General features: G+C 35.9%; 4 protein-coding genes across 14 annotated transcripts in view; 2 read left to right on the forward strand and 2 right to left on the reverse strand.

Annotated features, from left to right (window-relative positions):
- Rab14 (RAS oncogene family member Rab14) overlaps positions 1–18,060 on the forward strand; it is an 84,634-nt gene extending 66,574 nt beyond the window's left edge. For 2 of the 3 annotated variants that reach the window (XM_069842552.1, XM_069842554.1), the window contains exons 5-8: positions 1,432–1,550; positions 5,806–5,874; positions 6,187–6,299; positions 15,710–18,060. In XM_069842552.1, the coding sequence (XP_069698653.1) occupies positions 1,432–1,550; positions 5,806–5,874; positions 6,187–6,295 (297 nt within the window). In that variant the 3' untranslated portion in view covers positions 6,296–6,299; positions 15,710–18,060. The remainder of the gene's footprint in view (positions 1–1,431; positions 1,551–5,805; positions 5,875–6,186; positions 6,300–15,709) is intronic. The other variant, XM_069842553.1, reaches the window with a different exon arrangement.
- A 40,867-nt stretch (positions 18,061–58,927) lies between these two features.
- LOC138711193 (uncharacterized) lies at positions 58,928–102,185 on the reverse strand. Of its 3 annotated transcripts, none has more exons than XM_069842559.1 (12): positions 101,812–102,184; positions 99,645–99,802; positions 96,484–96,573; positions 90,277–90,450; positions 88,226–88,342; positions 84,228–84,336; positions 81,705–81,817; positions 78,798–78,884; positions 74,277–74,404; positions 74,092–74,202; positions 68,589–71,444; positions 58,928–59,668 (listed from the first exon to the last, which is right to left on the reverse strand). In XM_069842559.1, exons 1-12 carry the CDS (start codon positions 101,932–101,934, stop codon positions 59,409–59,411), a joined length of 4,326 nt encoding a protein of 1,441 aa, XP_069698660.1. In that variant the 5' UTR covers positions 101,935–102,184; the 3' UTR covers positions 58,928–59,408. The 3 variants fall into 3 exon arrangements, with proteins under 3 accessions (XP_069698660.1, XP_069698662.1, XP_069698661.1); XM_069842561.1 differs by lacking the exon at positions 101,812–102,184 and adding an exon at positions 101,201–101,802; XM_069842560.1 differs by lacking the exon at positions 78,798–78,884 and having other exon boundaries at positions 101,812–102,185.
- A 334-nt stretch (positions 102,186–102,519) lies between these two features.
- On the forward strand, positions 102,520–111,203 carry LOC138711191 (uncharacterized). 2 transcript variants are annotated; one of them, XM_069842555.1, is made up of 4 exons: positions 102,520–102,871; positions 106,087–106,344; positions 107,995–109,276; positions 109,416–111,199. In XM_069842555.1, exons 1-3 carry the CDS (start codon positions 102,838–102,840, stop codon positions 108,699–108,701), a joined length of 999 nt encoding a protein of 332 aa, XP_069698656.1. In that variant the 5' UTR covers positions 102,520–102,837; the 3' UTR covers positions 108,702–109,276; positions 109,416–111,199. The 2 variants fall into 2 exon arrangements, with proteins under 2 accessions (XP_069698656.1, XP_069698657.1); XM_069842556.1 differs by having other exon boundaries at positions 102,544–102,871; positions 107,995–108,843; positions 109,461–111,203.
- Positions 111,204–117,976: 6,773 nt separating this feature from the next.
- Positions 117,977–144,179, reverse strand: part of smash (smallish) — a 598,237-nt gene continuing 572,034 nt past the window's right edge. For all 6 annotated transcript variants that reach the window (XM_069842563.1, XM_069842564.1, XM_069842565.1 and 3 more), the window contains 6 exons: positions 136,726–137,117; positions 134,977–135,223; positions 129,142–129,380; positions 126,332–126,474; positions 122,845–123,009; positions 117,977–119,984 (listed from right to left, as the gene is read on the reverse strand). In XM_069842563.1, the coding sequence (XP_069698664.1) occupies positions 119,962–119,984; positions 122,845–123,009; positions 126,332–126,474; positions 129,142–129,380; positions 134,977–135,223; positions 136,726–137,117 (1,209 nt within the window). In that variant the 3' untranslated portion in view covers positions 117,977–119,961. The remainder of the gene's footprint in view (positions 119,985–122,844; positions 123,010–126,331; positions 126,475–129,141; positions 129,381–134,976; positions 135,224–136,725; positions 137,118–144,179) is intronic.

The raw sequence follows: 144,179 nt of genomic DNA on the forward strand, positions 1-144,179 counted from the left end.
ATTTCTTTATTCATTGTTTTATAATGCTGTCATACAAAAATAACTTATGAAACACTTTATAATGTTATACAGTTATTGCATTTGTCGAAATTAGGGAACTCTCTTTCCTTGTTCCCTAAACATTGATTTGTGCCATAAAGTATGACATTTTAAACTTGTTTCGTAATATACTATTATTTTATCTTAATCTCAATAATTTTCTGGCCAGAATGGAACAAAAGACGAACCATAATGGAAAAGTGATGGGAAATCGAGAACATTTCTGATTATTTTTTTCTAATAACATTAATAAACTACCTCTGCTATAATTCTTTCCAAACATTATAATGGGTCTTTGCTTTTTCTGAATAAATGATATTTGATATGGTATGTCTTTTTTATGATTTACAGCTGTTTGCACAGATCAATGAGGAACACCATAAGCTAAATTTCAATAAACTCAGAAATAATCATTCAATATTAATTCTCTCATCCTCAGGTACACCAATAAATTTACTTTTATGAATGTGACTTCCATAATTATTGTACACTTAATTAAATTTTCATCTTTTTAAATTTCATAGTATTTCTAGCATTTGGTTGTACAGACGTGGACAAATTATTAGACTAAAAGTTTTTCTTGGAAACGTAATATAATTCGTCATATCAACTATCAGTATAATTCACAGTCTCTCTATTTTAGATATGATTGTTTACATCTTTTGGTATATTTTTCCAATGGTTAAGTATATTTTTTTCTGGTTGTGTTGGTATTACTGGTGTTTTAGTTATATACTGCAGAAGATATTCTCCCATGGCCTGCAAGAAGACCGGACATGAACGAAATTGAAAATCTGTGATCTATACTGAAGAAGAAAGTGAATAAAAAGAGGCTCACAACAAAACATGGACTCATTTAAGTACTGTGAGATATCTGACTAAATGATGCTGATATTCAAAGAAAGTGTCAAACTTTGGTTTCCAGCATCCCTGACAAAATCAACGTGTTAATAAAGAATACGGGAATGTTCACAAAATATTAGTAACCTCCAGATTCAATTTTCTGTTCATTATATCTGTGCAAAATACATTTTTGTTCATTATTTCTACCGGTAAATACAGCTTCGTTGCACTATAATTAATTTAGTCTAATAATTTGTCCACGTCTGTAGTTATAGTAGTGAACACTTGATGGACCTAGTTGTTAAACATTTTATAAATAATTCACACCCGTACATTTAGTATGAGCAGTTATTTTTTTCTGTCTGCTGTGGAGGTTTCTATGCATATTTTGGAGGCGAATTTTCGATGTGAGCTCATTAACAAGTGATGTGGTTTGAAATTCTGTCTGTTGTAATATCTGTTTTATTAAAAAAAAATCAATTGAAAAGAAATTTCGTAATGTTCTCGCTATTTGCGCATATTAAATTTGTAATTGATGTTGTATTGCAGGTGATATTCTTGATTGGAAACAAATGTGATTTAGATGCGCAGCGAGATGTTACATATGAGGAAGCAAAGCAGTTTGCTGATGAAAACGGCCTCATGTTTGTTGAAGCCAGTGCAAAGACGTAAGTGAAGGTTTTCGTCTTACTTCTATATGTGTAAGTGAGAAAGAGAAGTCATGTACTTACGTCACAGAGAAAACTGAAATAATGTTGTAAGAATGCCGCCCTCACATAAGCCCGCCAGCGGTCCCTATCCTGTGCAAGATTAATCCAGTCTCTATCATCATACCCCACCTCCCTCAAATCCATTTTAATATTATCCTCCCATCTACGTCTCGGCCTCCCTAAAGGTCTTTTTCCCTCCGGTCTCCCAACTAACACTCTATATGCATTTCTGGATTCGCCCATACGTGTTACATGCCCTGCCCATCTCAAACGTCTGGATTTAATGTTCCTAATTATGTCAGGTGAAGAATACAATGCGTGCAGTTCTGTGTTGTGTAACTTTCTCCATTCTCCTGTAACTTCATCCCGCTTAGCCCCAAATATTTTCCTTAGCACCTTATTCTCAAACACCCTGAACCTATGTTCCTCTCTCAGAGTGAGAGTCCAAGTTTCACAACCATACAGAAGAACCGGTAATATAACTGTTTTATAAATTCTAACTTTCAGATTTTTGGACAGCAGACTAGATGACAAAAGCTTCTCAACCGAATAATAACACGCATTTCCCATATTTATTCTGCGTTTAATTTCCTCCCGAGTGTCATTTATATTTGTTACTGTTGCTCCAAGATATTTGAATTTTTCCACCTCTTCGAAGGATAAATCTCCAATTTTTATATTTCCATTTCGTACAATATTCTGGTCACGAGACATAATCATATACTTTGTCTTTTCGGGATTTACTTCCAAACCGATCGCTCTACTTGCTTCAAGTAAAATTTCCGTGTTTTCCCTAATCGTTTGTGTATTTTCTCCTAACATATTCACGTCATCCGCATAGACAAGAAGCTGATGTAACCCGTTCAATTCCAAACCCTGCCTGTTATCCTGAACTTTCCTAATGGCATATTCTAGAGCGAAGTTAAAAAGTAAAGGTGATAGTGCATCTCCCTGCTTTAGCCCGCAGTGAATTGGAAAAGCATCAGATAGAAACTGACCTATACGGACTCTGCTGTATGTTTCACTGAGACACATTTTAATTAATCGAACTAGTTTCTTGGGAATACCAAATTCAATAAGAATATCATATAATACTTCCCTCTTAACCGAGTCATATGTCTTTTTGAAATCTATGAATAACTGATGTACTGTACCCTTATACTCCCATTTTTTCTCCATTATCTGTCGAATACAAAAAATCTGATCAATAGTCGATCTATTACGCCGAAAACCGCACTGATGATCCCCAATAATTTCATCTACGTACGGAGTTAATCTTCTCAAAAGAATATTGGACAAAATTTTGTACGACGTCAACAAAAGTGATATTCCTCGAAAGAAATGTGAATGTAATACATAAAACTGTTTGTATCGAATACATGTCCATTCTGCATCACTAAATAATATGAATGGGGAACATGCATGATATTAAAATCAAGATTTTCAGGTATAACTCCCTGTAAAGTTGATTTGAATAATTTCGAGGGAAAAATTGTTCCGGAGCCGGGTATCGATCCCGGGACCTTTGGTTTAACGTACCAACGCTCTACCACTGAGCTACTCGGGAACTCTAACCGACACCGATCCAATTTTTCCCTCTATATCCACAGACCTCAAAGTGGGCTGACAACCGTCAAGCAACCAACTTCGAGTGCACACTAACTCCGTGTGACTTAAATTGTGGTTTTCTGTTAACGAACAGTGACGTGTATTATGCAAATCAAGATTTTCAGGTATAACTCCCTGTAAAGTTGATTTGAATAATTTCGAGGGAAAAATTGTTCCGGAGCCGGGTATCGATCCCGGAACCTTTGGTTTAACGTACCAACGCTCTACCACTGAGCTACTCGGGAACTCTAACCGACACCGATCCAATTTGGGATCGATACCCGGCTCCGGAACAATTTTTCCCTCGAAATTATTCATGCATGATATTGTTTTTAATTTTAAATACCATATTGGCCCAAGTTTAATATGGCCTTGAGGGTCCACACCTGTGGAGTAACGGTCAACGCATCTGGTTGCAAAACCAGGTGGCCCGGGTTCAAATCCCGGTCTGGGCAAGTTGCTTGGTTGAGGTTTTTCCGGGGTTTTCCCTCAACCCAATACGAGCAAATGCTGTGGAACTTTCGGTGCTGGACCCCGGACTCATTTCACTGATATTATCACCTTCATTTCATTCAGACGCTAAATAACCTGAGATGTTGATACAGTGTCGTAAAATAACGCAATAAAATAAAAGTAAATGGCCTAGAGTATAATGTAACCTACACTTTAAAAATGTTACAGGATAAAAAATTTCAACTTTTTAATTGCATTCTTTTTTAATGCTTCCACAAAATGTTATCCTCCCGTAAAACTATGTTGTTAGAAACACAGCACTTTTTTAAACCTTCACAATTGACTTTCTGCGAATCCTGTTCCATGCTGTAATGATCGACTGAGCCAGCAACTGTACTTACTTACAAATGGCTTTTAAGGAACCCGAAGGTTCATTGCTGCCCTCACATAAGCCCGCCAGCGGTCCCTATCCTGAGCAAGATTAATCCAGTCTCTATCATCATATCCCACCTCCCTCAAATCTATTTTAATATTATCCTCCCATCTACGTCTCGGCCTCCCTAAAGGTCTTTTTCCCTCCGGTCTCCCAACTAATACTTTATATGCATTTCTGGATTCGCCCATACGTGCTATATGCCCTGCCCATCTCAAACGTCTGGATTTAATGTTCCTAATTATGTCAGGTGAAGAATACAATGCGTGCAGTTCTGCGTTGTGTAACTTTCTCCATTCTCCTGTAACTTCATCCCGCTTAGCCCCAAATATTTTCCTAAGCAGCAACTGTACAGTTTTTTTTTTAAGCAGCCAATCATATGATTGGATGACTTAGGAGTTGGTGGCTTACTGACTTAAAGTAGTGTTAATAAATCCAATAATAATAATAATAATAATAATAATAATACATTTATTATTTATGATATTAATGTATTTATATTCTTTGAAAAAACTGATGATATGGATCTGTGCAAAAACGGCGAAGTATAGTGTGTAATGATCACTAGGGGGCGGATGTTGATGACCTAAAAACCTATTAAAAAATGATCATTAAAATGCCCTTAAACTAACGGAAAAATGACGTAAAATTGAAAGAAAATGACATTTAATATTATTTACTGTACTTGCACCACAACTTCTTAAAAATTAGTCATCTTGTTTCAGTGACTGTCCTGCAAATCTCGGAGAGGGGAGGCAACTTCCTGGAATTTAGCTAAGATAATGGAAAATAACATGTAACAGAATGAGATTTTTAAGGGAAAACTATAGATTTTAATGGGAGTTTACAATGTGTTTCAATCGGGGTGGTCCATGTCATTGCCTTCATTCTCCATCTCCTTTTCCTTCCATGCTTCACTTTTGTTACCAGATCCTCCAGATGAGGGACTGTGAATGACAAAATAAATTTTGGGCGCAACGCGCATTCTTGCAATCTTTGTGTTAAAAATACTGTCTACTGCTGTAGTACACTCCTTCTGAACCATGTTGAGGACACAGCGTCCTGTCTAGGACATGGTGAAAGTTTTCTCCCTTCCAAACATAAATTCTAAGAACACCCTCGTTCCGACAAAAGAACAGTAGTGGTCAAAATCCTCACTTAAACTAAGCTGCTGTCAAGCATTTTATATTACTTCCTTTGTGTGACGTGAAGCCTTCAGTGGAATGAGGGATGGACTTTAGAGTCTGTTCCAAACTATAAAACTCAATCTTCACTGTTATTCACTTATTCAGTAGGTAATTACTTCTGACCTATTTGGTTAGAAAATGATTTAACAGATCTATCGGTAAAGAAGAAAGTAGAATGCATTCCAAATGATCTAAAAGTTCTTCAGAGTATTAAAAATGACCAAAAAATGCTGCAAAAAGTATAAAAATGACCTATTAGTTTCAAAAACGTGAAAAAAATTCAATATAATAAATTACTTTTTCACGTTTATATTAACATAGAAAGGATTTCTATATTATTAGGCATCGTCCTAATGTGAAAAATAAGATGATGACTTTTCATCAACATGCGCCCTCTAGTGATTACTTTAATGGAATATAACAGTCATGAACTATCTCAAATGGAAATGTATAGAAGATTATTAATACTTTTACAACATTATTTGTTTTATTTAGTGATTTGTTACTGATATGTTTCTTTTATTTCCTTCAGAGGAGAAAATGTTGAAGAAGCTTTTCTAGAGACAGCTAAGAAGATTTACCAGAGTATTCAAGATGGCAGGTTAGACTTTTGTATTAATACAGTAACTTCTTGCCTCTGATACTGGTGCAATGCATGAAAAATACTTCATATCCTGCATAACCAAACCCCACGCACTGTGCTAGTGAATGCATTGCATTTTTCATGCTCTTTTTTTTTTTTTTTAAATTTGGCAAGTTTATACAACTATGTTTGTGCAATATTACTGAGATGCAAGAAGCCAAATGGAAAGGATCGAGCAAGCTGAACATTATCAAGAAATCAAATAACATTTTTATTGAATCCTCACAAAGTATGGCAAATTTATTTTTGCATGCTTTCTTTGTTTTTCAGGTTGGACTTGAATGCAGCTGAATCAGGTGTCCAGCACAAACCTTCACAGCCAGGCCGAAATACTCTGGTCAATGACCAACAGGCTAACAAAGATAGTTGTGCCTGCTAGGTAGGTAAGTATACTGCATTGTACTGGCAGTTTATCTACCTGGTAATTGTTGTTGTTTTCTAATGCCAGGCGTTTGACAATAGTCATTTGACCTCTTGCACTCCAATATTTTTCAAAGATATTATCATGACTAGCCACTGAAGCACAGATTTTGAGGTGTTCCAAATCCATTTCTTGGTTTGAGTTGCACAATGGGCAGTTAGGGGACTGATATATTCCAATTCTATGCAGGTGTTTGGCCAAACAATCATGGCCTGTTGCCAATCTGGTAATTGTTAATTTTGTTAACTGTGACTAATTGTTACATAGCTATGGCACATTATGTACATGTTCAACAATGGGAAAAGTATGTAAATTATTGTTATTCTGTTATTCATATCCATTCCCTATGTTCCGACTAACAAACTGTTGTCAGTTTTGGGGCCCTTATAAAGATAATCAAGGTTAATCTCTGTTTCATACAAGAAAAAGAATTTGCATGTCAACAAACATAACATAAAAATCTTTCTTTGCCCTGATTACTGATTGGTTCTATATTATTGCTGGAAAATGAGACATGCATCATGACAGATGTGGAGCAATGACAGATCAAGTTACATGAAAGATACACAGTTGAGTATGCCTAATTACTTTAAATTAACAATCTGACATAAAGCGTTGAAGGAATACAGAATATTTATAAGAATATTTTTACTTACGTTTTGAAGTATCCATATCAAGTAACGGACTGTTTCTGAAGAGTTTTCCCTTCAGGTGTTTGAACCTTGAATTACTGGTAACTGGCTTAGTCATAATTTACTCCAGGATTTTTGGTCACCCCCTAACAACGTAATGGTAATAGATACAACAATGCAGTGTATGTTGTTTGAAAGAGAAAATTTCAGGTATTGTTGCGTCATACTCTGATACAATGTGTTCATGCGGCCTTGAAAGCAAAAAAAAAAATTGAAATTATAGCTACAATCAGAATGTGGACAGGAGCTGAGTAGGCTTACTGCGTTCTGGAGCTAGCAAGGAGCAACTCCATTATTATGGTGCAGTGGCATTTTCGTGCTAGATTTCACAAGAATACACCTACAGACAAAACATTATACCAGTGGTACCAAAAATTCGAGAACTCAGGAAGTCTGTGCAGGCTAAATGACCTGTGCAACCAGATCCAAGGGAGAAAACAGTCGAACAAGTGAGAGACACCTTTCAACGTAGTCCCATGAAGTCAACTGGGTGGACGTGCATTTAACGACGATCTACTACATCTTGTCTGGCCCCCTCGATCACCGGACTTAACTCCCGTGGATTATTTTCGTTTAGGGATTTTTTAAAGACACTATATATGCTGCCCTTGCCTTAAGACATAAGAATTACGAGACTATTACCACAGCTATTGCAGAGGTGGACATGACAATGCTGCAATGTGTATGGAAGGAATTAGACTTCAGTATAGATCTCTGCCTTATCATGAAGGGCGACCATATTGAGCTTCTGTGAGATATGTTACGAAATCTGAACTTTTTCTCTTTACATTGCCATTCACTATTTTACCATATCATTAATCGTTGCCGTGCAGTGATATCACGAAATCCTGGAGTGAACCATAACGTACATTGCATTACATATGTCATGTCACAGGACACTAATAACACTCTATTTTAACACAACACAGAAACTGTATTCTATACAGTACAAGGAGCATACAGAAACTAATTGTCTGTAATTGTTCCCATCTTTGTGTTTTGAGTGGCAACGCAACCGTAGAGAATTACATAAACTCGTTATGTTAGCACTCCTCATTGACAATAATCTGTGCTCGTCCCTGTCTACAAATCACATTCTTTCTTGATAGACTTCATTGGTTTTCCAACTACTTCATGTATCCTATTTCTTTCTCATGTTTACGAAAACAAATTTCCTATTGACATTTCGAAAATGTATAACAGGTTATGCTTTCAGATAGGGGACTAATTAACGTCAGATTTTAGGCAGTCTTGCAGTCAATATGAAGAGCTTAAGATACGTTCATTTGTTGATATGCGGAATCTTCTTGTATGAAATGAAGATTGGAATTGTTTGTTATTGATGAACATATTAGTTCTTTTTGTTGGATCTCTCACAATTACCTTACTTAAAAGAACTAAAATTTATCTTGGTAGTCTTTTTCTCAATCTTTTTTCTTTTTTTCCTTCACTACCATCTCGCAACTCCACACATTTCTGCTGGTGTTCGTGATCAGTGTTATTTCTAATTAAATGACGATGACTCTTCTCTTTATAGTCCTGACTCCCAAGCAGCACTGACCTTCATCAAAGATAAATTCAGTCTTAATCCTCTGTCTGTGGCCATAAGAGAAACGATAAGTTTGGACCATATTATTTTGTTTAACATGAGTACAAGACCACACAGGAACAACATGCAACGAGAAAGCCAACCAATTAACAAAGGCAGCAGTATCTTCTAATATGAATCCCTGTTACATGAAGGGCCCCTTCAAAGTAGGCCACTTATCAGCACCACTAGAAACTCGTTAGTGGTGCTGTGAGCGCACATTTGAAGCATTGCTTAAAACGCTAAATTTTTGTAAATAATTTTTCAGTCTTCCAGTGAACGTGGACATAGAGGGGGAGATACTTTTCACAACTCTGCTCATACAGAGAAAGAATAGAAGTAAAAATAAAAGAAGAGTCTGGGTCCTTCCATTGGTTTTTGAGCCGCCTGGGTGGCGCAATCAGTATAGTGCTGGCCTTCTGTACCCAAGGTTGCAGGTTCGATCCCGGCCCAGGTTGATGGCATTTTAAGCACGGGATTTAAGTGTGCTTAAATGCGATAGGTTCATGTCAGTAGATTTACTGGCATGTAAAAGAACTTCTGCAGGACAAAATTCCCGGCACACCGGCGATGCTGATAGAACCTCAGCAGTTGCAAACATCGTTAAATAAAACATAATTTATAATTTATTTAGTTTGGTTTTGGAAAGACAGACTCGAGGACTATTTCATACTTTATTTTATGATTTACATCAGGACTATAAAAGTTTTTTTTTGCCGTATTTTTGCATGTTTAAGAAATCATTTCAAGAGCTTCTACCAGGAACTACCAATGAAATTGAAAAAAAGACACCGTGCTACAATAGGCTGTATATTGTCATGGTGGTGTAAGGAATTGTATGTATGTATTTATTCACACTGCAATGGGTATCTACCCGGTGGCAGTGGTAACTAATTACACTCAATAACGACAATAATAAACTTATTAATTAAAAATACAATTAATAATAATACTAATAATTAATACTAACAATAATTTATAATAATAATAATAACAGGGAATATCCTAAATTAAATGAAGCACGATCACTTAAAATAACATTTAAAATAAATCTAATTTGTATCTTAAACCTAAGTTTGAACTAAAACCCACGAGTATGTTATGTTCATATCTGCACAAGTACCTTTCAACATTACACTCATTTCGCTGTCAACTCACTCACTGCATTGGAACTATGACACATTTCACTGATTCTATCCTGATTTCACTAACACTTCAAAAACATTTCACTGTTCAAATAATTTGCATTGCCACTATAAATTATAAAACTTCACTGACAGGAACACGTTTCACTTACACAAAACACTTCACAGACACAACATAATTCTTCGCTGATACAACACTTCAATAACAAAATATCATTTACACCCTTTAAATACTGTGTATAATATACTACCATCTATGAGTAAAGTCCTTAAGCCTATTTTTAAATACATTTTTGGTTATTGGTAAAGCCTTTAGTAAGTCTGCAGGTAAAGCATTCCAGTCCCTGATAGTACGATTGAGAAAAGAAAACTTTCCAGTGTCCGTCCTCTGTCTTCTTTCCCTCAATTTATTTATTGGTGGCCCATCGTCCGTTAGCAGCATCAGATATGCGCCACTAAAATTGTGGCCCCATCTGGAACCTACAATTTAATTCCTTATATCGTGACAGGAAGCGCCGCTTTTAGTAGCCACCACCAGCAGCGAAGCCAGCCACTCAGAGCGTCTGCATCACCACTGTTCTGTGGGTGTGTCTGAAGGCCTCCATTATTTACAAGTGGCAGCGCTTCTAAAAGAGGCCTCGTCTGAAGGGGCGCGAAAGATCCTCTTTTATTAACATTCACTGAAGTGATGGTTTTTTATATATGGCATTTGGGTCAAGAAGTGGGTAATCATTAACAAGAGGATGAAGTTCAAATACAGAATTATCCCAACAAACATCATTTGTAAACATCTAAGACAGTTTATTTGTTGAGCATAATTGCAATTACATCTTGCTTTGTATTAATATACCTATAACTGGATTTGACTACTGCGTATTCAGTAAATGTTGATATTAATATGACATTTTCTACCTCTATTTCCATTGTTGCTATATAGCCTTTTATAATGCCCTAGTGTTGGAAGACAACATTTTGCAACCACTCTTTATAATCTTGTTCAGCACCATAAACTGTAAGAAAATATGTTCATAAGTGACTGGGTTGTACTTTGGTATAACACTGATTGAAATTAATTCGATTATCATCACTTTAATAGTTGTCAGAGTTTTCAGAAGTGAATTAATGATAATAGTCAGAGTTATACTGTATTCTGAAATAGTTGAGAGCAAACAAACCTTCACTATCATATCGATGGCCCGTTTCAAAGAAAAAGAAACTCAAAATTCAAAGTTTTGAGAAACCTGATTTTAAAGCTTCGTGTTGCTGTGAAAATTCACTTAACACACTATGATTGGAGAGATATAGTACATATAAAACAATAACAGAATTTGGAGTAATTTCAACGATCCTTTAATGTTTCACAGATACATAAACCTTTAAAAGCAGGTTGCTCAAAACTTTGAATTTGAGTTGTTTGCCTTTTGAACTGATCCGTCGATATGAAGTTACAATTTCTGCATCTTCAGGATATCAAAAGTGACGTGATGTTAGAGTACTTCACCCGAAAGGAGCATCAACCACTCATTCCTATAGGCATCTGTTTTTCATGAAGTGCAAAATCGCGAAATTCTTACGAAATTATTTACTTTTAAGCAAAATCGCGAAATATTCAACAAAATTACTCGGAATCATGACAGTTGAGGTTAGCAGCAGGAATTCGAGATGGGTTACAATACAAAGCAATAATTGATTCTACAATCAATTTTTCATCTTTTCGATATATACCAGAAGTTAAGTTATATGATTTCTATTTTCAGCTAATTTTACAAATATTGATACTGTTTATACATGTAGCGTTACTTATAAACTAAGTGTATTGGTTATGTGTTATAATATCCTGTATTGTGTTATCTTAACATATCTTGTAATATGTTAAGTCCATTGCAGCATCTATTGCTCAGGACATAACGATTGATTGGTATGGTAATTGTGTGTTTTGGTTACTTGTTAACCCAGCAGATGTTGCTGTATACAGTGCCATTTGAATGGTTTCATATCCGGCATTTTGCTAAGGCTAGCACCCATTTTCCTCTTATAAGTTTTGAGAGGAATTAAATTACTAGTTGAAGTGACAGCACGTGTTTCCTTAAGACTTTGGCCTCTCCTATGATGTATAAATTCTTATGTATGTATTTATTTACACTGCAAGTGGGCAAGCACCCGGTGGCAGTGGTATACACAATATAAACAATACACAAAGAAAATGATAAGCAATACACAATAAATTTACAATACACAATACAATAAGAATACACAATATAATTTAACACAATAATAATAAAAACTAAATAAAATACCTAATTTTACATTACAACCTACATAATTATGTATAGGCCCTACATAAGTTTCAATAGTCTTTCACTTTACTCTCATCTCACTCACTGTAGTGGCACTATGACGCATTTCACTGACTATAGAACACATTTCACTGACACTTTAGCGCACATTTCACTGACACTATAGAACACATTTCACTGACACTTTAGCGCACATTTCACTGACACTATAGAACACATTTCATTGACACTTTAGGACACATTTCACTGACACTATAGAACACATTTCACTGACACTTTAGCACACATTTCACTGACACTTTAGGACACATTTCACTGACACTATAGAACACATTTCATTGACACTTTAGCACACATTTCACTGACACTTTAGGACACATTTCACTGACACTATAGAACACATTTCACTGACACTTTAGCGCATATTTCACTGACACTATAGAACACATTTCATTGACACTTTAGGACACATTTCACTGACACTATAGAACACATTTCACTGACACTTTAGCACACATTTCACTGACACTTTAGGACACATTTCACTGACACTATAGAACACATTTCATTGACACTTTAGCACACATTTCACTGACACTTTAGGACACATTTCACTGACACTATAGAACACATTTCACTGACACTTTAGCGCACATTTCACTGACACTATAGAACACATTTCATTGACACTTTAGGACACATTTCACTGACACTATAGAACACATTTCACTGACACTTTAGCACACATTTCACTGACACTTTAGGACACATTTCACTGATACTATAGAACACATTTCATTGACACTTTAGCACACATTTCACTGACACTTTAGCACACATTTCACTGACACTTTAGGGCACATTTCACTGACACTATAGAACACATTTCATTGACACTTTAGCACACATTTCACTGACACTTTAGGACACATTTCACTGACACTATAGAACACATTTCACTGACACTTTAGCACACATTTCACTGACACTTTAGGACACATTTCACTGACACTATAGAACACATTTCACTGACACTTTAGCACACATTTCACTGACACTTTAGCACACATTTCACTGACACTTTAGGACACATTTCACTGACATTATAGAACACATTTCACTGACTCTTTAGGACACATTTCACTGACACTATTGAACACATTTCACTGACACTTTAGCACACATTTCACTGACACTATAGAACACATTTCACTGACACTATAGAACACATTTCACTGACACTATAGAACACATTTCACTGACACTTTAGCACACATTTCACTGACACTTTAGCACACATTTCACTGACACTTTAGGACACATTTCACTGACACTATAGAACACATTTCATTGACACTTTAGCACACATTTCACTGACACTTTAGGACACATTTCACTGACACTATAGAACACATTTCATTGACACTTTAGCACACATTTCACTGACACTTTAGGACACATTTCACTGACACTATAGAACATATTTCACTGACACTTTAGCGCACATTTCACTGACACTATAGAACACATTTCATTGACACTTTAGGACACATTTCACTGACAGTATAGAACACATTTCACTGACACTTTAGCACACATTTCACTGACACTTTAGCACACATTTCACTGACACTATAGAACACATTTCATTGACGCTATAAATTATCACTGATCGGAACTATTCACTGCACTGTAAAACCATAACTTCACTGACTCACCTCGCTTCACTGATACAACAGTTCAAATAAGTCAAATAATTACATCCTTATGGATACTTATAAAGAGAACTACATTTAAGCTAAACATTTCTAGTCTAAGGCCCTCTTACACGCTATTTTTAAATAATTTACAATTCAAACCAAGGAAGTAAGAGGAATGGAATAAGGAATGAATAAGGAATGTCCAAACCTGCTTTAATACTTTCCAGCTAGTTTGTACTGCAAAATACATACTTTTATTTCATTTTAGAAAAGGGTAAGTTGTCTGGTGAAATACCTACATTCTGGAAAAGATTTAGGAACTCTCTCCTGGCACCACATTATCATAATCATCCTATCACATCATCGGGGTAATGTAACTCCGCCTTCCAGGCGCCCCAACCTCAAAAGTGGGTTACAGCTAAGCCATGGCCAGGAGAGAAGACCAGAAATGTCGAAAAGACAACCTGGTGGCATTGGATAAAAAAAAAAAAAAAAGATTTAGGAACTTTTAAAGAGATATAATACACCCGAATAGACTTTATAAATACATGACAGATATTTTCTCTACAGAATACCATGTATTGTTTGAAGAAAATTCCTCTAGCAGGTAATAGCAAACATTTCATGGCTTGTTTCCAAACCTACTACCTATTTCAGTTTCAGTTATTTTTACAGGAAGGAGAAAAATTGCTGGTTTTTAAATATACGAACTAATTTAAAAAAAAAAAAAAAGATGTTTATTCTTATCTTACAGAAATTTTATACCATTCTATGTACTAAATATATTAGAATATTTCATAATTTAGCAATAATTTCGTCTGCCGAGTTAGCTCTGTGGTAGCTCGTCTGCCTCCAGACCAGCCAGCCCGGGTTCGATTCCCGATGGGATCAGAAATTTTCATGTTAAATTTCTACCTCGGGACTAGGAGAGAAGGTGGTGCACAACTTCTAATCACTAAATTGTGCACTAATATGCATGGATTAAATCCAAAATCTCTCCGCAGTGCATATGAAGAGAAGGCGTATGTCACTGTTGATAGTGACTTGTCCATCGGATGGAGACGTTAAGCCTGGTGGCCTTCTTGGTGCTATTCGACAGGAGTAGGCTACGTGCCGGCACCGGATTTTCCCTTCTCCGTTTATCATCATCCTCATCCATTCCCTACACTACACTTGCACGAACACTCACCCTAATACACGACATAACTCTTCACAGATACACATCATGCATAATGTGGCCCACCGAAGTGGTGTGCAACTTGAAAATGGGTCACAGTCCTGCCATCTATCCACAGTATACGGAACCCAAATCACGCAAGTGAAGTGGGTAGGCATTAGACACATACACACATTACCAACAATTTCTAAATTGAAATATAAGATAATAGGTTTTGACCTGAAAAACAAAAAAATAGAAGGTTTTGGAAAAGAAATCATACTTTTAAATGTAATTTTTTAAATGAGAAACAGCAGGAATTGCAAAAAGTAACTTTAGCATTGATTCAAAATGTAAGAAATATGTTTGTTATTGAGTCAAAATCGGTTTTTTAGTAACAAATCATTCACTTAAGCTAGAGGGAGGGAAAAACTTGCAACCCCTTCCATTTTTATGTGATTGTCATTTGAATTTGATACTTAGCAGAATGCTCATATAGCGACCAGCGCCGGGCTAAAGTGGTTTATTGTTATTTTATACAAGTATAAAGTCTAAATTAAAATTTTAACACGCAAAAGAAAAAAACTACGTATTCCGAAAAAAAAATAGTTGAAATAAAATGAAAAATGGCAAAAAATATACCGAAATCACAAAAAAAAAAAAAAAAAAAAAAAAAAAGACGAAATTTGGCAAAAAATTTTCACTGAAAACAGGTGCCTCTATCCATTCCTTTCTTTGCCCTGAAGACGGAGGGAGACATTATGTTGTGTTGATTGATTCATTGTGTTGGACAGGATTCATCGGTGATGTCAATCATAAATGAAGAGGTGCTGCATCGCCATTGTATGCGGATATCTACAGTCCATCAGTGAGTGATTGATTACAAGTATAACTTTCTTTGTGATACGACTAACGTCCTATTTATCGGTTTTAAAGCCGATTGTTTGGACAAGATAAAATGGCTCCGAGTTCGGAGTCATGTTTGAAGAATTCCAACGCGGGTCGGTTTGCACTCTCTCACTGGGCACCTTGCTTCATGTATCTGCGATGGGCGACACAGCTAGCAAACAAAAGGGGTGAATGAACATGGCTTTAAGAGAATTTCGATCATCGAGGACATTTTTTTTTTCTTATTGTTTAACCACTTTCCTCTGGCAGGACCGGCAGCTTGCCAAGAAGACTTTATACCATATTTTACATCTACTGCAAATTTAAGCATACATATGAAATACCCTTGTCTTTGTTTTAGTTATAAAGCATTTTTTGGAATTGCATTGCTGCTGACTTAATGTAGTTAAAAGTTTGGACCACATTTTCATGTTGCCTGAAGTTTTGTTATGTGTTACACTAAACCATGCACTGTCTTATACATGCTGTCATTGTTGTTGGGCTTTCAGTGGGTGAGGTTAGGTTTCTTCTTTATCTTGTTGAGTTACAGGAAGGTAAACTTCTGATGCAGTGTCAGACAAACAAACATCCCGGAAGTGTAACTCAGAAAGGATGCTTTGGTATTAGATAATGTGACCTTTAAGCTGTCTTCTCTATATCATAGAACAACCAGAAATTAATACATTCACTCATAAATCAGTCGTAATTTTTTAGTGAAGATATTGTAAAGACTTACTGAATCGAAAGGTTTACAACTTTTTTTTAGTAGGGATTTTGTTAGCACACCATCACAAAATCCCATTCCTCAAGCACCCTCACGCAGGTATGAAACAGGATTCAAATCTATAAGTGATGAAGAAATGCCTTGTAGATTTCTCTCCTTAATTGAAAATTAAATTAAAGATTGGATTGGTAATTGTCACAATAACTACATCTTGACTGTGTCTTTCTTTTCTGCATTTTTTTTAACGAGTTGAAAGAAATGAATATAAATGAATATTTCTCCTCATCTTTCTATCATGCACTGCAGAACATTTTTCCACTAGTATATTATGTAAACTGGGTGTAATCATTGAAGTAGCAGTGATATTGTGTGTGTGAGTGCGTGACTGTGCGTGTGCTCTGTGCAATTAGGACCTAACACATATAATCTATGTTAAGATATGACCAAACTTTATGAAAGCCATGTATATTCACTATGTTATATAAGCTGACCACGTCATGCTGGTAATAAACCCATGTGATGACTCGATAGAGTTCTGTAGATTGAAGACTTTTATGTTATAAAATACTTTCCAGGTGATTTCATATTAGCAGAATACCTTGAAGTAATAGTACTTGTCAATGTACCTAAGAACTTGGAATTGACTATTTTATTACCTGAATCATGTTACTCACCCTGCGTTTTAAAGAAAGTCTAATAATGATTTTTTGAAATATAATAATGCAAATATTTGGCAACCGTAAAATATTGTATGTATGGTCTTTGTAACATATATTATTAAGTTATTACATAATTGAGATAGTCGAGCAACTATGTAAAGAGACGATATGATTATTAAGATTTAAGTTGATAGTATTGAACTATAAACTGCGTTTCGCAGAGAATGGAGTGTTTCACGAAGTAACTGAATTCTCGTCAACACCAGATAATTGTAAAGTGTAATGCTTTTACCTCTGAAGGGTTGGCTTATGCACCAGATTCCCAGGCATAAGTGAGCTGCCTTTATCTTGGTTAATATAGTGAGTGTACAGTTTTGGAATATTTATGTTTTTAAGAGAAGAATCTCATATTCAGTTGCTGTTGTGACTTCATTGTGTAATTTTTCTTAAAGGGGTGCTTGCAGCAGGAATAAGTGCACCTCGTTTGAATATTTTAACTACTACTAATAGACGTCATGTATAAATTATGATGTAGACTGGCTCTAAAATGTCCTATTCATGAAAAAATTCTGGGGCACGGTGGATTATAACTCCAATTTGGCCTTCCATTTTGCCCCAATGTGTCTGTGGTTCAGAATGGGGAATTAGAAGAAGAGTGATAGGGATAGTGAATCATCATGTAATATTGGCTGTCATAGCACCCAAAGATGAGATTTGCTGTAATCCTGTTGCCATTTTTCCATGTTTGAGTCCCATATTGTAGCATATGTGCTGGTCACTTTGTCCCACCCTAATACCCCCATACCCTCCCAAAAAAGTGTATCACTCTGAATAAAATAACATTCCGATATAATAAAAATGTAATTATTTCTTACTTGTAGTGTTGCTGTAATGTGTGTACAATTAATTTAACATGTTCAGTAAAGTAGCATTCGCAGTTGTTCAGAAATACTCGGTATATAGACACATACAGGGTGTAACAGGATCTGACTGACAAACTTTCAGGAATGATAGGTCACACAGGATCTTTTTTTTTTTTTTTTTTTTTTTTTGGAACATATACTCCGATGACACATCCTTAAGGAGATATACATCCGAAAAGTCAGATCTTCGGTAATTTTTTTTACAGAAATAAAATTTAATTTTCCTTGCATGTTCTGACTATTTATAACAGCTGTTAAAATCACATGCCCTGTACTGTACTTCAATATATTTTTGACACCTTCACAATATTCATCATCCAATTCTGTCAAGCATGGCAGGGTTGTGATGGATGATAAAACGGACAGAAGATGCACTATACAGGCCAGTAACAAACTACATTAGCGTAGCAGATAAGGGGCACACTTAAGCAACATACGTGATGCGGGATATGCTTCTACAAAGGACATGTAACTCATGTGTGACCGAGCATATTATCACGTTCCTTAACTAAAAATAATGCTCTCTGTGTGACGTATCATTCCTCAAAGTTTGTCGATGAGGTTCTGTTACACCCTGTATTTACGCGTGTAATGGTCGCACCTTATATCTTAAAAGAGGAATTAGGAAAAGAAAATATTGACCCATTCGAAGGCCGCACATAATCATAACATTCATTTAAATCACCCTTGTCCATACAGAACTGCAGTCCCTAGACTCCTAAGAGAGATTTTTTCGGATTGTGTATGGATATGTATATAGATGAACTTAGTTTAGAAAGGTTTATGTCTCCAGGCATGATTAGAAAGTTGCTTGAAATTAAATAACATCATTTTGGCATTTTTGCTAGAAGCCTAGTTTTTAATATGTGCATTTATCGTTTAACAAAAAAAACATATGGCAGAGTCTTGTTAAAGTTGAGTTCGTTATTGTATACTTGATAGAATTGTCACGACAATTTCATATAATTTGATGTATTAGAGATATAGTATAGTATATAGAAAAATTGTGATGGAACTTAAAAAAAAAATAAATTATTAGAATGGTGAGAGTCAGACAGAAGTCTTGTTGTCAAATCTTGTAGGTAGTGCATGCTAGTTGGATAGCAGTTTGAAGATGGTGGTTGCAGCTTTAACTAGCGTTGTGTAAATACTGTGGTATGTAGTAGTCTTCTATACCAATTATACAAGTGCAAACATATACAACAAGTAAGAATAATAATAATAATAATAATAATAATAATAAAACAAATTATACAGGGTGATTCACGAGGAAAGGTAAAAATTTTGGGATGTGAATTCTGAAGTCATTCTGAGTCAAAAAGTTCATATGAATATAGGTCCGTTTTCGAACGGTTACGAAGATATGGCCCTTTGATTTTACAGAAACTTCTGGGATTCTATTGTTCTAAGTCGCATTTAGAGACAGATAAAGAACAAATTTAAAGTTTATATTCACATATGCATACATACCTAATATTCTAGATGTCGGGGGTCGATGTTTTCACACATTTTCAACTGTACATTCTGCTTCAATGCACTGTTGCGTTCGGGCGTGAATCGCGCTCATCGCTCGGGAGAGTTGCACGTGACTGTTCTTTGTGGCATGCAGCATCCAAAATACAGTCGATTAGCGCCTCTCTAGTTTTCACCTTCCTTTAGTATACCAAGTCTAACATCCAACCTCATAGAAAGTAAATACTCTTCGATATGGTACCCTTCTGTTTGGAAAGCATCGTTCATATTCAGCGATGGCACGCAAGGAACTTCCATCACACAAACCATAAACATACACAATATCAATGTATTCTGCAGTCGAAAATTTATAAGGCATCTTGAAAAACACAACACTTCCGATAACTGTACCTGTATAACTACTGTACTGTAATTAGCCGACTGACCTGCTGTGAACTGATAAATGGTAATGTAGCCTATTTGTGTTATGCGCGGGATCTATGCCATTACATCAGATAAGGGCAGGCGATTGGACATTTGTAGTGCCCCATCACCCGGTTTGTGAGGTGAATGAACTTATCCCCGTCACTCACAATGCAGATTTCAGTGTTACGTCATTCATTGCCATCCATGACCTTGTCTCATATCTCACATCAGCACCATAAGGTAACGTCTGATTCACATTGGGGCGAGACGTTTTACCAAAAAAATGCATCTAGCTCCGCCATTGTTCGAAAACAGACCTATGTTCATATGAACTTTTTGACTCAGAATGACTTCAGAATTCACATTCCAAATTTTTTACCTTTCCCCGTAAATCACCCTATATAGAAGATCCATTTAATGTAATGCCTAACATTGTAATGATTTAATCCAATCTCTTCAGCAAAAGGACTGAATTCGTAGTAGTCATGTGGAATGTTCAAATAATAAAAATAAAGAATTACTCTGTACACATATAACAAATGTAGAAATAACAGAACATGTTACTGGAACTTACAGACACAGAACACTCAAGAAGACGCGACAGAATTGAATTTTGCAAAACACATGAGACTAATCAGTGAAACGAACCCATACTGGAAGCACCATTGCTCACTAATTCCAGTAAACGATCCTACAGTATGTCTTGAAATAGAAATAGTTTTGCAGGTGTTCTAGTGCCCTGGAAGTAACTGGACACACAATTCTTGACAGAACAGCTTGAGTCCAACTAATGGACATTGCAGTTCTGTGTAGTAACATCCAGAATACATGAAACAACAAAATCAGCAAATTTTAACATCTAGCATAAGAGCGTGTACACTTTTTTCTGGTCAAGAAGAAAACATCATCTTAGATGTTTTCCACTCACCTCCACATCATAGTTTGTACAACAGCAGAAAATACTGTAATTCCACATACTATTTACAATATAAGGTACAGTATTAAAAAAATGGAGGCTGTACCTTAGATACAGCTGCAAATTTTATGTGTGTATATGTCACTGAGAAGAGATAGCCTGACTTCTACAGAGAAGAAATGATTTGGTAAGTGTATAAATCGTCCAGGAGAATATGTATGAAAAAAAAAAAGAAAAGAAAAAGAAAGAGGTAATCAGTTTGCAGTTAAACGTTGTAGTAGTATATTACGATACAAGGTTCGGAAGTGCACTTAAACGTGTATTGTACAACATTTTTTTGTATGATTATAATTAAAAAAAAACTGTGACAGGGAGACGCATATCCAATCAGACTGTAGAAACCGATTACATGATAGCAGACTGCACTCCAGATGTCCATGGCGTGACTCTTACACCTAGGCACCATTGACAACATTATCCCTGGGCAAGAAATCATCACCAATGGACTGTACAAAATTGGCACAAAGTTCTATTCACGGAAGAATGTCTTGTGCCAGATAATCATTGACAACGTGTGTTGAGAGAATCAGGTAAAGCTGCACGACTCAGACACCCCTACAATCGAATGCAGCAACATGGCGGGTCAGTAATGTTTTGGGGTGGCATTATGTGGGGTCGCTGGACACAATTGGTGTCGTTCCAAGGAATACTGAGGGCTCCACAGTATAGGGACAACATTCTTCAAGCCATAGTAGTACCGTTTAATCAGCATTTCAGAGAAGGATTCATGTTTATGGAACAATAACTCCAGAGTCCATCGTGCGGCTGTCATCAATGACTTCCATAATCGTGAAGGAATTGCCAGACTGAAATGGCCCGCATGTTCTCCAGACATGAATCCAATTGAGCATGTCTGGAGTCAACTAAAGAGAGCCATTCTTGCACGCCCTGACCCCCCATGCAATCTCGAAGACCTATGCAGATTTGCTGTTGAAGAATGGGACAGAATGGATCAACAGTTGATAAATGTGCTGGTAGACAGTATGCCACGAAGAATCCAAGCATTAGTCAATGCAGAAGGAAGCACCACACTTTACTGAAGTTGCTAGGATAGAGATTTGGTACTCCAGCAAATACTCAATTTTCATTTGGCTATCCATACCATTGTTATAATTTTGTCAACAACTGTTAAAAATAAATACATTTTCATTCCTTACCTTTCCTTGGTCTTGTCTTTTATTGAAGGTCTGGTTGACAGGTGATGCAAAACTTTTTTTAATGTGTGTATTTGATGACCACATGGCCACTATGCAGTTGCATAGTGTAATGAAATATGTTGTTGTTTTCTAATGCCAGGCGTTTGACAATAAAGTCATTTGACCTCTTGCACTCCAATATTTTTCAAAGATATTATCATGACCAGCCACTGAAGCACAGATTTTGAGGTGTTCCGAATCCATTTCTTGGTTTGAGTTGCACAATGGGCAGTTAGGGGACTGATATATTCCAATTCTATGCAGGTGCTTGGCCAAACAATCATGGCCTGTTACCAACCTAAATGCAGCTACAGACGATTTTCGTGGTAAATCGGGAATTAACTGTGGATTTTGATGCAGAGAGTTCCATTTTTTCCCTTGGGATTGAGTTATCAAATTTTGTTTTTTGAAGTCTAAGTATGTAGATTTAATAAATCTTTTCACAGTGTAATACATAGATTTAGTAACAGGTCTGTAAGTAGCAGTGCTGCCCTTTGCTAAAGCATCCGCATTCTCGTTTCCCAGGATTCCACAATGGGATGGTATCCATTGGAATACAATTCTTTTATTGAGTGATATTAATCGAGAGAGCATTTTAGTTATTTCTGCTGTTTGAGATGAAATATGTGCCTACTTGTTAACGAATTGTACCCTATATTAAAGTAGTTTTGGCAAAGGAGCGAAATATTTATTTATCTTATGGTTGATAAATTGATTATAGAATCATTAATCTCAAAAGAAAACAAGTGAACAAATATTAAGAAAAGCAATTTTATAGAAAAAAACCTCTTCCTGGCTTCCCAATAGCATTCCACTTCTGTGAGTGACTGAAAGGTAATGTCGCTCCATCTCTGTATTAGAGTTACACAATTTGCAGGATGGCATCTCCATTATCCTAAACAGAAGAAGTGTTTCGCCAGTAAATCATGCCCTGTTGTTAGACGAAAGAGTGCGACTTCACTTTTCTTGGGTGAACTGGTATTTTCAGAATTGACTCTCTCCAATGCTTCTCAGATGTTCTTGAGCTGTGGTTGCCAAACACCACGAAATTGTGACGTAATAGAAATGCAACCCGCACACCACTATCGCAGGGAGAGGGGTGGAGTGGGTATCTCCTCAGGTAATGCAGAGACGGACTGTGACCAAAAAACAAAAGCAATATAATATTCTTCTACTTATTAACTATACACACTTTTTCAATGTTATTTTTTTTACCCTCGTATTCATTATTTTTGTATTATTAATAAAATAAAATAAATTTATTTTCCTATTTACCATAAAAAAAAAAAGAACGTGCACTTTACATCAGCAGATATTTGAAATTAGAAAAGCGTACCAGGCTGGTCACGAAGTTGTAAATTACACTACATGCTTAAAAAAAAAACGTCGAAGCATTTTACTTCGATTAAGACATAGAAGCCAATACATTTTATTGTTTATTTATTAATGAAATATTCAAATTACACTACATACGTCGAAAAAAAAAATTTTACCCCGATTAAGACATAGAACCGATACTTTTTATTGTTCGTTTATTAATTAAATATTCAAGTTACGGGTAAGGGCGTGGTAGTCTTCATAACAAGAAGAATAATGACAATGTGCATTGTTCTTTTATTCTTCATTTAAAATTTTACAACAAATTAAGTATCTCGTATTTTTGCCATCTGCACAAAATAAATACTTTTCCTCCCATGCTCCTTAAAATTAAGTTTTTACTTACTATCTGTTTTCGAAAAGACATCGAAACATATTATCCTACACACTTGTAACATTACATGCATACGTCCGCTGCTGATAAATGTCTTTACTTATATCGAAGTGATGGCTGTAAACAGAGGGTGGGGATATGATGCCATGGTTATGCTTGAGTGGAGACAGGGGCATATGTCGTGACACAGCTTTTGGCGATCACTGTTCTTGAGGCTAGGTCTTGCAGATGTGTCGCTCTTTTATAGCTATTTTCACAGACTGGAATGACATTGGTTTTGAGTAGGTTAGTGGGAGCCGGGCTCCCTTCTTAGCCAAGGAGTCTGCTTCATTATTTCCATAGATTCAGCAGTATCCACTGTAGAGCAACTGTTTATTGTTTGCTGCAAGTTCTTTTAGCATATCTTGGCAGTCTTTTATTTCTATTGAATCAGGCCGGAAAGTTGACTAATTGACTGGATAGCCGTTCTAGAGTCAGAGAGGATAACAGCATTAGTACTGAATTTACCTAAGTGGACTGTGAATTGTTGTAATGCCACACTAATTGCTTAGACTTCCCCATCAAAGGCTGATGTATTCTGACCTAAAGGGATATAAAATGAAAACAGGCTAGGTACTATAGATTCCAGTTCCCGCATTCAAGTGTCCAGCCATTTTGGATCCATCAGTGTAGATGTGTAGCCAATTGGATCCTGGGTATCTGGTGTGCATGGTCTCAAGAGCTATGACCCTTAAACTTTCCTTGTCAGTCTGACTTTTAGTGAAAACTACCTCAAGGCCTATGGAGGATCTAACAGTGGTGATTTCAAGAGGGTTTTGCAGATTTAGTAATGGTTAGCTAGTTGTTTTTAGGAGCGAAATATTTATTTCGTTATATTGATATTTTCATAAAAGTAAAATTCGTTAAATTGAAATATTGTAACATTAAATTATTAATTCTTCCTGCTGTTTCTTTTTATCCTGTGGGAAGACTTTTCTATCCACCAATGGACTAAACATATTCTTGGATTTTATTTGATATGTTCCCCGTTGAACACTACAGGATCTTCTGTGATCTTCATGCTGTGAACTGCATAGTTTCAGTACTTAAAATCCTATTAGACTGGAGTGAATTCATCAGTAGAGGAAACCAAGTAGGGGGAAGTCTTGCAGTACCGACCGCTTAAGGTTTTTGGGTTATAAATAAGAAAACATTCAACTTTTTGACACACTCTTTTGGTATAATGTAAGTACATATATTATTGAACTCAATGGTAACTACAAAAAAAAAATCAGAAATTAATATTAATACAAAACATAAACAAATTAAATGTCCATAAAATCGATACAATCAGAAAATTGGCAAGCAGTACCGGTCACACATTACTTTCGACAAAAATCACATTCATACGTGTCAGATGTCTCAAGAATGCTGGCACAGGCTTCGTGAGCCCACATTTGGCATGAAGAATATTGGATCCAATCTTCGTCATGAGATTCCCTGCAAAAAATGCATGTAGTTTCCTCCTTTTCTTCATTTTTCTTAGTTGTCTTGAGCTTTTTGGGAAGAATTTTCCTGATAAGGGGCGTTTCCCACGCACTAGGCTCTTGACTTCTCTCTTCAGCTTTTCATTATTTTTTTCTTCTAGATATGTCTTGTAAGGACTGGATGTCAAAACCTCACTTCTTTCAGATTTTCGGCGTCGACTAACTTCTCGCTTCTTACTGGCATCTGGAATTGGGCTGAGCTGCTGAATTGTTTCCTTTACAACAGTGGTATCATTAGGCCTGTCAGTAGGAGTAGGCCTATTAGGACTAGTCTCATGAAGTAAACTTGCCTTAGGTGCAGAAGTCATGTCAGGGAATGGAAGCATAGGCCTAACTGTTGGGCTCTCAGTTTGATCCACGTTCGATTGAGCTTCACCTATGCTCTCTTTGGGAGCACCAATGAGGAGTATTTCATTCATGCGTTGTCGAGGAATGGTGGAATGTACTGACCCCCAGCATTCATACAGAATAATACAGTAACACTTCTTCCCCTTTCAGCCGAAGTCAGTTTACCTACTTGACAGTTCTGTTTCAGCGAAATAACTTTGAAATGTTTTTGTACAATAGTGACACTAGTTTCGTCACAGTTATAAATTTTATAGGGTGTGAATTGATATTTTTCCATTAGATTTGTAAGACTCTCAAAGAATCGATTGACTTGTGGCTTGTTAAACCCAATTGATCTATTAAGGCTTGTCGATTCAGGAGTTCGGAGAGACAAATTCGGGTGCCGTTTCATGAAATCATAATAAAATTGCTTACCAGAAGTCTTTTTGTCACAGTTGAATTGATGAGGAATTTTTAAGGCCTCAGCAAGTTGAAAAGCTAGATTCAAAAACTCTTTCCTTGTGAGTGGTAGTAATCTATCAGACAGATCTTTCACATGATTCAATAGAATTCCTTCGAATTCGGCATTGAACGTGGGTTTAAAACGGCAAAGTGCAGGAGTGAATGTAATTTCCTTACCTCTTTTTACGGCAGAAACACGATCAACCAACGTATTTTTGGGGATATTGTATATTTCAGCAGCTTTGCGGATAGAAAGTTGGCCTGTTAACACATTCTCTACAGCTTGTTTCATAGAATCTGGATGCCATTTTCCTTTGGAAGGTCTACTTATCACTGGAGGCATCATGAACGTCCTATAAAAATATTAAACGAACATAACTTACGTGTAAGAATATGACCGGTACTGCAAGATCAAGAGGTGACCGGTACTGGCTGATACACAGCGAAACATATAATATTTTTTTTCTATAGCACCATTATGTTATGTAACATGGATCATGCACAAAAGTAATTCATAAATCATGACTGAATCGAATGAAACAAGATTTATAACGATACTTACCGAATTGCCTTGGTGTCAGTCAATTTAGATTTAGTCGATTCGCACCACAGCAAACAGAAAAGTCTTTCAACGGACTTTGTAAACGAATGAATGTACATTTAAGTTTGAATTATTTACCAGTGATTATTGACTGTTAGAAGTAACGTACACTACATTTCGCGTCCTACTAATTGTTGTCGGTATTTAAATACACACACTGACAGGTACTGTATGCTGACCAGCGCTGCAAGACTTCCCCCTACCTTAGCTACCAACAGCTTTCTTTCCTTTCAGACAGAAGGAAATTATACAGGGTCTTTCATAAGTAATGGATTACTCGAAAAATTGGCAGATTTTTTTTTTTTTTTTTTTTACGATTTTTGACAGTGTTGCACATCTCTGCTAGCAAGAACCTTTCCTGGTGCCTTACACTCGATTTGGTTATGTGTTTGCCCGCCAGAAGTCTCCACTTTTCTATGTACAGATGAATGAAATTAGCGCTAAGAAATTTAAAACTTAGGGTTAGTGTTAAAAAACACAAATTACGATAAATTGTAATAAACTTACACTGATTATGGCTCACAACTACCCGGCCCCAGAACAATTTTCCTTCGAAATTATTCAAAACAACTTTACAGGGAGTTATACTTGAAAGCTTGATTTGCATAATACGCGTTACTGTACATTACAGAAAACCACAATTTAAGTCACACAGAGCTAGTGTGCACTCAATGTTGGTTGCTTGACGGTTGTCAGCCCACTTTGGATTGGTGTCTGGTAGAATTCCCAGGTACTCAGTTGGTAGAGCGTTGTACTTTAAACCAAAGGTCCCAGGTTCGATACCCGGCCCCGGATCAAGTTTTCCTCAAAATTATTCAAATCAACTTTACACGGAGTTATACCTGAAAGCTTGATTTGCAACTCTCAACATGTCTGCCGCCTCAAAGAATGCACAAATGCAAGTGATGGACCATCTCCTGCACTCTCAAAAGCATTTCAGGAGTAACTATCTGTATCGTGTGCATCCCCATAAAAAATCCAGTGAGTTACGCCTGGAGATCGTGGTGGCCAAGCAATTTGATCTGCGCGATTGATCCACCTGTTAAGAAACACTTCGTCAAGTAAGGTTCGAACATCCCGTGCATTCCGGTCATTGTTATATCAATGTAAACACGTATGGAATAGAAATGGCGCTTTCTGGTGGAAACATTTGTGACTATATCGATTTATTTTACAACATGATATGGTGAGATATTAGTTTGTGACATTGGAAGAAGTGATACAAGAGACTACAACCAAAAAGGTAAATGTAACGATTCATCATTCATACACGATACTCTTTAATAAATTTACAGGATTATTATAAAGTAACAGACATGGTTATTTAACATAATTTCAAAATAATTTTTTGAGCAATCAATATGAACTAAAGTCCACCGCTGTGGAGTAACGGTTAGCTTGCTTGACCGTGGACGAGCGAGTTCCGGTTCAAATCCTGGCTGGGATAAATTATCTGGTTGAGATTTTTTCCTGGGTTTTCCCTGAACCCAATAAGAGCAAATGTTGGGTAACTTACGGCGCTGGACCCTGGACTCATTTCATTGATATCACCATCTCATTCAGACGCTAGATAACCACATTAGTTGATAAAGCGTCGTAAAATAACCAATTAAAAATATTTATTAAACTTTCCCCTGGGGCCTATTTCATAAAAGTAATAATTTAATACCATTACTGAAAAAGTAATAACATTAAGTAATATTATTACTGTTCTGTTTCATAGAAGTAATAGTTAATAATATTATTTATTACTGTAAACGCTCATATTATTACTAAAATAAATAACAATATTACTAAAGTGTTTCATAAAGCAGCAAAGATAATTAAATTTATTAATAATATTAACGTTAGTTCCATGACTGTATTTTAAGTAATAGTTTAATAATTTGTAAAAAGTAAATGCCAATGTAGGGTTAGATTTTGAAGATAAAACCGTGAAAACATTTGAAATGGACAATTCTGACTCAAATAGTGATGAAGAGGGAGCGTTTGTCCGACGTCCAAGAAATTTTAGACAACGAATATCCTACAACCATATGCAAGAAAGTTATGAATATAATGAAATAGTTGACCTTTCAATTCGAGAACTTTTCGCAAAAAACTCTGTTTCTTCAAGTTATTTTCACGTCTTTTCCCCATTTTAAAAAGCATCAGAGACAAAATGAATTATTAACAAAGTCCCTCTCCATACTTACAAATACTTACAAACTGTCATAGGCGCCAATGTAGATGGACCAGGCTGAAATTGAAAACTATCTTATCTTATTGTAAAAGAGGAACAATTGGAAAGGGTGAAACCTAAATTAAATTCAATTACAGTATAGAACTGTTAGAAAGTAATTACTGTATATTTTACATTATTTTATGTTATTTGAATGATTGAACTTAACATTTTTTCCCTCCTTTCTCGTCATTTTTTAAATTATAATAATTGTTCAGAAATATATGCCTATGGGACATTTACATCACAAAATACAGTAATATTAATATTTTCTGTACCTATTGAAATGTTTTTTCAATGTATACTTGTGGCAACCTGAATCTATATACTCTTCACTAATTAACATTGTGAAGATCTTGGTGAGCCAAAATCTTTTGCAGACATATATCAACAAGTAGATCTATTACAAAATATATGGATTACTTTAAACCACCCCTATTGAGGGCATAAACTAAAATTAACTTACGAGATTTATAGGTACTGTATCTACAATTCCACATCACAATCTCTAAATAGAACATATTTGCATTTTGTATAGTCAGGTAACTACTTGAAAATACTACTTACAACATAATCAGCAATAAAAACCCATTAAGACAATTTCAGTATTTTTATTAATTTCGTCATAACATTAATCTTCTACAACATCCACACTTTCAAACTCAAACACGATATTTTCTAGGAGCGACTTCACCGCGTAAATACTTATGTCGTTATTGCATTACTTATTTATTTTTTTGGTAAAAGAGTAATTTTTATGTGTATTTATTTACGCTTGCACCAATAAATACTTGCGCAGTATTCCGAATTATAATGGAACTTGAAAATATCTTACGTAAGACGCTTTGCAGGGTCCACCAACCCTGTCGTTAACACTGTCCTTAAGGCTGCTACAATATTGTCATCAAAAGTTTTCACTGCTTAAAATTTTCATATGGTACTTCTTTAGATAACGAGGTGCAAGTTTTACACACGCGCGCGCACACACATGCTTCTGTCACTGATACACTGTTTTTGGAATTGCAAGCTTTACAACAGCAGAGACGTGAACAATTAGGAATGATAAATATCTGTTCACAATATTTTAGATGTATCATATTGTTTCTTTTACTCGTAAATCAACTGAATCAAAATAACAGAAACAATAACTTCGAGTTGCAGTGATTTACAATCTTATCTGAAATAAATTGTCTCCCAAACCTTCACACATATTACGATTTACTCTGTTGTTGCTATTAAAGATAGTACTTCAAAACTTATTTCATTCAACAACTGTTAACAGAGAGAAAAATATAAATAGCTGTAGAGTGCAGATCAACTTGATTATGTTTATCAGCCTTAACCTCAAATCATCTGGCTACTGTACGTATTTTATGATTCGTGCAAAACGTTTATGAAACATAATTTAGTCGGTTAATAAAATTGTTTTTATGACTGTAATAGCCTACTATTACTTAATATTATTAGTGTTTATGAAACAAGCCTGCACTTGCTATAATTATATTTTCGTCTGCCTTTATAGCAGACAATCAGCGAATGTGAATGTTTTCTGATGATTTGTACGTCGCTTCAAACAGCGAACGAACAACGACGTTTTGCTTCATCATTCGTTCGTTGTTCTTTCGCTAAGTGTGTACGCACCTTAAGTATCACCACTATCACACACAATCTAAGCACACTGAATAACATAGTCGTTGATACAGCGTCCTTAAATAACCACCTGAAAAAAATCAGCCATCTATTCCCTTTCTTTTATAGCCCTTGCACTTATCTGAAGGACGCAGTATTATTATTATTATTATTATTATTATTATTATTATTATTATTATTATTATTATCATCATCATCATCATTACTGTCATTATTATTATTATTATTATTATTATTATTATTATTATTATTATTATTATTATTGCTATGCTACCATTTTCGGCTAATCACTGTTGGCTAGTACATTAATACTGGAATTGATGAAGATAACGATGTTAATAATAATTTATTTGTTTATTAATATGTATGTGCCGTACAATAACAGACCAAATTGTCGTTCAGCACAATTTTAACAATGAGACAATACAGAAAGACAAGAATATTACATGAATATAAAATACAATGAATGTAAATGATAACGAGAATAATTAAATAAATACAATACTAAAGAAAAGACATAAATTAAAAAATAATGAGAACAAAATGACATACAATACCAATAAAGTAAATACTGTACATTAAATGGATCTAAACTCATTTCATGCAAATTTATTTTATGGTCATGCAGACCGGAGAAAGAGATTTTTTTTTAATCTAAATCCTTTCATAGGATTACGAAGACTGATGTTACTTAAGAAGGATTCACAATCAATTTCACCCTTAATGACCTTATAAAAAATAAATAATCAAGATATTGACGTCTGGCATATAGACTACAACAATTAAAATATTTGCAATTAATCTATAATTATAAACACAGGAATAGAGTAAAAATCGAAAAGTACAGAAGGAAATAAATTTTCTTTGAATATTTTCCAATTTAACCGAGTTGGTAGAAGTAATGGAATTCAAGACAACAAATACATATTCAAGTTTAATAGAGACATAGGAGTACAAAATAATAATAATAATAATAATAATAATAATAATAATAATAATAATAATAATAATAATAATCATAGTAATGATGATAATAATAATAGTAATGATAATAATAATAATAATGATAGTAATGATGATAATAATAATAACAATAATAATAATAATAATAATAATAATAGTAATAATAATAATAATAATAGTAATGATGATGATAATAATAATAATTATAATGATAGTAATGATGATGATGATAATAATAATAATAATAATAATAATAATAATAATAATAATAATAATAATAATAATAATAATACGGTTATAAGAAGTATGCACCGAGCGAGTCTATGCTATTTGGGAAGTCTCGGCTTCCAACCTCACGGCCAATCAATCTTACTGGGATTTTTCATGGTTTCCTTCAGTCAGAAAGACAAATTCCGGATTGGAAATTTACATGCCATGATTCATCACTGCCTCAATCACCAATATAAACGTTAATCAAAAATTAAACAATACAAGGGCCTACTGACATACCCAAAGATCCTATACGCGATATGATCACAAATGTTAAAGCGTGTATAAATAAACTTAAAAAGAAAAATATAATTAAGCCTGTATTAATAATAATAATAATAATAATAATAATAATATAATAATAATAATAATAATAATAATAATAATAATAATAATAATAATATTAAGCACTACAAAATAATTATCGCTGTTTGTCTTGCTGTTTTTAATCTCTGAAGAAAATCACGTCTTTCGTTTCCAAAAATATGTCCATATTCAGATTCATTATATTTTCATAATGTTGACTAATATTATTAATTCTGATGCTTGAAAACGACTTCAGGCATAGAGACATAATGAATTACCATTCTTCTCTATAAACAAACACTTTTTCTCCCACTGATATTGAAAATAACTTTTATACACTTTCGCCTGTTTTGCAAGCGGTCTGAAATTGGTAGAGTAACCACCACTGTGCTCAGATAACCGACGGACTCCAACTGGCTCCGGACTCCGGGAGTACAAGTGAGGAGTCTCAAGACTCATATCGGGCCGGTTGGCAAGCCTCAATAACTTAGAAAGCATGTTGGAAATATTCAGATTGTCAATTAATATAGGTAAACACAATATAATATTTGTTACTCAGTCAAATGACAAATCAATGTAAAATAATGACTTATATTATATGGTCATTAAGTTTTATATACATGAGCTACAAATTGCAAACGTTTTCGCCCATTCAGGCATCTTCAGGCACAATTATACAATATCTCAATATCAAACTATGTAGCTATTACATTGGTGGTAGATAAACTGTTTAAGATTAATGGTGTACAAAACATCTCCATAATTAAAATGTAATATTACAAGTCATAAATTAAAATAATGTTAAAAACCACGTAGTGTTGTAATTAAACTTCATAATATTCTGTGGAACTCTTGTTCAGCAGAGTCCAATGAGTGATGAATTATGTGTCGTTTGAACGTGGCAACTGTATAGATCACTATAAAACAATGTGTTAAAAACCACGTAGTGTTGTAATTAAACTTCATAATATTCTGTGGAACTCTTGTTCAGTAGAGTCCAAAGAGTGATGAATTATGTGTCGTTTGAACGTGGCAGCTGTATAGATCACCATAAAGCAATATGTTAAAAACCACGTAGTGTTGTAATTAAACTTCATAATATTCTGTGGAACTCTTGTTCAGTAGAGTCCAAAGAGTGATGAATTATGTGTCGTTTGAACGTGGCAGCTGTATAGATCACCATAAAGCAATATGTTAAAAACCACGTAGTGTTGTAATTAAACTTCATAATATTCTGTGGAACTCTTGTTCAGTAGAGTCCAAAGAGTGATGAATTATGTGTCGTTTGAACGTGGCAGCTGTATAGATCACCATAAAGCAATATGTTAAAAACCACGTAGTGTTGTAATTAAACTTCATAATATTCTGTGGAACTCTTGTTCAGTAGAGTCCAAAGAGTGATGAATTATGTGTCGTTTGAACGTGGCAGCTGTATAGATCACCATAAAGCAATATGTTAAAAACCACGTAGTGTTGTAATTAAACTTCATAATATTCTGTGGAACTCTTGTTCAGTAGAGTCCAATGAGTGATGAATTATGTGTCGTTTGAACGTGGCAACTGTATAGATCACCATAAAGCAATATGTTAAAAACCACGTAGTGTTGTAATTAAACTTCATAATATTCTGTGGAACTCTTGTTCAGTAGAGTCCAATAAGTGATGAATTATGTGTCGTTTGAACGTGGCAACTGTATAGATCACTATAAAACAATATGTTAAAAACCACGTAGTGTTGTAATTAAACTTCATAATATTCTGTGGAACTCTTGTTCAGTAGAGTCCAATAAGTGATGAATTATGTGTCGTTTGAACGTGGCAACTGTATAGATCACTATAAAACAATATGTTAAAAACCACGTAGTGTTGTAATTAAACTTCATAATATTCTGTGGAACTCTTGTTCAGTAGAGTCCAATGAGTGATGAATTATGTGTCGTTTGAACGTGGCAACTGTATAGATCACTATAAAATAATATGTTAAAACCACGTAGTGTTGTAATTAAACTTCATAATATTCTGTGGAACTCTTGTTCAGTAGAGTCCAATAAGTGATGAATTATGTGTCGTTTGAACGTGGCAACTGTATAGATCACTATAAAATAATATGTTAAAACCACGTAGTGTTGTAATTAAACTTCATAATATTCTGTGGAACTCTTGTTCAGTAGAGTCCAATAAGTGATGAATTATGTGTCGTTTGAACGTGGCAACTGTATAGATCACTATAAAACATCCTATGTTTGAAGCAGTTATGTAGACGTGAGACGACCTGCTTCAAACATATGATGTTTTATAGTGATCTATACAGTTGCCACGTTCAAACGACACATAATTCATCACTTATTGGACTCTACTGAACAAGAGTTCCACAGAATATTATGAAGTTTAATTACAACACTACGTGGTTTTTAACATTATTTTAATTTATGACTTGTAATATTACATTTTAATTATGGAGATGTTTTGTACACCATTAATCTTAAACAGTTTATCTACCAGCTACATAGTTTGATATTGAGATATTGTATAATTGTGCCTGAAGATGCCTGAATGGGCGAAAACGTTTGCAATTTGTAGCTCATGTATATAAAACTTAATGACCACATAATATAAGTCATTATTTTACATTGATTTGTCATTTGACTGAGTAACAAATATTATATTGTGTTTATCTATAAGCCTCAATAAGACTATACTGTATAAACATCCTGGCTTTAGTGATAACAAAGTACAGAAAAGAATATATTTTCTGCTTAGGGGCCTATGGGAAAGTATTTTCATAGCAGTTATTACACTGTGTATGAAGTGCGTACGTGCGTACCGTATATTCGACGTAGTCATTCCGGCGTCGCTGCAGCAATATGCTTCGCAGACCTCTTCGCGTCTTTTGCTTCGCTGTTATCGAAGATTTCCCTGCTCCGCGTCAGCCTAGCCCAACTTTCGCTCGATATCGTAGGTCAGTGCAGGAGCTTCCGGAGTACAAATATTGATCAGTGACATTCCTGATAGTTTTCCTTCCCTGTTACCGCAGTTTCCTCCATTGCTGCGATCGAGGCGGACGTGCTGTGAATTCCTCGGTCCGGAGCTGCCACCTCTTCGGCAGTTCTGGCGCCCCGGCACCTCCGGTCTGCTCTGGGAGTCGCTATGCCCCGACTCGTGTTTCCAGCGAGCCACACGCATGTTTGATTGGTTTGTGGTCCTGTCCACCCACCCACCGGACCTGCTCCGCCTCTGATCACGCACCCGAGGGGTGAGTCGCCCCGGCACACCTGACACATGGTCTCCCGACTAGGGTCGGAGTTGCGTTGCGGGTAGCAGGAGAACAGGAGCGCTTGGAGCCAGCGAGTCTCACGTATAGCGGAGGCCTCCCGCGGGCGTCTCCTCGCAGCGTCTGACTCCCTGATCAAAGGCGGGCAGACTTGCTCTCATCATTCCTCACTTGGTTTCGTCCGCCCGCCGTCGTCGGCGATGATGCATACGACAGAGCAGTGTTTCTCAACCGGTGGGTCGCGACCCGGACAATGTGTCGGGGGTCGCCGTGTTATTTTTGTATAAATAAATAAATGCAATAAGCCATAAAAATAGCACAAATACATAATTTCGAGGGAAAAATTGTTCCGGAGCCGGGTATCGAACCCGGGACCCTTGGTTTAACGTACCAACGCTCTACCACTGAGCTACTCGGGAACAGAAAACCACAATTTAAGTCACACGGAGTTAGTGTGCACTCGAAGTTGATTGCTTGACGGTTGTCAGCCCACTTTGAGGTCTGTGGATATAGAAAGAAAAATTGGATCGGTGTCGGTTAGAGTTCCCGGGTAGCTCAGTGGTAGAGCGTTGGTACGTTAAACCAAAGGTCCCGGGTTCGATACCCGGCTCCGGAACAATTTTTCCCTCGAAATTATTCAAATCAACTTTACAGGGAATTATACCTGAAATCTTGATTTGCAGCACAAATACAATTTATAAGGAACATTTATTTCATTTTGTGTGGCTGTTAAGCCACAAAAGTTAGTGTGAAACTTGACACTGTTTTATTTGAACTATTTTTTTTTATGTCTGGTTCAAATTTTGTAACACATAATAAGATCGTTTTCAAGAGACAATCTGTTTCTTGCTTTTGTTTTTATGTTGATTGATCATTGCAGAAAACCCGATCTCGCAGAGGTATTATCGCCGCGGCCTCATGCTTAACATGTCGGCATCATACAATAATCGAAAAAATCGAAAAATCGAAAGAGAATTGGAGGACAAATTTAAAAGGTACGCAAAACGCGTCCTTGCAAGGGGTTGGGGGCTGTTCAAAACTAAAAATGTGAGCTCCAAGCCTGTTGGCCACTAGTCTCACTCCGGGTTACGCTGCTCCACTGAAGGAGTTCTAGAAAATTTTGAAGGGGAAGCCGAAATTGGACGTAACCTCTTAGGTACCACATACGCGAGGGGGACTGAGATTTGATCAAGTAATCACGGAACGGGGCGAGGAGGAGATGGCTGGTGTTTGGTCATACAATAAGGTGCGGTGTGCTTTTAAAACAGGCGTCTCAAGGCCAACGCATGAAAGTTGTTACAGAGAGCAAATGTTGATAGCGTAGTCAGCTGAAAAGATAAGCGCAATACCCGAAGATAGCCGATGGCTGATTCATATTACAAGCATGAGCGAGCTAAGTTGTAACTGTCGCGGGAGAAATGCCACAAAGCTGCACTTTTGAGTTGTACTGTCACAATACACGGTTATTTTCTGAAGGAATAAAATTTCTTAAGTAGTTTGCAATACTAATAATAATAATAATAATAATAATAATAATAATAATAATAAATCTATATATATATAATTTGAACTGGTAATGGAAATTACGGGAAAACGGCTGAACGGATTTTAATAAATGGCCCCTCATTTTGAAGCTTGGAACCCAAAGTTTTTCGGAAAAGTTGTAGTTTTCAGTGAAATGTCAATTTTCCTACATAATTTTTCTATTTTCCAAAATCCATCTGTTGTCAGTTTTGAGAACTAATTTTATCGAATCACGGCCGACTTGATTGAATTTCGGAACAAAACACACACTACAATAAACAATAGGCTATTACACGAAGGCCATGACCTGCAGGATTGCCGACATATTTAGAGCTCAATTCAATTTGTTATTAAAAACTCATTCTGCAGTGTATAATAATTTTCTCAGTACAGCTGTGTATTGGATATTCAAATCTACGAAACTTGAGGTGGTTTGATGACATTATCATTAGAAATGAAATATTATTATAGTTAATATCATGATGCGTCTATTTTTCATTAATTGTACATAATATTGATGCTATATTGATGACATGAAAGTGAAACGTTTTGAGGTTATGTAAGTAAATGTAGAGAATATCTTAATTTAGATCTTCATTTCTATAATTTACTGAGTGGCTGCTATATATAACTACAAAACTTAAGATAATAATATTGTTATTAAAAATCAAATATTTTTACACTTATTAACCCAGTGGGGTTGGGTCTTTTTCATATACTTAATGGCGGTGTAGTGTAGATATTGATATGTGTCATTGTCTTCAGTATTGGCTCGAGAGAGCGCAAAAATTACAGTTCCTAAGGAAAGATCAAAAGGTATTACTTACTGATAAAATAAGAGGCCTAGAAAATTTTGTAGTCTCCAGATTATTTCAGCAAGATCTCTTAGTAGAATAAAATGATTTTACGCTCTACATTTCAAGTTCTACATGCAGCAGCTATACGAAAATGCTATTGTTCGAAAGCTTAGCAAACCTGACATTTTTTTAACTTTCGCCTACAATCCACAATGACCTGAAATAGCTACTGCTATCGTCCTGACATTGATAGTTGCGTTTTCGCGTTGAAACTCAAAAACTGAAGTTGGATAGGTTCAAGAAAAAGTATTTGGCCTAAAAAAAATCCATTCAGAGTGAGTATGTTTCATTATTATGGAAGCAAATAACTATCAAAAAGACAAGTATTCTTCATTGAAAATAAATCTGAAAAATTTTTATTTGAACGTCTAATTAACTTAGTTTGCAGCAACATTTGCTGCACAAGCCACTAGTTTATTTTCTAATGATATATCAATGAATAAAAAGCATGAAGAACCATACATGTTACGTAATTATTTAAGGAACTGGCCACCTTACCCCATTATCTCCTGGCCTAGTTGTCTTTAAGTGGTGCCTTGTTGGTATCGCTTGTGAGGTTCAGACCTGTCTTCGGACAATTGACTAAACAACAACAATACTTCATTTCTAGTAAATGGTTTTTGCTATCTCTCTTTTTTTAAGTTTACACTAAATTTAATGAAACAAAATTCAATTAAATAATAACAAAATTATAATTAAACTTGTTGGTTGTTAAACTACGTATTTTTATGATACGTCAATATTGATATATTAATTACAATAATAGTTAAATAATATAGTTCGTGATGTTTTCAATAATAAAATTAAAAATAAACAAAACATCTTAGAAATTCACAAACAATCTTAAATCTGGTCTCAAATTCTTTTCTCAAGTCCTTCAGTTCTTCAGTATATTTGTTACACTGGTCTTGTTTCAAATTAGGTAACAATTATAGATTAATAAAGTGGTAAAAGTTACCTACTGAAACTTGCGACTCCCACAATTTCACTTTCCCTATAAAAGCTTTTGTTTCTTCATACATTTGCTGTAATAAGGACATTCTTTCCTCGGAGATGGACACAACATCGTAGCGGTTGCAGATGTTTATTCAAACGTCGCGGTCAATGACGTCATCCGGAGATACACGAACTGCTCCCGCATCTTGTTCCACTTTTACATAAAAAAAATAGAGAGCGGAGAAAGTGCTCCGAAGAAGCCCTATTGAGACGTCTGTTTTACAGTGGCGTAGCATGAAATTTTGAGCAGGGGAAGCTACCTCAAGTTGTCTTTCATGCAATATGAGAAAACGTATTACAAAAATACAGTCTTAAAATAAATAGTAGTCAATTTCAAGTCAGCAGTCGAAGATTGGTTCGAACATCGTAAGTAACACCAATATGGCATGACCTCAAATGATACGTAGTAAAATATGATTTCACGGTTTACACATATCTCTTAACAAATAGACACGTATAACATTAGCTCACTCCCTGTCATACTTAGAGAAATCACAATGTTAACGGTCAATAGATGCAGTATTAGTATCATTACGTAAGTATGCGTCTGTCTTTTGGTTGTGTCCATTGACAGCAAGGGAGTCGGTCATTTGTTTTTTAAATCACACTTTTGTTCGTAAGTCAGTCTTGATAATACAATTGTCCTAAAAAAAATTCAAGTAAATTAGTGTCAGGAACTGTTATTTCGCTAATTATTTATTATATCAGCCACAATGCACACTAACACTTCAACTGAACACAACTGACGAAAAGGGATAACTGGGAAACTACTTATTTTAAATGTTAAAGGTAGCTTCTTGCGAGCCTTGCGACTAGGGTAGTTTAGTTAGAAAGGATGGAAAATCTGCGGGGTGGATTACACAGAAGAAACCAGTCTACTTGGAAGCTGGTGTGTGCAGGTTCTTGTTTACTGCTGCATCACAAATCATCCTGAGCTGCCGCATCACAATATTTAACGCGTAAATATAAATTCTATTAAAATTAATAAATAATTTTCTCCATAAACTGCAGGTTTATTATGAAATTATTATTAACTGGGGAAGCTAAGCTTTTTAGCTTACATTGACGCTACGCCACTGCTGTTTTAAAACATGATTTTGCCGACCGATTGTTGCTCTGTAGGTTTCACTCTAAGCGTCACGTTGTCACGTCTACTTCCTCCATAAGAATAAGCACTAGTTTGTTATATTGTTGAATGGCTATTATTATTATTATTATTATTATTATTATTATTATTATTATTATTATTATTATTACTATTATTATTTCATATACGAGTACGTTGACATTCTTAACTCTTAATAATAACTCTTTAATAATAATTTTTAATCACATACCTTAATGTTCGTCCTCAGCACAAGACATTGCAACCTCGGTTTTAGTCCACGTGGATTAGACAAGTAGGTGTCTTTTAATAATGGAAGCAGCTTATTGGTTGCAATATTGAAATTGAGGCGAGTGATTGGAGCGGAGACATAAGAAATTGAAAACAATAATACAATTAAATTTCAAAGACGTGCCGAATGTTATGCACGAGGCCGCTCAAAGATCTGCCGAATGTTAACCATGAGAGCGCGGCGATAATACAAAGTAGAGATGAACAAATCTACTGCCGCTCTCTCTCGCTGTATTCGTTGCACTTGTCTTTCGAGTCTCGTGTCGTCATTCTCGTGCGCTTCGAGTCTTGCTCATCATTCTCGAAATAGCATTTGGTCGGCGTGGAAAGATTTCATAACTTTGAATAACATACATCATTAAAATAAATAACATTAGAGATGTTTAATTGATACAAAAAGACGAAACAAAACAGTATTATCGTTATCAAAATGTTCTGATTCTATTATCAGATAATTATTATCCTATGGCAGCGGATCCCAAACTTTTTTCATTGACGACACACTTTACTGAAAGCCCACGATATCGCGACACACTTATTTGATTTTATTAATAATAATAATAATAATAATAATAACCAGTACTTTTTTTTGGAGAAAAAAGGTTATGGAACTCTGTGTAGAATATTTTATAGCGGACGGAGAGATGATTACTGTTCACTGCACGGGAATTTTGTCATTTTTAACCTCCTTTTCGTCCAACTAAGACTTTCAAGATCTAAGCGAAATTCAAAGAAAAATTATATTAAAATCATAGTTATTCATACATATTTCGGTTCCATGATGAAAAATGCAACAAAAAGGTGCCGGAATGCCGTTCCAGCGCGTTCCGCCAGAAAAAAAAAGCACTGATAACTTCTATGTAGTTTCAGACATCCAGTGTTGTAGATAGGTTGATGTTAACACGCAATCGAAAATTGTAAAAGAACAAACAGCAACTTGAGTGGCATTAGAAAAAAGAAAGATATATGTCAAAAAATCCCAACCTATCTATGTCGATGTCCGATAAAAGAATGTTATTATCGTTTTTGATAACTCGCCTATTTAAATTAATGTGAAGTCTGCGCTTGGTGGGTTGCACAGAGTTTCTCTATACGTGGCCTTATGGTTGAAAAACAACTGAGCATTGTTGCAGGTGTTCACGTTTCAGTGATAAAGTCTGTCTCAAAATAAAATGTACCATATCAAAGACTTTATTACAAATAAAAAATGCGTTGTAAAGAGACTTTCTGGATCGCATAAAATTTATTTTTGAATTCCAAAATTTCGCGACACACTGGTTGGGAACCCCTGCCCTATGGTAATATTCTCAGATAAATTTAAACATAAAATATAACATTAAATAAAGCGTTAATATATTTTTTTACTTGAGATTGTACACTTGATGTCAAACTTAGGAAAAAAATCCTAGCCTTTTAATAAGGGCCTAGTAATTAAATAAAGATTGGGGAATGGATTATTATATACTGAAAGGTAGAGATGAAGTTTCAAATATGCTAACGTTTATAAGTTAGTACATATATAACAGTTGTCAAAACAGACTAAAGTTCAGTCTGGTATAAACAACTGTGGCGATTTAAGGCTGCTTGATGTTCGATAATAGACCACTCCCGATTAGAGATGGGTAAAAAAAGCTGGAACAGTTTATTTGAAACTGTTTCACAATTGAAACTGTTTCGTATCGAAACAGTTTCGTGATATAATCCATTCCAACTGTTCCAAAGAGTGTTACACTGCTCCAGTGATAACTTCAACGTTCCACATGGTTCCAACAGATAAACAGTTCAGTTTCTAAACAGTTTTCCTCTTCTTTGTTGCCTGCAAAGGCCACGTGTAGCGCTATCATCGACCTCCAATCGAAAGTAGATATAATATCGATGTTCCACACGGCCTTCGTGCAACAGTAGCTTATGTAGGATCGCGCAATTTAATTGTACGAATCAAATTCCCTAATAAATCTCCTAATTATTAGCTGTCCATTGATGCAGAATATGTTCACGGTGCCTTGACATAGTGTTAATTATTAATATACCGCGAAAAATATCATCGGCTGTCATCGTTATTAAACTCCCCTAGGGTTGTATGCGTTATTTTTACCAAAATCGATTTATTTTGAATTGTAGTTTATTTACTGTACCCTTAACAGTAACCTACGAAAACTATCTTTCGTCGTCATAATACACTGAACAGCTGATTTAAAGACGATTCAAGAGCCTTGAAACATGTTCCTGAACCAGATGAGAGGTTGAAACACTTGGAACAGTTGGCACTGATGTTGTAAACATATTCTTATGAAACTGTTATTTTGGAACAGTTTCGTTCATTAAACAGTTACAGTCGAAACTGTTTCTTAAAAAGAACAGTTTAGCCCATCTCTACTCCCGATGTCTTGAAAGTTCTCTTATAAAGCAGTCAACGACGTACGCAATACTGTCGTGCGGGTCTTCGCCTTTGCGGGCGCTGTTACTCTTGCTTTCTCGATCGTTGTTCAACTCTACTGGGTGTTCAGTTCAAAGCGTGTCATGGCTCGCTGTATGCCGTCATGTGGCTAGTCGATGAGCCTAGAGAATTCAATCTTCCTACACTTCCGCAGAGAAGTTGCCTAGCAAGTACGGCGTTCATTCTGAAGAGTACTTACCGATACGTACGGTGACGCCGGTAGTGGCAGGAATGTGAACTGTTTCGAAACATGTACTGAGGTGAGTTTTTTTTCTTACTGTCGAGATATGGGGAGAGGGTTAAGACGATTACTTACGTATTTGTTGACATTAACTTCGACGGTCAAGTCCACACCTGTGGAGTAACGGTCAGCGCGTCTGGCTGCGAAACCAGGTGGCCCGGGTTCGATTCCCGGTCGGGGCAAGTTACCTGGTTGAGGTTTTTTCCGGGGTTTTCCCTCAACACAATACGAGCAAATGCTGGGTAACTTTAGGTGCTGGACCCCGGACTCATTTCACCGGCATTATCACCTTCATATCATTCAGACGCTAAATAACCTAGATGTTGATACAGCGTCGTAAAATAACCCAATAAAATAAATAAAATCGACGGTCAACATGGACACGGAGCATTTGATTTGTATTGTGGAATGTTACCGTACGCAACCGATGATAACAAATACCCTGCGTGCGACTTGGCCGCGCAAAACACAGTTCGAAAGAAGTTATGGTAGCACACAGACCTTACAGACCGCCATCTGTTGCTACGACGTTCAAGTTATACCGTACACGTTCTCAAGTTCAGATTGAACGCCTTGATTAATAGGCAACTTCTCTGACATAAAAGCTGAAACTCGCTTCAAATCGCTGACTCATCAACAGTGACGTCATGACACACTTTGAAATGAACACCCAGTAGTACAAAGGGTCAGCGGGTTCCTACAAGAAAGGGAAGAAAGAAGTTTATGCGAAGAATGCCTACACAGGGGACTTCAGTGAATACCAGGTAGACCTACTAAAGAAGAAATCAGCCAATAATTGGAGGAAGTCTTAAACGTTGGTGAACGCAGTACAGGTGTGCAATAAGTTAAGCACACGGAAGAAGAAAATGTTGAATCACTCACTTTTGAAATTTGTGCCTCTGCCGAACGAGCTCAAGTATACAACTAGGCTCTGCGAAATGTCACAAACGAGGACGATATGGTAGGTCATACTGAACTAAATTATGCTGAAAATGGAACTCTCTGCATCAAAATCCACAGTTAATTCCCGATTTACCACGAAAATCGTCTGTAGCTGCATTTAGATTGGCAACAGGCCATGATTGTTTGGCTAAACACCTGCATAGAATTGGAATATATCAGTCCCCTATCTGCCCATTGTGCAACTCAAACCAAGAAATGGATTTGGAACACCTCAAAATCTGTGCTTCAGTGGCTGGCCATGATAATATCTTTGAAAAATATTGGAGTGCAAGAGGTCAAATGACTTTATTGTCAAACGCCTGGCATTAGAAAACAACAACAACAACATTATGCTGAAAAAGAACGATTTGTGTAATCTTATAGTGCTGTGAATTTTTAGTTTTATGATGTCTTAAAAAGAAGAGACGTAAACATTTTTTTTTCAACTTTGGTAATTTTAAAATGAATAATTATTGTTTAGCCTTCAGTTATGTAAGTATATAATGTCTTGTAAATCTGTCATTTTCACGTCCCTCTCTTCATATTATTCAAAGGAGCAAAGTTAAAAGTTCAGGTACGTAAAGTCATTAAAACCACTTATTTGCATGACTACCAGTTTTCTCCATAAAATAGACATATTGTCTAGAAAGGACTTTTCTTCCAAAACTCACTAAGTCCGAAATAATTTTCCAAAATCGATCTAAGTCAAGTGACTAAGTTCGGATTTGGAAAAAAAAATATTCATAAAATCTATAGGCTAATATCTCAGAAAGAGAATTTTATTTGTTCATTTATTGTTTATAATAGTTTTACATATTGTTAATCACATAATACGACAATAAAGAAATTGGTATCGGCCTGGTTGGCGCAGTTGGTATAGCGCTGGCCAACTATGCCCGAGATTGCGGGTTCAATCCCGGGCCAGGTCGATGGTATTTAACTGTGCTTAAATGCGACAGGCTCATGTCAGTAGATTTACTGGCATGTCAAAGAACTCCTGCGGGACAAAATTCCGGCACACCGGCGACGCTGATATAACCTCTGCAGTTGCGAGCGTCGTTAAATAAACCATAATTTACAATAAAGAAATTGTGTGTAATTAGACTGAGAATCAAAAAATCGTTTCCCTGAAAACTTAGGTTTTTGGACTTTGTTTTGGAAACGAGCTCTTCAGTTTTGATATGCGTAAACCGCCTGATTTCAGAGTCTCGTACGATAACATGATAACGTAAGTAATGATTTCTCCATTGGACTTTTTGCTTGTCTAGGATAAAGTGTAGGCTACGTAATTCACTTTAGCGTCGTCAACATTTTTCTTTCTCTTCGCGTTCTCCAGAAATTCGTTTCTACAGCAAAAAATGTATTCTTGTAGGCCTATGGCTATATTACACTTTTCATCTTTTATACTTCGTATTAGTCACTAGCTTCATTTTCTTTTCATTCTGTCCATTATTTCTTTGTCTGACACCCACTATTTACGTATGGATTTTCCTTCGTTCTTTCAGTGGAAGCAACGTACTTGCGTTGATTGGAAGCACATGTCCGAGTCTCGTTTTGCGTCACGTCCTTCCCCACCAGAGCCCCGCGCGCCGGTCTCTACGCAACTTCCTGTTCAGCGGCAGCTCCCAAATACCTCCTCGTATATCATGTTACCCTACGCGCCATGTCTCATAATTCGCTGAGCGATAATGGCGGGTAAACAAGACGGGGAAGCTATGGAGAAAAAGAAATCAACAATGGACTTTACGAATAAAAATGAATCATGTTTTATACGATATCATTTAGGCTTAAGTAGCGATAAATATATTAAATATGGACGCGAAACATTAGTTGCATTATGTTAATATTGCGCTCATGGTTTGTGAAAGATCAGAGGACTGTTTTCTCTGTGTTGTACGTACATAGCAGAACAAGTGAACAAAATACATGAAAGGATCCTTTATAGATTTCCCTCTATTTCATTCTACTCTGCCCCAATTTTCTCACACAGTTTTTCGAAGAACAGGAAATGAAAAAGTTATGAAGGTTGAAATGAATGGTTGCGGAGCGAGACAAACGCTCAACGTTCGTAACTCTTCATTCTTCATGTTATGCCAATATAACAGATTTGCCAACCTCTCTATTACTGTCAATCATATGACACTCTCGCTTAGCCTGCGTGAATTTTGTCGGAGGTTTGGTCTGTTACGAAGTGATCTGATGATGATGGCCTTTACTATTTCTTTCGCCAGACTTCGCTTGGTAATCTGAATTTATCTTATCTCGGTTCTTGATATTATTTTTCTATCTGCTACTTACTGTATGTTACATAAGTCTGCATCGCATTTTTTAGTTTGTCCCGGATAACTTCGTCTCCGATTTTATACGTTCGCCAGAATTCGTTAATGATTTGGATGGATTTCATTATAGTGTTAACAATCCACAACTAACAAATTGTAATTAACTTAAATTCGGAAGTTAAATCGTATTTAATTCGTTTCTATTTCACCAAACTAATACGCATTTAAAATAAAGTAAATTAATTTCATATAGAACTAGTTCGATTAATTAAAATGTGTCTCAGTGAAACGTACAGCAGAGTCCGTATAGGCCAGTTTCTGTCTGATGCTTTTCCAATTCACTGCGGGCTAAAGCAAGTAGATGCATTATGATATTATCATCTTTACTTTTTAACTTTGCTCTAGTACAGCGTTTCTCAAACTTTTCAGAAGCGGGGACCACTTTTTTAAGTCAGAACAGTTCCGCGGACCACCTATTGTTCCCTTCGAAAGTAAATTTATCATTTTTGTAGCATATTTTAATACCAGTATATTTATATATTAAAATAGAATTAATGGTGAATGTAGAGTATCCAACGCCCACTGAACGAATATTTCACTATTATCACTGCCAATGTTGCGCTATAATCGTATATGCAAGGTAGGCTATAACAAAAACCTAAACTAACCAAACCTAACCTGTCAAAGAAGCAACAAGTTATACTAAATATGTGTAAAATTGGCCTATGTCTCTATAGTGGGTGGGACATAAGTAACATTGACCGAATTAATTAATATTAATTAATTAAAATTAATTTATAATTCAATTAATTTTATATTAGTATTAGCTAATTAAGTTAATGTTAATAGAAGAAAATTCATTTTCGTTTTTTTTTTTTTAATAATGCAATGCTATTAGAGTTTGGATAATCTTTAACTTATTAACTAAAAAAAAAAAAAAAAAAAAAAAAAAAATGTTGGTACTCACATTAATGAGATGGATGAGCTTGCCGATTCTTGCACAGTTCTATATTTGGACGTCTAGATATTTCATTAATGGCACTAGAATCACTGATATTAATATCTTCACACACAGCTTCTGAACTATTAGCACTGCCTAAATGAAGCGTATCATCACGCTCCTTTCTTTTCAAAGATCCGGATCGAAGCCAGTTTTTCATTATGTATAATGGGCACTATTTAACAGAGACATAGACAACTACAAGCTTGTACCACATAAGAAGGATTTCAAATAATTACTAACTGCTAACGAAGAAACGAATCGACAATGCACAGAATCTGTTATAAGTTACTTGTGATTGGCCACAAAAAAGATATTTAGAAAAGTATTGTAATTTAAATTTCTGCATCTGATTCGCCCGGATTTTAAAATAGGTGGAGTGTAAAATTTCTTATATCGTTAACTGAAAAAAAAAAGCATTAATAAAAAGAAATAACGCAGAAACAAGTAAAGATGCAATTTGGCACGTTCTATTTTGGTGTAAGACGTACAGTATGTCAGGGGCGGTTATCCAGGTGAAGTAGGTGAAGTGCTACTTCTCCTATTTACGTGTAAAACACAATTTTATCTCGTATTCTAGTTATTACCCGTACCGTATTTATAAAATGAAATAAGTTTTCTTTTCAGTCGTTATGAACAGTGTAGTTGTATAGGACATCATTTTATTTTTACTTCAATTTTTATTGTACCTGAGTTTTTGAATGTACTTCACTCCCACCCCTTCTACTAATGAAGTTCCAACTCCACACAGAACCAAGACCGCAGATAGTAAGCAGTACTGAGTTACTGAGTATAGTACGTTCCAGAAATATGTTCGCGTTTTCCAGTGACGAAAGAGCTTTCAATATTGAATCATATTTTCGCACAGATACTGTCCGTTTGCCTACGTCGCATCCCGATTTCCCCCACCTGCTTCTGCTCGCCCCTCTGTAAAAGCTGGGCTGTCTTAGCTCCTTTCTGAAAACATTAATTTCTCTTAGGAATTGGACGTTTACGTAATATTATACAGCTGTTTAATTTAACTTAAATAAAAGGGCCTCGTTAAGTAATTAACTGTCACGTGATTTCCTCCCTTTCTACAATCCTGCGGCATAACCACTTGGACGGACAGTAGACAGCATGTCTGAGTAATTTTATATTTTCGGGTCGGGCAGAAGTGAAGATTGAATTTACAGTACGTAGAGTAGGTACAGAATTATTTCAACATGAGTTACTAATACGAAGGACGAAACTGGCAATTGGAATTAGATGCAATAGTCTATAGTGCGATAATATGCACAGAACTGAAGCCTGTATCGAAATGAACGGCCACCATTTTCAAAATTGTGTTTAAATATTCATATTATGATTATTTTTCAATTTGACTTCTTTCTCTATATTGTACGCTAATGTGCTGTAGACAGTATAATATACACCGCATAATGAATACGTTCGCATGGATAACTCACTTCGTGAGTAAAAACACTTATTCTTAATACAGTACTGTACTTTGATTAAAGAAAAACCTAATGAAAATTATCAAACTCAAAATCGCGATATTTCCTAGTTTACGTAAATGGATTAACTACTTTTCTTCCTTCCTATACCTAGTAGAGTGATTTGTGTTTTACGCCAGTATCATCGAACTCCAGTCTTGGAGGAGGGAGCAAGCGGTGTTTCCGGTTCTCTAAAGGTACAGACAGGTTAATATTAAAAATGTTAGTAAAAATAAAATGATGTCCCTGTATAAATTGCACCTGTAACCGTTCGCTGAATAGAATAATGTCAACTGTTACGAGCGCCGAACGGTGTCTATTGGAACTTACGATACTGTAGAGGTGAAATTATTTGGTTTCCCATTCTCATACAACACTTGGTTTCCATGGTAACGTGACGTCACTCACTAAAGAAAGATTGTATGACTGAAGTGCGTTTCTGAATCTTTCAGCTACGGAGAATTGTCAGACTTGTGGTGGAGTAATCAGTTTGCAGATCTAACGGTACTAATAAAAGAGAAGGATTGAAACTGGTCTCCAAGACCGGGGCATGGATTAGATTAGATTAGATTAGATTAGATTAGATTAGATTAGATTAGATTAGATTAGATTAGATTAGATTAGATTTAGATTAGATTAGATTAGATTAGATCTTTATTAGCCGAATAGAATTACAAGCATTCATGGCGTCGTCAGTACACAAGAAAAATGACATAACATACAATATAATACAAAAATAGACTTAATTCTAAATAAATTTAACAGTTTAATATTATAGGACAAGCTTGATCTTCAGTCTCCACTGTTCTATCTAGTATCTTCTCTTTTTGCTTTTCCCTGCCTTTTCTTCAACTCTGAGTTACCTGAAACATAAATGGTCAAGGGCAGTATCAAGAAACGTTAAATTCTAAAATTTTAAATTTAGATATTCATTTGTGCAAAATGGCATATGTGTCAATAAAATGTTCTTTACCTCTTTTTTGAATTTTCTTATGTTAAGTTCTTTGATTTTCTGTGGAAGTTTATTATATAATATATATGGATAAAATTATATATTCATCCATGGCCGGGGCCTATTGTTTAAGGGCTGTGAAATTTTACAGTATGTACTACCTGACTCGAGAATACTATTCTCATTCCCTGTGTCCAAGCAGCCACCCCTGCAGTGGTAAATTAGCTGGCTCCATGTTATTATATTGTGAATACACCTCATATACATGTGAAAAGTTTAAAAGTTGTTTTCCGCGGCGTGTATTATTTCTTCTCATGAGCTCAGCAGTTTTGTTCGAGCTGTTATATTTGAAGGTTTAACGCGCACGTAAATGTAGATATGTAGTTTAATACTGTGTACGTGTATATTAACTTCTTATTTAATGTGTTTCGAGTATGTTAGTGATAAGTATATATAGTGCATTAATCCTACATCTAAGTGTATATTATATGTTTAATCACCATAGTGCTATTATACAAATACGAGTACTTAGGTACCAGTACACCGAAAATGTTGATTGTATTGTATTGTATTGTATTTATTAACATTTCATGGTATTCATACATGCTTACAGCTAGAATATGGAACAAGTCAAAAAACTTAATACTATTATAAAATATTAATTTATAGTCACAGTCTAGATCAAATATATACAGACGAGATTTACAATATAGTCTACTAGTACAACACATAGTTTTAGTATCAATTTCATGAAGTGTTATTGAATGTCATGAATTCACCTACAGAATAGAAGGCGTGAGAAATTAAGTACTTCTTTAATTTGGCCCTAAATAATTTTATGTTTTGAGTTTCATTTTTTATATCGATAGGGAGGCTATTATAAAAATTTTACTGCCATATAACGCACTCCTTTTTGATAGCACGATAGACTTGCCGATGGAGTATGAAAGTCATTTTTTGACGTGTATTTATGCTATGAACTATTGAATTAGTTACAAAGTTTTCACGATTACATACGAGGAAGACTATTAATGAAAAGATATATTGACAAGCCATGGGCATTATTTGTAGTTTTTTGAAAATAGTCCTACACGATTCCCTAGATTTGGCACCTAATGATAAATGAGTGCGAAATATGTATTCCGAAAATGACATAGTTGTAATTTATTAGAAATGCCGTTTTGTACACTTAATTAGGAACTTGAAATCCAGACGTTTGAGATGGGCAGGGCATGTAGCACATATGGGCGAATCCAGAAATGCATATAGAGTGTTAGTTGGGAGACCGGAGGGAAAAAGACCTTTAGGGAGGCCGAGACGTAGATGGGAGGATAATATTAAAATGGATTTGAGGGAGGTGGGGTATGATGATAGAGACTGGCTTAATCTTGCACAGGATAGGGACCGATGGCGGGCTTATGTGAGGGCGGCAATGAACCTTCGGGTTCCTTAAAAGCCATTTGTAAGTAAGTAAGTAAGTAAAATATGAGGACAAAAAAAAAGATGTTTTAAATTCTGAACGACCTACAGTCCATTGTTCCTTGTTTTAAAAAGTTCTAAGAAAATAGAGAAGTTGCATAAATTAACTTTAAAAAAAGTCTCCCTATGAAAGAAGTTTTTCTTTTTGAAAATATTGAAAATTTCACTCGAAATGCTACATCAAAGGAGAGACTTCCGTCACTAGCCCCATGGCTTTGCATAGAGATATATTGCCCAACCTTAGTGTTAAACTCAGACATTTTAAGAAGACACCGTCGACAGGCTTGCTGCTTTAAAAGATAGGAGGATTGACTTGGTATGCAAGAAATTGGGTGAGTCCTGAAATAAATTAGTTTTCCTGTTTGCATGTATTCTAGAACTAGTAAAATTGAACGTAGTTTACGGATAGTAGGCCTACTTATTACATTGGTAAAACTGTTCATACATTTAGGCTATTTATGTGAAAGCACTTCACCTATTTCTTTTACGGCGAGCCGCTACTGCAGTATGTGACGATTTGCCATTTCAATGTGCAGACTGGGTGTCGGCAAAACTATCAAGAAAGTCATAAATACATGAAAAGATTCAGTACTTTGGTCCTCTGTTATGAATTCGGGTGGTCCCTGGCTAGGTTACAGGTGCGGCGCCAAATGTGCAGGAAAAGATGGCGAGAAATCCCACGTTCATAGTGCTTTAAATCCCTCTTTTGTTACTGAGAGTAGAGTGGGAAGTCGGTAGACGGGTAGGGTAATAAATTTCATAAAATGTCAGTACTGGGAGAAAAAGTGAAAGGCGATTGCCATGTGTCATTTCCAAACTCTGGAATTTTCAGCTATAGTGTGATATGCAGTTCGTTTGAATTTTATTTTTTCTTCTGTATTTTTCGAAGGACCACAAGGGCAGACCTCGAGGACCACAGGTGGTCCGCAGATAATAGTTTGATAAACGCTGCTCTAGAATATGTCAGTGGAAAAGTTCAGGATAACGGAGGCTTGGAATTGCAAGGGTTACATCAGCGAATAGGGATTATAAAAAATGGACACTGAGCGAATTTTCTTGTGTTTTGTTTCTCTGTGTGCCGGCATTTAGTTCCACTTTCAAGTGCTAGAGGTTAGTGTAATCGAGCATACGCTAAGATAATAATTGAGAATAGAGCTGAGACACAGGATCCAAACATCGCCTACCTTATTGCATAATCCAGTAACGCTTTGCTTCAAATAAATTCAAGTTAACAGCTTTTCCTTATTTCTCAGTGACAAACTAGTTGTAATAATAATTGTTTTAATTTCAGATATAATAAATTATATTATAAAATAATATATATTATAAAATTATGTATCAAAGTCGTTTAATATTTATATATAATATAATATAGGGATATGGTTTTACTTCTCATAAGAGTTTTGTTTTTGCATTTTCAGTGCTATCAAATCATTACATATTTTAATTGTTGTTGAGGTCAACGTCTCAACTCTCATTATAAAGGAACTCTAGAGTCTAGACATTACAGTTAATGACGGATTTATTATTTTATGGATCCAATTTATTTTATTTGAGTACATAATGTACCTAGATGTATTAATTATATGTGTTATATTTTCGCTGTGTCGACTACTAGCTGGTGTGATGTCAGCGCCAACTCAAGGGAGAAAGCAGAATCTCACGCTCTAGCTGGCTTGAAGGTCATTGAAATCAGTCCGGCTACATCAAAGGTACCGACGCGAAGTGTCCATTCTTTATATCCCTATTCGCTGGTTACATCAGCTGTGAACTAAATTGTGTATGTTATAAATGTGGTCAGGAGTCTTGGTTATGTTCACGCAACGAGTTAGATAGCCTACTATAGAGAGGCTAAAGACCTCTGATAAGCGCTCCCTGCGGAGGCCAACAGTACTATGGATCGTTCCCTACAAAATATGGCGGTCTATAGTACCACCAGCCTCCGCAAGGAGTGCTTATCAAAGGTACACTGCCTCTTTGAATAATAACACAGTCTACTATATACAGTCGCGAAGCTTGAGGTGATTTTTTGCAAATCTCGTGATAAAGCGCTCCAAGCGGTTAGCAACTAGAAGCAATAGACTGTCCACGGTCGACTTTGGACTGTGTCGTATTTCCATCGAGTGCTAGCTCGTTGCGTATTTCACATTGATGCTTGTGAAATGTTCGTTATTGGTTGTAATGAGAATGTTAATGGCTAAAATACAATAATTGGAATAATAATATTTTACTAGAGACGTAGAAAAATTAAGTTTGTTTTAATGAAATTTATTGATCACGTTTTATTTTCAATTCTGGTGGGATTATTATTGCTTAGGCCTACTTTTTTTTTTCAAAGGATGTTTTTAATTATAGCTGTTAATTTTGTTGTTATTTTTATTTGTTACTTTACTAGAGACGTAGAAAAAGTCTGTTACAATAAAATTTATTGATCACGTTTTATTTCCAATTCTGGTGTGATTATTATTGCTTAACTTCATCCCACTATGTTAACTACGTAAGCCTACACTACAAGTACCGGTACACGTAAGTTACTCCATTAATTCATATTTCCATTATTATTGCTGGAAAGGGAAATGCAAATTAATATTTATTGGTTTCATAGTTAATTATCGCTATAATCTTGAATGAGTGAAGCGATTATAGTAAATTTGAGTTCGTTTTGCACAAACAAAAATTATATTAACCTATTTCTTGCAGGTATCTTCGAGTTTATGGTGGAATTTAATATACTTCATTAAAATAATAAATTAACTTTATGCATTTAATATTTCAATAATGGAAGGAAGGTGTTAATTTTTCCAAAAGAACACTACAACGAAAGTGTAACATATTTTGTTGTCTGCTAGGAGAGAGATCTGCGATGATGAGGCGATAGTAGCGATCCTAGTGGTGGGCAACTACCCATGTTTGCATTTTTACTACATATTGAGCTTCGCGACTGTATATAGTAGACTGTGATCATAAGGTGTCCCGTAGTTTCCAATGAATACTTTATTTCATATTCTTGTATGATACACTTTCAATAATAATATTTCACAACAACATATTATTATTATTGTTATTATTATTATTATTATTATTATTATTATTATTATTATTATTATTATTATTATTATTATTATTATTAATTTGTATTAATTGTAGACTTGGGTCAGTGGAAGAGCAGGCCTTAACTCTGCCAGGTAAAATAAAATAAAATAATATTTTTCGGATACATCAATATTTAATTTAAACATTTCGCTATAGGTTTTGTAAAAAGCTGATTTATAAATGAAAGAGTAATAATTAAGACTTTTTTTTATTCTGAAAAAGCCTCTGCTCAGTTGCGAGACACGTGTGAGATCAATATTGGTTTCAAACTATATTAGAGTACACGATGTCTCCATCACGCGAAAAGAAGTGTAGCTAGCTGTGGCTCCTATTGTTTGTGATAACAATGTTAATCGTAAGTATCTTATCGTTTTAATAAATGTGGTGAGTTATGATCACGAGTAACTTTCTATTAGTGTCATTCTTTAATTATTATGTTGCATGCTAAGAGGTTATTTGTAGTTTTAATAATTTCAGTTTTCAAAAGTTCTCTGTGTTAATTCCAATTTCAAATGAATTTTTCTCAATAACTTAATAATTGGATTTTTTTTTTTAATTTTCGCCACTACCTTTCCTATATTTTACTCCTATTAGTTACATACGTCGTCTCTCTTGAAATCACCTGGTGAGCACTGAATTACATGATTTCATATTAGGTTAGATTAGCTGTAAGGTCATTAAATTTGTGACGAAGTCAAAAAATTATTTATTTTTCTTCTGCCGAATACATTCATCCGTCTTTAGGTGCTTTGCTTTGGTTGCATTGTAAGCTTGTCATTTAATATCTGGGCTATATTTAGTGAAAGTAATAAAAACATAGGCCTACAGCTGTTATAAAACGTAAAGTTTTGTGTGTATTTTACTTTTTACTTATTAACATAGTCTTAATATGTAACTCAATTCACAATAATACTAACTTCATCACAGTCTTTTCCTATAACATCCGAGCCACGCCCCTTTGTTTTGACTAACCAAAATATGGCGGACCAATGTTCAATTGTCATCAACTTTCAGAAGTCTTTAGCCTCTCTATAGTATCTAGCTCGTTGGTTCACGGCCTTCTGGATTATTTGAGACAAGTTACAGTTTAATCCTGAGAGGATAAAAAGATCTTAATCTTATATGTTGGTAGCTCCGTAATACGTTGTGATCAGCTGTTGTGCTTATCATTTGGTTTTTTTTTTCCAGCGTGAACTATGAAGAAAAGTTGTATTTTTTACTGTATTGCAAGGTATTATTTAGCTTAGGCCTGTCCAGACTTTGGGTCCCAGGCACGCTACTTAGCTGCGCCAGTGCGCTACAATCAGAGTAGTAGTGGGGACACCACAAACTAACCCTCCGAAAATGGTTAGACTGATTTGGCGATTTTTAAGGATATTTTGTAGCTCGCACGGACTCGTCACCTCAGGTTCCTGCAAAAGCAGACGCACTACGAGCATGTCAAGCTGTTAGGAGGGTGATTGCACACACAAATTGAACACTTCGTCGTAATGTCCATGTTTCTGCCCCATACAATGGCACGCTCCACACAAAGCACTTCACTAGTCTCATAGTCTTTTTCCAGAGGTCCGCAGAAGATGCTCCTTTTTCTATTAAAAGCTTCCTTGGCCATTGCTATCCTCCTTTTGACTTCCTTGCAGCAGTTCATGTTACTGCTTATAGTACACCCCAAATATTTGAAGTTGTCGACTTGCTCTACTGCCTTATTTAGAATTCGCAACATTACTTTACTTTTCTTCATATGATCATGGTCTTCGTCTTGTTGAGATTTATCTTCATCCCATACTGCTGACAGCTGTCGTTTATCTTCAGTAGCATATCCTTAGTATCCTCTCTTCTTCTGCTAATTGTTGAGATTTATCTTCATCCCATACTGCTGACAGCTGTCGTTTATCTTCAGTAGCATATCCTTAGTATCCTCTCTTCTTCTGCTAATTGTTGAGATTTATCTTCATCCCATACTGCTGACAGCTGTCGTTTATCTTCAGTAGCATATCCTTAGTATCCTCTCTTCTTCTGCTAATTGTTGAGATTTATCTTCATCCCATACTGCTGACAGCTGTCGTTTATCTTCAGTAGCATATCCTTAGTATCCTCTCTTCTTCTGCTAATTGTTGAGATTTATCTTCATCCCATACTGCTGACAGCTGTCGTTTATCTTCAGTAGCATATCCTTAGTATCCTCTCTTCTTCTGCTAACAATGCCATATCATCAGCAAATCTTATGCACTTTATTCTTCTTCCTCTTACTATCACTCCTCCCATGTTCTGAAAACAGTTCTTCACTAAATCCTCCAAGTAGACGTTGAACAGGGTAGGTGATAAAGGGCATCCTCGACATACTCCTCTTCCTATTTCACTTCCTTCTGACATTTCTTCTATCCTGACTTTGACCCGTTGTTTCGTATAAAGGTTACAACAGCTTCTCTCTTTCCAATTCACACCAATTTTCTTTAGAATCCCCAACAGTTTATTCCAATCCACTCTGTCAAAAGCCTTTTCTAAGTCCACTTCTTTATTCTTCTCGAGGTATCTTTTGCTGATTGTTCATAGCTGTCCAATTGCATCTCTCGTATCTTTTCCTTCCTGAAGCGAAATTGCTCTTCCATCTTAGAATATAAACGTTGATTCAGTATTCGCAGAGAATCTTCACTGAGTGCGATATCAGGCTGATAGTCCTGTTACATTGCTTGGTATTATATTTTTTCGGTATTGGCAGTAACACTGTTTCCATAAAATCTTCAGGCCATTTGCCTTACTCATATATTTCGTTGCATAATCATAGAATTCTCTTCTTGTCTTCACCCAAGCATTCACTACTTCAGTCGATCTGGTTGGCAAGTTGGTATAGCGCTGGCCTTCTATGCCCAAGGTTGCGGGTTCGATCCCGGGCTAGGTCGATGGCATTTAAGTGTGCTGAAATGCGACAGGCTCATGTCAGTAGATTTACTGGCATGTAAAAGAACTCCTGCGGGACAAAATTCCGGCACATCCGGCGACGCTGATATAACCTCTGCAGTTGTGAGCGTCGTTAAATAAAACATAACATTTAACATTCACTACTTCAATGGGGATTCCATCAACTCCTGCTGCCTTTCCAGTCTTCATTTCCCTGAATATTAGTAAGATTAGATAATTCATAAATATCTCCTTGCTAACCAGTACATTCTATGACAGCCTCTAGAATGACATCACTTGGAAAGGAACGTGGCTAACGAGAAAGACAGGCTTCGGCACGAATCGGAGTCACGTGGTTATCATGGTCTAGTCATGGCCATCTTGACAATCGCCTAATATAAATACATGTTCTGCATTCCAAAAAACAAAGGAATTCCTGTATTAAACTCCTGTTAAACGTGCATTTAAATATAAACTTATTCAATGTTGGCCATGTTAAGATTAGAGAGCGGAATTTTAGGCCCTAAAAAGTGGCATTTTAGGCGCTTAAAATAGGCTCTTAAAGTCCTTTATTTAGGCTCTATAAAATAAAAAGTAGGCTTTTTTTGTTAAAGAATGTCACTAATATAAGAGTGTTTTTCATTCACATTTCCGTAGTTATAGTCCCGTCACTCTAATTTCCGGCAGCCAATCGCGTTGCAGGTCGGCTACATTTAAACGTTTGCGTCTTTTGATTCGCTGAGGAAGACGTTATTCATTTCTTAAGGCTCGATAAATACTTAATATAATCGCCCGCCATTTTGGCTCTTTCGTTGGCGTTCGCAGAAAGCACATGAAGACGTTATTTGCCACTCAATTATTTGCTGAATTACAGTGCGTTTGATTTATTATCATAGGAGCTACGACATGATAATGTTTAACGGTGTGGCAAATAGATTCCTCGTATGGTAGCTCGGCAACGAAAGAACAAAAATGGCGAACGATACTACCTACCTAGACTTTATAGAGCCTTCACTTCCTAAGACATAAGCAAAAAGGAGGAGTCACGCCGGGAATAACAGTGTCGCAACTATAGCTTCACAGTAGATGATCAGCACCTGTTGTGGCTATTGTGTCACTTACTGCTGTACTTACAAATGGTGAGAAAAAAGGAAGGGGTTGTTATCTGTCTTGGAATGTAAGAGAATGCTTATTCGGGTACAACCCAGCGAGTTTGTGTTAAATTGCTGACAGACAGAGGAAGATATAATAATAATAATAATAATAATAATAATAATAATAATTTGTCCCGCAGGAGTTCTTTTACATGCCAGTAAATCTACTGACATGATCCTGTTGCATTTAAGCACACTTAAATGCCATTGACCTGGGCTGGGATCGAACCCGCAACCTCGAGCACAGAAGGCCAGCGGTATATCGACTATGCCAACTGAAAGTTGGAATTTTAGGATTGAAAGATTGTAATACTGAGAAGGGGGGGGCCTGAAGGTACTTCTCTGTTGTGTTGTTGACTGCTGCCCGTTATCTGTCTTTGAATGTAAGCAGTACAGGATATTAACAAAAACAGTAAATAGTTACGAAAAAGATGCAAAAATTAAAAAAAAAAAGAAAAGAGACTTAAAAATAGGTACTAACGTTGAAATAGGCATTTTTAGGTACTATAAAACTCCTTTATTTGTACCTATATTTCCATGAAAAATGTAAATATTAAATCTCGAGCCTGTATGTACCAAGGAAAAAAAAAAAAAAAGGTTTCTGCCTAAATTCCGCTCTCTAGTTATGACTAAGAATGTGACGTCACGCCGTAACCTGTCTTTCTCGTTAGCCATGGAAAGGAAGCACATCTGTAAAGTACAACAACCCATCCCACAGTATAATGAATTATATAATCTTATGGTAAATATATTTTAAATTATAATTCTTTCTGTAACATAGATTTTATCACTTCATAACATAATCTATTTGAAGATAAAAAATAAACAGTAAAATATCAAATATGATATCAGACTATATTTTTTCACTGAAATGTGTACTGTGGTAGACAATCATAAAACATCACAACACGTGCATTTAGATGGATAACAGTTGTTTACAATTATTATGTAAAATCCATTCAAGTTTGTATAATTTTCGATAATTTCCTGATATTCCCTTAATTTTACGAAAGGCAATTGGTAATCTTACACAATAGGTGTGAGCCATATTATTCAATGCAAAAGTGATTTCAAGACATGAAATTAAATTTATTTTTAATAAAGCTATGCTAATATTAGAACTTCAACAATACAGGTCATACAGGATAAGAAGTTAGAAGTAGCTAGTTCATTTATTTCTCTCTTTTTTTTTTTTGAATTACTGCTATTATGTGAAATCTAATTCAGTGTAGAACTAATATAATGGCACATCTTTCGACTCTGTGTTGCTTGTTTGTGGTGACGATCTACATATTCTTCCGAACGTGGTTCCATGTTGCGTTCCGCTGCACACATACGGCACCTGATTCGAGAGTGCTTGGTATCGGGGGCACTGTACTCGCTCTGCGTAACAGTTCGTGTGGAGGGCAGGGTTTTCACACTACTAGACCATGATGTGGAGGTCAGTGTCCTGCACGAAGCAGAATGATCTTTGAAACCTGCAACGGAAAGTGCAAAGAAACAGTTAAACATTCTAGTTCGTGGAATTGTTTGTTGAACACATGTCGGGTTGCGCAACTTCACCTTAACCCATGAAATATAGTAAATATTGTAACTATGCTGTTGTAAAATTGAAAATTAATATGTAATGTATTTATTATTATTATTATTATTATTATTATTATTATTATTATTATTATTATTGTCAGTTATCAATATCATCATTGCTATCTCTGTTTTCTTTCTTTTCGTTGTGTTAGCTCGATGAGAGCACTATAATGTACTTTTGACTCTGTTGACCCTCTATAGGGCTTTAACTTAATTTGTATCATTTTCATCAGTGTTTCTATTTCTTTTTTGTATTTATATGTGCTATCTGGTAGGATGGAAGAGAAGGCCTTATGGCCTTAATCCTGTCAGATTAAATAAATTATTATTATTATTATTATTATTATTATTATTATTATTAAAGTGTCAAAATCTACTTCTGAAAAAAAAAAAAAAAAAAACTAGCGTTATGAAAATGCAGGGGCAGTGAGTTATTAAGGGCTGAAGGGACTTAGCCTCACCAGATTTTTGTATATAAGAGTTTAGAATTTTCACATTATTTATACGAGGGGGATCCAGGAAATAACGACCGTTTTGTTGTAATAATTAAAAAAATATATATTTATTTGAAAAAACAAAGTCTGTTACATAACTGAAGCTTCCTTTCTTCTCTACATAATCACCACCTACATTTAAACATTTGTCGTATCTGTTCACTAGCTTTAGAATTCCCGTGTTATACTCCTCTGCCGCCAGTTCACTAAACCAGGTGTTCACTGTCTTCTTCAACTCTTCATCACTTCCAAAACGCGTACCACCCAGAAAGTCTTTCAGCTTAGTGAAAAGGTGAAAATCGCTAGGAGCAAGGTCTGGACTATAGGGCGGATGATCAAAGATTTCCCAACCGAATTGATCCAGCAATTCTCGAGTTGAAGCAGCAGTGTGCGGGCGGGCGTTGTCGTGAAGAAGCACAACTCCTCTCGAAAGCATTCCTTGCCTCTTGTTTTGGATGGCTCGCCGTAGTTTTCGTAAAGTCTCACAATAACGATTTGCATTGATCGTAGTGCCTTTTGGCATGAAATCCAGCAAAAGAACACCTTTGCGATCCCAAAAGACAGTAGCCATGACTTTTTGTGTTGAGAGAGTCTGTTTGAATTTTCTCGGTTTCTTGGGTGATGAGGGATGATGCCACTGACGTGATTGGCGCTTGGTCTCTGGGGTGTTGTGAGACACCCAGGTCTCATCACCAGTCACAATTTGATCAAGAAAGGCGTCTCCATCTGTGTGATATCGCATCAAGAATGTCAATGCTGAGGCCATTCTCTGAGTTTTGTGTTGGTCACTCAGTTGCCGTGGAACCCATCGTGCACAGATTTTGTGGTAGCCAAGATGTTGCGACACAATTTCACCAAGCAAAGAACGAGAAATGTCAGGAAAGGCAATATGCAATTCGTCGAGTGATGTGCGCCTGTCTTGCAAGATTCTGTCGTTCACTTTAGTCTTCAGGTCTTCTGTGATGAGTGATGGGCGTCCGGGTCGAGTTTCATCGTGAACATTTGTTCGCCCATTGTTGAACATTTCGCACCATTTTCTCACATTTCTTTCATTCATTGCAGTATCACCATACACTTCTTTCAATTGCCGGTAAATTTCTGCAGGTTTCAAACGTCGGGCATTCAAAAATCGAATCACACTCCTCACCTCACAGTCGGCGGGATTATCAATCACGTCGTTCATTTTGAAGTAACACAAATGCACAATGGCGACTTGTTGCAACCAGTACTCACAACATTATGAGAACACATGTTAAGGAAGCCAGTTGACCTTCAAACAAGGAAGGGGAGTCAGCTGCGCGGAGGGTATGCGCGAATGGTCGTTATTTCCTGGATCCCCCTCGTATTTCAGATAATTAATTTAAAGAGAGCAAATTTATATCTGAGTACCATTATGCTGAAGTAATTAATGATATGCGAAAATGAATGCAAGTGTGATGGTGTTACATGTTTTGTATGTTTATCCTGACATATGGGCTAATTCACTCATAGTCCTCACAGAGAGCAAGTTTCAAATATGTCTTAAAATGTCAAGCTAGGGGATAGTTTTGGCATGCCTGCAAGCAAGAAGAACAATGTACACGGAGCTGTAGCAGCGGGAGGTATAGTAATGTTATTGTAAACTCACTTATATTCTTCTAATCTCATGTAAAATCTAAGTAAAGATGAATTTTTTTGTCCTATAGAATATATCAGTTATGGTAACAATGGTTATTAGAGGAGAAAAATTCGCTCCAGAGCCGGGGATCGAACCCGGGTCCTTGGTTTTACGTACCAAGCACTCTAATCCCTGAGTTACGCATAAGTTTAATCCACAGTGCTGGATCAAATCCCCCTCCTCTAGTGTTTTTCCCTTTGTGGCCTTACTCCATGTTCGACATATATGTTGACATATTAACACAGTCTACTATATACAGTCGCGAAGCTTGAGGTGATTTTTTGCAAATCTCGTGATAAAGCGCTCCAAGCGGTTAGCAACTAGAAACAATAGACTGTCCACGGTCGACTTTGGACTGTGTCGTATTTCCATCGAGTGCTAGCTCGTTGCGTATTTCACATTGATGCTTGTGAAATGTTCGTTATTGGTTGTAATGAAAATGTTAATGGCTGAAATATAATAATTGGAATAGTAATATTTTACTAGAGACGTAGAAAAATTAAGTTTGTTTTAATGAAATTTATTGATCACGTTTTATTTTCAATTCTGGTGGGATTATTATTGCTTAGACCTACTTTTTTTTTCAAAGGATATGTTTTTAATTATAGCTGTTAATTTTGTTGTTATTTTTATTTGTTACTTTACTAGAGACGTAGAAAAAGTCTGTTACAATAAAATTTATTGATCACGTTTTATTTCCAATTCTGGTGTGATTATTATTGCTTAACCTCATCCCACTTTGTTAACTACGTAAGCCTACACTACAAGTACCGGTACACGTAAGTTACTCCATTAATTCATATTTCCATTATTATTGTTGTAAAGGGAAATGCAAATTAATATTTATTGGTTTCATAGTTAATTATCGCTATAATCTTGAATGAGTGAAGCGATTATAGTAAATTTCAGTTCGTTTTGCACAAACAAAAATAATATTAACCTATTTCTTGCAGGTATCTTCGAGTTTATGATGGAATTTAATATACTTCATTAAAATAATAAATTAACTTTATGCATTTAATATTTCAATAATGGAAGGAAGGTGTTAATTTTTCCAAAAGAACACAACGAAAGTGTAACATATTTTGTCGTCTACTAGGAGAGAGATCTGCGATGATGAGGTGATAGTAGCGATCCTAGTGATGGGCAACTACCCATGTTCGCATTTTTACTACATATTGAGCTTCGCGACTGTATATAGTAGACTGTGATATTATATTAAGTCAACTGCCATTATACAAGGAGTGCACTCAATTGAGTGACTTGATGGCTGGGATTCCACAATATATTATGCACTGTTGGGCGAAGAATCTAAGTAAAGATTAATTCTTTTCGTTCTACAGAATATATATGTTATGATAACAATGGTTATTAGAGGAGAAAAATTTGCTCCAGTACCAGAGATCGAATCCGGGTCCTTGTTTTTTTTTTTTATTAGGTTATTTTACGACGCTTTATCAACAGCTTAGGTTATTTAGCGTCTGAATGAGGTGAAGGTGATAATGGTGGTGAAATGAGTCCGGGGTACAACACCGAAAGTTACCCAGCATTTGCTCATATTGGGTTGAGGAAAAACCCCGGAAAAAACCTCAACCAGGTAACTTGCCCCGACCGGGAATCGAACCCGGGCCACCTGGTTTCACGGTTAGACTCGCTAACCGTTACTCCACAGGTGTGGACCTGGGTCCTTGGTTCTACATACCAAGCGCTTTAATCACTGAGTTACACCAAAGTTCAATCCACAGCACTGGATCGAATCCCCGTCCTCTGGTGTTTTTCCCTTTGTGGTCTTACTCCATGTTCAACATATATGTTGACATAATATATAAATGGCAGTTGACTTAATATATGCGTTAAAAATGGACAAAACATAGTGCATTTATGCTGACAAATTTTTAAAAATATCCTCAAAAATTATATAACTACATATGCTACAAATATGCACTAAATATATGTGGTTTCTAGACCTGTTCACATTGAATGTTCCTCCTTAAATGTCTTCCTGGTGGATGTAATTTGATTTGCTGCATACAAGTGATTTTCTCCAAGTTTTCAGTATTAAACAGGGGCGGCTTTTATTAAGGGGCACATGGGCACGTGCCCTCCCAGTGATTTTTATTATCGTATTATGACTATATTATAATACAATTTAATTGCATTATGAAATAATACCTTAAAGAGTTTCACATTTTCATTGCTACTAATGTTTTCAGAATCTGTAGTAGTCTACGAAACCCAAGTTTTCTGAACAGGTAATAAAATGGGCTCTCTCTTCTCGTGCCCAGCGATGGACGAGGAAGGGGTGGGGGTGCGAGTTGTAAGAAGGTGGAGCTCTTTGCCTCAGACCGTGTGCTTTGGGCACTGTATTTGCCGTGCCCACCAAGTCTCTTTGGTTTAGGAACAGTCCAATTAGCTGCGTGCCATTTTTAGGGGTGTTGATACTTGCTGTATAGCAGACGACATTTTACAGCTAAACTTGACATGAAAAACGTTAAATGTAAGTTTACTAATTTAGAAGCTCGACTCATTGTATAAATCACGTGTATATATATATATATATATTCATTTGTCACAGTTATGTTGTTAATGCTCCCTGTAAACTTTTATGCTTCCATCGTATCCAAAAAAGAAAGTTTACATTACAATACATGAAGTTGGCAGTTCTCAAAAAGCTTTGTCAGTGACAGAGAATCTTGGCGGGCGTTTTGCTGCCTTCAGTGCACACTACAGTTTTCAACTGAGTTTCCCCAAATCTAGTGCTGCGGTAGTAAGAAGGCAGGCAGTTGCGTGATCTGTGAGTACGAACGAGTGAGAATCAGCGCATTTCTGTGAATTACACTTAGAATTCCATTTAACTTGCCTCTGGGCGTAGCAGTGCTCTCAATTGAGAGAAAGATGGCACATTCTATTCCGAACTTCAACAATAGAGTTATAGAGGTTTTTGCTCGCAGAAAGAACCGAAAAATGGAGCTCATCTACAAAAATTAGAAAGGTTAGTGCACATAAATTGGTTTGATATGTTTTTAAATTTCAGGGTTCATCATTAAGGTTGTGCCCCACTTGACAGAATGGCCTTCGGCCGCCACTGGTATTAAATATGTTAGGTTTATCGTTTAGTATGAGTTTGTATACCTCTCAACATACAGATGTGTTTGGTAAGCACCAACAAGTTTTGGAGGAATTTCCTATGGAAGTTCTACACTGTCACTTTACAGACATTTGATTACAAAGTGTAACATTTTAAAATAAGGATTTATTTGTAAAATACTGCAGTTTTTCACTAAATATTTCTGCATATTTTACAGCGCCAAACTTAAGTTCTTTGCACCTTCTCAAGGAATGATATCACCTGAAGTTGTCACATACTCTGAAGAAGAGATTCATTAGGGATTAGAAGATCTGCAAAACCATATCCTATTTTTTTTACTTTATTATTTAATGATGCTGTATCAGCTACTAGCTTATTTAGCGTCATTGGAATTGGTGACAGTGAGATGATATTGGGCAAAGTGATGCCGAGGATTAGATTACCTGACATTTCGGAAAAATCTTGGAAAACCCCAACCAAGTAGTCAGCCCAAGCAGGGATTGAACCCGCACCCGAGCGCAACTCCGGATCGACAGGCAAGCACCTTAACCAATTGAGCTACACCATTGGCTACCATATTCATATTCATACCATCATAAAGAATAATGTTATTATGCTTTAAAACTTTTCGTATGCGTACATGCATAATGCATGCCAAAATCATAAAACATTCAATACCATAAATATGTAATTATATACATCATAAAACTTGACATATGGAAGGAGGTGAATTTAAAACATATTCCGGACTTTTTCCCCCATATCATACTTAAAAGCAGACAATATGCATTTGCATATAAATTTCCAATGTCTAGGTTAGAGCATTGGTCCCTACAGGAATGTGTTATTGCAGCAGAAAAGTTTATTAGAACAAACTCAGCTACACAGCGGGAGTTTCGGAAAAATTATAACAAATAAAATGCACCTTCTAAGAACACTTTCTTACTGCAGGTACCGAAATGGTATAGACAGAGTCAAAGCCTCCTAGCTGGAGACATGCAAAAAGTCTACCGTGTGCAATGGAAGCCTTTAATAGGAAAAGAAGCATTTCCTTTGGCAAAAAACTAAGAAAGAGATTAGTGAAGTGCTTTGTGTGGCATTGTATGGGGCAGAAATGTGGACATTACAATGAAGTGAAGAGAAACGATTGGAAGAATTTCAAATGTAGATATGGAGAAGGATGGAACATGTGAAATGGACGGAAAGAATAAGAAATGAGGCAATATTGAAAGGAATGGGTGAAGAAAGAATAATGCTGAAACTGATCAGAAAGAGAAAAAGGAACTGGCAGGCTTACTGGCCAAGAAGAAACTTCGTGATGAAGGATGCACTGGAAGGAATGGTGAATGGGAGAAAAGTTTGGGCAAAAGCTATCAGATGATAGACAACATTAAGATAAATGAATCATATGTGGAGACTAAGAGGAAAGTGGAAAATAGAGATGACTAGAGAATGTTGGGATTGCAGTGAAAGACCTATCCCTGGGCAGAAAACTATGAATGAATATGTAAATTTTAATTAATGTCAACAGAGGCGTGAAACCTTAATACCATTAGTTTTATTCTATTGAAATATAATGTAGGCTACAAAAATGCAACTCGAGATATTTTTCTCTATATGGTGAAAAAATCTGAAAATCACAAACACTCCTGACACAAAACTAGTTTTCAACAAATGAAAAATAACGTGACAGCATAAAATAAGCTTCATAAGCAAAATACAGATAACTATCAACTTATAATCAACCACACTTAAGACAGAGGGTCGAATAGCTGTGATAAACCAATATAGTCTAGACTTAATAGTGTGCAAAAATCTTACATCATCTTAAGGCTCATTCACAATGAAAATTAAACATAACCGTAACATAAAAACAAAAGTTCGCGTCCAGGCTACCAAATGGGATCATTCACAATGATTCACATAAGCATTGACATAAACATTACCGTAAGATGTTAACATGAAAGTTTGCAAACTCCAAACTTTCATGCTTACGCTTATGTGATTTGCAAACAGAACACAATCGTGGAGTGCTTAAGTATACAACAGGATGAGGAAATGGCGTTAGTGTTATGTTTCCATGGTTACCAAGTATGTTTGCTGTTATGTTTATGTTCCCATCGTGAATGATGGTATGACTTCTTGATTTTACCGTAATGTTTACATTCTTGTTGTTGTTGTTTTCTAATGCCAGGCGTCCACATCTGTGGAGTAACGGTCAGCGCGTCTGGCTGCGAAACCAGGTGGCCCGGGTTCGAATCCCGGTCGGGGCAAGTTACCTGGTTGAGGTTTTTTCCGGGGTTTTCCCTCAACCCAATACGAGCAAATGCTGGGTAACTTTCGGTGCTGAACCCCGGACTCATTTCACCGGCATTATCACCTTCATTTCATTCAGACGCTAAATAACCTAGATGTTGATACAGCGTCGTAAAATAACCCAATAAAATAAAAAAAAAATTCTAATGCCAGGCATTTGACAATGAAGTCATTTGACTGAAAAATGGCAAGTTGTAGCCGATTTAAGTGAACACCATATTTTAACATTTTGGTGGCTACTTCATTCACACACAACCCCCAGAATGTCTGGAGGACCACACCTGCTGTTGGTCGATGAGTCCATTGGATCTAGCTGGGAGATCTTGTTGATCACCAGCTTTCCCTCCTTAAGCCACTGGAGGACGATTTTAGTGCCATAGCAGGTCAGCACTAGGAACAGAAAAGTAGAAGAGGAGGAAGGAAAGGGAAATGAACCCCTAGGCCTCGAATGCTCTAATGCCGTCGGGGTCGAAGAAAGTACATTCTTAAGTTAACGCTTACGTTATGTTTGCTTTTCATTGTGAATGAGCCTTTAGATTGAAGTCATTCTTTTGGAAAACGAAAATTTATGAGATAGCAGATCAAACCTGATAAATCAAAATACTACTCGAAAAATTTTAAAAACGTCCAAATGAAATTCATCATGATCCTTGTATATATGTCGTGAAAAAATATTCGGACATCTCGTATTAAAACCATCTTTCCAGTAAACGAATATTTACATGGCAGTAGGCCAAACTTGGTAAATATATTACTCGAAAAAATTCTCAAAACAGACAAAATTCCTTTCGACACATGACGAAAAATTCTAACCTAATAAACTTCTTAGACTCTAGTCACTTTTTCAACAAATGAAAAACAACATGACAGCAGAGAAATCCAATAAATTAATACACCTTTCGAAAAACTCTGAAGCTATAAAAAATAAATTTGATACAATCCTGCTATCTTCAGCTAGACGAATATTAAGAATCACAAACATCTCTTGATGCCACTGTTTAAAAAAAATTACAAAATAACAAATAAAAAAATATAATATGGCAGCAACCCAAGCATAATAAACACGTTAAAAAATTCTGAAGACAAATTAAACTCGATGTTCTGAAAGATCATATGTAGGCTACATTCTGTGTTTGTAATATTCACTACATTGAATGCTAGATGTTTCGTGTGATAACACACTGAAAGACTACTTAGTACGTTTTTCCTACTGAAAAATCATGCATATATATATATAAATAATCAAAATACATCACCATTCTTTGCTATGTGTTTGAGTTCAGAATCTCTATCTGAGACTTCTTGTAAGAGGTCCTCATTCATCAAGGCCATCAAATATTTCAAATCTGATTCACTACTGTCTTCCTCTTGTATACTACAATGTGACAGTCTGCGCTCTGGAATATGACGACCCTTTGCTGAAGTACCACTGGTTCTGTACTGACTTCCACATGACGCATCTCTTTTGCTAGTACCTTCTTCTTCTTGTCTACTACAATGTGACAGTCTGTGCTCTGGAATATGATGACCCTTTGCTGAAGTACCATTGGTACTGTACTGACTTCCACATAGCACATCTCTTTTGCTAGTTCCTTCTTCTTGTGTACTACAATGTGACAGTCTGTGCTCTGGAATATGATGCCCAATTGCTGAAGTACCATTGCTACTGTACTGACTTCCACATAGCACATCTCTTTTACTAGTTCCTTCTTCTTGTCTACTACAATGTGACAGTCTGTGCTCTGGAATATGATGACCCTTTGCTGAAGTACCATTGGTACTGTACTGACTTCCACATAGCACATCTCTTTTGCTAGTTCCTTCTTCTTGTCTACTACAATGTGACAATCTGTGCTCTGGAATATGATGACCCTTTGCTGAAGTACCATTGGTACTGTACTGACTTCCACATAGCACATCTCTTTTGCTAGTTCCTTCTTCTTGTGTACTACAATGTGACAGTCTGTGCTCTGAAATATGATGACCCTTTGCTGAAGTACCATTGGTACTGTACTGACTTCCACATAGCACATCTCTTTTACTAGTACCTTCTTCTTCTGTACTACAATGTGACAGTCTGCGCTCTGGAATATGATGACCCTTTGCTGAAGTACCATTGGTACTGTACTGACTTCCACATAGCACATCTCTTTTACTAGTACCTTCTTCTTCTGTACTACAATGTGACAGTCTGCGCTCTGGAATATGATGACCCTTTGCTGAAGTACCATTGGTACTGTACTGACTTCCACATAGCACATCTCTTTTGCTAGTTCCTTCTTCTTGTGTACTACAATGTGACAGTCTGTGCTCTGGAATATGATGCCCATTTGCTGAAGTACCACTGCTTCTGTACTGACTTCCACATAGCACATCTCTTTTACTAGTTCCTTCTTCTTGTGTACTACAATGTGACAGTCTGTGCTCTGGAATATGATGCCCATTTGCTGAAGTACCACTGCTTCTGTACTGACTTCCACATAGCACATCTCTTTTGCTGGATCCTTCTTCTTGTGTACTACAATGTGACAGTCTGTGCTCTGGAATATGATGCCCATTTGCTGAAGTACCACTGCTTTTGTACTGACTTCCACATAGCACATCTCTTTTACTAGTACCTTCTTCTTCTTGTCTACTACAATGTGACAGTCTGTGCTCTGGAATATGATGACCCTTTGCTGAAGTACCACTGCTTTTGTACTGACTTCCACATAGCACATCTCTTTTACTAGTTCCTTCTTCTTGTGTACTACAATGTGACAGTCTGTGCTCTGGAATATGATGCCCATTTGCTGAAGTACCACTGCTTTTGTACTGACTTCCACATAGCACATCTCTTTTACTAGTACCTTCTTCTTCTTGTCTACTACAATGTGACAGTCTGTGCTCTGGAATATGATGACCCTTTGCTGAAGTACCACTGCTTTTGTACTGACTTCCACATAGCACATCTCTTTTACTAGTACCTTCTTCTTGTGTACTACAATGTGACAGTCTGTGCTCTGGAATATGATGACCCTTTGCTGAAGTACCATTGGTACTGTACTGACTTCCACATAGCACATCTCTTTTACTAGTACCTTCTTCTTGTGTACTACAATGTGACAGTCTGTGCTCTGGAATATGATGACCCTTTGCTGAAGTACCACTGCTTTTGTACTGATTTCCACGTGGCACATCTCTTTTACTAGTACCTTCTTCTTGTGTACTACAATGTGACAGTCTGTGCTCTGGAATATGACGACCCTTTGCTGAAGTAGCACTGCTACTGTACTGACTTCTACGTGGCACATCTCTTTCGCTAGTTCCTTCCACTCGTGTACTACAATAAGAGAGTTCGTGCTCTGGAATATGACGATCCTTTCCTGAAGTGCCATTGCTACTGTGCTGACTCCCATCTGTTCTGCAACTCCTTTCTTGGTCATCCTTCAGATTGACGCAACTTCTATTACTGTTTGGCACAACTTTTAATCTGTCCGTTATGTAAGAAAGACTACTAGTGTCCTGTTTATCACTACATTGTTTTTTCGAATTTTCACTAAAAAGTTTGCCATTATCTGAAGAAGGCTTGTCACCCTGTTCTGTTTGCCTACCATTAGATCTCTGTTCTAAAATTCCAGAGTTGTAATCACTATCAGACAATGACACCTGCGGACAATGACTGTTGTCTGATTCACAGCTCGCCTCTGAGTATTCTGCCCTCATTACCGCGTCAGGAGAACTGGGTTCACATTGTTGTAATCTTTCTTGTATGCTTGTTGGCTTGTTTCGTGTCGCATTGATAGCTGCACTATTTTCAGTAGCAGTGTTACCATCCTTCTCTTTGTCTTCATTCTGCTTTTGTCTCTTAACACTGTCAGTGAAATATGGACACACTTTAAGCTGCTGGCTTCGCTCGTCAGAGACTGGTGTGACCTCGACCACTGATTGTTTCTGCGAGAAGAGCTTCTTGCGTTTGGTGGTGCGGATACGAGTCTGGGGAGGCGCAGATTCATAGGAAGAGCTAGAAACTGTACTGCTCTTGAAGCAACATGTGCACTCATTTGCACACATCTTTGACAATGGCTCTTTCAACTTAGAGGATCTTCTCTTCTTGTTTTTCAGCTTGGAACCTGGAAACAGAAAACCCAGACAAATCAGAGGTTGGCACTAGAATTTGTCAATTGAAAGACTTTTTTTATGTAGAACTTCTTCTTGAAGGTGAAGGGGGTACATAGTTTGTTAAGAAGCGATATCTGCTCTCTATCCAACTATAAGTGGAGTAAGCATTTAAAATGTTGTATTTTTTTTGGGAGATCTGAAATTACTATTATTATTATTATTACACCAAGATAATATATTATTGATATCTACTTGTAAATATGCAATCAGTGTTACTAGGTATCCCGATTCCCCTGGTGAAATCCTTAATCCTGATTATAGCCAGTCAGGATTCCTAAAAATTCCGATTTTACAGATATTAGAGCATATTTAAAGAAATTTACCTGTATTTCCAATTCTCTAATATTTTGATTTATACATTGACTCAAGTAGTATCACTGTAAAAGAGGTAATTCAGCTGATGGTCATAAGGCAATGCTACTTGCAAGACGATGCTTCCCAAAGTTCTATTACAGTGTTGGCTAATTTGTTTCAATATCTAGTCGCTGTTCTTGCAGTTAGTAAACGGTGCATATTTTAAATTCGTTCAGCGGCAAAAAAAGATAGCACCTTTGACATCGTATTTTACACTAATGACAAGCATTATATATTACTTGTGTTTTATAGTTTAGTGAATTATTTAAACATGCCCTTATCCGACAGTGAAACTACTGCAGTTCCAGTTCCAAAAAAAAAAAAAGTTGCTAAGAAAATTTAACAGTGAATGGTTAAACATATTCGTGGTTAATAAAATGAAAAGACGATCATTGAGCTTACTGTACTGTGTGCCCTTCGTATTTTAGTATTTCTCATGGAAACGAAAATGACATTAAAAAGCATGCTAACACTTTAACATAAAAGTTCAATTCTACAGTCAGCTGTTTTGTCTTTCATAGTAATACAGAGCTATGGTTGTGAAACTTTAACTCTCATTTTGACAGAGGAACAGAGGTTAAGGATGTTCGAGAATAAGGTGTTTACGAAAATATTTGGGGCTAAGAGGGATGAAGTTACAGGAGAATGGAGAAAGCTACATAACGAAAAACTGCACGCATTGTATTCTTCACCTAACATAATTAGGAACATTAAATCCAGACGTTTGAGATGGGTAGGGCATGTAGCACGTATGGTGAATCTACAAATGCATATAGAGTGTTAGTTGGAAGACCTTGGGGAGGCCAAGACGTAGATGGGAGGATAATATTAAAATGGATTTGTGGGAGGTGGGATATGATGGTGGGACTGAATTAATCTTGCTCAGAATAGGGACTGGTAACGGGCTTATGTGAGAGTGGCAATGAACCTCGGGGTTCTTTAAAAGCCATTTATAAGTAAGTAGTACAGACAAAGAAAAGGTGATAGTTGCTGAAGCGTCATTTGTGTATCATGTAGTTCAGCATAGTCGTAGTTATGTGTCCCCAGACTGTTTAGCAATTCATTCCTGCAGTTAATTTCAGATTCGAAAATTTGTAAGAAATACTGATGTGGACGCAGAAAGGCAACAAAAATGAAGAAAGAGAAAATCTTGGAAATGTTTTAAGTTAGTTCCTGATATCCCAATTTCGCTTGGAGGAAACTTGGCAACCCTACATATCCTTAATACAAGCTATTGTTTAAAATAATTTTAAATCATCAGCGAGCAATAAGCATTTAGAACAGGCCTGCACAAGGTTTGCGCTCTCCGAGCCGGCTTACAGCTCATGAGCGGAATGCAGATATTAGCTGTGCTCTGTATAAGGGTGAACTGGAAGAAGGGGTGATCTCGTACAAAATATACACAAAAGGAAGTATTATTATGAGTGTTTATGAAATGAATTCCCGTTCAGTGTTTGCAAAACTATCTTGGACTATTATTAATTAATAAAAAAATATTTATTTTACAGAAGTACCTAATAGAAATTCTATAGCTACTTAAATGTGCAATATCATTTTGTTACGTTTTTATTTATCTATCATTTTGTTATATTTTTATTTATCAGTACATCAAAACGAGGTTTTATGCTGTTGGCAGCTGAAAGGAACAGTAGCCTACTGATCGTAATGAAACATCAGTTACAGATGTTCGATGTCTGCCTTTATTAAAGTTGATTATAGAAAACAGTTGCTCACAAATATAAATGTTGAGCCAAACATAGCAATCATTTTCACAGCCAGCCTGTGTAGTCGTGGACATTATTGCTAATGTTTAGTCCTGTACAACTCAACAAGGCTAGTAGTATTATTCAAACGATCTTTAGCTCTTAGGTCACATTGAAGATCAGTAAGTTCGAGCTGTAAATCGTTAAATGTTACGTACCGTCTTTTAGATTCCTCCATACTGTACTGTAGCAGTAGGTAAGCAACGTGAAACAATTACTGAGAATAGGCCTACACACTGCACTCCACTAGATAACTGAGTGGTTGTTTCCCCTCTCCTCTACCTATAGCACGTCTATGTCATTCTGACGTATCTTCCTCTCCGTTTCGGCAAGCTGTAAACACCGCTCTCCCGCTGCGAAGAAGCGCGGGCACTCGTTGAGCGCTGTTTGTGCAGGTATGATTTAGAATGAGATTCATGCTTCCAGATCTAGTGTCACTAGTAGATACTGAATACTGCAGCAGCCAACAATTCCGACCCACCTGTTGCTGTGCTGTGCATCATTTTCTGCACTGTTTCAGGTGGCAGATACCTGTCCAACTTGTTGACTAAGACTTTTCGGTATCTCTCTTTCATGGAATGCCAAGTACGACCTGAAAAGTAAAATACTGTGAGAAATGTATTGCTAGTAAGTGAGCACATTAATATATCGTACAGAGTCACTTACCAGGGACAGCCTGCTTGCGTTCCATCAGCTTCCACAATTGCACACCTCCCACTTCTTGGTACCGTTTATTGCGTGCAACAAAATTGAGAAGAGCCTTGTCCTCGTCTTCTGTATAATAGTTTCTGTTCCTGAAAGATGAATAAACAATGTATTCATTTCTGTAAGTGTTGTTGTTGTTTTCTAATGCCAGGTGTTTGACAATAAAGTCATTTGACCTCTTGCACTCCAATACTTTTCAAAGATATTATCATGGCCAGCCACTGAAGCACAGATTTTGAGGTGTTCCGAATCCATTTCTTGGTTTGAGTTGCACAATGGGCAGTTAGGGGACTGATATATTCCAATTCTATGCAGGTGTTTAGCCAAACAATCATGGCCTGTTGCCAATCTAAATGCAGCTGCAGACGATTTTCGTGGTAAATCTAACTGTGGATTTTGATGCAGAGAGTTCCATTTTTTTCCCTTGGGATTGTGTTATCAAATTTTGTTTGTTGAAGTCTAAGTATGTAGATTTAATAAATCTCTTCACAGAGTAATACGTACATTTAGTAACAGGTCTGTAAGTAGCAGTGCTGCCCTTCTTTGCTAAAGCATCCGCATTCTCGTTTCCCAGGATTCCACAATGGGATGGTATCCATTGGAATACAATTCTTTTATTGAGTGATATTAATTGAGAGAGCATTTTAGTTATTTCTGCTGTTTAAGATGAAGGTGTGTGTTTAGAGACTATTGATAGAATAGCTGCTTTGGAGTCTGACAATATAACTGCATTCCTAAATTTATTGATGTGGCATAGAAGATTCCTGAGACATTCACTTATTGCAATGATTTCACCATTGCAATAAGTGAATGTAATTGCAATGGTGAAATCATTGCAATAAGTGAATGTCTCAGGAATCTTTCTGTAAGTGTAAAAGAGTACATACGGGCTGTTCCGTATGAAATCGATCAGTAAAAAACCTCGCATTTTTTTAATACTCCAATTTATTCCCTACTTATACAAGGTGCTGAGGGGAGTGCATCTGCAAAAATATACTATCGAAAGTCAAACGGTTTTCATATTGTTGAGCGACAAATTTAGCGTATTTTATAAAAACAAGCCTCTTTCAGCGCTCAGAACTCTGGAACCATTTACTGCAGAACATTGAACGAGAGCTTATTTTGAAGCTGACATTTAGTAGGTTATGTTAAGAAGCAATCCTTATTTTTATTGTACACAGAGAGACAGATAATCTGATTTTACTTGCTTTTAGGCTTTTTGACAATTTGTAAAAATGTAAAACAATATTGAGAAAAAACCTTGCATTATTAAGAGGGATTTGGCATTGTTTGCTTAGTGGCTTGGCAATAAGTTTCGAGGGTATTAAATAGATTATTTTCACACGTCTAGACTTGAACGGCGCAGTACCGCAAGCACTGGCCGAGAGCTGAAGATAAGCGAGCATTGGGCGTCATTTTACTCCTGTGTTTATGAAAACCTGTGATAAAGCTAGCACAGCCATGACTGCTAGACGACACATCACATGTTTATGTCTACTGGCCTTGGTTCCCTTGGCTAGCTCCCGCCTCACAGTCAGCTGGTTAGTTCACGCGTGTACTATTTATTTGCTTTATTTGATATTTTCAATACTTTCTTATCAACGTCCTACCAGTAAAAATATCTGTTTATTTGTACTTTCAATGCGGAATCTAACCATATATTTTAAAAATATTTTTTCGTGGCCAAAGGTGTCTTAATGAAGAAAAATCTAAATTTCTCCATTTCTATAAAAAGTAAGAAAAACTGTTTACATGTCAATATAAACTTTAACTTCTCAGCATCAAAATAAACCATGATTTTGATCATTGGGTGAAAGGGTTTCGGAGTCACAACAGTTTAAAGTTGCTAATTTTATGAAAATACGATAAATTTAAATATTATTAATTTAAACACTATTTCAAACTTTGCACAAAGCATTATATCAAAGTTGTCTACAGACAGAAAGAGTTTTATTGTATTTAAAAAATTGCAAGGTCAATTTTCTCTATATTTCGGTCGATTTGAGATGGAATAGCCCATACAGTAAACCCTCCATATAACACTCCCAATTATAATGCTATCCTGATCTTTAACACTAATTTTTTTCTGGTCAATTGACCCACTCCATAAGGAATGTTAAAATACCCCGCATATAACACTCCTGTTCTTAATGTTTTCCTGTTTATTACAACCTTTCTTCCAGTCCTGGGCAAATGTTACCACATAATATGCGGGTCACTTATGGCAACTATTTTTTTCAGCAATCTATCACTTTTTACTTTTACCAAGTTAAATGTTACATTTTGAAAATGTTATGTCAGGAACAATGCTAAAAGGCCACCAACTTTAAGAAATCTTTTTGGCAACAGACGAGGCTGTTTCATGTATTTTTTCTTGCTCAACTAAAGGATGACAGCAGCCAAAAATAGTGTCACACTAATTGTCTTAAATCTGAGGAAAAATTACTAATTTGTGTATGCGTTTTTTAAATTAATAAAAAGGTAAAGGTATCCCCGTAACATGCCATGAAGGCACTTGGGGGGCATGGAAGTAGAGCCCCATGCTTTCCATGACCTCGGCACTAGAATGAGGTGGTGTGGTCGGCACCACGCTCTGACCGCCTTTTACCCACGGTACTCAATTTTATAGGAGGCTGAGTGAACACCCATTAATATTCTAGTAAAATTCTATTTAATTTGCATCATTCCTAGTTGAATTGACTCATTGATACTAAACATGAAAAAAATCCAACCGCTTAGAAAATACTGAGTACGACAGCATGCCAGAAACCAGTTTTTCAGGATCATGGATGCTAGCATGTATTTCTGTATAAATCTCGAAATTAAAATACTGCAACACAATACCTTCTCATTCTGTTTTATGTATTTACTTATGCCTTTTAGAAAACCTGGAGGTTCATTGCCAAACTCACATAAGCCAGCCATGGGTCCCTATCTTGAGCAAGATTAATCCAGTCCCTACCATCATATCCCACCTCCCTCAAATTAATTTTAATATTATCCTCCCATCTACGTTTTGGCCTCCCCAAAGGTCTTTTTCCCTCTGGCCTTGTAACTAACATTCTAGATATATGCATTTCTGGATTCACCCGTACACCTAACTCAAACGTCTGGATTTAATGTTGCTAATTATGTCAAGTGAAGAATACAATGCGTGCAGTTCTGCATTGTGTAACTTTCTCCATTCTTCTGTAACTTCATACCCATTTCAAACGTCTGGATTTAATGTTCCTAATTATGCCAGGTGAAGAATACAATGCGTGCAGTTCTGTGTTGTGTAACTTTCTCCATTCTTCTGTAACTTCATACCCATTTCAAACATCTGGATTTAATGTTCCTAATTACGTCAGGTGAAGAATACAATGCGTGCAGTTCTGCATTGTGTAACTTTCTCCATTCTCCTGTAACTTCATCCCCATCTCAAACGTCTGGATTTAATGTTCCTAATTATGCCAGGTGAAGAATACAATGCGTGCAATTCTGTGTTGTGTAACTTTCTCCATTCTTCTGTAACTTCATAACCATTTCAAACGTCTAGATTTAATGTTCCTAATTATGTCAGGTGAAGAATACAATGCGTGCAGTTCTGCATTGTGTAACTTTCTCCATTCTCCTGTAACTTCATCCCCATCTCAAACGTCTGGATTTAATGTTCCTAATTATGCCAGGTGAAGAATACAATGCGTGCAATTCTGTGTTGTGTAACTTTCTCCATTCTTCTGTAACTTCATAACCATTTCAAACGTCTAGATTTAATGTTCCTAATTATGCCAGGTGAAGAATACAATGCGTGCAGTTCTGTGTTGTGTAACTTTCTCCATTCTCCTGTAACTTCATACTCATCTCAAACGTCTGGATTTAATGTTCCTAATTATGTCAGGTGAAGAATACAATGCGTGCAGTCCTGTGTTGTGTAACTTTCTCCATTCTCCTGTAACTTCATACCCATCTCAAACGTCTGGATTTAATGTTCCTAATTATGTCAGGTGAAGAATACAATGCGTGCAGTTCTGTGTTGTGTAACTTTCTCCATTCTCCTGTAACTTCATACTCATCTCAAACGTCTGGATTTAATGTTCCTAATTATGTCAGGTGAAGAATACAATGCGTGCAGTCCTGTGTTGTGTAACTTTCTCCATTCTCCTGTAACTTCATACCCATCTCAAACGTCTGGATTTAATGTTCCTAATTATGTCAGGTGAAGAATACAATGCGTGCAGTTCTGTGTTGTGTAACTTTCTCCATTCTCCTGTAACTTCATACCCATCTCAAACGTCTGGATTTAATGTTCCTAATTATGTCAGGTGAAGAATACAATGCGTGCAGTCCTGTGTTGTGTAACTTTGTCCATTCTCCTGTAACTTCATCCCTTTTTTTAAATATCAGCAATAAAAAGTATATGTCAAATACTGTGTGTACAGGAGATAAATTGGTATAACTTAACCTGTTCTTATTAAGCAATTTTAATTAGAGGATACTGACCTAGCTTGCATACTGTCAGACTCTTGGGACTGCTTTCTCTTTGAATTCTCTTTTTGATGCTCCTCCATTAATGTGTGTTTCCGAATGCTAGAATGAAACAGAATTACGATAGGTCATTATTTGTAGTCTATCATTTAGACTTAATACTTCATTTGAACATGCATGCATGTAAAATATTGTGAGAGATAACTTGGCATGTTTAAATAACAATACTTCTTGAAGGTACTTCAATTGTTCCTAGGATATGTAGAAATTTTTGGTCCTAATTTTATACACACAGTGGTCGAAATTGATGGCAAGAAAGCTAGTACAAAAGTCATTAGGAGTAACTACTGAAGCTTTCCTGGCAACGTGATAATTCGAAATTTTCTCGGGCTTCCAGCCAGGTCATAAGTTGGTGATCCAGCGACGTTTTGAGGATGTTCATCTTCCTCATCAAGATGAACATCCTCGAAACGTTGGTGGATCACCAACTTATGACCTGGCTGGAAGCCCGAGAAAATTTCGAGTCATTAGGAGTGTTTTGCAATGTCACTATAATTTTCATAGTTTTTCAAACTAATTCCCACCACACGATACATTTCTCCATTCTTCTAAACAAGTCACTAAATCAACTCCGCCATTTATCTTCTAGCAGTTTTGCATACTTCTCTTCCCATACTGCCAGAAGCTCATCTGCTCTAAAATGTTGTGTTGTTCACTACAGTGTATGTATTATGTGTAATTTTTCCTGAATAAAACAGAAACTGTCTGCTACTGTTCAAAACGGAAACAATATTTTGGACACACACTATATTTTGTAACTATATTTTGAAACAGCGTGTAATTTCAAGGAATATACGAAATATGTAGGTCACTAAGATAAAAACAAGTTTTCTTTCCAAAATTCTAGAGGGTACGAGGATGTGTTGGCCTGTCGGTCATAAATTTTATTACCCTGTTGACTAGGCAGACGAGTCCCTTCAGAGATTTTCAATGCTTCACACCCGTATACTGTCGTAGGTAAACAGAGAGCAAGCGTAGTGATTTCCAGGTAAAAAAAAAAAGTTGCATAAAATGTGGCATTAACATTAAGTGATGAAGTAAAAGTTATCGAGATAAAGGAAAATTAGAAACAAAGTCTATGTGAAATAATATTGAAGTACAGTTGTGGAAAACTCAGGTGTGACACTTTAAAAAATAAAGCTCATAATGAGTGAGTGGTGTGCGGCCAATATTGGTGACACAAAAGGAACCAGAAAGCAACTGTTTATGTGAAAATAAATGTACTGTTGTGGGATTGGGTTCTTCATGACCTTTCAAAGAACAAGCCAATTTCTGGATCTGTTCTGCAAAGCAAGCTATTGAACTGGGAAAGAAATTAAATAAACCAGAATTCAAGGCTTCTAATAGATGGCTCCTAGTCCAATTAATTAATAATGTGCAGTGATATGCAGTACAGTATTAGAGTATAGTGTTAGATATTAAATAGAATGAGATTAGTAAACTTTAGTAATGGTTAATGACTAATGAGTGAGTTACGATAATATTTATACAGAAAATGAGATTTTAATCAAGATGATTCATCAACGTAATGAGCGACAGAAAGCTGATTTAATGTGATGAGTGTTAAATGGAATATTTTGTACTTCTTGCAGTTTGCGGCGTGCCATTTTGTTTTTCATGTATATGAATGACAAAATATTCCATTTTAATGTCACACCTGAATAATACGGAAACCTGTCCACAACGGGGAAAAAAAATTAGGACCATGTCACTTCCGTCTTGAACAGGTTTCACTGTACTAAATTCCTTATTAAAATTACTTTTTTTCATGTTGTAGTGTAAATACACCATCATGAAACACAAGTTCATTGAATGATACCTGGGCTCATGGTGACTTTGCTGCTAACAATATTCTATCAATGTAGCTGGTATGAGACTATTTACGTCAACTTTCAGTGGTCAGCTTCCATATAATGGAGATTGTGCGAGCAGGGCCAAGTTTCATGATTCATAGTGGAAGAGGAAGGAGGGGAACTGGTATTAGTGTGGGACCCTGAACCCTTAAGGTGAATATCATCTTGAAAAAAGAAAAACTATTGTGTTGTTATTGAATTAAAAACACTATTTTATTGAATAAAAACATCACGGTATTGTTTAAAATCACATGTACCAGTACATCTGATACACTGAAGTCGATATTATCTGACTACTGGACCAGTCCACGGAAAGATGATTGGTCTAATTTCGTCAGCAGCCAGTACTGTTTCTCGCACATTCGATTTTGAGAGTAAAGGTACAGTACTTTGTGTTGCATGTTTTTTTTTTTAATATTTCTAGATCGTGATAAACGGAAATGTTCATGCAACGATTATGAGGTGAAATATTAAAGTCCTGATCAGTTTACCTATAACTATGGTTGCGCCCATTATGTGATGGCGAGAATTATGCAAATTTAATTTAATTCTCTTATTTAGTGCCATAGGTATTACTATTATTTAAGAAGCTATTATATCTCTAGAAAAATTGGAGGACAGGTAATTAACTTATGCAATTTCTCTCATTTGAATGTTACATAGCCACTAGCATAGCTCGGTCGGCTGAGGTGCTTGCCTGCCGATCTGAAGTTGCACTTGAGCATGAGATCGATTCTTGCTTGGGCAGATTACCTGCTTGGGTTTTTTCTGAGGTTTTCCCCAACTATATGGCAAATGTCAGGTAATCTACAGCGAATCCTCGGCCTCATCTCACTATCACCAATCATATCGACACTAAATAACATAGTAGTTGATACACCAACCAATAATCAACTAAAAAAAATGTTAAGTGATACTTCTTGAACAACTGCAATTCAGATATGAAGACTGTTTATAAAGAAAACACGTTACACACTTCATACTGTTATTAATACACACACATAATTACATGCTTCTGAACTCCGACAGCTCTGTTTCTGCCAGGTTGAAAGATGTGATGGCTGGCAGAATCGTTCTGAAGAACTGTTCCTTCATGGACAGCCACTTCCTTGGCTTGCAGACCTGAAAGTTTAACACAAATTTGGTGAAATGCAGCACCTCAGAAGAATAATTTCTCCTATTGTAAAGATGATTCTAAAATGATGTGACAAATTTCCAGACACTATAAATGTATACAAAATTTGCGTATCTGAACAATATCAGTGTTAAAGGTATAAGAAAAGAAACTTGTGACTGGATTTAGATAGATTAGGATATATCGTGTTTTATTAGTGGATATTTACAAATATAATTATTCAACAAAGAAAATAATAATTAAGAGGTTATATGCTGATACTGATTTTTGAGCTGCCTAATCATAAAAGCCTTTGGTGCTTTCTATCTCGAACATTGAAGTAATCTAGATACACATTATTTTATTAACCTTTTGATCGAATTTGTATGTGACTTACGCTACTTTTGATCTATCTCTTTAGCCTGATGTATGCCTGCCAAGAGAGAGAAAACGCATTGGGTTTTGATATGTATGCAGTGTAGGGTATGTCATTTATGTGTGGCCAACATAACCAGCCTAAAGTTACATGTTCAAAACCCAGATACTACAGTCAATTGAAACCTGCGCCAAAGTGGAGAATTACCTATGGTAGCTTTCAACTGTGCTGTTACAGTTTCGACCAAATAGAACTAAATACATAATGTCGCCAACATAAGGGCATGACTTTGGCTTATGGCACTGTTAGGAGGAAAAATTTGTTTCTCTCTCTACATATCCTTCATTCTGAACATTCCCGACAGATAGCACCACTCTTAGCAACAAGGTTAGGTAGGGTTTGATGAGCAGATACGTATATTAGTCTAAATTAGACACATGGACAGTGATAAGGCTTATTACTATTTTGAAATATACTGTTGTTAGGATTATGTTGTTCTTTAAAAATATTTTGAAATATATTCTCATTAGAATTATGCTGTTCCTTATCAATATTTTCAAATATATTAGATACTGTTATTTTTCTCATTTTTTTCTTTTTCTGGTTACACACCCTGCATATACGAAGGTTAGTTTTGGTTAGTTTAGGTTTTTATTAACCAAGTCTGCTCATGCGCAGTTATCATCTCACAGCCAAACTGTTCCTGTTGCGAGCTCACATGACAAAAACTTATTAATTTAAACATAAGATTTAATTTCAATCTCCATGTACTAATTTAAATTATATAATAATCCACAAACGATTAGGGAAAACGCGGAAATTCTAGTTGAAGCAAGTAAAGCGATTGGGTTGGAAGTAAATCCCGAAAAGACTAAGTATATGATTATGTCTCGTGACCAGAATATAGTACGAAATGGAACTATAAAAATTGGAGATTTATCCTTCGAAGAGGTGGAAAAATTCAAATATCTTGGAGCAACAGTAACAAACATAAATGACACTCGGGAGGAAATTAAACGCAGAATAAATATGGGAAATGCCTGTTATTATTCGGTTGAGAAGCTTTTGTCATCGTCTTCTGTCAAAAAATCTGAAAGTTAGAATTTATAAAACAGTTATATTACCGGTTGTTCTGTATGGTTGTGAAACTTGGACTCTCACTTTGAGAGAGGAACAGAGATTAAGGGTGTTTGAGAATAAGGTTCTTAGGAAAATATTTGGGGCTAAGAGGGATGAAGTTACAGGAGAATGGAGAAAGTTACACAACGCAGAGCTGCACGCATTGTATTCTTCACCTGACATAATTAGGAACATAAAATCCAGACGTTTGAGATGGGCAGAACATGTAGCACGTATGGGCGAATCCAGAAATGCATATAGAGTGTTGGTTGGGAGGCTGGAGGGCAAAAGACCTTTGGGGAGGCCGAGATGTAGATGGGAAGATAATATTAAAATGGATTTGAGGGAGGTGAGATATGATGGTAGAGACTGGATTAATCTTGCTCAGGATAGGGACCGATGGCGGGCTTATGTGAGGGCGGCAATGAACCTCCGGGTTCCTTAAAAGCCAGTAAGTAAGTAATATTGCACTTAATAATTTGTAACTTTAAACATAAACTGTTTCATTTACATATTATTTGTATGTAATATAATAATGTTATATGAAGAGGTATTTTTTCTAGACCAAAAATAAAATGGCAAATGGTCATAATTACAATATAGTTATGCTTTGGCAAACATTAACTGCAAATTTACTTTCGTTGATTTCAATGATATTCCCTGAATCACACTTTTTTTCCTTTATTTCGTTGTGATAACCTACTATAAGATCTTACTACGTTTGCATTTTCTTTCAGTGTATTCAAAACACCGTCGTTATAGTCTGTAAACCTTAGACTTGACTAGTGGAATCAATTATTTAAGAATATAGTCGTGAATTTTACTACTACCATTTCGATTGTCATTTGCTTCACTAAATAGTTTCCTTGCAAATACTACCAGTTCATTACATGCCATATTATGTAGTGAGTGTAAATCTTTACCTCCTGTTCCTCCAGCATCTTCCAGAAGTCAGTGCCATGTACCAGAGTGTATGCTTTGTGTCTCACTACACAATCCACAATATTCATTTGTTCTACTCTCGTGTATTTTCTGCAATGTCAAAATTAACAATCACAGTATCTGGAATTGCAAAAACATAGCAAAAGCGTTTTTCATCACTGAGAGGATCACAATGGGTGGAGTCACAGTTGCTGTTTACATTGCTGATATTGTGTTTCAACACTCGAAACTGTTGGATCAGTAGAGTACAAAAAGTTTCACCACAACTTCATCATTTGTTTTTCTTATGAGTCTAGACCTCGGACTTCTAGGTCCTAAAAATCTTAAATTAGGTACCTAAAATAGGTTCTATCACAAATCAAAATAGGTTCTAAAATTACAAAAATAGGTGAACAAAAAATGACATTATTTCATTTCCCATTACAAATTAGCCGAAACATTTGACATTATTTCATTGTACATGTCCATAATTAGAGCCAGAGTAAACAACTAACACCTTTTCTAAGTTTTCCATTGAGAAACTGCATCGCTTCTCAGATAACACCATCTTATATGCCGAAAATGAGCGTTCCACATCAACTGATGACACCAGAGCATATTTAAATGTTGGTATTAGATGCACGGGAACAGCACATTCATGTTCAGGTGCTTTGCCAGCCAAGATGTCAGCGACTATGCGGACAACTGTCAGTCGTGGGTTTTTTTGAAGCAATGATTTGAGTTTTTCAGAAATTTTTTCACCAACATAACCAGGAACCAAGTTGATTTTTTCTGTCACCTCTTCTATCAATCCCAGTTGCGTGTAGACCGGTTTGCCTGAAGACTCTAGAGGATTAATAATGGGGACCAGAAATACATAATGTGATTTGATGAATGCAATATCCCGGGCAATTGTTGGGTCCTGTAGACGTTTTTTAGCTGAAGTAATGCTCACTGCATCCTCCCCCAGTTTCAAAACAAAGTTCTTAATGTCCTCCAAATGCTTGCTGTAATATTCCATGGCCTGTAACTATGTTTCCCATCGGGTAAGAATAGGTTCTGGTGGAAGTGGCACATTGGGAAGCTGCTCTCGAAATAATTGAATCCTCGTAGGTGCTTTAATAAAAACCTTTTTAATTGTGGAAACCAGCTTATTCACTTGTGGATATTCAAGCCGTATCGTCTCAGCTACGCGATTCATGGCATGGGCAAGACAAGTAATATGGAGCAAGGCAGGGTAAAATACTTTAAGTAATTTAACGGCAGCAATCATGTACGGGGCTGCATCAGTGTAGATTACTAGCTTCGATTGTTGTCAAGGCACGACTGACATACAGAATTACACAGCGTTTCCATATTACCAACTGTAGAAATTGGAAAATGTAAAATTAGGTAAAAATAGTTCCTAACGTGAAATTAGGTATTTTTAGGTTGTATAGGACCACCATTTTCGAACATATATTTCCATAATTCGTATATATACAACTTGTCTTTTGTATATATCATGAGGAACAAAATAGGTTTTTACCTAAAAATCCGAGGTCTACATGACTTTTAGAGGGCATGCTCAGCATCCTTTCAAATGAGTTTACTGGAGACTCCTTGTGCAAAGTTTAGACAGCAATAGTAGAGGTGGGGTGTGACAGCATTTTGCAGTCACAGCTCTGGAAAAAATCGCTATGACAGATAATTTTGTCATAGTGCACAGTGGGCCAGAATCTCAATCTAGCTGGAAAAAATTACATTTTTCAAAGTCACTGAAGTTGGTTGGTGTTTCTACTCTATAAACACTAACCAGACGTCTGTACTTCATAAATCCGCAATGCAGGAAGGGATTTGGAAAGATTAATAACAGTAAATACATAGCGGAAGTTGATGATTGTTAAACATTCAGACAGTCCGCACCCAGTTGTGAGTCAGAGCGATGCAAAGAAAGATCATTCTGTATTGTGTTTAAGCAAGATATTTTGTAAATTCCAAGTGGAAAGTCTGCCCAAAGGTATGTACTTTTGGTTTACATAAAGTTTAATTAATTTATTCCATGTTAAAACTGTAATACTGAATTGAAAATTAAATTTTCGGTCATGAAGTTCATTTTTGTAGAGATTTAAAAAAAAACTTGCTCTTACTCACACGAAATTTTTGTGACCAAAATACAAAACAACATTTGAGCTTTAAATCCCATATTGCGGTTCAACTACAAACACACACCTTTTTTCAAAATATATATATATATATATTTTTTATTTTAGGTGACAGCCAGCAGTCCACACCTGTGGAGTAACGGTCAGCGTGTCTGGCTGCGAAACCAGGTGGCCCGGGTTCGAATCCCGGTCGGGGCAAGTTACCTGGTTGAGGTTTTTTCCGGGGTTTTCCCTCAACCCAATACGAGCAAATGCTGGGTAACTTTCGGTGCTGGACCCCGGACTCATTTCACCGGCATTATCACCTTCATCTCACTCAGACGCTAAATAACTTAGATGTTGATACAGCGTCGTAAAATAACCGAATAAAATAAAAAATAAAGACAGCCAGCAAAAGCAGCCTTCAGTGTGGGATTGCCAATTTTTGAAAACAAAATGTTGGGAAAACTTTTATAAACGACATTTTCGACTTGAAAATGAAAAGATAACCTGAACAGTGTACTGTGTACATTGCGCAATATGAGTATATCCCCCTCTGGCTCATGTTAAGTTAACTTATATTGCAAATACATACTAAAAAAAGCAAACAAGAGTAGAATCTGAATACCAATCCTTTATTAATCCAACTTACAGTTGTAAAATTATGAATTCAACTTACATTACTATTATTATTAATTATTTGTAAAATTACTAACATTACACTGTAGTAGTAACATGTCACAAAATATTTAATATTTATCAACAGATGCCTCTTTCAGAAATTTTGTGTTACTTTTATATGTTTAAAAAAATCCTTGCAATTCATATTGAAATGAACAGTGACCTGAAGATCTGATTTTATTAATTCTGTTGCACATCTGTTTCTACACTCTACCCATTTAGCTTTCATTAAAGAAAAAAAACTCTTTGTAAGTGAGTGTTAGGCCCAGGGATACTGAAAACAAAGGATATTAGATATTAGCCACAAGTTGTGATATGATTAGGTCTTATTGGATGAGTATCAGGAAAACGATCTTTCTGCTAATGTCTGAGACTGGAAAAGAGAAATATATGTGAAAATCGGGATTTCCTGCTAAAATCAGTATCGTTGACATCACTGCTTCAGTGACGCTTAAAGAGTTATTTGAAGTAATGCTGGAGAAGAAAAACTCCTCTGAATCATTATATGAATATATTTTGAATAGATTATAAATAGGAGTGTGTTTACAGAGCATTTTAAGGCAATTAAGAAATTTATTTGTTATTTTATGAATGATTTTAAGAAACGGTGGAAGTTGTGTTGGACTTTTGACAACTTTTTGGTGAAATATTCGGAATGGTTGAAGGTTGAAGTAAAGTTTCTTCAATAGACACTCATTGGTATAGCTAAGGAGCCTTAGGGGAGAGTCGGGTAGTATCGGACATCGGGTAGTATCAGACAGTGCATTTCTTTCATCTACCACCATACGGTAGTACCTGACTGACATGGTTACGTTTCTCTATGCGACATCACAGAAACGTAACCGTGTCAATCAGGTACTATCATCGTGTGGTAGATGAAAGAAACTTACTGTTCGATACTACCCGATGTCCAATACTACCTGACTCTCCCCTACATCTCACTTACCAGAGGAACAGAGGGACATTTCAGTTGCTAGCATAATTTCTTTTTCAGAAAATTCCTTTGTAATCGAAAGAACAATAAATTGTTTCGTTTTTGAGTCCTGCCCCATGAAAGAATTTTTTGGGCCTCCCAACACCCGAAACTGATAGAAATGAATCTCGTAATGTTACATGTAAGCCATGTGTTATAAATTGCATTATACATGATGGACACTTTCATAGTTGGTCACATCTGTCTAATCACACATACTTACCTTTGCCTGCTCAGTTGTAAACTGTCTTCTTCATCCTTATCATTATTATTCATATCATTGTTGCCATCACTTTTACCCTTATTCTCAGACGTAATCGACGGAGACTGGAGCAAGGTACTAGAAAAAAGCAAACAATTGAATGAGTTAAGTGGTATAAGCAATTTCTGTAAGGCCTATATTACACTATCAAATTTATGTGTCACAGGAGTGTGATAAAATATATATGATAAAATCTTTTACAGTATAATATAGCATATATGATCACATCTAGCTGTGACATAGTTCTGTAATAAAAGTTATGGTCGTCATCATCATACCTTTGATAAAATCTGTGACTGACAAGAAAGAAAATGGCGGACATGAAGTACACATGGTTCGTGAAAACCACAAAACTTTCAATATCACATTATGAATCACATGAAATGTTTCATCATCCATTATTAAATACTTAGTATATATAGAATTTCACATCTTTACACTGAGGTTCTCTCAATAGAGTTTGATGGGTTTCTTTTGTATCTTTTCTCCCTACCCCAATCTCTAACCCAAATCGTCGAATTAGAGCTTAAACCTGCTAACTAACGAAAAGGAATTTTGCAGGGGAAACAAAAAATTGAGTATATATTAACTCTGAAACTTCACCACCTGTACTTTGGATTTGACTCTAAAGCTTCAGAGTTAATTTATACTCGGTTTTTTTGTTTCCCCTGTAAAATTGTCATTCTGTTGGTTAGCAGGTTTACACTCTAAGCGGACGAAATACGTTTGTTTTTTCTTTGACTTCTTCTTTGGTATTAATGCAATAACAATTGGTGCATATTTTACAGTTACAACAAGCATAGAACTATTGTGAACCCATTATTAGAACTGTGATGAAAGATATGATAAAAGCTTTGACATAGTGTAATATAGTCAAAATCTTACATTTGATCATAGTGATCAAAAATTTTATCATATTTTGTGACACAGAAATTTGATAGTGTAATATAGGCCTAATTCTGCATGATTAGTAAGAAGATGGCTTCATTTGTTCACCACAATTCGAGTGGTTGAGGGTTGCGATTGTTAATTCTGGTCAATATTTCTTCTGACTGTGCTGAATTTTAACTTAAGGGTACTTTGTACGTAGATGTGATAGGGGAAGGGAATGTTAAATCATCTTGATTACACCATAACCAAATCACAAAACACATCAACATACGCAAAACACATCACAAACACCAACCACACTTACAGCAACATAGACACAGACATGGAAATTCTACATATCCAACCAAAAAACCAGAAACTAAACACATTAGAACAATACGAAATATGTTGTTTTCTAATGCCAGGTATTTGACAATAAAGTCATTTGACCTCTTGCACTCCAATATTTTTCAAAGATATTATCATGGTCAGCCACTGAAGCACAGATTTTGAGGTGTTCCGAATCCATTTCTTGGTTTGAGTTGCACAATGGGCAGTTAGGGGACTGATATATTCCAATTCTATGCAGGTGTTTGGCCAAACAATCATGGCCTGTTGCCAATCTAAATGCAGCTACAGACGATTTTCATGGTAAATCGGGAATTAACTGTGGATTATGATGCAGAGAGTTCCATATTTTCCCTTGAGATTGTGTTATCAAATTTTGTTTGTTGAAGTCTAAGTATGTAGTTTAATAAATCTTTTCACAGAGTAATACGTAGATTTAGTAACAGGTCTGTAAGTAGCAGTGCTGCCCTTCTTTGCTAGTGCATCCGCATTCTCGTTTCCCAGGATTCCACAGTGGGATGGTATCCATTGGAATACAATACGAAATATACAAATACACAAAAACACACCCACAACAAATCCTCAACACACAACTGAATTTCAGAATACACACACTGACTCCACACTACACAACACAAACGCACCTCAGGAAAGAGGGAGGAAGAGGGGGGGAAAGAAGAGGAGAAGGAGGAAGAAGAGATGATAGAAATTTTTTTAGATGTGCGTGAGTGTTGAGAGCAAGAACAGCATAAGTGAACGTCGATCCAATCATCCTGCTACATCCTTGCTATTACCTTCTCTGTGCGTTTTCAACTGGAAGTTGAACATTGTTATTTTTAGGAGCTTTAGATTTACATTCTTTGTAAAATGCAGACATTTTATCACGTCTGTGGGATGTTCCTTTCGTCTTCGTATGATTGTTATCCAGTGATGAAGTTATCTCCTGTATTCCACCGTTTCTATCCAACCTGCGATCAATAAGAACAGAAATTAATAGAAGATCGTTAAATAACCAACTAAAAAAAGTATAAATATTGACTTATTTCACATCTTAAAGCTACAATGCTGATATAAGATGTATGGAATTATGTCTGGATAGCCAGGTGTAATAGAACATGACTATGCAACCGGTCACACTACTATTACCCTTCACCACAACTTTCATTCATTCATTCATTCATTCATTCATTCATTATTAGCACTACAGCCCATGAAGGGCCTGGGCTTCCTTAATCAGTAGAAACCATTCATCTCTATCTTGAGCCCGTTGTCTCCATCTCTTGCATCCAACTCTCCGCAGATCATCCTCCACATCCTGAAGCCTCCTCAGCCTTGGTCTTCCTCTCTTCCTTAATCCTCCTGGGTGTCCATATAATGCCCGTTTAGGTAGTTGGCCTTCTGGCATACGTTTAAGATGTCCCAACCATCTAAGTCTGCCTTTCTTAATGAAGGAAACTATACTCGGCTCTCCATACAGTTCCATTAGTTCTTTATTTGTTCTACTTCTAAACTGACCATTTTCAAAATGGGGACCATATATCTTTCTCAGGACTTTTCTTTCCGAAACTGCTAGCATATTTTCATTATTTATTGTTAAAACCCAAGCTTCGCTAGCATATGTAACCACTGGTCTTAGAATAGTTTTATAAATTATTTTCTTTGCAGATCTGGATAATGAACTGAGTTTAAATAGTTTTCCAAGCCCAAACAGGCACCTATTACCGGCCATTATTCTTGTCTTTATTTCTGAGGATATATCATTATTGTTTGTAATCATTGTACCTAAATATTTAAAACTTGTACAATTATCAAAATTATTCACCACAACTTTAGAAGTGAATATCCGAACACAGAATGCGTGTAGGAGGTCACCTGAATTGTTTCGAGAGTGATATTTTTTAACATGTGCAACCCACTTGCTCACCCTAAATACCACATTTCCCTTTATACCTTTTGTCCCAAAATTAAGTTTACAATATATATTTCCCAATATTATGAAATAGTTTGTACATAACACATTATTCACTTTATTTTTTCACAGAGTCTCCATGGCGATTGATCCATTTGTCTAACCATGAGACAAGTTTATGTCACTCTTGTAAAATGTGGTGTCTTGACTGTTGAGCCAGTGTTTCACTGCTGAAATATCGTGTACAGCTGCATTAATTGTTGCTCCCTTCTCCAAGAAATCGACCAACAACACACAACACACCTTTCTGGTCCCAGAAGACTGTAGCCATCACTTGGCCACATAAAATATATACATACTTCTCGAAAATATGAAATCCTTGCTAAATCTTTGTATTCACATAATAAAATACTGAGTAATTTCATCGGCCTACATACAGGACTAACGTGACCATTTACATACAAAATAAATGCTGGACACTTTTAAATTTATCTCTGTAATGTATTCTCAATTCTTGAAACTTTTAAAAATGGATTAAACCAAAAGTGTCTCAATTATTGTAAGTAGTAGTAGTAGTAATAATAATAATAATAATAATAATAATAATAATAATAATAATAATAATAATATGAGAAAAATTAAAAAAAAAAACATGCTGAAACTTTCCTTCTGGAGTGTCAAAATGGCTTTAGAAAAGGAAGATCATGTGTAGATCCATTATTTAGTATCAAACTATTGTTAGAAAAAAGAAGAGAATTTAATTTAGAAACCCATATAGCTTTTATTGATTTTGTGAAAGCTTTTGATAAAGTCCGAAGAGACCTTTTATTCGACATATTACAAGATAAAAATATTCCAAATTTGCTATTGCAAAATATAATAGAAATCTACACAGACAGCAAAATAAGTGTCAAAATAAATAACTGTATATCCGAAAGAAAATTAGTTAATAATGGAGTTCGACAAGGTTGTCCACTATCACCAACTTTATTTAATATTTATATAAATGAAATTATTTTAAAATGGAACCAAATCTACACATCAGGAATCAAAATAACCAGTACCCTAACATTAAATACCTTACTCTATGCCGATGATCAAGTCATAATTTCCAATTCAGAGGATAATTTACAAAGAGGATTGTATACATTAAATAAAATATTAAAAGATTTTGGGATGGAAATTTCAGCACAAAAATCAAAAGTAATGGCATTTTTAGGACAAGACCCAGTCAGAAGTAAGATAATACACAATAACCAATGCCTCGAACAAGTGCAAAATTTCAATTATCTGGGTTGTGAAATATCTTATCAAAATGAAAAAGATGTGAACAAGAAAATTACCAAATTTACACAAATTCTAGGAATAATAAACAATGCATTAAAAGCTAAATTAGTACAAAAATCTACAAGAATAAAAATATATAATACACTAGCATTACCCACCCTTTTATACGGAAGCGAGATTTGGTCATTAAAGAAAAAAGACATGAACAGAATCAAAGCAACGGAAATGAAATTTTTGAGGAGGACAGCAGGATATACTCTTTTAGACCGAAAAAGGAATGAAGAAATTTTAGAACAATTAGAAGTAGAGTCAGTAGAAGAAAATTCAATTGGCTAGATCATGTAAGAAGAATGGAAAAATTCAAGAATCCCAAAAATTATGATGCAATATAAACCTAGAGGACATTGTCGACCAGGAAGACCTTTAAGAAGACTGCTAGATGGGGCCGAAACAGGTCTACAGAGGCCTAATTCGTGAAGGATGATGATGATGATGATGAATATGATAAAATAATAAAAATGTCCGAAGTAAACTGCAGCATCTTTGCAATGATGGCTCTAGCATTCTGAATTGGTGACAGAACTTAAGATGGTCAACTTTCAGTGATATCACAATAGACACTATAAATCAAGCAGTGGTACAGAGAGCATATTACTACAGAGGATCGGAAAGTAACGCACAACAATTTCTTTACAGTATACTATTTTGGTTAGGACGTTCAAAGTTGGCAGATAATTAGTTTGAATCCTGCGCTGCAGACAGCAATGGCTCAATTAGGTGTCACCCTGGCGGAATAGCGGTAAGTACTGAGTAAAGACAGAACGTGTGCTAGCATCGTCTACTTGTGCAGAGCACTGAGGTGTAGTCCGTTTTTTCTAAGCAAAACAAAAAAGTCCAAGTGAAATCCACCCAATATCAGAGGCATTGAGGTGGCAGTCACCCATCCTACAGCCCAGACCTCGCACTGTCTCAGTTTCACCTCTTCGGACCAATGAAAATATTCCTAGGAGGCCAACGCTTTGATTCGGATGAAGAAGTGAAATCAGTTGTGCGCAGTGGCTATATGCCCAGAAAACGGAGTTTTATGAATGAGGTGTACTGAATCTGGTGTCATGATGGGAGAAATATGTTCAGAGACTTGGTTCTTGTGTTGAAAAATAGATCAAACCTATAGCTTTTTTCTGCATTATTTTGTTTTGCTTACCTATTAAATACGTTGCCACAAAAAGTTGTTGTGCATTACCTTTCGATCCTCCCTTGTACAATCCGACATCCGATTTTTAAGAACTACTGCTGAAGTTAAACTATGTGTATTTTTGTCTTTGTTGCAGCTGAATCACCTTTAACTGATTTCATTAAATATTTTCAGAATCAAACAATGTGAAGTCACTAATTCTTGTTAGAAACAGGTACAATAAATGCAGCCATCCCCGTCACAGTGAGTGTAAATAGAGCTTCTGTGAATGGAAGCATATGCTCATTTCTGCCAATCCTAGACAATGATCTATGCTGTTCTTTATGTCAAAAAGCAACAACTTGATGTTCAGCGAAGTGATATGTTTTGTGATATGAGAAAAGTGACAATGCAAATTTTCAGAACGTTTAGTAGATAATCTATACTAATAATAACTCTGTAGCCGAAATTTTTCTGGTGATTTTCGATTTTCCAAAAATAATTGCTCCTAACATATATAATTAACCACCCTGAAACCGAAAATCGCTTTTTTGACATTTTTATTTGTATGTCTATCTGTCTGTCTGTCTGGATGTTTGTTACCTTTTCACGCGATAATGGCTGAACCAATTTATATGAAAATTGGATTATAAATTAAGTTCGTCGTAACTTAGAATTTAGGCTATATGGCATTCAAAATATTTTATTTAAAAGGGGGGTTATAAGGGGGCTCGAATTAAATAAATCGAAATATCTCCCTTATTATTAATTTCCATGAAAAATGTTACATAACAAAAGTTTCTTTAAAAATAATTCCCGATAAGTTTTATTCTGTGCAAAATTTTGATAGGACCGATATTTAATGAGATAAATGAGTTTTAAAATTACAATAACAAAGCCATCAAAGGCGGTGTAATGAAATAAAAAACAAATGACTTCGTCTATAAGGGGCCTTGGCCAACAACAATTGAAAGCTATGAAACATAGTCTACAGAGAATGTTTCTGTATATGTATGAAGTAATATCGGAAGCTAAATTAACCAATTTGTATAATTAATTATTGTTTCACCATTGGAAAGTGTAGTTTCTCTAGATGGACATAATGCTATAATGTTATTACAGTAACTTCTGAGTGAATCCAGGACAGGTAAGATTAAAATAGCTTCTTATGCACAAACAACTTGATAGGCTATTCTGTACATTCGTTACCTGTATTTCCTAAAATAATGTTTATGTCTCTGGATCAAAATGATCACATTTTAATTTTTTTTAAATACAATTTAAATTAAGTAACATACTAAACGACTTATTCTTCTATCAAACACGAATGTTCCCTGGATCAAATGTCGTATTTTAATTATGTAATTACTTTAGATTTATTTCTAACGGGTGCAGCGGAGCGCACGGGTACGGCTAGTTAAATATATATTATATTGTGTAATTTTTGTCTCTTTTGTTGAATTGTTAAGAAATTGGGCTTGTAATGCTGTCCAGTTAATACTATAAACAGTAATACATATACTTGCCTTAATAGAGTTCCGCATTCTGATTCTTATATAGACAGACCTAAATAAGTACGAGAATTTTGATAGGTTCGTTCTTTGGCTATCACAGTCCTGACTAGCTTCCAATAGGTCACCAGCATCAATCAACACCACAATTTTAAAGGTATCACCACAGGAAATCATACAGTTGAACTCCTTCCTTTCCTTTCACAACAAACAGTTGCATTTAACCAACATTAAAAATCAGATTAATGGACATGTAACACAATAGCTACAAATACACGTTTCTTTTTCATATATTTTAAAATGCATGACACCGAACACTGAAACATACCAGTGATTATCATCTTATACAGGAAATATGGTGGCAGGCATACCACCACATCAATATGTCTGTGACCAATTTAGGTTGGTGGTAATTCATGCAGTTTCCTTCTGGGTTATTCCTATGATACTACACTAGACAAAATGTATAATGTTATCTTCTAGCAACCCAATGCTATGTTGTAATTTATGTTCATTGCTGAGGACAGAGATGTGGTCAACTCCTGCATACAGGACACTTGTTGCAAATCAAGCTTTCAGGTATAACTCCCTGTAAAGTTGATTTGCATAATTTCGAGGGAAAAATTGTTCCGGGACCAGGCATCGAACCCGGGACCTTTGGTTTAACGTACCAACGCTCTACCAACTGAGCTACCTGGGAACTCTACCAGTTGGTAGAGCGTTGGTACGTTAAACCAAAGGTCCCGGATTCGATGCCTGGCCCCGGAACAATTTTTCCCTAGAAATTATTCAAATCAACTTTACAGGGAGTTATACCTGAAAGCTTGATTTGCATAATACACGTCACTGTTCGTTAACAGAAAACCACAATTTAAGTCACACGGAGTTAGTGTGCACTCAACATTGGTTGCTTGACGGTTGTCAACCCACTTTGAGGTCTGTGGATATAGAGGGAAAAATTGGATCGGTGTCTGGTAGAGTTCCCGGGTAGCTCAGTTGGTAGAGCGTTGGTACGTTAAACCAAAGGTCCCGGGTTCGATGCCTGGCCCCGGAACAATTTTTCCCTCGAAATTAATCAGGACACTTGTTACTAAAACATGTCCTAAATCTTATAACTTGCCTGTATTTTTCTGCTTGTGACCACGTAAGAAAACCTTCGAGCACGTCCATCGGTTCGAACTTGTTGCTATATCTTGAAATTTTATTGAGCCTGAAAGATAAAGGGAAATGATTGGTCTGAAAAGTCAGGATTTCAGTCATGAATAGGATTACCATAAATTCGGGACAGGACATCAAATGCGATCTAAATTTATATAAAAGACAAAGTACAATATTGAATGGCAGGTGTATAAGCAAGACTGTTGTCTAGTTAGCTGGCAAATTATCAGCTGCTAAGTGAAAAAAAAAAAACACGCACACTCGTACGCACACACACACACACACACACACACACACAACCCCCCCCCCCCCCCGCGCGTGCGCTTGGATCTGCCCATATTCCTTCCTAAAACTATCCTTATGTTATGGGTATTAAAAACTATACATGAAAGACATTGTGGTGCCTTGTTGCTATCACTTGTGGGGTTCAGACCTGTCTTCGGACAGTTGACTAAACAACAACAACAACAAACTCAAAACTGTTGTACTTCAGTATTAAAATTATGCTTTATCATAATACAAACCAGGCCACTGGCATATCTCAGTCAGATGAGGTGCTTGCCTGCTGATCTGAAGTTGCGCTCGGTCATGGGTTCGATTCCCACTAGGGCTGATTACTTGGTTGGGTTTTTTCCGAGGTTTCCCCCCAACCATAAGGTAAATGTCAGGTAATCTATGACGAATCCTCGACCTCATCTTGCTAAATACTATCCCGCTAACACCAAATCTATCGACAGTAAATAACATAGTTGATACAGCGTTGTTAAATAATCAAGTAAAAAAATACAAACACCAATGAAATTTTGCATCAGTAATGCGAAATAGTACGAAATGGAACTATAAAAATTGGAGATTTATCCTTCGAAGAGGTGGAAAAATTCAAATATCTTGAAGCAACAGTAACAAATATAAATGACACTCGGGAGGAAATTAAACGCAGAATAAATATGGGAAATGCGTGTTATTATTCGGTTGAGAAGCTTTTGTCATCTAGTCTTCTGTCGAAAAATCTGAAAGTTAGAATTTATAAAACAGTTATATTACCGGTTCTTCTGTATGGTTGTGAAACTTGGACTCTCACTTTGAGAGAGGAACAGAGATTAAGGGTTTTTGAGAATAAGGTTCTTAGGAATATATTTGGGGATAAGAGGGATGAAGTTACAGGAGAATGGAGAAAGTTACACAACACAGAGCTGCACGCATTGTATACTTCACCTGACATAATTAGGACCATAAAATCCAGATGTTTGAGATGGGCAGGACATGTAGCACGTATGGGCGAATCCAGAAATGCATATAGAGTGTTAGTTGGGAGGCCGGAGGGCAAAAGACCTTTGGAGAGGCCGAGACATAGATGGGAAGATAATATTAAAATGGATTTGAGGGAGGTGGGATATGATGGTAGAGACTGGATTAATCTTGCTCAGGATAGGGACCGATGGCGGGCTTATGTGAGGGCGGCAATGAACCTCTGGGTTCCTTAAAAGTCAGTAAGTAAGTAAGTAATGCGAAGTCCTGCAAGACTAAGAAAAAGACAGAAAATCAGAAAGATTGGAGAATGCTGGGTTTACAGTGAAACATCTGCCTTTGGCAGAAAACTATGTATGAATGAATGCAAAGTCTAAAGCAGAGGCATAAAACAAAATTTTCCTCATTAATTGTGGTAACTTTCGAGGAATATCACTTTTGTTGACGTCGTACAAAATTTTGTCCAATATTCTTTTGAGAAGATTAACTCCGTACGTAGATGAAATTATTGGGGATCATCAGTGCGGCATAATAGATCGACTATTGATCAGATTTTTTGTATTCGACAGATAATGGAGAAAAAATGGGAGTATAAGGGTACAGTACATCAGTTATTCATAGATTTCAAAAAGGCATATGACTTGGTTAAGAGGGAAGTATTATATGATATTCTTATTGAATTTGGTATTCCCAAGAAACTAGTTCGATTAATTAAAATGTGTCTCAGTGAAACATACAGCAGAGTCCATATAGGTCAGTTTCTATCTGATGCTTTTCCAATTCACTGCGGGCTAAAGCAGGGAGATGTACTATCACCTTTACTTTTTAACTTCGCTCTAGAATATGCCATAAGGAAAGTTCAGGATAACAGGCAGGGTTTGGAATTGAACGGGTTACATCAGCTTCTTGTCTATGCAGATGACGTGAATATGTTAGGAGAAAATACACAAACGATTAGGGAAAACACGGAAATTTTACTTGAAGCAAGTAAAGTGATCGGTTTGGAAGTAAATCCCGAAAAGACAAAGTATATGATTATGTCTCGTGACCAAAATATTGTACGAAATGGAAATATAAAAATTGGATATTTATCCTTCGAAGAGGTGGAAAAATTCAAATATCTTGGAGCAACAGTAACAAATATAAATGACACTCGGGAGGAAATTAAACGCAGAATAAATATGGGAAATGCATGTTATTATTCGGTTGAGAAGCTTTTATCATCTAGTCTGCTGTCCAAAAATCTGAAAGTTAGAATTTATAAAACAGTTATATTACCAGTTCTTCTGTATGGTTGTGAAACTTGGACTCTCACTTTGAGAGAGGAACATAGGTTAAGGGTGTTTGAGAATAAGGTTCTTAGGAAAATATTTGGGGCTAAGCGGGATAAAGTTACAGGAGAATGGAGAAAGTTACACAACACAGAACTGCACACATTGTATTCTTCACCTAACATAATTAGGAACTTAAAATCCAGACGTTTGAGATGGGCAGGGCATGTAGCACGTATGGGCGAATCCAGAAATGCATATAGAGTGTTAGTTGGGAGACCGGAGGGAAAAATACCTTTAGGGAGGCCGAGACGTAGATGGGAGGATAATATTAAAACGGATTTGAGGGAGGTGGGGTGTGATGATAGAGACTGGATTAATCTTGCACAGGATAGGGACCAATGGCGGGCTTATGTGAGGGCGGCAATGAACCTTCAGGTTCCTTAAAAGCCATTTGTAAGTAAGTAAGTATTAATAATTTCTTACAAGATCCGTAATTCATTGTTGTAGTACATTTAAGCAATTGCACATAAAATTTCTAAGTAATGAAATGTGCAATTTTTTTTATTTTCAAATTTCCCTAGGTAGTTCATTTAAATCCTACCTGAAATCCTTGATATCCAATATTTTATATCTGTCCGGCCTCCAGGCAAGAATGTAGTCTATTGAAAATACTTCATCTTCTCCAGCTGCAAATCCTGGTGTGGCAAGAACCAAAGTGTGTTCACCTGTCGAGGAACTCTCCACTGTACCAAAACCACGCTAGATTGCGGAAGAAAAATTTACACTACTCATAATAAAATTATTTGTAGGTTAAATATTTAGAATACAACAAATTAATATAGCCTACAGTTCTTGGAACTAAAATGATTCTTGCTTGAAATCGAATAAGTAAAAATTTCAAGGTTTTTAAAAATCGAAAACACTTTTTTTAACAATTTGGTTAATGCAAAAAAGTTGTAGGCCTAATTTTTTTGTAATTCGAAGATGGTACCGGTAGCACTAAATTTCTAAATCACCACAGTTAGACCAAAGTTATTTCAACGTCAAAATTATCTATAATGGATTTCAGCTTACTTTACCCATGATTATAGGAATTGACAACAATAAAACAAAATACTGTTGAATTTAATGAACATAATTAACTAATTATATTGTATGAAAATCATTGATATTGAAAAAAAAAATAAACATAAGAGTAATAGAAAATAATGTTACAGATTTCAGCTAGAACTACTTTTTTACTTCTGCATTTTTAATTTTCTTTCTGCAGTAAGCCATAGGAGTACAATGTCATACAATTCGTTTGATTCTGAGCCGGCACATACTTCACTACCTTTTTCACATGTAAGTACTTACTTTATGTGATAGACCTACATGGTAGTTAAGTGTTAGATAGGTACTTCAATTTTTCCTGACATTTTTCAGAGGAAAGGTATAGGATACAACTCTTGAATAAATTTGTGAGCAACTAACTCTCCAGATGGAACACAGCAGAACTCCTTAAAACTGAATGGGGCAAACATAGCCCTTACATTAAGTATCAAGTTTTCCTAAGTACAGTAAACATCTCTGTCAACAAAAAAGAAACAGTTTAACCGAAACATGTAAATCGTATAAATGGATTTATATAAAGATATTCCAAACTTACGCTATGTACTGTATTTAAGAAATACAAAATTTACATAATGATGTACGGTACACTCATATTAGGCCTATATTTATTTTTAATTTAACAATTTATTGGCAAAATATAATAGCAAGGTAGAAGCATTTCCGAAGACAAGTAGTCACGAAGCAGGTTTAGAGGAATGTATGCAAGGGCAACAACATATCCCATTGCTTAAGCAAGCTGACTAAACTCATTTATAGCACTAAACAGACACTGTAAGTAGTATGATGTTAATAAATTGTGTGAAACAGACGTATAACCAGAGCTACTTGATCAGCCTTAATACATTTATTTTATTCTTGATCCTGTTTCAGGCATCCATACCGCAATTTACACCACTTGCAAACATAATATTTCAAAGCTAACACTGCCCAGATAGGTCTACATTTTATGTAAAGTTACATTATGGATGAAGAAAGATTAATATATGGTAGTCACATTTATTTTACAATTAATATGTACCTATTTCTTTCATACTGTAAATTTACCTTCTAGCACTGTCAAAATTATCAGCATTTACACAAAAGTACACTAATTTGAGACTGGGTGCCAACTGTAAGAAGTCCCACTGTTCCCTAATTCTGCTTAGGCCTACATTATTAATAATTAACTATTAATTTAATGTAGCCTAGGCCTAAGCTTATTCCTGCTGAAAGTGTTCCACAATTTTTATTTGTGTAACATTTGGAGTTCTTAGGAAAATATTTTAACATTTGTAACGAAACTATAGGACCTACACAACCTAAATAGGAATTTGAATGACAATAATGCTTATTATTACAAAAGGGTTTTATATAAAAAATAAATAAACAACAGAAAGATCACGAGCATCGTGTGATGTTACAGGAGCAGGCCTTCAGTCATGAACCAAGTTTTACGGTAACACGTTTCACAGGGCTTGAAGAAAATAAATTGTTAGTAGCAATATTTCCGCAAATGTATGCTAGGAATGATACATCCACTGTCATAATTTATATACGTATTTATCCTGTGTTATGAAACTTCATCACCAAATACCATGCATATAGCTTGTTTGGTTATGTCATGAGAATGTTATGTAAACAACGTTACAAAAAGTTCTATAGGTTATTGTACTTGCTTCAATTATTTCTGCAACTTTTTTCTTTTCTGGACAATCGTGTATAAAGAATCGGTAGGGATCGCCCTTATAATTCCTGAAAATCGGTATTTCAAAGGATGGCCCAAACGATTCCTCTTCCATAACAGCACAAATTCCGGCAATGTTTATTTGTTTACTATAGCGGAGATTTAATTTAAATCACGCCAAAGAGTCTATAAATTCAATTCAACTACGGTTAAGGTTTTTTTCCGGGGCACAATCTAGTATATAGTCACGATCTCACGAAGCTCAATACGTAATAAATACGCATCCACAGATAGTTGCTAACCACTAGGATCGCTACTATCGCCTCATTACAGACAATGCGAAATGCTACCGGCACAGTCTATTGTTCCTAGCACGCACACAACTCAAGCTTCGTAACTGTATATACTAGACTATGTTTCGGGGTGTGTTGCAAAACCGATCGTGTATTAATAGCAATGGGCTTGCTCAGGGCTCTGGCTTGCTTGTTCACATTTTCTTTCATTGTTTCGGTCACAGACTTCTGACATGCTTCAATTTTGTATGAACGCAGTAATTGGCGCAAGATTGTGAAATACAATTGTCTGAAGGGAACATTATGCATACTTTCCTCCATACTTTAATTTTGTATGATTCTGATCTGCGAGAACCCTGCCATTCGAGTGCTTCCTATCCCCACTCCTGTCATCTCAGCAGTCTAGGATTGTTGTTCTCGAACGTAGCCCAATGCGCAGAATGTTGATGAATGTTTGTGTATGTTGCAAGCGTTTGGAAGCCTTGAGAAGCCATTTTGATTACATCGAATTGTTTTTGTTGCATTTAATTGCATTAAAATTGAACTTCGTTAATGTTGCCATGAAGGAGTCTTTAATCTTTGCTAGTGTATGCAATTCTTACTTGGTCGTATAGCCAATCCACTTCAGCTTTGAAGCAATATGATAAAGAATTAAACGTGTTCACGTACAGCATATAGCTTATTTCAACGGTTGTTGCTAGCCTGATCGATGCAAATTATTTCTAATGGAGGGAAGTTCAATAAGTTTAATAAAGAAAGGTAAATACTTACAATGTGGTGAATATATCTTCCATATTATCATGTTTCTATAATTGCACCATTTTTAAGGAAAGTGCATTATGAAAGTATAATTTTCCATCATTATTTTGTCACATGATTAAGTGTTCAGAGTTGGGTATTTTTTGTTGACACTAATGTATAATTAAGAGGAACGAGTTTTTAAAATATATAGTGACAGCCTCCGGCTTGGCTCAGTCGACAGAGGCGCTGTCTTGGCGATCCGGAGTAGCACTTGGACGTGGTTTCGATTCCCGTTTGGGCTGATTTTGGTTGGGGTTTTTCCGAGTTTTCCCCAACCGTAAGGCGAATGTTATGTAATCTATGGCGAATCCTTGGCCTCATCTCGCCAAATACCATTTCGCTATCACCAATCTCATCAACACTAAATAACCGAGTAGGTAATAAGCGTCGTTAAATAACCGACTAAAAAAGTGCCTTGTTTACATTATATTTAAATTACCTTAAATCATAAAGTAATATGCCAGTGTTTTTGATGAGTGCTTATATTCTTATATTACCCTACTGTTGGTTCAAAGATATTTTCTCGTGAAATTTCGGCCAGTGTATGGGACCAGTCTCCACGCAGCAGTGTATTGAATTTGGGAAGCTAACAGATAATGATATCCATTATCGTCCACCTCTGCAGATGCATGTCTGGTCGACATGGGTCCTCTATGGCGTGTTGCGCTACATTATTATTATTATTATTATTATTATTATTATTATTATTATTATTATTATTATTATTATTATGCTACTAGGCTACTTTAATAAGTCCACTAACTGCTCATAAATTAAGTGTACCTTACTTGGTATGGGCAGGGTGCGAATTGACAGGGGGGATGCCAGGGATTGTTCCTCCTTGAAGAATTTGGTGTCCTCTGTTGAAAGGGTAAATTTGACCTTGGCAGGGACAACATTTAACCTTTTTGGATTTCTAGTTTTCGTAGCTCACATGTTATTAATGCAACACATAAAAATGCTTCTCTTTTCTTTAATATAAGTTAAGCGTGACAACAATACGAATCTGCCAACATTGCTAATTATTATGGACAGCATTTTTATCGACATTAAAATTTTGATGTCCTTCTCTGGAGAAAATATTAAATGTACACTCTGGCTGGGTATCGGCATTACAAAATTCATAGTTGCTGAATTCTTATCGGACTATCATAAATAATTGATTCTGCATCTTTAATAATTTATGAGTTGAAATGCCCCGTTAATAGGGGTGCTAAAGTTCTTCATTGAAGGGTCGACCTGGTTGGCGAGTTGGTATAGCGCTGGCCTTCTATGCCCAAGGTTGCAGGTTCGATCCCGGGCCAGGTCAATGGCATTTAAGTGTGCTTAAATGCGACAGGCTCATGTCAGTAGATTTACTGGCATGTAAAAGAACTCCTGAGGGACAAAATTCTGGCACATCCGGTGACGCTGATATAACCTCTGCAGTTGCGAGTGTCGTTAAATAAAACATAACATTTATTTAACATTTCTTCATTGAATAACCCATTAACAAATGTCATTGGTGAGTACAGTACCGTGTCCTCAATGTAGGAAGCAGGGATGCCAACCTCTCGAGATAAAAATTATGGCACCAAGAAATCAAAATTACACTATCTGAAGAAAAGTATAGTACATACACCAAGCATTTATTTAACACATATTTTACAGTAAGACCTAATAATATTCTTCTGATAAAATTAGTGATATTGTAAATAAAAGTGATTTTATTAACCTGTTCATAAAATTCGTCTTCAGTTGACTCCATAATAAAAACACCGATCATATAATTAAAACTTAATACACTTGGCTATGAAAAGAACTCAAGATAGTGGAACAATCATTTGCATAAACCAGGTATATACCAGTAATTAAGATATGCGGATCATATGCAGAGACTGAGGAAGGCAGAAAATAGGAAAGATTGGAGAATGCAGGGTTTGCAGTGAAAGACCTGCCCATGGGCAGAACACTTATGCGTGTATGTACCAGTAGTGCTTTCAAAACTATGCTGATGAACAGAGTGACCCAAAAGCATAATAGGAACACCAGTAATATCACTTCACACATGTTGGTACCTTAACATGACTGGTTGCCTAAGGTTCTATAAGTCCTGTGCCGTGGCGTCGTGGTCTAAGGCTCCCGTCTAGGACTTGCGTTACGGAATGCGCGCTGGTTCGAGTCCTCATGGGGGAAGAAATTTTCTCATGAAATTTCAGCCAGTGTATGGGACCGGTGCCCACCCAGTATCATGATGCACTTGGAGAGATACGATAGGTAGCGAAATCTGGTTGCGAATACCAGCTATAACAGCTGGGGGGGATCATCGTGCTAAGCACAAGATTCCATTCTGGTTGGATAATTGTCCAGCTCTGCTTCGGCATGTGGGCGTGAGACCAGCAGCCAGCTGGTCGGTCTAGGCCCTTCACGGGCTGTAGCGCCACGGATTATTATTATTATTATTATTATTATTATTATTGTTATTGTTATTATTATTATTAAGGTTCTATAAAAACTATTTTTTTCGAAGTATAATAAAGCATAATTTGAAAAAAAAAAGCATAATATGAGAAATATTGCACAAATAAAGTAGCCTATCTTTCTTGGAAAAAATAACTTACAAATCCCATTTATTCATGCGACAATATTATTAGCCTAACTTTATATAAAATTTAACATTTTCCAGCAACAATGACTTCAGCTTAAGTTCAATTGAAATCTGTAAGACACATAGCAGTAATAAAATTTAGTTTATACTGTTGTTGTTAATGGAGAAAAATTCACTCCTGCGCTGAGGATACACCTGGGACCCTCAGTTCTAGGCAACCAGTATCATGTTAAGGTACCAACAACATGTGTGAAGTGATATTACCGGTATTCCTTTTATGCTTTTGGGTCACTCTGTTCATCAGCATAGTTTTGAAAGCACTACTGGTACATACACGCATGAGTGTTCTGCCCATGGGCAGGTCTTTCACTGCACTGAGATACGTCATTCATAAAATTAGATTACTATGCCTAGGAAAGGATTTTTGCCCTTTTTGAAAAGGATGAAGTGACAATCTGAAAGTTACTATTTAGGGAAAAATCTCTCTTCTCTGTGCACGTATATTCACTGCTTACTGTTAAGGGGTACCTACTGTATATTTCATATATCTAATTATTTGTTTTATTTTTAAATTTGTATCGTTTAGCAAACAGGACTCCAGACCCAAGTGAGTTGTATGTAGAAGAATACGCAGTTGCTGAAGTATCTCTTGATGATGATGTAACTCAACATGAGGAGGTTGAAGAATACCACGCAAGTGAGAAAGAAGATGAAGCTGATAGCAGTGAAGAGACAGCTAATATGCAATATGAGATAGATGACCATCACTACATATCCCAGAAAATTAAGCAAACCAAACAGTCTAACACAAAGTATATCATATGCTCACCAGAAGAACCTCTAGGTAGGCTACATAACAATTTTTTTGTGTGCTCATTTCTTTTCACAGGATAAAAATAAATTATGCATGATATTAATTTTTGAAATTGAAAGTAGGCTAATTATAAAGAGAAAAATCTCTTGCTTTGTCGTCTTTGCACCAGCCCAGCATGCCCTTCTTACATGGCACTCCTGGCTATAACCCAGTAGCTTATATGGTTAAGACAGCCCTGTATATAAGCACTGTCAGTAATTTTGACCTCTTGAACATAATATATTACTATACAAAGTTAGAAGTAGCAGGGGATCAAGGGGAGTATCCCCTCCCCCCGTAAAACTATATATTCTTCATCCTTTGCTTTGTTAATTGCAAGTGAAAGACATTTCTCCCATTACTATTTACTGATTTGTGCCACAACACGATTTCTGAGTAACGAGGACTGTTTAAAAAAACCTTGCTAACGTGTACCACACTTCGCAGCTCCTGCTAACATGGCAAACTGAATGAATTATTACTGGAATAAGGACTCAGTATTGAGTAGGGTAGTTTTTGTTTGTATGGGGCTGACTAAAAAGGAGATTGGTGAAAGGTAATAAGGTATCACTCTGTGTGTCCAACACTTCTGGCTATACCTCCTGTAATATTACAGTATCACAAAATACTGCAAGGTAATCATTCCATAAAGTAACTTTCATGTATTATTGCTTCTGCTGCTAGTATTACCACAATTCACGAATTATTGCCAAATAGATATTGATTAAAAGTACACTGCCAAATGCTTGTTTAGATACCTCCAATACCTTCTTTTGGGACACAAATGAGTCACTTAAGCTGAACTAACATAGAGCCCATTTAGTATGTTATGCTCATATGAATGTACAGTCTTAGAAAAAAGTTTTGTCGCACAGGTACTTTATAAGTCCCAGAACCCAGAATGGAGGCAGTGCACATGATCAGAGGACGAGCGACCTGGTTCACAAGAGTAATAGTTGAGGTAATAAAATTAGTTTTGTTTCGTCTGATCATGCGCACTGCCTCCTTTCTGGGACTTATAAAGTATCCGTGTGACAAAACTTTTTTCTAAGACTGTACCTTCCTTAGATTGAATAATGAAATTCGAAAAAATTGACACTTAGCCCCTTTGGAAAGATAGGTCTTCATTTATAGTACTATTATAATACTCTAATACAACAATTATCACCATAACTGCTGCTGCTGTTCTTATTGCTATTTGCAGTTGAACTGAAAAAATTAATAGTGTGTAAGTGCATGAATATTTCTAAGAGATTTCGGACTCTGAATATTAATTTTCATCATTTTGCTAGCTATCTCAAATATTAAATTAATTATAATTGATTGAATTAAATTAGCTCATAAATTAAGTTACTACTTTACCTTATAGGTTTATCTAAATTTAAATAAATACATATGTAGTCTACTAGTAGTTAAAATTGAAGAATTTTGCTGGAGAACCTATTAAGTGTAGTGTAAATATTTGTAATTTAAATATGTATTGTATTGATTAAGACTGGTTGAGTGGAAGAGAAGGCCTTATGGCCTTAACTCTGCCAGCTAAAATAAAACATTATTATTATTATTATTATTATTATTATTATTATTATTATTATTATTATTATTATTATTAGTGTTTTGTTGTTATTGATCTCTTGACAGATGCATACAAAACATCATGGACACGTTGTATGACTCAGATTCTGATCGAAGAGTACAAAAATATGATTGAAGACTTCAGGAACCCACACAAAAAACAAAAGGATTTGTGGTACGAAGTGGCAAACAATATGTGCAACCGTGGGTGTGATGTGACGTGGGACATGTGTGATCGCAAGTGGAGAAACCTGAAGCACACCTTCAAAACCATATATTACAACCAGCAACGACCTGCCAAGAGTAAGCGGCGCTGGGAGTTCTACAACGCCCTGGAGGAACTGTTCACTCCGCTGACCAGTGATGAGGCTGTACGCAAGTCCCGGACCATATCACCTCCTCCATTGGACGACCAGGGCTCTCCCATCCCATCCAAGATCCCACGTATCACACCTGTCACAACGCCGCAGGTGCTGGACATCTCGGGCCTTCAGAACCAGATAATCACATATCCTCAGATTGTGCTCTGTGATCAGAATGGCATCCCCATCAACAAGAAGCCGTGCACGCCATCGACAAGCAAATCAGTGTTGAGTGACAGTGAGGCCTCGTCCGACCCTCCTCCGTCCTGGTTCCTGGAGTTCATGAAGCAGTACCGGATGGATGAGGAACGACGCCTTGCTGTGTTGAAGGAGATGCATGCGGAGGTGATACAGGTGGAGAAGCGCAAGTGTGTGGCACTGGAGACTCTCATCAAGAAGTTAGCACAGTGACACGATGTCCATGAAGAGATGCAGATTATGCTCCAGGTGCAGGACTCCATGAGCAAAAAAGTGGTGCAGTGACATGTCCATGGCATCATGGAGATGAATGTTCGTGGAATGGTGCAGCTAATACATCTGGAGAACCTTACGGGTAAGTTAGCATAGAGTGACATGATGTCCGTGAAGAGGTGATACAAGGGGACAGTGCAACTACTTGGCACTGGAAGACCTCATCAGTATTAACCATTGAGTTGATATAAGGTCTACAAAATGGTACGAGTGTTGATAAAACTGAAGAACCTCATGAGAAGTTGGCACAGTGATTTAAGTGTATAAATGGAGAGATATAAATGCAGGACTGGAGGGTCTTATCAGGATTTTACCATTGTGCCAGTATGAGGTGTACAACATGATATAAGTGATGATACAGGTGGAGAACCTCGTGGGAAGTTGATACAGTGATTTGATGTTCCAGGAAGTGATGTACAAATGGAGATATCAAATGCGGGCACTGGAAGATCTTATCAAGAATTTACCATTATGCCAATATGAGATGTACAAAAAGGTACAAGTGATGATACTAGGTGGAGAACCTCGTGGGAAGTTGACACAGTGATTTAAGTGTATAAATGGAGAGATATAAATGCAGGACTGGAGGGTCTTATCAGGATTTTACCATTGTGCCAATATGAGGTGTACAACATGATATAAGTGATGATACAGGTGGAGAACCTCGTGGGAAGTTGATACAGTGATTTGATGTTCCAGGAAGTGATGTACAAATGGAGAGATCAAATGCGGGCACTGGAAGATCTTATCAAGAATTTACCATTATGCCAATATGAGATGTACAAAAAGGTACAAGTGATGATACTAGGTGGAGAACCTCGTGGGAAGTTGACACAGTGATTTGATGTCCCACGAGGTGAGGCACTGGAAAGTTGTATCAAGAATTTACCATTGTGTCAGTGCGAAATGGTACAAGTGTTGATACAACTAGAAAAACTCATGGGAAGTTCACACAGTGATTTGAGTCCCATGAAGTGGTGTACAAATGGAGAGATACAAATGCATGGCACTGAAAGGTATTATCAAGAATTTACCATTGTATCAGTATGGGCTGTATTCATAGAAGTTCCTTATACTTTACTTTGACTTTCCTTTCTTTCAAGATAGCATAAATCGAGGAATTTATATTCAGAGTCCCAACTTATTCCCAAGTTCAAGGCAGAGTTAAGTAAAACTAAAGTTAAATTCAAGATAGATCAAGATCTACCTTTAATATAACTTAGGCCTAATACAACAATAAGAAAGTTTAAATGCAGCTATACAATGTGTAATCAATTTGAAGATTTTGACGAGTTCTTGGAATATACTGTAAAGTGGGGTGACTTTGAACAGTAATTTAGCGCCTTTCTAAATTAAATGCTGTACCCAATTGCGAAAAAACTGAACTAATTTATTGACAACTTAAACAGTTTTTTCGCAATTGGGTACAGCATTTAATTTAGAAAGGCGCTAAATTACTGTTCAAAGTCACCCCAGCGTTCAAAGTCACCCCACTTTACGGTATATGGACTAATTATATGAATATTTTGATTATTATGTAACTGTGACTGTCCGTTTAATGCACTGACAGATTCAGAATTTATAAAGAGATAACTTACAGATTTTTAAAGGCATCTGTTAATGTGAAGTTCACTGTTGCTAGAACTAGTGGCTAAGAGAGCAATTGCATCGCTTTTAACAAAATCTCTCACTGATTAAATATCCAACTACTTTACCGTGTTAATATTTAGATTTACCTTGCTTGACCAGTTTCGAATTCTTGTGCTTCATTGTTCAAAGCCTAGTGGAGATCCTGCGATATCTTCTGGTTCCCCGTTGTGGTGGGGTGTGATCAGAATACTAGCCGATTAAAGAAATGATACTCTTGAATAGTTAATTCTTTATCTGTAATATTCTTTTACCCTTAAAACTAAAGAAAAAAGATATTTTACTAACAACTTCAAATTAGTGTAACTCTGAAAATATTGAGAATAGGACTCATGTTTATATGACATCTTTTGCTCAGAACGTCTTCAGAATTAAGCCCCGTAAGTGGCAGTAAATCCTCGTGAGTTACCCTGTATAGTGTGTGTAGAACCTCAAGAAGTTACCACAGGTGATATGACGTCCATGAAATTGTATAGGTGTAGAGCATTATTAAAAAATTATTGTAGTGATGATACAACATCCATGAAATACATTTAGCAAAACACTTAAATTCTTTTTTTAAACTTAAGGTATTCATCTTAAAAGTATTTATTTCAGTCACTGACTTCACAGCATATGTTTAAGGTGCTATACCTTTACATTACATATTTAAAAGACGTATGAACGTTTTCGTTGGTCTACGCCAACATCATCAGATACGAAGTACATTTCAGCAATATCAATGCTCTCTACATAATATCTACAAATACAAAACATACTTAGTGGCATGCAAAATGAGACATATTAAAAAACCAACATTGCTGTGATACACATTGACATTCTATATGACTGCCTTGATTGTCACTTACTTAAAATACACGTATAGATTACAAAAAATATTGATTTACATATATATATATATATATATATATATATATTTATATAAATGCAAGTCTTCACATATGAGATAATAAAATGACATGATTTAAAAAGTGATAAAAATAATAAAATATAAAACTAAGATAAAAAGTATTATAAATGTGAAGAGTTGCAAAATTACAGTAATTACATTTATTATATTCCTATTTCTGTTTCACAATAATATATAATTCCACCATTCAGAAACGTATGTATCATGGTTTGTGTCACGTAATTATTTGAATATTTTTCAAGTTTATATGGTTTTATTATAAATGCCAATGTATTATACGTTGGGTTGTTTGATGTTGATTAATGATGTATATTTGATTTTGTCGGTAATGCTGTTCCTCCAATATGGCGATGTATTGTCGATATCCAATACTGTAATTGTAATGAACGTGTGGTATGGCGCAAGTCAAGTATCAGAATTAGTTAGTGTAGACGTGCCTTCTTAGATGTTGATTATGTGGTGGTTGGCATTTATAATAAAACCACAGTCTACTATATACAGTCGCGAAGCTTGCGGTGTTTTTTGCAAATCTCGTGATAAAGCGCTCCAAGCGGTTAGCAACTAGAAACAATAGACTGTCCATGGTCGACTTTGGACTGTGTCGTATTTCTATCGAGTGCTAGCTCGTTGCGTATTTCACATTGATGCTTGTGAAATGTTCGTATTGGTTATAATGAAAATGTTAATGGCTAAAATATAATAATTGGAATAATAATATGGGACAAAGAGGAGACGTTTGTAGTGCTATAAATTTTAGCAACAGTAAGAGAAAGAGGCCAGAGTTATCCTTTTTCCGATTTCTGAAAGGTTCCTGGATTTCCACAAGAATGCTGTGCAGAAACAAAACTGTTAATTTGAAGTTCTTTGTGACTGTTAGAATACATTATATCCTTAAATTTCACAATGAAATGTTTCAGTCTAACCGAAAGGACATTAGATACCGGTTAAAGTTCTGTCACTTAGGCTGCTAAATTTCCAGAGAAATAAAGGTTAGGTCTACTTTTTTTTTCAGAGGATATATTTTTAATTGTAGCTATTAATTTTGTTATTATTTTTATGTGTTATTTTACTAAAGACGTAGAAAAATTAAGTTTGTTTTAATGAAATTTATTGATCACGTTTTATTTTCAATTCTGGTGGGATTGTTATTGCTTAGGCCTACTTTTTTCTTCAAAGGATATGTTTTTAATTATAGCTGTTAATTTTGTTGTTTTTTTATTTGTTGCTTTACTAGAGACGTAGAAAAAGTCTGTTACAATAAAATTTATGTTGTTGTTTTCTAATGCCAGGCATTTGACAATAAAGTCATTTGACCTCTTGCACTCCAATATTTTTCAAAGATAAACACAATAAAATTTATTGATCACGTTTTATTTCCAATTCCGGTGTGATTATTATTGCTTAACCTCATCCCACTTTGTTAACTACGTAAGCATACACTACAAGTACTGGTACACGTAAGTTACTCCATTAATTCATATTTCCATTATTATTGTTGTAAAGAGAAATGCAAATTAATATTTATTGGTTTCATAGTTCATTATCGCTATAATCTTGAATGAGTGAAGCTATTATAGTAAATTTCAGTTCGTTTTGCACAAACAAAAATTATATTAACTTATTTCTTGAAGGTATCTTCGAGTTTATGGTGGAATTTAATATACTTTATTAAAATAATAAATTAACTTTATGCATTTAATATTTCATTAATGGAAGGAAGGTGTTAATTTTTCCAAAAGAACATGACAACGAAAGTGTAACATATTTTGTCGGCTGCTAGGAGAGAGATCTGCGATGATGAGGCGATAGTAGCGATCCTAGTGGTGGGCAACTACCCATGTTTGCATTTTTACTACATATTGAGCTTCGTGACTGTATATAGTAGACTGTGGTACAACCATATAAACTTGAAAAATATTCAAATAATTATGTGACACAAACCATGATGCATACGTTTCTGAACGGTGGAATTATATATTATTGTGAAACAGAAATAGGAATATAATAAATGTAATTACTGTAATTTTGCAACTCTTCACATTTATAATACTTTTTATCTTAGTTTTATATTTTATTATTTTTATCACTTTTTAAATCATGTCATTTTATTATCTCATATGTGAAGACTTGCATTTATATAAATATATATATATATATATATATATATATATGTAAATCAATATTTTTTGTAATCTATACGTGTATTTTAAGTAAGTGACAATCAAGGCAGTCATATAGAATGTCAATGTGTATCACAGCAATGTTGATTTTTTAATATGCCTCATTTTGCATGCCACTAAATATGTTTTGTATTTGTAGATATTATGTAGAGAGCACTGATATTGCTGAAATGTACTTCGTATCTGATGATGTTGGCGTAGACCAACGAAAACGTTCATACGTCTTTTAAATATGTAATGTAAAGGTATAGCACCTTAAACACAGGGGCGTATTTTGCGGGCTACCGGGGCTACCGGCGGTAGCCCATGGAAATTACAAAAGAAAAAGTTTATAATATAACATAATGTAATAATTTTGTATTATCAGTTTTACCATAGTAATTAAAATTAAAGTAATTGTTAGATATATTTTGTGTAATAATAGGGTCAGCGGTAGCCCAAACCCTTTAACCAGTATACGCCACTGCTTAAACATATGCTGTGAAGTTAGTGACTGAAATAAATACTTTTAAGATACAATATAGGCTTCTCTGAAAATCAAAAATGAATTGCAAAATATTAAGGTATTCATGCAAAGGGCTGTATGTTTGCAAGTAGAAAATAATTGATGAAACGAAATGTTGGCATATTAATGTGGTAACCAAAATATTTTCGATATGTATCGTTATCAATGGCAAAAAAAAGTAAGAAAATGTATGTTTTTTTATGCCAATAAGTGTAGTACAGGTGACCATACAAGTGTGACTGTCACAGTGGACTGTTGCAGGTGCTTATGAGTGAGGGGCCTGGGCTCATTTCCCACTTCACCCTAAATTTGTAACTAATGTTGAGCAAGCCATGGTCCATGCCACGCAGGGGCTTTCTCTGGTTCCCCTGCAAGACAGTGTAGAACCTTACCATAAAGTTGCTATATTAATGACATGACTTACTTTCTTACTTATGGCTTTTAGGGACCTTGGAGGTTCATTGCTGCCCTCACATAAGCCCGCCATCGATTCCTATCCTGAGCAAGATTAATCCAGTCCCTGCCATCTTATTCCACCGCCCTCAAATCCATTTTAATATTATTCTCCCATCTACGTCTCAGCCTCCCCGAAAGACTTTTTCCCTCCGGTCTCCCAACTAACACTCCATATGCATTTCTGGATTCGCCCGTACGTGCTACATGTCCTGTCCATCTCAAACGTCTGGATTTAATGTTCCTCATTATGTTAGGTGAAGAATATGTGTGCAGTTCTGCACTGTGTAACTTTCTCCATTCTCCTGTAACTTCATCCCTCTTAGCCCCAAATAGTCGACCTGATTGGCGAGTTGGTATAGCGCTGGCCTTCTATGCCCAAGGTTGCGGGTTCAATCCCGGGCCAGGTCAATGACATTTAAGTGTGCTTAAATGTGACAGGCTCATGTCAGTAGATTTACTGGCATGTAAAAGAACTCCTGCAGGACAAAATTCCCGGCACATCCGGCGACGCTGATATAACCTCTGCAGTTGCGAGCGTCGTTAAATAAAACATAACATAACAGCCCCAAATATTTTCCTAAGAACCTTATTCTCAAACACCCTTAATCTCTGTTCCTCTCTCAAAATGGAGAGTCCAAGTTTCACAACCCTACAGAACAAACTGGTAATATAACTGTTTTATAAATTCTAACTTTCTCAACCGAATAATAACAGTCATTTCCCATATTTATTCTGTGTTTAATTTCCTCTCGAGTGTCATTTATATTTGTTACTGTTACTCCAAGATATTTGAATTTTTCCACCTTTTCAAAGGATAAATATCCAATTTTTACATTTCCATTTCGTACTATGTTGTGGTGACGAGTCAATCATATATATGAAGCGTCCAATTCCAAAACTGTCTAAATTCATTTTTCGGTTTCGTCATCTACCTAAATGTCTCTAGCAATTTTCTAATGAATGTTGTGCCTAAATTCCCTCTTTCTTTCCATAAATAAGCTTCAAATATGACGAACACTGCAAACAATTAGGGAAAAAGTTATCAGTTTTTGGCATTTCCTGAAAATTGTTAAGAATGGATGTAGACAGTTTTGGGATTGGAGGCTTCATATTGTCTTTACTTCCAAACCTATCTCTTTACTTGCTACCAGTAAAATTCCCGTGTTTTCCCTAATAGTTTGTGGATTTTCTCCTAACGTATTCACGTCATCCACATAGACAAGCAACTGATATGACCCGTTCAGTTCCAAACCCTCTCTGTTATCCTGGAATTTCCTAATGCATGACTATATGGTAATATTGCTACGTACTTTGTATGTACATTTAAAGACGCCTCCATATGCTTCTAATATCAGGTTTACTTAGCTGTGATGTGAGAAACAATGCATATTATGTCCAATCACAGAAGCCTTTAAAGAGGACAAAACAAATTTAAGCACAGAGTCTTAGATAACTGCTGTAATGCTGACTTGCACGTGTAATACATTCAGTGTGTGGTTCAGTACTTGATCCTTTAGATGTTATTAGATAATGGCTGGAAGATTTAAACTTCGTAACATTGTAAATCACACTTTCTCAACTGTAGTGTACACCACACATATTCAAATGTAGCAGATGTGACTTTTTATTTTATTTTTTTTTTTCCCCGAAAAAAACGGCTCCCTGTGCACAACTTTAGAAGTTGATTGAACTATCTCTGTCTCCTTGAGGTAATGCTTCAGTGAAGAGAGTTTTTTTTTTTCCAATGAAAATTATGTTGACATCCCAAAAAATCCAGAATGAGTTTAGAGTTAGTGCCATGTTTGCTATCTTAACCATCTTCAATATCACCCATCAGGAATTTGCTGAAAAAAATTGGAATCTAGAGAAGACCTGCTAAAAAAATTCACTCTTCTGAAAAAGAAAACAGTAGTTCAGTCTGTAATTAGATTGAATATCGGGTACCATAATTTTAATTTATGTAAAAAAAACAATATAAGTAAACGGAAAACTAACATAAATGTTAAAAGTATTTCTTTATATGTCGATAACTGTTCCCAGAAATTGTAAAAAAAATCTAGTAACCTTAGTACGACATGGTGTTCATGAACACGAAGTGATATAGAAGTTAATGTAGATGGAGAGGCACAAGAATTTAACAAAGTTATAAGTTATATGATGCTAAATCACGGTACTGTGTGGATGAAGAAAGAATAGTGCTGAAACTGATCAGGAATAGAAAAAGAAATTGGCTGGGTCACTGGCTGAGAAGAAACTGCATACTGAAGGATGCACTGGAAGAAATGGTGAACGGGACAAAAGTTCGACCTGGCTAATATTTTCGTAAAAAATTACAATCCATTAATTTCGAAAGAAAAATGTATTAATGAATTATCAGTGAGCTATAAAAATGATACATTTAAAGACATTTTCTCTGTGTGTGATTTGTTCTTTTTTTATGGATTCATTCTCTGAAGTGGGCAAAGTCCTTCGAATCGCACTAACAACACCTGTTTCAACAGAGAAGCCAGAACGGAGTTTCAGCACATTAAACAGGATAAAAACATTTCTCAGAAAGGCTGAATTCGTTGGCTTTCTGTTCTATTCATAAGAAGCATCTCCATCAAATTCCGAACTTTAGAACAGGATCAGCCAGATGGACAGACGAGCACATCTTCATAAATAATTCTGCAAATTGGTGAGTTTAATGTTGAATTTGCGTTATTATGTAGTTGGTAGTTTTAGTTGTATTATGGTGAACTAATTTTTAAGCAGAAACATAAAATGATGTAAAAAATCTTGGTGCATTATTTAACATATACAGCAAAATTTGTGAAATATCTAGCCCCACCAACAAAAATAATCACGAGCCGCCTCTGATTATGAAAGTCTTGGATCTCACAAATTTATGAAAGTAACTTTGCAAGAAAATGAAACTATTATTATATGACTAAAATAAATATAATTTTTTTCATATTTACAAAATGGGTCTGAAAAACCCAACCTGTGCACTTACGTAACTTTTCAGGACCCGTTCACTGGTGGTTAAGCTGCAGTTTCAATATTTGTGTAGACTGGGGGGCGAGAGATGTAGAAGGATGGGCATTAGCCCACCAAAGCCTCTATGCTGATGCCACTCCTGTTTAAAAGTGAACTAATATGTAGACCTATTTAGAATTTTGAGAACTTAGTAAATTTTAAAGATCTATGTTCTTTGCTAAATGTCTTCAGTTTTCATGATTATTTTCATGCTCATATCTCCAGTTTATATTTTTAATTAAACCAAAAAATACTTAGGCTCTGTAGATTTTAGTGATGCAAGTTCGAACTAAGGGAAACTTCACAGAATAATTGTAATCTTTGTAAATATGATGATTTGAGTTTGAAGGAAATCCTGATCACAATTTAATTCGTCTTGTGAAGTCAGCTTAATAGTGTATAATAAATGTACCGGTACAAGTTTAGTGTAACATAATACCATTGTACCTGAAAGAAAGTTGTTTTTCAATGAAGGATTGTAAATAAAAATACACAAAGCTTATTTATACAACTTCGCCCTTTCCTGTTTTTAGATTTATTGTCTGTACTAGATTTGGGATTACAACTGCCTAGAATATAAGCCACGTAAATACAACATAATACAATATTTATCATACAAATGTACAAGTTTTTCAAAGGTGTATATGATGCTACAAACAACACATAAGTATCTGAATTGAAAGTTAGATATTCTAGAAGAAATTTCTGGTGATGTATTAATCCTTCATTTTATGTCATAAAATGAATTACAGTTCAAAGTTAAAGAAATCACTGGCTAACTTTATCAAGAGAAGTAATTTACATTTATGTAAAAGTAATAAATATAAAGTTTGTTGGCTCATGTTGTGAATATTATGATTTAACAGTCTCCCATTGTGACAAGCTGGGTGGCTCATCCTTGTAGCCACAGATGTCGCTAGTGACATATGTCACATATTAAATACATGCCCAGTGTATGTACAATACCTACACGGTCGTGTCACCAACCTATGCGTAACCCTATGTAGTATCAATTGTTAACCTTCACTTTTCTGTACAGGAATTGCAGTTTAGAGCCTACAAACTACATGTGGCTATTGCCGATTATGTGGTAACACAGTGGAAGTCTATAATTATATTGTTCAATTTCTCCAGATTGCATTTGTTTTTCTCTGGCACAAAATTGGCTACTTGAGTGCCGATCCATTTGAAGTTATATAATATCTTATATTGGTCGATTGTTAATTCTCACCTCAATGGCGGGTTTTTTACATCAATATTTATATGCACGAAGAGGGAAATGAATGTGTAGTTATTAAGTCCATAATAATGTGATTATTGTCCACAAATTACGCCATGCAGAACTGAAGAGCAATTTCGGAGAAATGTTGTTTTGTTATATAACACACACAAGGAAGTTATTGTGGCTGTACAGCAGAAAATTCTGGCGAACTTTGGGATTTTACTCTTGCATTTTTTAAAGATTTCCAATTGTATCTTTCCCTCCTATATTAATTTTGGAATTTTTAGGGGTATTATTTGGCTGAAATATATACAAGTTGTGTTCTAAACTTCTACATTGCAGACAGTCTAACATAAACTTTGAAACAATATTAAACGGTGATATAATAACAGAAACAAGTTTGTCTATAAAATGTCAACCACAGGAAAATGTATAGTCTATTTTTAACACCACATTTTTACTTTGAGATGATGTACCGTGATCATTCCATAAAAATGGAGTTACATTTTTATTATTAATATTATTATTACACTTTATTACAAAACGTCGCATTCTGCATTATTTTAACACACTTACGATTTTTTGCATAGCCCGTAATATTGCTAAATTAGGGTGATCACATACATTCATTTTTATGGTTCACCAATATATCAATAACTTCGTATTGTAACTTGTTTGATTGTTACTCTTTTGTTCGTTCATTAACACCACAATATTCACTATGTTCTTCCTTACATTGATCGATGGCTTCCGTTCCTTCGGCACACACTTCATTTGGGCTGTTTGTTGACTTGAAAACTACTTCCGGAGACAACACTGCAATACTGCATTTCAAAGAATGCAGATTCCTATCTGACCCAATTCTCTCTTCCAAGATTATGGTCACCCTACACAAAACGCTATGAATTTCTGATTACAGAAGATACTGAGTGAGGTCAGCAATATTACAACGGCATCCTGGATCACAACTGTACAGTCAGAGCAAACATCTTCTAAGCTTCGTCTTCTGTCCTTTGGTAAATCTATTGCTTACCTCAGATTTCAAGGAATAACACTTCAAATACTGATTTCTTTTCAGGGTGCAAATGCTGTGAAATATATCACATAGTCCGACCACTGAAGGTTACATAATATTTGTACATGTGAATTATGTACTATACACAGTTACGTAATAAGAAGCTACAAATATTTTACACATACTCCAGGCCATTTGCTGATGACGCTGCATATCATATACATTGCGTTGTGCTCTGCTAGATGCCTTACACGCAGCTGAATTTAACTCCTGAAAAAAAAAAAAAAAAGACATGTTATTATATTTATGAACTGGATTTAACTATAAAATTTTCAGTGTATGTAGAGATGCCATATCTAAACGCAGAAATGAGGACATCATACCAATCAAACCCTCCCAACCTCTAGATGATATCTTACAGTTATAAATTCACATAATGAGGCAAAGTTATTTAATTTCTCACAATTAAAATAAAGTCAAATGTTTAATATTGCTGGTGTTAAACAGCAACCTCGTATGTCAAAAGAAAAAAAAAATAACCAGCAGTGTCAGAGTTGTAAGCTCCAAAACCGGTTGTGGAGCTAGATTGGAGCTTGAACTTGCTTATGTCTGTGGAAGCACCAGAGCATGCAACCAGTCTAGTGGAGCGCTCCGCTCCGTTTAGTCCCTGTCTGACATCGCTGCCCTAAATTGTCTTTTCGAATCTTCTACAAACACATCTTATGTCCAGGCGTGGATACAAACTTTACAAGGAGATATTTAAATATCCTCTTACGTCAGATATTTGTTCATTATGAAGATATGAAAATGTTTTTATGCTCGACCATGCCGAAATGTAGTAATTATACACCTGGTAGCAGCCCTTTAATGGACCTCATTAAAGTACACCTATTCATTAAAGTTCAGGCATTCCACCAATCAGAAAACACCATTGTAGCAATATGAAAGCACAAGTATCGATTATTCTCGGATATGCAATCGAAAGACAACTAGTGAAACGTCACGGAGGCTGGAAATCCAATACTGTCGCAGAAGGTTATGATCTGTTACTATAATAATTAGCATTAATTGTAAATAATATTCAAATAAATTCAATTTGCCATCTCGTTTTTCAATGTCTAAATCAGTTTCAAGGTTATATCAAGATTAATATTCATTTTACTCTCTAGATTATATCAAGATCAATGACATTTGTTCCTCGGAAAAAATCAATACTTTCGCGTCTGCGCACATCTCACAATTTACGAAATATTGCACAAGGTCAGTTCTGCTCCCCAGTCAGATAAGAATAACATGAATATTTATGAATAATTTCAAGTTAGAAATATGGTCGAGCATAAAAAGTCGTATGAAACTTGTCTATAATGTTAATTAAGATGCTCGTATGAAAATTATGAAACTCGCTTGTGCTCGTTTCATAAACATACTCGCGTCTTAATTACTACCATTATAGACTCGTTGCATAATGTACTATTTTGCTCTCCTGTAAAATTTTGACATATGAGGTTGCTGTTCAACGCCATCATTATGCTGCATGTTTTGATACCTAATTCCTAAATTATTCTGATGTGAGAATGCATGTACAATGTATACATTTTATCTTTCCACACTTGTGTACGGGACTAGTATTGGCAGCAAGTAGCTGCACGTGGTGCCATTCAAGGGCATGCATAGTTGCTGATAAGACAGCTGTCTGTTATTGCGTGCAGTTTTGAGTTGAGTTTCAGAGCAGTACATCTGTTAATGTGCAGTGTTGAATTTCATTTCTCTGTTTGGTGTGTTGCTTCAGTCATAGTTCAGACATTTTTACCAAGCACATGATGTGATATATATTTCGTCACAGCATGTATGTGAACCTTACATTTTCACATAAACGGTGCCACCATTAACAACCATTACAAATAACATTTCTTTGCAGTATAATTTAATGAAACTACCCTAATCCCACTAGCTATCTCCCCTCTTGCTCTTCAGTCCATTGTCTATTTAATACTTATCCCACCTTGTTTTTGCTATTCATTATATATTCACTTGTTCACATATACCGGTACCTTACTGTTTATACCAGTTCGATTCATTATTCAGTTCACTATTTGCTATAATAACTTGCGTGCACCGTCAATAATTCCTAGTATTCACACCTTTGTTACTCTGATGCCTTGATATTAATCTTTCTATCTCTTCTTTTCTTGATCTTTTACTAGTTCACTAATATTGGTCACTTATTAACTCGAAAAATACTATTCACTAGTCCTTTTTTTTATCCTATTCACACAGGTCGTTATTATCCCCCTCTTCATAGCTAGCATTTTCTTCACTTGCTTCTCTTCCTTATACTATCAAATCCCGTCTCCCCTACCATATTTTTCACCAATTTTCGCTTTCCCCCATATCTCACTTAACATTTGAGTGTACCCACAAAGAATTTTTTGACACTTCTGTAAACCTATTTCTTCTTCTTCTTCAGTCCCTTCTGCTGCTAAGTGTCGGGTTCGCCTCTCTCCGTCCATTTCATCCATTTTTCCCAGTCTCTACACATTCTCTTCATCTCTACCATTGTTTTTCCTTTCTGTTGGCCTATTCTTTCTATTGTATCCTCCCATTTAATCCTTGGTCTTCCTCTTCTCTTTCTTCCTTCCACTCTCATTTCCATCACCTGTTTAACCTTCCATTCCTCTCCCATACGATATACATGCCCAAACCATTTCAACTGCCTTTCATTAATCACCTCTGTTAATACTTTTCTCATTTTAACTTCTTCTCTTATCCTGTCATTCCTTATCCTATCTCTTCTGGTCTTTCCTACAGTTCTTCTAAGGTATTTCATTTCCACTGCTGTTAATTTACTTCGATGTTTATCTAAGAGTGGTAAGCTTTCGGTACTATATTGTATTATAGGTTTAATTATTGAATTATATATCTGTATTTTTGTCTTAGTGGTTAGACCTATTTTTCAGTAGTGTATATTGTTAATTTGGTTCTGGTTTGTATTTTATTTTAAATTATATTTGTTCTATCTTTACATTTTGTATTTCTTATCACTGTTATAATTTATAGTTGTCTATAGCATCACCTCGATGCTCATGGCATTAGATACAAATAAATAAAATAAATAAGCATCTGTTCTCACCGTCATCACTGGAGTAGCAATTGTGGCAATGCAATTTGTTGTTACGGACCCGCACGTCGGTGCCCATTAGCCCATCACCCAGCTGCACATGGCAGACGCAGCACTTGAAGCAGTCGATGTGGTAGAAGAGCCTCAGGCTCTCAATGATCATTGCGGCCCCACGACCTGCAGTACAGATATACAAGCCAACTCAGTATCTGTGTAACACTGCCAGTTCAGACTTGGAACGATTTTAATTCACAGTTCATTTTGGTGAATATAAAACCTAAAAAGAAAATATTGCTACAGAGAAATAAAAATAATGGCATTTCTACGTACAATACTGATTAGAACCAAAGTAGGCCTAGTAATACAATTCCTGATCAAATGAACAATTTTCAATTAGTAGCATTTACTCAAGGATTACATTAGATAATCATGTTAAAAAAAGAAACGAAATTAGAGTTTTATAAAACAGTGCCTACTGCATGTGTCATCAGAAACAGAACTTTACTTAAAAATGTAGAATTTGATTTTTACACAGCCTAAAAGAGATCTTTAAGCCCGTATGGACAACAGACCGAAAATCCAATTAGAATATTGAAAACAATTAAAAATATCTCATTTTAATTAACTTTGTTCATGATGGGACTCAGTTACACTGTCTTTGGTCATCCTCCATACAGTCCCAAACTGGGACTGGATCTTTAAGCCCGTATGGACAACAGACCGAAAATCCAATTAAAATATTGAAAACAATTAAAAATATCTAATTTTAATTAACTTTGTTCACGATGGGACTCAGTTACACTGTCTTTGGTCATCCTCCATACAGTCCCAAACTGGGGCCATTAGATTTTTATCTGTCCCCAAAATTTTAAGAACATATGAGAGGACTGCACCTTGATTCTGATAATGGTCCACACCTGTGGAGTAACGGTTAGCGCGTCTGGCCGCGAAACCAGGTGGCCCGGGTTCGATTCCCGGTCGGGGCAAGTTACCTGGTTGAGGTTTTTTCCGAGGTTTTCCCTCAACCTAATATGAGCGAATGCTGGATAACTTTCGGTGCTGGACCCCGGACTTGTTTCACCGGCATTATCACCTTCATATCATTCAGACGCTAAATAACCTAGATGTTGATAAAGTGTCGTAAAATAACCTACTAAAAGAATTCTGATAATGCAGTGCAGACAGAAGTGAGGCTGTGGTTCTGTTACAGTTAAATATTATTGTACAGTGACGATATCAAGAAACTGGTCTCCCATTGGGAGAGATCTGTTGATTTCCAGGGTGGCTATGTGGAAAGATTATTATAATATAATTATCCATATTATGGATATCAACACTAAAGCTGTAGGAAGTTACCATTTTTTGTTTTACCCAGATAACTATACTCACTTTCAAATAAAAAATTAAGAAGAGGTGCTTGAATAATCAGAACTGCAAAAAATTTCAGGGTTCTATGTTTGAAGAATAATAAGATGATCATTATGTGTACATAAAATATTGTGTACTATACAGACTGTATGTATGTATGTATGTTCCATATGCATGATTAAGTTTTTTGATGGTATATTGGTACATTGTTAAAAATTATACCAGAAGTTTTAAATTTCCATTTCAAGCACTAGTTTACAGTCTATACAAAACTAGAAAGGTATTGACAGTTCTCTCTCGCAACGCGGAAAGGGAACGACGTTGTGAAGTTGTGCGGTAGTGCAGTGCGGCTCTTTGCGCTGACTGACTGCCGTTTCGGAACTGAGCAGCTGACACGAAATCGTAAACTCATAAATTTGTATCATACAGTAGTCTTAGACCAGACTAATATAATAATAATAATAATAATAATAATAATAATAATAATAATAATAATAAACGTATGAATGAATGCGAATATGGTACATACGCTAATGTGTAAGCAATAATTTCTCTCCATTAATATCTTACGACCATTGATTTTTTATACTTGAAACCTAAATTCTTTAAGACAGTGTGCAGAGAAGAAACACTGCTGTGAAAAAATCCGCATCTCGAAGCGAAGTTTGCAGTTTTTGTTTAATGTCGGTAATATAAATATACATGCCGTCGGATTGAATCCTCCTGAAAGGCATCTAAATTTGTCACCTGCTTTTCCACTTTCCTTTTCTTTCCCGGCATTTCAAGTCGGGAAGGTCCATCCTCTTGCTCATTCATTTTAAAATTTTCCTTTCCTACTTTAACAACGGTATTCTTTTCTATTTTGAGAACCTCTGCAGTACTATTTATCACCTGTTGTACAGTAATAAGAAGCCCACCATTATCTCTTCTTTGTCGAAATAGTCCCGCACATTACAAACCATTTCTCTCGCCTGACTTGTAAGAGGAGCAAGCATCTTTTCCGTTACTTCTAGACCTCTTGCTGTCCTTTGTAGCATTCTTTTCTCCCTTTGAGCCCATGGTTTGTTTTGTGCCGCTAACTGCAGGAGTGATGCCTTGCGACATTGTATAAGTGAAACACACGGACACTATAATACACTCACAACTAAATTAAATTTTAAACTAAACTCACACTAATTCTATCTTCATCAACAACAAAATATCTACGAAAACAATAGCCACGACAGAACATCAATACTTGCTGTAACACATTAACGAAGATTCAAAACTTCCGAACAAAGCACGTGCTCGCTGCGAAACAGTCAGCAATAGAGTTGGGCAACACGATTCTTTTTCAGGAGTCGATTCCAACGATTCAATCATACATTACGAATCGATTCTAACGATTCGTTCACGATTCTTCAGTCTGCAATTTCAACTATTCTTTTGAATCGTCAATGAGTTCACGATTCTTCCTACTCTGCGATTCCAACGATTCGTCAACGAACGACTTACAGGACACTTTCCTTTGCAAACCACGCGTAGAACAAAAACGTTCTACATCTCTCGCATAGATGGCATAAGAGGCGAGACATTGGATTGTCTCTTTCTCATTGGCTGGAACCATTTAGCGTGACCTCCATTAATCTACAAAATTACCCAAGATAATGTTTCTGAATTATAATTTATCAACTGAACCTTATTACGAAGTACATTTTTTGCATTACATCTCTATTTAACTATGCACATTTCAGGTTTGTGTTCATTATTTTCCATACTTAACAAATGCAATATTTTGATTTCACTCTCGCTCGGGAGTATTCGGCACGGTTCGGAAATGTCCGCTGACAGGTTACATCAAACAAGTAAATAGAATCGTGGGTTACGATACCATGTCAATTCGTTACTATTCTTTTGAACGACGATTCATTGATACCACGAATCGATTCTTACGATTCTTTATTATTAGTCGTTCGAATAAACGATTCGTTCACAAATCGATCCAACTCTAGTCAGCAACGTCAGCCTGTTATCATGGACTTTGATTGGCTAGTTTGAGCGGTTGCCATGGTGATGTTTAGAAGCCGCTGAACTGTCAATACCTTTCTAGTTTTGTATAGACTGTAGTCGACATAATGTTAATGGAACTTACCGAGTTCCTCCCCACAGTGCGAACACTTCTTCTTACCGCTGACACTCAGCATCTTCTCCTGTGAGTCACCACCGCTGAGCGCAGGGTTGTTGGGAGGAGGGGCCTGCTGCAGCTGTGACTCCCTGTTGGGACTGTCTTCAAGCCTGTTGGCACACATTCCACTCATGACAATACCATTAGGGTTGCCAGTCCTCCCGTATTTGCCCCTAATTTTAACAGACTCTCACCTCCCGAATTTTTCTTCCCTTAGAGCATACGTGCTCAAAACGACAAGCTGAGGAGATTCAAAGAAATGCATCCCGCACCACAAGGTAATGCATGTAGGGTGGGAGACGATTTCAAGAAAGAACTGAAGCAGCGGCTGATCATAGTGTTTTGCTCATGAGAGTTTATGTATCTAGTTACTATGATGGCCATAAATAGAACAAAGTTATGCTACGAAACATTTCATTGCATTAGTGTTAAGTAGGGCTTAAGCTGGGAAATAAGTAATTGTTGCAAAAATGCACAAATGGAAAATTATATTTGTGCAAATTGTGAAAATCTTGTGCAATATTATAAATAGTTCTACAAAAAGATAAAATTAATAAAGTATGCAGAAACAAAAAGTTGTGTAATTTGTTTCTTGGAGTTTTATTACTTTCAATCCATCTTACCACACTCTAGATATACTTATGTAAGTAAATCATTAGACGTAGGTATGTGTAGAATCAATTACTGCTGAATTTACATCACATTAAAGTACGTTATTTTATGGGCACTCTAAACATTGAAATTCTTTACGAGTAGGCCCTTCAAGATTTTTTTTTATTGGGTTATTTTACGACGCTGTATCAACATCTAGGTTATTTAGCGTCTGAATGATATGAAGGTGATAATGCCGGTGAAATGAATCCGGGGTCCAGCACCGAAAGTTACCCAGCATTTGCTCGTGTTGGGTTGAGGGAAAACCCCGGAAAAAACCTCAACCAGGTAACTTGCCCTGACCGGGATTCGAACCCGGGCCACCTGGTTTCGCAGCCAGACGCGCTGACCGTTACTCCACAGGTGTGGACCCTTCAAGATTTATTGCTAGCAGAGTGCTAACTCTTTTTACTGAAAGGCGGTTTCTAATTCCAGTCTTTACAAGATGCATGCAACTAAATCCTCGCTCACAATTTACAGTATGCGATGGAATTATATAAATCAATTAGAAAAAATTGGTCACTAAACTTACATGAATTGCACCAACTCTTTGAAATCTATTCCTGAACATCTATTGCTCAATACCTTTTTGAACATTGCCCATGCCATTAGCATTTCATTTAAATTCAGATTAGTTCCAACACATCTCTGATTTCATTTTCTTCATTACCATCTTCGTTTCTGAAGTCCAATGTGGTTGTCGCATTTTTGCACGTTTACATTCAAAGTTTGTTGCATTTTGGAAGTCGAGTATCAAAATGCGACTATGGCTTAAACCTTGGTGTTAAGATATATTGAAAAAGCTAATGCTTGTTGGAAAATAAGACATATTTAGTGTCGTGAACTAAGTTACATGCAAATAATATAGCCCAGCTTTATTCTTCAGTATAAATTCCTAAATTTTTAACCTAAACAACCAAACCAAACAAATTAATTATGTTTATGAACCGTTCACTAACGTGTACATCCATTAACATAATTAATCATTAGGCTATAGCCAAGGGGTAATTAGCCTAACAGAAAATAGTTTCAGAAAATGAACATTTTTAACGGCCCCAGTGTGTCATTTTCATTTTCAGTTTATTCTTTTTACATTTTACTGTCATTTTGTTTCTTTTTCATTGTCCATGGCCATGTAATGTCGCCTTATATTAGTTTTATACATTTCATGTATAATTTTAGAACAAATAAGGCATTTGATGTTACCTTCTTGCTCGTGACAAAAGAACGTTTCTTCCCACTCAGAAATAAATTTCCGTTTTCTGGAAACAGGTCCAGACGAACACGTCTTCGACATAGACATTGCTAACAACAGTAAGCTAAATGCCACCACTGTCTCGAGTAGTGAAGGGGGTGAAAGGAGGTATGTACGTAGTATATCCCTTTCCAGGGGTTGTAGTTAAAACTCCACTTTTGAACACCTATAGAGCATTTTTCTCCCGTAGTTTTGCATAATGTAAAAATCTTCATCTGAAGACAGGATGACAATCTGCTCACGCTATATAACGGGCTGATTTTCGTAATTTTGAAACTGAATTTTGTTGGATTTCACTTCGATTTATATTTTAAAAAATTTAATTACAGAGAATTTTTTAACATTGTGTTGTATAGAAATGTCAGGGGACCACGTGAAGAGTTCGAAATATTCACGATTTCGAATTGGACAAGTTCGACTGCATTTTTTTTTTTGTAATATAGGAGTTCATTTGCCTTCATTGTTTTTCTGCACTTATTAAAAAAAACTTGTCCAACAGTTCGTGTCCAAATCTGTGGAGTAACGGTCAGCGCGTCTGGCCGCGAAACCAGGTGGCCCGGGTTCGATTCCCGGTCAGGGCGAGTTACCTGGTTGAGGTTTTTTCCGGGGTTTTCCCTCAATCCAATATGAGCAAATGCTGGGTAACGTTCGGTGCTGGACCCCGGACTCATTTCACCGGCATGATCAGATGCTAAATAACCTAAGATGTTGATAAAGCGTCGTAAAATAACCTACTAAAAAAAACAGTTCGTCCCTAATCTTGACTGCCCTTACTCCTTATCCCATGCAGAAACACAGATTCCTCTATTGGGGCTGTATAGGTCCTAGTACAACATTTCCCAGACGTAATGTTGTGACACAAATGACGAACCTTCTCCTGCTCGGAGCAGCATTCTTGCCGTCATGCAGGCTGACCCTGTTCTGCACCCTCTGTGTCAGAGTCTGGATGATGGCGTCTGGTAAGGGCTTGTCCTGGCGAGGTGATGGCTGTGGCTGTGGTTGGGGTTGAGATTGAGATTGAGGTTGAGGTGCCCCCCATGGGTGCGAGGGCTTCCTTGGTGACACAGCATTCCTCTGCTGCTGTTCAGTGATGCGGCGATGCTCAGCTTCCTGCAACATAAACAGTTGTGAAATCACTGACATTCAAAATAAAACGCAGTTCTTGGTCCTTACTGTCTTGTGTGCACACGTGGTGAAGTTGGCTGACTAACACATACGGGCTATTCCATCTCAAATCGACCAAAATATAGAGAAAATTGACCTTACAATTTCTAAATACAATAAAACTTTTTTTGTACGTAGAAAACTGTGATACAATGCTTTGTGCAAAGTTTGAGGCATCAGAACTTCATAGTGTTTAAATTAAAAATATTTAAATTTATCGTATTTTCATAAAATTAGTAACTTTAAACTGTTGTAGCTCCGAAACCCTTTCACCGAATGATCAAAATCATGGTTTATTTTGATGCTGAGAAATTTAAGTTTATATTGACATTTAAACAGATTTTCTTACTTTTTATGGAAATGGAGAAATTTAGATTTTTCCTCATTAAGACGCCTTTGCCAAGGAAAAAATATATAGTTAGATTCCACATTGAAAGTACAAATAAACACATATTTTTTTACTGATGGCACGTTGATAAGAAAGTATTGAAAATATCAAATAAAGCAAATAAATAGTACGCGCGTGAACTAACCAGCTGACTGTGAGGTGGGAGCTAGCCGAGGTAAGCAAGGCCAGGAGACATAAACACGTGAAGTGTCGTCTAGTAGTCATGGCTGTGCTAGCTTTGTCACAGGTTTTCATAAACAGGAGTAAAGTGACGCCCAATGCTCGCTTATCTTCAGCTCTCGGCCAGTGCGTGCGGTACTGCACCATTCAAGTCTAGGCGTGTGAAAATAATCTATTTAATACCCTCGAAACTTATTGCCATACCACTAACCAAACAATGCCGAATCCCTCTTAATAATGCAAGGTTTTTTCTCAATATTTTTTTACATTTTTACAAATTGGCAAAAAGCCTAAAAGTAAGTAGAATCAGATTATCTGTCTCTCTGTATACAATAAAAATAAGTATTACTCCTTAACATAACTTACCAAATGTCAGCTTCAAAATGAGCTCTCGTTCAATGTTCTGCAGTAAATGGTTCCAGAGTTCTGAGCGCTGAAAGAGGCTTGTTTTTATAAAATACGCTAAATTTGTCGCTCAATAATATGAAAACCATTTGACTTTCGATAGTATATTTTTGAAAATGCACTCTCCTCAGCACCTTGTATAAATAGGGAAAAAATTAGAGTATAAAAAATGCTAGGTTTTTTTACTGATCGATTTCATATGGAATAGCCCATACGTATCAACAAATTATTTTTTTAATAAAATCCTCATCAACTGACAAAAGCAGGTTAAAAAAAAATCTATAAACCACAGCTATACCTGTGTGGTATATCGTAGAAGAACACTTAAAGCAGAGATGTACAGGGTTAAGCATAAGGCATAGCCTGGTTTCAATTGCATAGTGCAATGATGCTCTCTGATCATGCGCAAGTTTCGATTGTCAGCTGGATTGAAGAAGGATTGCCATTAGCAACCATGGCATTGTGGTTAACAGAACATCGTGCATTTGTCGTTGAGATTTATTTTAAGAATAATGAGTCACCCATGTCTATACAAAGAATATTTCTTTGCCACTTCGAGCTAGGACGTCATGACAAAGTCCTCGACCATTGGATGATTGTGAGGTGGGTAAACAGTTCCGTACCCCTGTAGCATGCTGTGAAAAAAAAAAAATTGCTCTGGCTGCCCAAAGACACAATAAACATCTGAGCGATGCAAGAGGTCCAGAATGCACTATCCGAAGTCCTCAACAATCTGCCATTAGACACGCCTTGGCACTGGGAATGTCGGCACTTGAAGAGCATGGTATTTGCTACATGTCCTCAAACGTTGGCTGGCATCAAGGATCAGATAAGAGAGGCCATGCGAAACACTCCCATGGACATATTGCACGCTTTCGTTCGAAGGTTGGAAGAATGTGTTGTCCATAATGCATCTATCAGGCATCATATTCAAAAAGTGAGATATCAAAAACAACATAATCACTGTCTGTGTTATGTAATAATTTTTAAATATATTTTTCCATTACTTACGCCATACTGCATTTTGAATACCTATCCTACTATGACTTATACCTAATCCTGTATAATTATTTCGAATAAAAGTTATTCAGCTTCCTCCAAGTGAAGGCTGGCTAGAAGACAAAGCTTACCATAAAATTGTTGTTACAATGGAAAAAAAATAAATAAAAAATAAAACAATGGAGAAGAAAAAGAATAAGAAATAGCACAATTAGAAATAATTGAAAAAGACTAAACAAAACATAATTAATTCCAGTAGAAACATAAAATTTCCTAGTATCTATTAGCTATTGGGTGATCACAGTCGTCTATTTGCAAGACCCAACTTAAGTGAGCAGATCGCCATAGCAAAGAGATCAATCTATACAACTGTAGAGATGGTTTCCTAGGATTTTTATAGATCCCTTCACTGCAGACATAGATACTTCAGTGACAAGAGTTTGTCCTAGACCAAACTGCTTACAAAAATGCGCGAATCTTTTTGTGATGGTTCCTCTAGCCCCAATCAATAATCCAATAACTTCAATCGATGTTAGATGATATTTTTCCTTATAATATGGTATAGTGGGGTCGTATATGTCGCATGTTTCCTGATGTACCTCAGCAGGTTGATTTTCGTATGTTTCCATCCTTACAGTTGGATCAATTATGAATCCGCTTGTTGATCTTGTCGGGATAGCGATGATGTCAATGCGCCTTGAAGACCCATTTGTGGACAAACCATGGACCTCCTCCTCTACTTGGTAGTTTTTCCCTCGTAGGGCCGATGCTAGGAGGGATCGAATCTTGTGGTGACGACTATTCCTCAGTAGTTCTCCATGAGGACAGGCTCCCAGAATGTGAGCAAGTGTTTCTTTCTCACTCCGACAATGTCGGCAGTGGGTTCCATTCTGAGACCTACCTGGTAGAGCACGTACTGGACATACATTGGCAGTCATCTTAATAGCGTCCAACCTTCAATTTGTTCTCACACTATCTGATTGTAGTATAGATAACAGCGACCAAAAAACAAGGATGAATAAAATTATTTCACAACAGAAGATGATATGCATACGATTTTGAATAATCAACGAAAAGTTACCAATACTTGTACATTACAGTACAAAATGAATAACTTAAAAATAACTGTGTCCATGTATACAACTTTCGAAACGAGAATGTGGATGCCTTAGCAAAGAAGGGTAGCACTGCTACTTACAGACCTGTTACTAAATCTATGTATTACTCTGTGAAGAGATTTATTAAATCTACATACTTAGACTTCAACAAACAAAATTTGATAACACAATCTCAAGGGAAAAAATGGAACTCTCTGCATCATAATCCAAAGTTAATTCTTGATTTACCACGCAAATCGTCTGTAGCTGCATTTAGATTGGCAACAGGCCATGACTGTTTGGCCAAGCACCTGCATAGAATTGGAATATATCAGTCCCCTAACTGCCCATTGTGCAACTCAAACCAAGAAATGGATTCGGAACACCTCAAAATCTGTGCTTCAGTGGCTAACCATGACAATATCTTTAAAAAATATTGCAGTGCAAGAGGTCAAATGACTTTATTGTTAAGCGCCTGGCATTAGAAAACAACAACAGATCTCTTCTGTTGGGGATGGCATTGAAGCATGGCTTTTGGAAGTCTATTCCGACTTCCAAAAGCTTGACATAGGTGGGAACCCCATCAATTAAACCCTTATGGGCTAGCAATCTGTTAGACCTCCATTTTATATTGCTTTCAAGTCTCATACGAAGCCTCGGATTAATAATTAATAATAATCAATGCTAGATTAGCAACACCTTCATACTTAGGCAGGGCTGATCATATTAGGAAGTTTAAATGTAGAAAACAAAGAATGGACGTGGCAAAATTTTCCTTTGTTAACCGCACAATAGTAGACTGGAACAGCTTACCTGTGGCAATCTTTCAGGGTGGTCCTCTTAAAATCAATACATTTAAGATGATATGTAATTAAGTTGATATGTAAATAAATTAAGGTGATATGTAATTAATTAAGATGATATGTAATTAATTAAGTGATACATAATTGCTTAAATTGGTAATAGCTAGCTGAAATAGGTTAGGTTTACTTTTGGTTATTGTAGGGGTTATTATAGCATAGTTTTTATTTATAGTCCTAGGTTTATTCCATCTATTTATTTATAGTTAGAAGTAAATTTACGTTTATTTTATTATTTTTTATTGATGTAACTATTATATTATTGTAATGGTATTATTGTACAGGGACATCATTTTATTTTTACTAACATTTTTAATATTAACCTGGCTATACCTTTGGATCAACGCCGTTTGCTACCCCCTTCCACGACTGGAATTCGATGATACTGGCGTAATATACAAACAAATCACTTTACTAGGTATAGGAGAGAAGAAAAGTAGTTCATCCATTTACGTAAACTAGGAAATATCGCGATTTTGAGTTTGATAATTTTCATTAGGTTTTTGTTTAATCAAAATACAGTACAGTATTAACAATGAGTGTTTTTACTCATGAACTGAGTTGTCCATGTGGACGTATTCATTATGCAGTATATATTATACTGCCTACAGCACATTGGTGTACAATATAGAGAATGAAGTTAAATTGAAAAATAATCATAATATGGATATTTAAACACATTTTTGAAAATGGTGGCCGTTCATTTCGATACATGCTTCAGTTCTAATGTGCATATTATCGGACTATAGACTGTTGTACTTAATCCCAATTACCAGTTTCATCCTTCGTAACTAGTAACTCATGTTGAAATAATTCTGTACCTACTCTATAAAAGAGCACCTTACGTACTGTAAATTCAATCTTCACTTCTGCCCGATCCGAAAAGATAAAATTACTCAGATATACTATTACTGTCCATCCAAGTGGTTATGTCGTAGGATCGTAGAAAGGGAGGAAATCACATGATAGTTAATTACTAAACGAGGCCCTTTTATTTAAGTTATTTTAAACAGTTGTATAATATTACGTAGACATCCAATTCCTAACAGTAATTAATGTTCTCACAAAAGAGCTAAGACGACAGCCCAGCCAGTAGCTGGCAAATAAAAGCAGGTGAGGGAAACCGGGATACGACATAGGCAAATGGACGACAGTACCTGTGCGAAAATGATTCAATATTGAAAGCTCTTTCGTCACTGGAAAACGCGAACATATTTTTGGAACATACTGTTTACTTTGACCATAAGGCTACTATGACTGTGTATATATATATATATATATATATGGTCTTGGATCTGTGTGCAGGATGGTTGAACTTCATTAGTAGAAGACGTGGGAGTGAAGTACATTTAAAAACTCAGATACAATAAAAATTGAAGTAAAAATAAAATGATGTCCCTGTATAATATATACCACTGCCACCGGGTGTATACCCAATTGTAGTGTTAATAAATACATAATAATAATAATAATAATAATAATAATAATAATAATAATAATACACAAAATTTAAATACCGATAATGTAAATTGTAAACAATTTTAATAATAACCCCCCCCCCCCTTGACAAAATTCTGCGTACACCACTGTCAGTGATGTTGGCCGGGACGCACCTGTATGAGCCAGTGCTGGTAGTTGTAGGCAGATTCACGCCCTGTGCCGCGCTGGTTGTCTGGCTTCTTCTTGGCCTGCATCCACATATCGTTGGATATGAATCGGGACCTCGGGACCGCACTGAGAGCCTGCAGCGTCTGCCGACTGATGGGCTGGCTGCCTATGTGGGCTGGCACGGAGTTGTGATGGACGTGTGTGGACTCGACGTGTTGTGGGATTGAGTCAGCTGACGGCATGCGGCTGTTCCTGTGAATTAATATTAATTGCCTTCTTCACGAAAGATCTAATTACGTACTGCTGGTTCAGCCTGCCACCTGACAACACGTGCTAACTGCAGTAATAGTGCAAATCTTGTATGATTATGTAACTACCGTTTACTCTTTCTAAGTCCGGAGTGATTGGACAAAATCTTACTGACCTCTTATAGTGCCAATGTGACGGAATCCATAAAGCCCCAGAGTTGCCCATAGGGGGACAGACACCACTCGAGTGTGGGGGCCCTGCCAGATTTTTAGATATTTTTAGGAGAAGAAGACAGAAAATTTGTAGATGAAAGAAAAATTCCTCAAAAAAAAAAAAACTAGTCGATTAATATAATGTGTCTCAGTGAAACTTACAGCAGAGTCCTTACAGGCCAGTTTCTATCTGATGCTTTTTCAATTCACTGCGGGCTAAAGCAAGGAGATGCACTATCACTTTTACTTTTTAACTTTGCTCTAGAATATGCCATTAGGAAAGTTCAGGGTAACAGAAAGGGTTTAGAATTGAACGGGTTGCATCAGTTGCTAGTTTATGTGGATGACGTGAATATATTAGGAGAAAATCCACAAACGATTAGGGAAAACACGGGAATTTTACTTGAAGCAAGTAGAGAGATAGGTTTGGAAGTAAATTCCGAAAAAACAAAGTATATGATTATGTCTCGTGACCAGAACATTGTACGAAATGTAAATATAAAAACTGGAAATTTATCCTTGGAAAACATGGAAACATTAATGTATTATGGAGCAACAGTAACAAGTATAAATGACACTTGGGAGGAAATTAAACGCAGAATAAATATGGGAAATGCCTGTTATTATTCGGTTGAGAATCTTTTATCATCCAGTCTGCGCTCGAAAAAGCTGAAAGTTAGAATTTATAAAACAGTTATATTACAAGTTGTGTATGGTTGCGAAACTTGGACTCTCATTTTGAGAGAGGAACTTAGGTTAAGGGTGTTCAAGAATAAGATGCTTAGGAAAATATTTGAACCTATGAGGGAGAATGGAGAAAGTTACACAACGTAGAACTGCACACATTGTATTTTTCACCTAACATAACAGGGCTTGTCAGTATATTTTTCATTAATAATCTTCCTCATATGTAATCGTGAAAACTTCAACAGTTCATTCCATTGATTACAAACTATCTTCCTTCTGAAAATTAGACCATTTTACTTCTTCTTCGTCAAAAAACCTTCAATGTCGCGTGCTATAGAAAACCCAAAACTTGCCCTGAATCCCCTCACTTTTCAATTCCAAAACATGGTAACCCTAATTAGTGGTAGTATTTACTTAAGTGTGGTTAAATGCGACAGGCTCACGTCAGTACATTTACTTGCATGTAAAAGAACTCCTGCAGAACGAAATTCCAGCACACCAGCGACGCTGATACAGTATAACCTCGGCAGTTGTGAGCGTCATTAAATAAAACACAAAATTATAATCGATTGCAGAGGTCAATCTCGTGAAGTATCTAGTCCTCACCTGATGCTGTTCTCCCGCTCTCTCTGTTCCTGGCTCACAGCTCGGAGGGGCTTCGCGGGGGGAATGGGAGGTGGGGGTCTGCGGTTGGGGGTTGCCCGGGGGGTCGGTATTACAGGACCCTGCCTGAGCGGCAGCTGCTCTTCTTGCTGCAGGTCTGGTAGAGACAGCCGGTAGTTGAGAGGCGTTGTGGACTGCGCCATGGGTGATGTTGGGGCGTGGTAAGTGCCGACACTGCCCGCAGGCACCATGGAGATGTCCTGCAGTGAGAGGTGTGTGGGGGGCAGGCCGGTGCCCCACGACTGGTGCCCCAGGTGCATCTGTAGATTCTCCTTCTGACGCAGCAGCTCCTCGTTCTCCCTCTGTAATCTTTCTCGTTCTGCTTGCAAAGCCTCCTGATGAGGAGAAACAGTGTTCATTGTTGTGCAAGAGTGTGTGAGCTTATGTCATACTAAGTGTTCACATAGCATTGCTTCATATGTATCTCTACAGTGGAGAACAGATTTCTTACTGGTTTCATCATCAAGTTAAATACAGATAACTGAAATGTTTTACGTACATTACAATCATTACTTTGTCATAGGATACAATTTCTCAATTTCGTATTTTCCGGGAGGAGGGAGGAGGAGTTAGAGTTTACTATCTTCAAATTCTTTTAAAAATTCGTGTTTATCTTACAATTAGTGTGATAGAATAGAAAAAATATCATATTTACTCACGTAATGGATGCACCCCAATTTTTCGTGTTAAAATTAAAAAAGAAAAAATTCCCCACCTGCCAGCTGCTATGAACATAAAACAAATGAATTGAGGATGTGGAAAGATTTCCCTACCTACTGCATTCTTTAAAAAGGTCACTCACCTCTAATTGTAGCCTTACTGTGAGGTGAAAACAAGATGGTAGCTGTCTCAATGCATGCATTGACAGACCTTCAGAACACAGGACGCAACTATAGTTTAGACAGTAGATTTTTGTAAAGAAGAAAGAGCATGTTATGGCCCAAAAAAATAAGGTATTTATCATATTTTCACTTCAGAGTTTCGGTTAAGCAGGATTTACTGCATATTAATTTTAAATAGAAAATATCACTCGAAATTGAGAACTTCCTTCATCAATACATTATATTCACCTTTCAATACTACACAAGATTGCAAATTTGTACACTGGTGGCCATAATTCTGGAAACTTTTTGTTTCTGTACTGAATTATTATAACATTTGTATTAATTCACAGATTTATACAATAGAAAATGTTATTCGTGACTGACCCGTTACCGATGGGGTTATAATAAAGGTATTATATTAAATCCTGACTATTTTAACAATAAATTATCATTACTAAGTGGGAAATTATGTTCTTGTCGTTTAAGATCTAAATATTAATTTCAGATTTCATTATAATTTCCCATTATTTACTGTTATAAAAACTAGTTCATTGTTGAGTTTATGATTATTGTTGATCAGTAGAAGTATTGTTGAGCACTGGTAGCATAAAATATGGACATTATTAATTTGTTTCTATCATTAGTCTGACTTAAGATTTCGTTAGGTGAACACCTGATTGCTTTACAACAAACTTTATTGATCATTTTATCACAATGGCTCCACGAAAGGACTGAACACCTTCTAGGGCAGCCATACTTCGAGAAGAAGGCTACACAATCAAGGAAATTGCAAGAAAACTTGGTAATGGTGCTACATTGCCTGGCGTCCAGAAGATATGTGAGAGGTACAAATCCATAGAATCTTGTAAAACAACACTTAGGACTGGTAGAAAACCTAAAGTAAGTCCAAGAGAAGTGAAGCAGATTTGTCGATTAGCATTGAAAGATCGAAGGGAAACTTATAATGAAAATGTGAAATTAATATTTAGATCTTAAACGACAAGAACATAATTTCCTACATAGTAATGATTATTTATTGTTAAAATATTCAGGATTTAATATAATACCTTTGTTATAACCCCATAATTAACGAATCAGTCAAGAGAAACATTTTCAATTGTATAAATATGTGAATCAATGCAGATGTTATAATAATTCAGTACAAAAACAAAAAGTTTCCAGAATTATGGCCACCAGTGTAGATTTTAGCAAATATGAGCTTTCCAGTAAGCTGTAACAGTATTATAATCTTATCTAAAAGTATACATATTCAGAAAGAGTTTCTAAGAAATTTCAGTAAGGAGTGAGGGACAAGATTTGTCATACTTGGCTTGGATAGCAGCAGGCCTATATGAGCACAGATGAAATTACTTCTGGCAAAAGTAAAGTTACACCGCCATGGAAACCCACAGGGTAGCAGGAAGTTGAGGGGGAGATGGGTGAAATTTTGGTAATTTTCAGTCAAAAATCGCATTTTCGTTTTCTCGTGAAAAATGAATCAGCAACCTCTTATTTGTATGTTGAGCAAGATTCAATGCTCTGTGACTCTCGAGAGCATAAAAATTACGCAATATTATAAATGACTGCAGCTTTGAACTTCAATTCCATGCAAATTTTACAAGCTGTTTTCTTACAGTTTTTAATGCTAGGAACATGAAATTTTTACTGCATGTTCTATATACGTGGTTAACAAAATAACGCATGGGTATTATAATTAAACGCATACTTTTTAAAATAAAAAATGAAATATTTATAATGGCAATGGAAAATTTTTATTTCTATGTATGCAGTGGTTCTAGCAATTTTTTCCTCCTTTTGTAGTAAAGATATAGGAAAACTATGCATGATGCTTTTTCTAAATATGCCATTGGTGTTGCGAAAAAATTAAGGACATTTTACTGAAAAATTGAGCGAGACATTTCATTTTGAAATATGCAAATTTTTTTAAATACAATATATTTATTAATAACTCAGAAACTAATTGACTCACAGAAATGAAACTTCACCACATCATTATTTATCCCACTGTGATTATGTATACAAAAAAATCAAGGATGTAGCTTAAAAAATGTAGAAAGTATAAATTTCACCAATCATCTTTCCTACCACGGAAAACTTCCTGGTACTTATTTCTGTTAGAAATAAGTGAACCTCAGGCCACAGTGCTGTTGGAAAAATTAAATCATTGGAGAAAGCTCATAACCCTATTGGAAATAGAATCTACGACCTTCCAGCTTGCTTCACAACGTCTTAACCGTGCGTGACATTACCACATGTCCCAGGATACTTTTGCTAGTAAGGGAGAAATCTTTCCTATCTTCTATAAATTGCATCCTGCTTTGTCACTTTATGAAAATAAAATAATGTAGAAACCTCGATTATAGCTCGAACTTGGACAAGGGTATTGGGCTTTTAGTTAGAAACAATCCAATTGTGGCTCCCATCAGATGAGTAAGTAAAGTCATTATGACATGTACGAATGTCCTTTGCTTTATTAATAAAACACAAATTCTAGGTCTAGGCCTGTCATTATTTTGTTTTTAGCTCTTGATAACAGATAAGGCAAATGCCGGGTAATAGGCAAATGCCGGGTAATAGGCAAATGCCGGGTAATAAGGCAAATGCCGGGTAATATTTTGGCGAATCCTCGGACCTCATCTCATCTCACTACATCTCGCCAAAATGTAAAAAAAAATGTAAAAAAATTGTAGAAAATTGTAAAAATTGTAGAAAATTACTAAATTGTAAAACTATAAAAATTTGTAAAAATTGTAATTGTAATATTGTAAAATGTTGACATGTTCCACATCTTAAAGCTTCATTGCTCATGTAAGATCTATGGAATAAAATAAATGAATGAATGTTACTACTATAACAATTGTGTAGAGTCCCTCGATAATAATTAAATTGTTATCGAGGATTGTGCAGGCTTCTGACAGAAAATTGGTGGAAATACGTCTGTTATAAATCTCAATAGTCCATAGCTTTCTATAGTATATACCAACATTAACGATGTACACGTAAGAGATAATCAAATTGAAAATGAGTACTAATTAAGCAGGAAGATCCAATGACTTGCAAAGGAAGGCCATGAGTGGGAACACGATATTTTAAAAGGCTTTGAAAAGTGGATTCGAACATACTTAGGTAATAATTTTTTTCGTATGTGTCTATCTGCTATGGAAATAAAATGATTTGCGTATTTTGAGGGAAGATTTCGACATGACCGTTTTAATAGTTCCTTGTGAGCATGGACTTCTTAAAATGGCTTATGATTTAAATATTTTGAAAGCACTTCAATTGTCTGCAGATCTCTGAAGTTAGAACCAGTAAGAAATTTCAAAACTATGAATACATATAAGAATTTAATTAAACAGACTTTTGAACTAAATAGTCATTCATTGTGGATATCGGAAAATAATGAAATGCGAAAGACAAGGGAGACAAGAATACTTGTAGCAAATCTGCCCATAACTACTTTGTCCACGACAAATTTTACAGCAGCTGCCAAAAATTCAACTGCAGTTTCTACAGTAGAAATCATCAGCTGACTCAGTTACAACTGGATCTATATTTAGTGAAGAGCAACACATACTAGATGTTACTTATGCTTGCTCAGTCTATAAATAAAAAAAAATGAAGCACTGAGTATGATATGGACGTAAGCTACAAAATATACATTTTACAAGAGAGCAAAACTAAAATTTGAACATTTCTAAAATTCAAATAAATAACTTATAATAAATTTAAATCTTGTAAGTTCAACTAATCACTGGACAAGTTATTTACTTGAACAATAGAAATTTTAAAATATTATTTTTGTCTTCGTGTAAAATTTTTATTTTGTGTCTGATTGTTTCAAATATCTAATGTCTTTATATGAATCACAACTATTTTACAGCACATGATTGCAAAGCATAGGGCATTAAAGCATATAAAAATGTTACATACTTACTTTATGGATTCTGTGTTTCAGAATTCTTGGTTTAGAGGTTAATAGAAGCAATGCCATCGGTAGTTTGAAAGCTAATAACTTCGTTTGTAACAGTTGAGTGTAGATACCGTTTATCATGCAGTTTAGGAAAGATTTCAAAGAGACAGAAATTCGGAAGTGATCACTTTTGTCCTCAACAGTCTGAAAAATTACGATTTTTTGCTTGCCCCACCACCAGAGAATTGAAAAAATGTACAAAGATTTCATTTCTTAACATTTCATAGATTATGTGCATGTAAATCTGTAATATACTGAAGTAAATGGAGATCAGTAGATTGTAGAGATATACTAAAGCTATTTCACCAGTACCACGAATTTGATATTTCATTATTGAAAGCTGAAAAGGTGTACTGTTATGTGTCAGTGTAATATTTAGATTGTTTTTATTGTGAAAGTTTTAGTGAAGCAGAAAGAGAAAGATACAGTCATTGCATATAGGATAGTCATTAAAGAAGGAATAATAAAACTTCAAATACATGGCATATATTCATTGTCAGTAATATATTGCTGCTTTTCTTAACATTCAGAAATTTAAGTATGCTCTGGAAGGAACAGCAGTAACATTAAGTGAACAATGCTGAAATTTAAATAATAATAAGAACGACAGTTTAACCAAATATTATGACGTAAATTGTAATTATAATTTAAAGTCTTCATAGCTTCATAGAATGTGTATAGACATAAGTGTTTAGACAGACAATTCCTCTACCAAGGAAGTCAAGTAACATGATTACCGGTACCAGCAAAACAGTGTTCCTGCTGTTAAATGTCACGTTAAGCTCTAATACACAGGGACAACTTTAAATTTTGCAAGGCCTTTGGTAAAAATCATACATGAGATCCTTGAGCAGAAAAAAAAAATTAAGCTAGGTACCGATAAATAAATCGTTGGTAAAGAATATAATACAAATTTATTGGATAAGTTCTATGGTTACCTACATTATTTTATCTCATTTTTTTTTATACATTTGGTAGTACGTACTAAATTTATTTATAAGAGAGACATTTAATTTTGAAGTCAAATCACATTCAGTCCAGATATAGTCTTGGAACACCACATTTTTAATTCCCTATTTATGCCATATTGTATAAAAGTGTTCAACAATGATTCTAGTTAATTTCGTTCTTAGTAGTAGTATGTTTGGTTCAGTGTTCCTAGAGATTTATGTTTTATTTCGATTACTGTACATAATTTATTAAAGAAAATTCGAGTATGTTGAAAATAAAATTACCGGACAATAGTTTGTTCCAACAGTGGTCCAGAAATAACCAGAATTTCACTATAGACGATGAAAACGAACTTCTGCCAAGCCTGACGAAAGCAAAGAAGTGTACAATTTATTTATAATTAAGAAATACTCCAGAAAATTGAGAAATGTTGCTAACTGAGCATAGTAACAAAGTTAAAAAATAAATTATGGTAAAGTTAAGTGTTTATAATTTATGCTAGTATTATTAATTTGAATAGAAATATCTTTGTATAATAAAATATTGTGTAAAGTTATTTCCCTTTTCAAAAAGGATAAAATAGTGTTTATAACCTAAAAATCCGAACCATAATTATTACACACAATTTGTACAGGATCTGGGTGCCTCTTTTTATTTTATTGTAGAAGCCATCCTTCTGAAATCAGCGTTTGCAAGCAAAAAGGCAAGCAATACAGTCATATCTGTTATCTTGGTCGAGGAAATCCCTGAAGAACATGATTGTTAACCGTGAAAATCGACAGAAGTCTGAATAATGTTTATTTCCCAGAGTTTGGAAGAAAATCTAAAATTGAAAATTCAGTTGGGGCACATGCAGCAATTCAGTCAATAAAAATAACATGTCAATATTTTAATGTAAATCAAGTACTGCATATATAACAATTGGCCTTTAACTGATCTTATAAATATTGTTTAGAGTCATTCATCTTTGAACGTTGGTAAAATATATATTACACTGCACATTGTGAATTGTTCACGTTAATGAGCTGTTCTATTCTATAATTCTGCCATGATACTTGAAGTTTTATGTTTCAAGGTATACTGTAAAAGAGACAAAGTAACAAATTGCAACGCTAACAAGACTTGTTGTAATACAACAAATTTATTCCTGATGGTATTGTTATAAGAAACTAGTTTACAAAGCTGTAGATACAGTATGCACCCAGCGTCCAAAGCAACCTACAGGAAATATTCTAATGAATTAGTTCATGCAGCAGCAGTTTTCTCAATAGATTCAGAAAGCCATTTGGATCGTGTGATTGTCGACATACCATCCAGCATTGAGTTAGTTGTGAGTGCCAATTCAAAACTCCACTTTCCTGTCACGCTTTGGGGTATGATCACAATTTTCAAGACATTAGTTTAACCACTGTTGTATAACTACTCTGATACCATCAACTTAGATGTCCTTAGATAAGTATGTTGCATTTATTTTGACATGACACAAAACAGAGAACATAATTTTATTCGTATTTTTTGATCAGAATAATAAATTTAATACTTTATCTATATTCAGCCAGTAGTTTCTTTTTAAATTTTGTAAATAATCAGCTCTCTACAAGAAGTAGGACTAATACTTCTTCATTGTAGAG

Source organism: Periplaneta americana, chromosome 12, assembly GCF_040183065.1.
Source record: "Periplaneta americana isolate PAMFEO1 chromosome 12, P.americana_PAMFEO1_priV1, whole genome shotgun sequence".
NCBI lineage: Eukaryota > Metazoa > Arthropoda > Insecta > Blattodea > Blattidae > Periplaneta > Periplaneta americana.

Coding starts and splice junctions, on each gene's coding strand:
- LOC138711193 (XM_069842559.1), bottom strand. CDS start 101,934: ATGGAAGAGGAATCGTTTGGGCCATCCTTTGAAATACCGATTTTCAGG. Junction 99,803..101,811: donor AAGTTGCAGAAATAATTGAA/GCAAGTACAATA, acceptor TCCGCAATCTAG/CGTGGTTTTGGTACAGTGGA. Junction 81,818..84,227: donor AGATGCTGGAGGAACAGGAG/GTAAAGATTTAC, acceptor TTAAACTTTCAG/GTCTGCAAGCCAAGGAAGTG.
- LOC138711191 (XM_069842555.1), top strand. CDS start 102,838: ATGGAGGGAAGTTCAATAAGTTTAATAAAGAAAG. Junction 102,872..106,086: donor AATAAGTTTAATAAAGAAAG/GTAAATACTTAC, acceptor TGTATCGTTTAG/CAAACAGGACTCCAGACCCA. Junction 106,345..107,994: donor CTCACCAGAAGAACCTCTAG/GTAGGCTACATA, acceptor ATCTCTTGACAG/ATGCATACAAAACATCATGG.